This window comes from Mobula hypostoma, chromosome 25 (genome assembly GCF_963921235.1).
Source record: "Mobula hypostoma chromosome 25, sMobHyp1.1, whole genome shotgun sequence".
In the NCBI taxonomy this organism is placed as follows: Eukaryota; Metazoa; Chordata; class Chondrichthyes; order Myliobatiformes; family Myliobatidae; genus Mobula; species Mobula hypostoma.
Window position 1 is genome coordinate 8,740,137 of NC_086121.1, and position 116,683 is coordinate 8,856,819.

The following is a 116,683-nucleotide window of genomic DNA, read 5'->3' on the forward strand; positions in this document are numbered from 1 at the left end:
AGATGTGGCATCCTAGCTCTCTGGGTGATATGTAAGCCAGGACAGTACCATATGGAGAGCGAGCTGTTGCCCAGGCAGCAGGCTCCCCGTCTCCATGCAGCTGATGAATCCAAAGGAACGGCAGAGATCGATACAGTTTGGCACCAGCGGCATTGCTGGAGTTGCCAGTCAATGTTGAGCTCAACTCCAACTCTGGATCTTTCCTCGACATTTACTCCCGAAGCCTTCCCCATGAGTGGGTATAGCCACGAGGCAGCGGAGCTTTGAGATCAGAGTTCTCCTTCTCCTAGATGACCTGTCAACTACGGCTAACAGCCCCATCTGCCCAAAGCAACTGGTTTTAAGACACCAGTAGCCCACCTTTGTCACCTTGTCCTGTCAGTAGAAACAGTTCTGCCGGGTTTAGTAGCTAAGCCACATGTGAAGGCCAGGAGCTGGACTTGGTTGTCAATTTGAAATGCACACCATAAGACCATAAGACATTAGAGCAGAATTAGGCCATTGAGTCTGCTCCACTATTCAATCATGGCTGATCCTTTTATTTTTCTCCTCCTCAACCCCAGTTCCCAGTCTTCTCCCCGTAACCTTTGATGCCATTTCCAATCAAGAGCTTATCAATCTCTGCCTTAAATACACCCAAAGACCTGGCCTCCACAGCTGCTTGTGGCAACAAATTCCACAAATTTATCACCCCATTGGGAGCATTTAATAGTGAGTAGGAACTTACCTACCTCCCTCGACTATGACAACCTTGAGAAACCTCGTGCCCTCTAAGATCCCAAATATAAGATTTAGATTCAACTTCATTGTCATTGTGCCGAGTACGGATACAAAGCCAATGAAATACATTTAGTATCTGACCAGAAATGCAAAGAATAGTGTTATTTACAAAATAACTGTGAATAAAAAAAGTGCTACAGCACACAAATATAAAAGTACTGAGACAGTACAATATGGGTGCAATACTGCTTAGCGCTGTGATGTGAGGTTCAGCAGGGTCACAGCCTCAGGGAAGAAGCTCTTCCTGTGCCTGCTGGTGCGGGAGCGGAGGCTCCTGTAGCACCTACCGGATGGGAGGAGAGTAAAAAGTCCATGGTTAGGGTGAGATGCATCCTTGATAATGCTTTTCACCCTGCCCAGGCAGCGTTTATGGTAGATGTTCTCAATGGTGGGCAATAGTGTGCCGATAATCTGCTGGGCAGTTTTCACCAGATGCTGGTGAAAAATAAAAGAGATTCTAAATAAAAGAGATTCAAGATTCAAATTTATTTATAATTTGTACATCAAAACATACAGTGAGATGTATCATTTGCGTTAACAACCAACACACCCAAGAAGGTGTACTGGGGCAGCCTGCAAGTGTCACACACATTCCAGCACCAAGATGGCCTGTCCATAATGCTCAGCAGAACAACACAGACACAACAAAACAAGCAACGAAACAACAACAGCACAACAAGCACCATTCCACCCTCCCATCCATGCACATACACTGCCCTCCAAGTCCAGGAAAGTCCACCTTCGGTCTCCAACCTCCAGCAGACTTGGGCTTGGACTCACAGATATTGGGTTTTTGTCTTTCTCCGCGGACTCACAGAGATTTGAAGACTCGGGGTCTAGCCACCAGGCCTTGACTTCTGAACTTCTAATTGGATCCTCGGGCCTCCTTCCATGGCTTCGACCCTGGGAGCCACCAATCACCAAACACTAGGCCTGAACAGATTAGATATGGCAAAGTTATTTCCCATGGTAGGGGAGTCTAGGACAAGGGGGCATGACTTCAGGATTGAAGGATGGCCATTTAGAACAGAAATGCGGAGAAATTACTTTAGTCAGGGGGTGGTAAATCTGTGGATTTTGTTGCCGCGAGTGGCTGTGGAGGCCAAGTCATTGGGTGCATTTAATGCAGAGATCGATAGGTTCTTGATTAGCCAGGGCATCAAGGGGTATGGGGAGAAGACAGGGGAGTTGGGATGACTGGAAGAATTGAATCAGCCATGATTGAATGGTGAAGCAGACTCGATGGGCCAAATGGCCTACTTCTTCTCCTGTATCCTATGGTCTTATGGAGCTCTGGACTCACTGAATACAGGACTCATGACTATTCCGGCCAACTGGCCTCGTCTTCCAGATTTTAGAGCAATTGATTTATTGGAACTTGCAGACAACTTAATCATAAAGCACCAGAATTTACTGAAAAGTTAAATTGTTAAGAAAAATTCATGTGGCAGTTATTTAAATGTTGAAATGAAGAAAAAGAATTTCTGGATGTATATTGTATACATTTCTCTCACATTAAATGTACCTATTGAAACCTACAGTATTGATTTACTGAAAAAAGAAGTTAAATAGTTCGATTAACTCACTGACTACCTTTGATGCCGTGATATTGAGTTAAGCTGTGCTGTGGTCAAATGACTTAAAACAAAATTGATATGGCCGTTAGTTTACTCATTAAGCCGCTGAGAGAGGTAAGGGGGGAAGTTGCAGAGGCCTACCATAATCAACGATGTATTCAGAGAAGATTCTTAGGAACTGGAAAATTACAAATGTTACACCCTATGTGTAGGCATAATTTAGTTAAGTACAGTTGGATCGGGTGATTCTTATGGAAGTCAAGAACGACGCATAAAACTTGTTGCTTACAGCCATTTATTGAGTGTTATAAGATCAAAGAATGAACAGAGGGAAAAAATAGAAAAACCAGTCTTATACAAAAACCAGTTCAGTCTAGAAAAATAACAAGACATTCCAGTGATAACCAGTAACCTATGAAAAAGCCAGATTCAAGTGGCGTGATACCTGCTGCAGAAAAACTGAGAAGCTTCTAGAAAAATTCAATGAACAATTACAATTACTGGAAAACTCACTGAACAATTACACAATGGTGATTATATAAAAGTACAAGCAAGCAGAGAAAAGATTAAACTGCAGAAAAATAACAATTTGACACTCTAATCCAACAGTACTGACTGATCAGTTTAAATATAGTGGTGGGAAAAGTTGAACAAAATAGCAATCTCTTCGACAAGTATGGTTTGATTGCTTGTAATTGTAACCGATAGATTGTATCTAACAGTCTTGATCAGGTTTTCCATGAATTAACAGAGAGTTAACAAACAGGATACATACTTTCAATAGGTTTCAATAGGTACAATTAATGTCAGAGAAATGTATACAACATACATCATGAAATTCTTTTTCTTCGCAAATATCCATGAAAACAGAGGAGTGCCCCAAAGAATGACTGACAGTTAAATGTTAGAAACCCAAAACCCCCCAGCTCCCCCTCCCATAAGCAGCAGCAAGACAACGCCCCCCTCCCCCAGCAAAAAACATCGGCACCCCGCCCCCCCCCCCACCGAGCACTCAAGCATGCAGTAAAGCATCAATAAAGCTACAGGCTTGCAGTACCCCAAAAACTACTTGTTCACCCAGTAATTTAACATACCACTCTCTCCCTAATAAGGGAAAAAGAGGTGTTCCCATTTCACAGCAAGAGGGGAGACATAAAACAACTCGCTGATTTATGGTGTTAAAAGTCTGTTGTGTCGCTTTTTCTGAGCTCTGTGCCCAAAGAACTCGGGTCTCTGGGCACACAGCCAGTGCACTGCTTTCGATCTTCCGTCTCCCACGATGCATCAGGCGGCGGCACCAGCCTCAAATCAGCCCGTCTCCAGAGCCACGAAAATCCGGCACCCTGAAGGCGCACTAGTCTTCCAGGCCGCGTCCTTGGCATTTCGAAAAGTGGCCAGTTGTGAGACCCTTTTCCACAAAGAACCGAAGTCAGCATGTAACTCCTGGTCAGGGTCTTCAAAAAAAACCTTGAAGGGGGAGAAAACAGAGATTTCAAAGATAGAAATAGAGCTGTTTCCGAAGATGCAGGCAAAGGAATCGCCGTTAAGCACCATTATCCTAAGCTCCACCACTTCAGGATGTTATCTAAACCCGTCGAAGGGCTTTAGATAAGGCTATAACATACAGGAGCAGAATTGGGTCATTTGGCCCATCGAGTCTGTTCTGACATTCTACCATGGTTATTTATTATCCTTCTCAACCCCATTCTCCTGCCTTCCCCCCATAACAATTCACGCCCTGATTGATCAAGAACCTATCAACTTCTGCTTTAACTATACCCAATGACTTGGCCTCCACAACTGCCTGTGGCAACAAATTCCACAGATTCACCGTAAGGTGCCACACACCAGGGGCAACATAGTAGCATGGGAATTGATGTAACACTATTACAGCACCAGGGACTTGGGTTCAATTCCACTGCTGTCTGTAAGGAGTTTACACGTCTTCCCGGTGAGAGCAAGGGTTTCCTCCACATGCTCTGGTTTCCCCCCACATTCCAGAGATGTATTGGTTAGTAGGTTAATTGGTCACACGGGTGTAAACGGGCAATGGGGGCTCATTGTTCCAGAAGGGCCTGTCATCGTGCTGTACCTCTAAATAAGTAGACTTGTGATTAAGCCTACCACCACCATCTAGGCCATGCTTCCTGCTACCACCATTGGGAAGGAGGTACAGAAGGTTTAGGCCCCACACCACCAGGTTCAGGAATAGTTATTACCCTACAACCAGCAGGCCCCTGAACCAGCACAGATAACATCACTCACTTCAACTCTACTGCCTCCACAGCCTATGGACTCACCTTCAATGACATATGTTCTCCGTATTATTTATTTATTTACTTGCACAATTTGTCTTAACAGCAGATTGATTGTTTCCCGGTCTTTACGTCGAGTTTTTCATATATTCTATTGTATTTCTTTTTTCCCTGTGAATGCCTGCAAGAAATTGAATCTCGAGGTAGTATATGGTGCCCAATATGTACTTTGATAATAAAGAATGTTTATATCACTGTTCTCTATCTGCATTGAATTCTGTGTTGCGTGTTTATTAAGGTAGTTAGTCACATGGGCGGGGGCGTGGTAAAAGTGAAGGGAATAAACTACATATTCGTGCTTTGCTCTTTGCAGTTTAGTTGAGTACAGTTTGGTTCTGGGGACTGCCGGCTGTCGTATCTTTTGTTGACCGCTTAATTTTTTTGCTTAATTGCATCGCTTCAAGATATTTGTTTTTGTTAATAAAGGTTCGAATACATTTCTTCGACTTTTGGAACATCATTACTGGAGTGATTGGAGGGCACGTCGTACAAGGATAACAACCCACGCTAGGTTACCAGCAGCAGCAATTGGTTTTGTTAGAACAGTCACTTTGAGACTAGTGATGGCGTCTGTCTGTCTCGAAGGACAATGTTCTTTTTTTGGCACTGGTGCAACCTCTCCAGGACACAAGCTTCGGCGGAAGGTATGGAGATCCTGAGATGCCCAGTCGACAAGGTCCCCCTCTCGGCCTCACCAGTGTAGTCCAAAGGAAAGCTTACGGGGCAATACGTTTGGCACCAGCTTGGCTGCAGGAGCTGCCGGAAGAATGTTCAATGATGTCCAGCTGCCTAGGGGGCTCCACTCCAGATTTTCTGTCTGAGTTTGCTCCCGTTGCCTTTGTCTGCCCTGAGGCTGCCTACAATGCAGTGGGGCTATTTACCCGTAGCTGGGGATCTGGTTCATGAGCACCAGGGTTGGTGGGCCTGCGTGCTACGTTCAGGGGCCAGACTGCCTCCCCATCATCTGTAGTTCAGCCTGAGTCCAAAGGGAGCTCAGTTTAACATCTTTTAACATCCTTTAATATCTGCCAGACGATGCTGAAGATGTTCTACGAGTCTGTGGTAGCCAGTGCTATCATGTTTGCTGTTGTGTGCTGGGGCAGCAGGCTGAGGGTAGCAGACACCAACAGAATCAACAAACTCATTCATAAGGCCAGTGATGTTGTGGGGATGGAACTGGACTCTCTGACGGTGGTGTCTGAAAAGAGGATGCTGTCTAAGTTGCATGCCATCTTGGACAATGTTTCCCATCCACTACATAATGTACTGGGTGGGCACAGGAGTACATTCAGCCAGAGACTCATTCCACCGAGATGCAACACAGAGCGTCATAGGAAGTCATTCCTGCCTGTGGCCATCAAACTTTACAACTCCTGCCTTGGAGGATCAGACATCCTGAGCCAATAGGCTGGTCCTGGACTTATTTCATAATTTACTGGCATAATTTACATATTACTATTTAACTATTTATGGTTCTATTAGTATTTATTATTTATGGTGCAACTGTAACGAAAACCAATCTCCCCCAGGATCAATAAAGTATGACTATGACTATGTTTCTGTGTGTCGCCAGTGAGGAGGCACTACATGAGGCTTGCTGTAGGAGAGGCTGTGTACCAGCAGGGAGAGACTCACACATTCAGCTCTCCTGTTTGCGAGACTGCTAGCCAGCGGTGGAAGCTGAAAGCGAGAGTGACAAGCACTACCCACTACACTACCACACTAGACGTGTCACAACAACCATTTGACACCTTGACATTAAAGCTGAATAAATGTAGTCCGGTAGAATGGTTACTTGGACCACTGGCTTTCTAGAATATGTATCAATGATGCAGACTTGCACATATAATTGCCACATTTGCAGAAGACACAAAACTTGGGGTGGGGGAAGCAGTGAGAAGGAAGCGGAAAGATGCCGGAATGAATAGGTGGGGGGAGGGGAAGCAGGATAGCTAGCAGGTGATAGGTGAAGCCAGGAAGGTAGGAATGATAAAGGGCTGGAGAGGAAGGAATCAAATAGGAAAGGAGAGTGGACCATAGGAGAAAGCGAAGGAGGAGGGGACCCAGCTGGGAGGAGGGGTGGGGGGGGGGCTGAGGGGAAATTTGTTTTCACTTTGACATGAAAGAGTCTTTTTCTATTAATCAGTGTAAAACAAAGCCAAATTAAGTCCGCTGTGATTCAATGTTGTAAAACAATAAAACATGTAAACTTCCAGGGGGGTGGGGAGAGGGTGGATTTTTTTTATAGGCACTGTATACTTAGTTTGATAATAAATTTACTTTGAACTTTGAACAATGGAAATCATGTACCTTTATACATTGTTCTCCAGCCCATCCTAACTGGCTACAGACCTATCAATCGATTGCATACCTACCCAACCAAGTTGGTTCCTTAAGGTTGTCGTAGCCAGATTAGTGGGGCGGGGGGAGGGGGTAGTATGGATAAGCTTCATCTAAGTATTACCTGCTCCCAATGTCATGCATCTCAAATAGCCTCCACAGTCAAGTACAGCTCCAGTCCTTCACATGTGGCTTAGTTTCTACTGACGGGAGAAGGGGCAAAGAAGGGTTATTGGTGCCTTAAAACTATTTGTTTTGGGCAAATACGGCTTGTTAGCCGTGAGTCCTATGTTGAGTTCAACATTGATTGGCTACTCCTGCGACGCTGGTGCTTCCAAACTGTATCGGTCTCTGCCGTTCCTTTGGATTCATCACATAGAGAGCAATGTTGCCCTGGCTTGCGTATTGACTGAATGTAGACAGCTAGAACACAACATCCATGGTCGATCCTGACCAACAGGAGGCCTCTTGCCAACCAAGTTAACAATGAGGCTTCATGGGCTCTTTGTCAATTAATAGACAGCTCTGAGGCACCCCATGATGGTTAGCAGATCCCTGTACCAGCTCTCCCTTCGCCTGTAGTGCTCAGGGTTTCTTTCTCCTTATCTAGCATCCCATCTGGGGGGGGAGGAGAAGATGGCAGTGTGACGCAGTGCGCGCGGCCTCTCTGGTGAATGATATCTGTATTTGTTAAGTAGGGTACCGTGCACAATTCTGATTTGATGGAGACAGACGTGAGAAGCTCAGAGAAACATCTGGAGAAACTTCTGAAATGCCCACTTCGCTGCCGCTGCTACTGTGCGATCGAGAATCTCTGGAGGGGAAGGCCCCAAATCCTCGGCTTTGCCTATTGCCTGTGGCCGGGGCCGGGGTCGAAGTGCTCGGCAGAGATGGTGCTCGGTGCTCGGTGTTGGAGGGCTGGTTGGAGGCTCAAAGTTTTTGGATGGACTCAAGAGTCGGCTGTGGTCGGGTGCTTCCAGGGTGCTGCATCGGCAAGTTTCAGGGAGGTTCATGGCAGGGAGAGTTTTTCTTCCTTCTACCGTCTGCGTGAGATGATGGGACTTTCGAGAGACTTTGAGACTTTTTTTTACTGTGCCCATGGTCTGTTCTTTATCAAATTACAGTATTGCTTTGCACTGTTGTAACTGTATGTTATAATTATGTGGTTTTTGTCAGTTTTTCAGTATTGGACTGTCTTGTGTTTCTGTGATATCATTCTGGAGGAACATTGTATCATTTCTTAATGCATGCATTATTAAATGACAATAAAAGAGGACTGCGTGTCCTCATAATCTAATCTAATCTAACGTCAGTAGCACTATAGGTGTGTGGTCAAATCCCATAATGCCTTACATTTTGTCCACAGTTCAATTAAATCATAATATACTGTTCAGTTTGGTTCAGATCCCGGAACCCTTTTTATGGATCGTAGGGCTGCTTTTCCGTGTCTTGGGCCTCTGAGGCCTGGCGGAGCCCATCCCTCTCCAGGCCAGACCTCAGCTGATGTCCTCCAACTCGGTGGCTCACTCTGGTCTCGAATACATGGCCGATGTAGTTCTTCGGGGAACTCATCCGCCCTGACAAGTAACTTCGCCGACGAGGTCCTTCACCCTGTGGTGCCGTGTTAACACCACCCCGTCACGTCATTCAGCCACCAGCTGAAGCCGTGTACCAGGGTGTGCCACTCGGAGGCAGACGTGAGAGATTTAGGAGATGGGTGAGGACCAGGGATACCCATCCACCCTACAAGGTAGAGTGCAGCAGCCAGATGTGTCAAAGGTACGACCTCTATCAGGAGCCCTCTACATCCCAATATGCTCTACCTATGGTTATCATAATATCTGGCTAATGATTAAAGGCTAGCTTTATTTGTTCCATCTAGATCGAAACATACAGTGCAATATGTCGTTCTGTGACAATGACTGACGCAGACCTGTGCTGGGGGCAGTCTGCAAGTGTCACCACACGTCCCACACCAACATAGCATGGCCACAACTTATTAACCCTAACACGTACATCTTTGGAATGTGGGAGGAAGCCAGAGAATTCGGAGGAAGCCCACGTCATGACAGGGAGAACGTGCAAACGCCTCACAGACAGCGGTGGGAAGTGCAGCCCAAACTCCTAATCGCAGGTGCTGTAAAGCGATTGCACTAACTGCTGCTCGACTGTGCCGTCCGACGTATGTAGCTGCCCGTCCTAATGGCCAACCCTAACAACAAAGGGACTGATCAGGAACACAGGAGATTCTGCAGATGCTGGAAATACAGATCAACGCACACAACATGCCAGATGAACTCAGCAGGTCAGGCTGGAAGGGAATGAACAGTCAATGTTTCAGACTGGACCCTTTCCTCAGGGCGGGAAAGGAAGTGGGAAGAAGCCAGGATAAGGAGTTGGGGGGAAGCTATACAAGCTGGTAGGGTATGTATGAAACCAGGTGAGGGGAAGGTGGGTGGGTGGGTGGGAGAGGGCTGGTGAAGTGAGAAACTGGGAGGCTACAGATAAGGATTAGGATCAGCGAGTTGTGAACAGGGTACCTTGGCACCAGAAGCCGATGACACTTGCCCCAGCACAATCCTCAGACTGTGCTGGTCGTTGACACAAAATGACATATCCTACTGAACATTTCAATATATGTGTGAGAAATGAAGCTAATCTTTAAACTTTAAAGATTAATCTTTAATCTTTCATCACACAGTATGGATACAGGCCATTTTAGCCCATTGAATCCACAGTTCCTATCACTTACATTCAACCATTATTCTCCTACAGTCCTTTCAAATCCCCCCAAGTTCTGCCTGCACACTAGGGGCAATTCACAGTGGCCAGTTAATCCACACCCTCAACAGGCCTTTAAGATGTGGAAGGAAACTGGAGCATACAGAAGTGTGATATATATTCATTCTCTTTTTTGGCTCATTGGGTGTTTGATGATCATTTTTAATAGGGTCCATTGGGTTTCTTTGTTCTTGTGGCTGCCAGTAAGACAAATCTCAAGGTTGTATACTGTATACATACTTCAATAATAAATGAGGTCTGAACTTTGAAGATGGCCGTGTGTTCGGATACAGCGGCCCTTCGGAGTCCAAACAAGGATGCAATTGTTCATTCTTTACATCTGCTTTGTGATCGTAAGACACTGCTGGACATTGCAAGTACTGCAGAACTACCCCAGAAGAGAGTTGCTCTATAGCAGCAGAGCTGGACTCGTTGTGCACTACATTGCAACCTGCTTCAGCCTCCCAGGGCAGAAGACGCAGAGGCGATACGTGGAGCACGGTCCACCACATTGTCTTGAATGTTTTTATTATGATCACAAGACCCTGTTGGTAACGTAGAATACTGCGAGCCCACTTCACCGGCTCATTGGCCAGACTGATGGCGGGGGAGCTGCACGTTCTTGATTGTGGAACGGACCGGGCCCTTATGCTTTGGGCTCGCCTGTTGCGGAGCTGGGGAAGGAGACGCCAGAGTTGGCTGTGTGCTGCTAGATTCCGCAGTGGATTAGGGGCTGGCCCCTCCCATCAGTGCTGCCCTCTAGTGTTCGCCTCCGGGAAGACAAGCTGGTTTGTGTTCGTCTTGCGTGTGATGAGGACACCGTGCCCCAGTAATCTGCAGACCATGACACTCAGGGACTTGGGCTATAATTCTTTTTTTTTGCGACTGTATGTTTTTCTGCTAACATAATTACGTGCTGTGTGCTGTGTGTGACTGCTAGTACTATGTTTTGTATCTTGGCCCCACAGGAATGCTGTTTCATTTGACTGTATTCACGAGTATAGTGGAATGACAATTAAACTTGAAATGGATTTGAACTTGATGAGACTGCTCAAGTCAAATTTATTAAATTCCCCTTTGTAACCAGTGAAGTTTGCTATGGGATAAAATTCCACATGAATGGCCATCACAGATGAGGAAAATGATTTTTCAAGTGAATGCAGAAAATACAAAATTCCATTGTGAAAATCTGTTGAATTTAATTAAGCTTCTGCCAATATTTTCTTTAACTGGATTTTACTTCGATCTGAATTTCAGATGGCTGTGAGTTTCATCTTCAATTTGTCAAAAGAGGTATTTCTTATAGTTATGTGGATGAATCCTTCATTAAGTATTCAGGAATCTTGCATTAATTGAACATAAATGTTTATATCACCCATCCTAGCAAGGCTTAAGTAGAAATTATTTTAATCTTCTCATAAATTGTACTATTGTCCTCTCTTGCATTTGAGAGGACCAGAATATAAAAGCAAGGATGAAATGCTGAGGCTTTGTCAGACTGCACTTTAGAAACATTAGAAACCCTTTTTTGATAAGAACAGGCCATTCAGCCCAACAAAGCTTACCAAATTCCTACTCACATAGTCCATTGAAATAAACATTGAGCTTAGAGTTGAAAGTCTCTAAGGTAATACTCTCAACCACACAACGAGGTAGTTTGTTCCATGTGTCCACAATTCACTGTGTGAAGAAATGTCCCTGATGTTAGTCTGAAATCTCCCCTAAACCAGTCTCCACCTATGGCCCCGTGTCCTTAATGATGGATTAATTTTGAAGAAGCAGCTGGCATCCATCTTACTTATACCCTTAATGATTTTAAACACTTCTATCATGTCTCTTCTCATTCTACGTCTACTTAGGCTAAAAAGATTTAATTATTTCAATTTTTCTTCCTGCAGCCCTGGAATGAGACTAGTTACCCTTCTCTGAATTCTCTCCAGTGCCTTCACGTACCTCACACAGTATGGAGACCAAAACTGTACTCAGTATTCAAGGTGTGGCCTCACAAGTGCATTATACAGCTTAAAGAGAATGTCTAGACTTGAACTTTACTGAGCGCATTATATAGCCCAACATTCTATTAGCCTTCATGATTGCTTCTGTGCGTTGCCTAGATGTTGATAGTGATGATTCTACCAGGACTCCCAAATCGTTCTCATACAGTACACTTTTTAAATTGACACCCCATTGTATTTTCATATCTAATATTTCTACTTCGTACATGTAATACTTTATATTTACTTACATTAAATTTCATCTGCCATTTATTTGCCCACGTCTGGATTTTGTTCAGATCTAACTATATTGATTCTGCTGGCTGAATGTTATCAGCCCATCTCCCTAATTCTGTGTCATCGGCAAACTTTGTTATCTGCCTATCCAGATCATTAATGTAAATTAAAAACAGCAGCAGCCCCAAAACCGATCCATGTGGAACCCCACTTTTAACATCTAGGTGTGAAAATGATCCTCTCACCATAACTCGTTTTCTGTTTTTGAGCCAATCGTGCAACCATTCGCACAACTTACCCTGAGTCCTTACCTCCTGTAATTTGATTATTAACCTCTTATGGGGTACCTTGTCAAAAGCTTCTGAAAATGCAAGTAAATGATATCAACTGCTCCATTGTTATCATAATTTCAGTTGACTCTTCATAGAACTCTAGCATAATAGCAAAACCTGATTTCCCTTTTCTGAGCCCATGCTGGCTTTCTGCTAACATGTCTGTTCTGAAATTCAATTTAGTGGCTTTGGTTTTTACTGATATACTCTCCCAAAAAACTTGGAGACTAATAACACTATTGTTCCTAAAAGCTCCGGACTCAAAATTCTATCCTGATTGTTACAGAATATCAAAGCTAGACAGGCCTCCCTTCTTGTTGGTGCATTAACATACTGGGTCAAAAAACAATAATTCAATCACTTAATGAATTCACTTTCCTGTAATCCATTAGTCACTGGGTTCTCCCACTCAATATTTGGGAAATTAAAGTCACCCGTAACTGTAACATCACCCTCAGAACGTGCTTTTTTAATATTCTAATAGAGTTGTTTATTAAAATCATTATCAGCATTAAGAGGTCGATGTTATTCCTTTATCCGTATAGCTTTCAATTCTCACCCAGACATCTTCACTAAGTCTTTATTCTTCTCCTATTTAAAAGCCTCACATTTAAATTCTCTCTTAAGTACATGGTTATTCTTCCACCCTTACGATCTTGCCTATCTTTCCTAGGTATATCATTCAATATATATATGTATAATATATTCAATGTATATCATTCATCGCCAATCTTTGAGGTCAGCCAGGAGTATTGTGAGCAGTTTTGGGCCCCTTATCTATCTGCTGTCATTGGAGAGGGTGCCGAGGAGGTTCATGACAATACTTCTGGGAATTAAGGGGCTAACGTATGAGGGCTATCTCTGGGCCTGTACTTGCTGGAGTTTAGAAGAATGAGGGGAGATCTCATTGAAAGCCATTGAATATTGAAAGGCCTAGAAAGTGTGGATCTGGAGAGGATGTCTCATATTGTGGGGGCATTGAAGACCAGAGGGTACAGTCTCAGAATAGAATGAAGTCCCTTTAGAACAGAGATGAGGAGGAATTTCTTTAGCCAGATGGCGGTGAACCTGTGGAATTCTTTGCCACAGATGGCTGTGGAGGCCGAGTCACTGAGTACATTTAAAGCTGAGGTTAATAGGTTCTTGAGGGGGATCAAAGGTTATGGGGAGAAGACAGGAAAATGGGGTTGAGAGGGATAATAAATCAACCATAATGGAATGGGGAGCAGACTCAATGAACTGAATAGCCTAATTCTGCTCCTATGTCTACGGTCTAAATCAAAAATCTAGTAGGGTGCCATGCACAATCCTGATTTGATGGAGACGGACGAGAGAGCACAGAGGAACATCTGGTGAAACTTCTGAAATGCCTGCTTGGCTGCTGCCGCTACTGTGTGGTCCAGAATCTCCGGAGGAGAAGGCCTCGAGTCCTCAGCTTTGCTTGTTGCTTGGCGGCCGGGGTGGGGTCGAAGCGCTCGGCAGAGGATGGTGCTCTGAGAGGCTGTGTTGGAGGGGCTGGTCGGAGGCTTGAAGTTTTCGGACGGACTCAGAGTCCACTGCGGTCGGGTGCTTCCAATGGTGCTGCATCGGCAAGTTTGCGGCTCTTGGAGGTTCATGGCAGGGAGAGTTTCTCCCTTCTGCCGTCTGCGTGAGATGATGAGTCTATCGGGACTTTGAGACTTTTTTTTACCGTGCCCATGGTCTGCTCTTTATCAAATGATGGTATTGTTTTGCACTGTTGTAACTATATGTTATAATTACATGGTTTTGTCAGTTTTAATCTTGGTTTGTCCTGTGTTTTCTTGTGATATCATTAACATTGTATCATTTTTTAATGCATGCATTTCTAAATGACAATAAACCAGGACTGAGTGTCCTCATAATCTAAATATTTTTTTAAGCCATTCCCTTGACTAGTGATTGTGTGTGTGTAAGTTTTCAGTATGACAATTTTATATAATGACTATTAACACTCTACAGTAAAACTCTGATAATGCGGCTTGCCTACATTTTGCTGTCGTCAGACTTGTAAATTTTCCAGATTATTGGATGTTAATTCATTTCTTCAATATTATGCAATATTGTAAAACAAATTCTAGAGAACCCTGTAAGTTAAAGGGGAGACATTGCCTAGGTCATTTTGAAGAGAGCACAGGAACTAATTAAGAACCCAACAGCCTCCATTTCAAACATACCCAAGTACTTGGCCTAACTCTGCCATGGACCACTGTTAAAGAAGAGTGTTTGACATAGCAACCCAGACCCGTAAAAACCCAGAGATACACAAGTGGCACAGAAGCTCCAAAGATCTCACCCCTGAGGGAGGCAGGATCTTCGCCTAGAAGACGTATGAAGTCGCGCAGCGAAAGCAGCAGCCACAGGGCCGATCAGCCTTCGGCCCAGGACAGAGGACTCTGACGAGCTGCCTCAACCTGGGCCCCAGTGGGGGTGATGGGCTTTAGAAGAAGAAGAAGAAGAACGTTGGCTTGGCCTCCACAGCTGTCTGTGGCAATGAATTCCACAGATTCACCACACTTCCTACGCAAGGTTCAAAGGGTCATTTTATTATCAAAATATGTATGCAAAATACAACTCTGAGATTTGTCTTCTCCAGATAACCACAGAGTACAGAAAAACCATAGAAGTAGTTGAAAGAAAAGACATCAACTCCCCCCCGCAGAAAAGAAAAAGAAACAAAAACTCACAAACCCTAACCCCCTCCCTCACACAAAAAGTAACAAATCTCTCAAATAGAGAAACAGCAAAAGGAATGTCAAACCCCAAATTCCCAGCCCACCAATCAGCAAAAAGAAAGAATGGGTGAGAACACAAAAAAAGACATAGAACAAGAGGCCAATATGAACTACATTAGTTTGAACTACAGGCCAATCCATAAACCTCAGCTTCGGGGAGAGCAACCATTCGAATCCAGTGGTCTTTCCAAGAAGATCGACTTGAGCCCAGTGGCTCCTCTGAAGGAAGCAACTCGAGCCCTGCGGCCCCTCCGAGGGAATCGACTCAAATGCAGTGGCCCCTCCGAGGGGAGTGACTCAAACCCACGGCCTCTCCGAGGGGAGTGACTCAAACCCACGGCCCCTCCGAGGGAATGACTCAAATCTGCAGCCCCTCCGAGGGGAGTGACTCAAACCCACGGCCCCTCCGAGGGGAGTGACTCAAATCTGCAGCCCCTCCAATGGGAGTGACTCGAACCCAGCTGGCCCTCCAAGGGGAGTGACTCAAACCCACGGCCCCTCTGAGGGGAGTGACTCAAACACAGCGGCCCCTCCGAGGGGAATGACTCAAACCCGCGGCCCCTCCAAGGGGAGTGACTCAAATCCAGCAGCCCTTCCAAGGGGAGTGACTCGAACCCATGGCCCCTCCGAGGGGAGTGACTCAAACCCAGCGGCCCCTCCAAGGGGAGTGACTCGAACCCAGCGGTCCCTCCGAGGGGAATTACTCGACCTGCGGCCCCTCCGAGGGGAGTGACTCGAACCCGCAGCCCCCCCAACAAAGTGTGTATCTGTTTGGAGAACATGCAAATTAAAGTTGAACGACGGAGGGAGAAGTAAATGGATACAAAGCAAAGCCTTTGATGGAAATCTGAAATAAAGGTTCAAGTTCGAAGTTATCGTCCTTCATCTATATACATGTATGCAGCCAAACGAAACAACATTCCTCCCCATCAAGGTACACAGCACGGTACATATAACTCACACAAAACACATAAAGTAATAGTACCACAAATAAATAACAAACAATAAAGTATATTCCTGGAGATTGACATTTAGCATAAATTGTGTTGACAACACAAATTAAAAAGTAAACTTCAGGTATAATGCTATTGGTGCTTCATTCGTGATGATACCTGGCTGGTGGTAGGGAGTTCAGTAGTCTCACGGCCTGGGGAAGTTGTTTCCCATCTTAAGTGTCCCTGTCCTAATGCTGTAGTACCTCCTGCCTGATGGTTGGGGGGGGGGGGTGGTCAAAGAGACAGTGGAACAGATAGGAGGGATCTTTGACAACGCTGGAATGAGAGTGTCAGAAGTACTCAGCAGGTCAGACAGCAGCTGTAGAGAATGAAAAACAGAATTAATACCGCATGTCAATGTGCTTCAGCTTTAACGTAACAGCAAAAGGGAAGGATCAGAGTGGGACTGAGAATTACTCACTTTCCAGAGCATTGGGAATTAGACAACATCCATCGCCTTTCCTTCATTAACTTTCCTGATAATCTCCTCGAAAAGCTCTGTAGGATTGGCTAGACATGACCTACTGTGGGATTGGGAATTAACCAGTTTGCAGGGCATTGGGAATGAGTAGGTAATAGTTAATTTGGCCCTTTAAGCCTGTTCCACCATTCATGAAGGTAATGGTTTATTTCCTGTTGCAGCAACATTTTCCAAACCATCCCCACAGCCCTGATTTCCTTAATATCCAGATAGCTATTCTATCTAAAGGGTTCGTCTTTGTGCTTTTTGAATGTCTCACCACCACTGTGGCCTTGAATGTAATAGAACTGGCTGCAGGAGCTTTGATTTCAACTGTGGGAGTACACCATTGAAATGCAATACTGTGGGAACATGAAAGTTAGCTGAACACAGGGGTGGGACTCGTGAAGAATGGTGACAAATGATGAGTGGTTCTGATACGGTGGTTTGAGATGGTGCTACCTACTGCAACATTTTATAAGGGTTTAAAAGTAGAGCAGTTGGGGGGCTTGGGGGTAGATTTTCAAGGCCTCACTGATGAGCTGGTCATGAACCGTGGATCCAGAGGGAGGTCGCTGCAGTGAGAGGGATCCATGCACACCTAGATAAGTATTTATTTTATGGGGTGTATGGGGTGTTAGGGAGGGGTAGCTCCTCTGGTGGGAGAACATGTCGCGTCCTTTTCAGGGCGGTTAGTCCACCTTTGGTCCCCACCTGGCACTCAGCTCTCACCTGTGGTTCCCTGTAGCTGTTTGCATGCGACAGCGGCCACACCCCGGGCAACGGCTTTGACAAGCCAGCTAAACCAGGTGAGGGTAGCCGACGGGTCTCAAACCCTCGGTGAGATAGGGAGTTGTCTATCCCAGCATGTGAAGACAGACTCCGGCGGATTGAGCGGACGAGACCAATGGAAGGTCCAATGGTCAAGAAGGTGGTCTCTGCAAGCGTCGTGGAACGTGTAGAGCACGACTAGACACAGAAGATGTCCTGGTCATCCACTGCGCCTAGACCCATCTCCAGCCGTCTCGACTCTGTCTTGCCACTGGATCCAGAGGGGAATTGGGAAGAGAGAGTGAGGCTGACGCTGCGCAACTCTCCCTCACTTAAATCCAAATCACGCGCTAGTCTCCACACCATCATAATGATGTCGAGGTCCTCATCGACGTTGACGATGGACGAAGACTGAGATAAGTATTTTAAAACTTGCTCTGTTTTGTCCTAGTAAACACAGTCTTGTAGTTCTAAGATAATTGGAGTTTGTGTCTTTCTGTCTCACTGAGTCCAATCCAAGAACCTATTGTTTTATCAAAACGTCTTCCAATATCCACTTCTGAATGAACTCGATGAGTAAAACCTCACAGCCCTCCCGGGCAGAGATTCCCGAAGGTTCACCACCTTCCACGTGAAGACAGTTCTCACCTCAGTCCACATAGCCTACCCCTACAAAATGTACCTTAACTACACTTAGTAGACTCTTGGACAGCTATGTGAATTGGAAGGGTCTAGACTTTCCAATCCACATTTGGCCCAATCCCTCTAAACCTTTAGAGCAGGGTTTCCCAACCTGGAGTCCATGGACCCCTTGGTTCATGGTAAGGGTCCATGGTATAACGAAGGTTGGGAACTCCTGTTCTAGAGGGATATGGGACAAATATGGGCAATTGGGAGTAGCATCTTGGCCAACCAGGACCAGTTGAGTCAAAGGGACTATTTCCGTGCCTGACGAATCTACCCAATACATCAAATGGAGGAGAAGATGGCGGCGTGATGCAGCGCGCAGTGGCCTCTCCGGTGGTGATGTCTGTTATCTGTCACGGGTGCCGTGCACAATCGTGATTTGATGGAGACAGATGTGAGAGCACGGAGGAACATCTGGTGAAACTTCTGAAATGCCTGTTTCGCCGCCGCTGCTACGGTGTGATCCAGAATCTCCAGAGGGGAAGGCCCCGAGTCCTCGGCTTTGCTTGTTGCTCGGAGGCCGGGGTGGGGTCGAAGCGCTCGGCAGAGATGGCGCTCGGTGCTCGGTGTCGGAGGCTCAAAGTTTTTGGACAGACTCAGAGTCGGCTGCGGTCGTGCTCCAATACACTGGCAAGTTTGCGGCGCTTCTGTCTGTGTGAGATGATGGGGCTATCGGGACTTGAGACTTTTTTTTACCGTGCCCGTGGTCTGCTCCTTATCAAATTTCGGAATTGCTTTGCGCTGTTGTAACTATGTGTTATAATTATGTGGTTTTGTCAGTTAGTCTTTGTTTGTCCTGTGTTTCTGTGATATCTTTCTGGAGGAACATTGTATCATTTTTTAATGCATGCATTTCTGAATGACAATTAATGAGGACTGAGTGTCCTCCTAATCTAAAAAAAAAATGGTGATCCTTCACTCTGGGCTTCTTAGCCAGAGGAATCCCCTGCCTAGTAAGATTTTTAGAATTTAGTAAGTGTCTAGACTCTAGAGAATACAGACTCAGGCCATTAATTTCCTCCTCATATTGCAAATTCCTGCCACTCCTAGAATTCATCGAAGCAACACACACAGGAATTCATCCAGCTAGCATCCCCTTTACGGAGACTATTTCATACTATATCTGGACTGAAAGAGAGTAGACAAGGCCCTCCCAAGTCAGCAAATCGCTGGTAGCTCCAGAGTCAGGAGTTGCACGTGGGAAGGAGCAGCAAGATCCCTCTGGTTCATGAATCAGTGAGACCGGTGTTTGAGGCCTAGTTTTTGGGGTCTCATTGGTGGCGAGTCTAGAGTTTGAGGCCTAGTTTTTTGGTGATTGGTGTGCTCTGGGATAGATCGAATTGGAGGTCCAGAAATCGAGTCCTGAGTCTGTGTCCGCTGGAGTCTAGAGGCCTGACCTGGGGTTAAAGGTCTGTGTCTGTGCGTGGGTGTTATGGAGGAATGGGGCTTGTGTTTGCTGTTGTTCTCTGTTGCTTGTTGGCATGCTATGTTGGTGCCAGAATGTGTGGCAACACGAGCAAGCTGCTCACAGCGCACCCTCGGGTGTGTTGATTGTTAACGCAAACAATGCATTCCACTGTATGTTTTGATGTAGATGTGACAAATTATCTTGAATCTTTTTGAAAGTTAAGAGAAAATGAACTATGTACAATACTCCAGATGCAGGGAGCTCCAATATAATTAGAGCGGGGCATCTTTTGTTCTGCACTCAGATCCTCTTGTGATGAATACTAACATACCATTTATCAGCCTGCATGCTTACATACCCAGGAGCTTCAACTGTTTATTCCCCTCCATAGATGCTGCCTGACCTGCTGAGTTCCTCCAGCACCTTTCAGAATTTCTTGAGTTTACTATTAAAAATACTCTGCTTTTCTGCAACTGGCCCTCACGTTTCAATATAGTTACAATGCATGAGGCCATTCCGTCCATCAGGCTCACACCAGCTCACTACAATTGTCATAATTATCACAGTCTCACTCAGGTGCTTTGTCTTCCACCCTTTCAAAACATCTTATAGGCGGAATTTTCATCAAGCTTTTTTGTCATGAGCTACATTTCCTTATATGGTTCAGCGAGACTAATTTTTCTCCCCGACCACCACTCAACACACCCGGAACTCGGATAACCACGTTCTAGCGCACTTCCCAGCCAATCGGAGAGCAGCCTTTCTTCGTCGCCGCGGCCTGTCATTGGTGAGCGCGCCGGCTCCGTTGATTGGGTGGTGAGCGGAGCGAGGGTGGCCGCCGATTGGCTGTCGCCACCGAGCATGCGCCGTGTCACCTGATGGAATCAAAATGGCGAGGGTGTTGTTTTGATGAATAAGAGACTTTGTGTCAGGGGCAGGCCTCTCTTCACAGGCTGAAGGGACGAGAGTTGTCCTCTACCCCGCCCTCACACATCCTCCTCCGTCTTCACTCAAAGAGTCTGTGACAAACTATGCATCTTTGCTGAAAAGAATCGTGTTTTTCTTTTAACAAAAACGTGAAAAATATACTTAAAGAATGGAAGAACTTAGTGCTGATGAGGTGAGGAGAGCCCTCGTTGATTCATTCTTGTTTCTCATTTATTTAGAAAGCTGGTTCTTTTCGTGTGCAAACATAAATCCGAGTTAAGTGTCCAGATAAGAAGCTCATTGCATGTCCTTTTGTTGTTGAAATTTTTGAAGTCGACATTTGTAGGCCATTCTTCGGCAATTTCATCGTTTAAAAGGTTTTTTAAAAAAATAACTTTCAGTTTTGTTGTGCAACTCTCCTTTTAAAAAGTAATTCGTATGCAGCCTTATTTATAAGTGTAGGAACTTCAAACATACGTGCTGATGCGAAAGTGGGCAAAAACCTTTTCATAGTAAAGAAGTGATTATATATCTTCCGATTTTTGTGCGGGTTTGGGGAAAAATATACCGCTTGAAGAATTCATTCTGTGCATTGTCCAAACTAAATTCATTAGTTTCTTGTAGTTTTTAAAAAGCTGATTATACTTCTGACTTTTAGTCTACTGTTGTAGGCCCTTTAGTGTTTTTTTTGGGGGGAGGGTGAGTCAAGGAGAAGACCAAGAGATTTTCATCAATTAGTACTGAGTTCTGTGAAAATATGATTCCTTTAATATGTGAGAAGCTTAGCCTTCTACATGACTATATAAAGAGGGCACATTTTAGTTAAATTTATTCTCAATAACATCTTAATCATTAAATTTTGATTTAAATTTATTTTGCACATGTTATGTGGCTGAATGACTTAAACACTGAGGATAGTGGAAACATTAATTTGTGATTTTTCACTGACATTTGATCAAGGATGAAGGGATCAACTTTATTCACCATATACATTTAGGAGTTTGTGTTGGTGCACATGCAACAACAAATTTAGCATTTATAAAGAATTATATAAAATAAAGTTAGACGTGTGGATATGGAATAAAATGCCCAAGTACTAACATGTATTTACAATGTAAACAGCATTATAAAATGTGGTTTACAGTACAGTGACTGAGGGCGTAAATAGAGGGAAGTTTATCAGTTGGTGGGAAGAAAGGCAACTTATACCTATCATTAAGTTTCAAATTCTAGAAATCAAATTTGCTTTCTAAGCTGGTTGGCCTTTCTGGTTGGTTATACGGATATGGTGATATCACTAAGGAATATTAAATTAAGCTTTAGTTTCATATATTATTTACCAGCAATTATTTGTCCCAGTCCTCCATATCCAAATGTCACTCCTGAAGCTTTCTATTGATTGCATCTGACCTGTATCTGGAGGCCATTTTGCTGACCTGCTTCGACCTTAAGATTTATCACAACTCTGTTCAGTTGTGCTTTGATACATCTGATTTACTTGGGCTGCGGAGGTTGAAATCATAACCCTGATGGAATTGTCTACGGTAGTTGATCAAAGATTAGAGTCGCATAATGACAAGACTATTTACTTAAGGTAAATACCATGTCTTTATAGTCATTATAGGACCATAAGATACTGGAACAGAATTAATCAATTTGGCCCATCGCATCTGCTCTGTCATTTCATCATGGGTGATCCAATTTGCCTCTCAGCCCTAATCTCCTGCCTTCTCCCTATATCCCTTCGTGCCCTGATCCATCAAGAGTCTTATCAACATCTGCCTTAATTATACATAAAGACTTTGCCTCCACAGCTGTGAAGAATTTCACAGATTCACCACTCTCTGGCTAAAGAAATTCCTCCTCATCTCTGTTCTAAAAAGGATGCCCCTCTATTCTGAGGCTGTGTCCTCTGGTCTTAGACTCTCCCACCATAGGAAACATCCTCTCTATCAAGGCTTTTCAATATTCGATAGGTTTCAAAGAAGTCCCCCCTGATTCGTCTGAATCCTAGCGAATAAAGGGCCAGAGTCTTCAAACATTCTTCATATAACAAGCAATTCAATTCTGGAATCATTTTCATGAACCTCCTTTGAATCCTCTCTAGTTTCAGCACATCCTTTCTAAGATAAGGGGCCCAAAACTGCTCCTGGCTCTCCAAGTGAGGTGCTGCATGTGTTCTGTCGTATGACGTGGATGATCATGGCGTCATGACCATGATTGTTCCTGGTAGATTTTTCTACAGAAGTGGTTTGCCATTGCCTCCTTCTGGGGAGTGTCTTTACAAAAACGGTGACCCCAGCTGTCATCAATACCCTTCAGAGATCATCTGCCTGGCATCAGTGATCACATAACCAGGACTTGTGATATGCACCAGCTACTCAGGTGACCATCCACCACCTGCTCCCAGGGCTTCAAGTGTTCCTGATCATCAGGGGCTAAGCAGGTGCTACACCTTGCCCAATGGTGACGTGCAGGATGACGGCAGGAAGGAGCATCGTACTACTCCTCTGGTAGAGATGCATCTCCACCCTGCCGCTCATGTCTTTATAATACTTGTTTAATTTTGAGTGTTTAATTTTGAGTATTTTAATTTTTCAAAACTTCTGTTAAATATGAATGAATCTTTGTTATACTTCTCCTCCTCCTGCGAATTGTTTTCTATCTACCCTTGTTTTACTCCTGCAATGGATTAATGGTTTTTGCTGCAGCTGCTGTTGGGGCAGCATTACTTGGGAAATATTTGTCTACTACTCCTCTACGATTGAGAAACAAATGTCCCTTCTCCTACTCGTGGAACTGTTTCCATCTGCTAGTTATCATTTCAAGCAGCAGCTTAATGGCTTAAAATACCAAAATTCCTAATGTAATCTCCAGCTATTTGTAGTTTTTCTTATGTGAGTTTGTCAAATACAACTTGTGAACAGGTTATCAAATACAGAATCTCTCTCTCACTTTGCTCAAGTCATCTTGGACTAGCTCATGTTCTGGGCTTTTCTGTAGTTATCATTTGATTGGTGTATAATGGACAGGATCTTCCACAGATGGAAGTGAAAGCAATTGTACATAAACCATTTCCCCGTCCCTTCACCACCACTGCCGCCTGAACACACACTCCTTTGAAATTTGTTCACATTAACTTTTATAATGTTTTTAACTAATTTGGAAGTGTATTTAGATCCAGTGAAATGTTCAGTTTAAAGTTGCAAATTCCAGCTGGACTTGTTTGAGGATAACTGCATGCTTCTGTCAACTTGACCTATTGTAGCTGGAAGCTTTCATAACTGTTCTCATTAGTTGCTGCAGTATAGAGAAATAATAGCAATTTTATCTTTGAACAGCCTGCCTTGTTTTTTGAAGATAAGGTATTATGTGATCGGTAATTTTGAAAGGGCTCTGAAGTGCAGAGAAGGGGGCAACGAATAACTTGCTTGGATTTCCTCTATATTTGAAGGCCATTGACCTGAGATCATTGTTTTTCTCTTCAGAGATGCTTGTCTTATTTGCAGCGCTTTCAGTTTAAATTTCAATTATCGAAGAAGGAAGAGCTGCAAAGGTCTAATTACAATTTTTAAATTTTTTCTCATGACAGCAGTTGAGCCAGAACACGCTAGTGGTGTGTGTTTAAAAAGAGAGTAGTGATTAAAGCCAGTACTCAGAGGCCTGTTAATTTAAATCTTGTGGTGGGCAAGTTACTGGGATCCAGTCTATAAGATCTTCATTTAGATTACTACAGATTACTCGGGGGTTTTCAGTGGGAATTTGTGGGAAAGTCACGTTTGACTACATGGTTGATTCTCATCAGCCCATCACCTCCCTCTGGTGCCTCTTCCCCAACTCTCCCTTCTCCTATGGTCCAATCTCCTATCAGTTTCTTTCTCCTTCAGCTCTTTACCTCTTCCACCTATTATCTCCTAGCTGCTCACTTTATCCCACCTTCCCGCTCTCCTGGTTTCACCTATTACCTGCCAGCATTTACTACTTCCCTTCCCCATTCCTCCTTATTTTAACTTCTTCCCCAGTTCTGATGAAGGGTCACTGCTCGAAATCGTGACTGTTTATTCCTCCCTATAGATGCTGCTTGACCTGCTGAGTTCCTCCAGCATGTGTGTGTATTGCAATGATTATTGAGTGTTTTGTGTGCTGTGTGACTGGAAAGCTGTTATTGCCATTCCACCGTAATTTCTGCTTTGATATATATGGTTCTGTAGATAGTTAAATTGATTTTATAGATGTGATGAAATGTTTGAAGAATATACAAAAATAGATTGCAGGAAGATGAGCAACACACACAAAATGCTGGAGGAATTCAGCAGGCCAGGCAGCACCTATGGAAAGTACAGTCGACATTTTGTGTCAAAACCCTTCGGCAGGACTGGAGAAAAGGAGCTGAGGAGTAGATTTGAAAGGTGGGGGGAGGGGAGGGAGAAACGCCAGGCGATAGATGAAACTTGGAGGGGAGGGATGAAGCAAAGGTCTGGAAAGTTGGTGAAAGAGACAAAAGGCCATGGAAGAAGGGGGGGGGGCAGCTTTTCTCTTGTTTGCAGGAAGATGAACTTGGACTGATTATTTGGGCGGAAGAGTGACAAATGCGCTCAACACAGTGAAAAGTGAGGTCCAATCACAGACAAGAGAAAATGTGCGGGTGCTGGATATCCGAGCAACACATACGAAATGCTGGAGGAACTCAGCAGGCCAGGCAGCATCTATGGAAAAAGGTACAGTCCTGCCGAAGGTTTTCGGCCCAAAACGTTGACTGTACCCTTTTCCGTAGATGCTCCTGGCCTGCTGAGTTCCTCCAGCATTTTTGCACCATGCATTTATAGAGCCTTAAGAAGGCAAGGGAATGTACAATATTTGGGAGGATGTTGAATGATCTGGCAGAACCAGGAGAGTACTTGTGTACGTGTGTATATTGGGCAATAAATGCTGGCTGAGCTGGCAACGCCCACTTCCTGTAAATGGATAAATTTTAAGGAAAGTAAATGTTGCAAGACCTTTAGGTTAATATAATGGTTAAAAGAGCATTGGCTGAAGCAGAGTCAAATTTATTATTGCTGTCTTTTGGGAAAATTATTTTGCAGACAGTACAAATGCAAAATCATTATTTAAGAGATAGAGGTTAAAAAAGGAATAATAAGGTAGTAAGCACACAAAATGCTGGAGGAACTCGGGTCAGGCAGCATCCATGGAGAGGAATAAACAGTCAACGTCTTGGATCAAGAATTTTCAGCAGGATGAAGGGTCTTATTTGGGTTTTGGCCCGAAATGTTGACCATTTACTCTTTTCCACTGATGCTGCCTGGCCTGCTGAGTTCCCCTCATTTTCTGTGTGTTATAAGTAAATAAATAGTATTGAGAACATGAGTTGGTGGGGATCCTTGATGGATATTGCATTCTTGTGGCAATGTTCCTTGTTTCAGTAACTCAGAAGTATGTCTAGTAGTTTTGTGAACTGGCTGCAAAACATTGCTGTGTATTGCCAGTGCCATCATTGGAACTTATCAAATGTTGAAAGGCCCAGACAGAGTGGGTGTGGAGAGGATATCTCATACAGTGGGGTTTCTGGGACCAGGAGGCATAGCCCTCAGAATATAAGGACATCCCTTTAGAGTGATGAAGAATCTCTTTAGCCAGATGGATGGTGAACCTGTAGAATTCATTGCCATTGAAGGCCATGTAGTAAAGCAGAGGTTGATAAGTCCTTAATTAGTAAAAACATCAAAGGTTATGGGGAGAAAGCAGGAGAATGACGTTGAGATGGAAAATAAATAGGCTGTGATCGAATGTATGTTGCGGACTCTATGGATCAAATTACCTAATCTGGTCCTTTATCGTTATAGTCTTATGGCCTTGTGATCTTTTGGATGCAGTTATTGTTTGTTTTGTGTAATATCAGTTTTCCCCAAACTACAATATGTGCCTTTCTGACCAGGATATTCTGCAGAGGCATGTACACAGGAAGAGAAATGAGCAAAAGATGATCATGAAGTAATTGGATAAATATAACATTTCCATTTACTTGGAATAACCGATTGCTCCACTTAATACAGGGAAATCTATGCAGGAGAAACGCATGGCTATTGAATTTAAAAATTGATTTTGGGTGATACCTGCTGAGTTCCCTCAGCACCTTGTGTGTTGCTCTGGGGTTCTAGCACCTGCACAATCTCTTATGTTTATTGGGTGATGTGAAGTTTTAGTGGAACAAATCGAAGTGGAAAAGTTGAGGAGTTCGGGGAAGAAATTTTTGACTGCAAACTTGCTGCTGAAGGTACATTTGCTAGTTTTCAGTTAAAGCAAGTGAAGGAAGGTGGGATTTTTGAGAACACTTCTAAAAGCCATCCTATTAGACTGCTTTTCTGGTAGACCTGTATTTTTTTTTCCTTGTGTACATGTATATTAAGCTCAATATCCAGTTTCTTCCAGCAGATTGTAAGGTAATGCATTCCAGATAATTTACTGTCTTTTATTTAAAATGAGTTAATATTATCCTCAGCGCAGGAGGTTCTGTGGATGCTGGGAATCCAGAGTAACACACAATATGCTGGAGCATCTCAGCAGGTCAGGCAGCATCTATTGAGTGGAATAAAAAGTCAATGTTTCCTTTTCAGCCCTGATGAAGGGTCTTGTCCCGAAATGTTGGCTGTTTATTCCTTTCCATAGAAGCTGCTGAGTTCCATCAGTGTTTTGTGTCTGTTACTCATTGTGTCCTCTTTCTTTTCGCCAGTTTTCTAAATCTATATTCTGTGATCACAAACTGCCTTAATTCTGAAATCATTCTCCTGGTGTAGTGCATCAAAACCACACTTAATTTGAACATGTCTATTCACTCTCATCTTCAGCTGATTTGCTGAGAACAGAATTCTCATATCCACAATGCCACACTGGGAAATCTCATCACCCTGGCCAAAATCCACAACCTCTTTCTGAAATGCACTTACAAGAACTTGACTTTATATTTGATTACTATTGCTTCCTTGCTTTGCTAAGTTTAACATCCTTATTTATAAAATCGGGGCTTTCGCTCTCAGTGGCCACTTTATTAGGTACACCTGTACACCTTGTTAATGCAAATATTTAATCAGCCAATCATGTGGCAGCATCTCAATGCATAAAAGCATGCAGATATGGTCAAGATGTTCATTTGTTGTTTAGACCAAACGTCAGAATGGGGAAGAAATGTGACCTAAGTGACTTTGTCTGTGGAATGTTTGTTGATGCCAAAGGTGGTGGTTTGAGTATCTTAGAAGCTGCTGATCTGTGGTTTTCATGTACAACAGTCTCTTAGAGCAAGGTTTTTCAACTGAGGTTCTGCGAGAGGTTACTGGAAGTTCTGTGAGAGATCGTGATTTAAAAAAAAGCATTTCTTTGAACTTGGCGTGATGCTCGGGCTTGGAGTGGTGGACAGTGACTGAGCAGCCCTGTTAGCAATCTCGTTAGAGCTCTCCCAGCCCAGTAGGGTGGTGCATAGTACGGCCGTGTGTATTTGGTTGAGTCCATTCTCAGTTTTTGATGTGAAATAGAGGAGGCCGTTGATAATTGACTGCTGTATTGCACTGAGGGGAGGGTGGTAGGCAGATGGGGAGTGTGAAGTGCGTTTTTTGAGCATTAAATAGACTCTCCCAACTTGGGCTGTGATGTCAGACTCTCCCTCCCAAATTACCTCCCTCAACTTCCCCTTGTGCTCCGTCATCTGATTTATGGGAGTGAACAAACTCAACTGGTAGTGTCGAGAATTGGAGGGAAATTTTCACCCTAACGTATCACGAGCTGTTGACATAATAATTTTAGACCTTAAAATTATTTCAAGAGTTCCTCCAGGGCAAACAGCTTGAGGAAAAGCTGCTCTAGAATTTACAGAGCATGGTGCAAAAAACAAAACAGCATCCAGTGAGGGGCAGCTGTGTGGGTGAAAATGCCTTGTGAATGAGAGAGCTCGGAGAAGGATGGCCAGACTGGTTCAAGCTTACAGGAAGGCAACAGTGACTCAGATAACCATGTTACAACAGTGGTGTGCAGAAGAGCATTTCTGAATGTACAACACGTCGAGCCTTGAAGTGGACGGGCTACAGCAGCACAAGACCACACTGGGTTCCACTCCTGTACCTAATAAGGTACCACAGAGCTTTTGAAACTGTATTTCTTAACTTCCCATCTGAGATTTGTGTGAGTCCTCTCCTTTTGTTTCAACGCCATTTTAAAATAAAATTATATACCATTTTGTGCTTTATTTTCCTTTCTAGATGCTTTGTTTCTCACATCACTGGATTAAATTTCATGAACCATGAGTTTGCATAATTTACTCTGAAGGTGACTGTTAATCTTCTTGCTGTTTACTCTCTTCTTGGCACTTCAAGGTGTACTCCTGGGAATGAGGGTGCTAATGGAATTGGTTCTAAAAGAGGTCAGGATGGCATTTCTTGTACAGAGGTACGTTACGAAAGGCCTAAAGCAATGCTGAGGATCCCTACCAATCATCGCACAATCTCTTTGAGCTGCTACTGTCAGGAAGGAGATACAGGACTATCAGGACCAGGACTGCCAGTCTTGGGAACAGCCTCTTCCCTCATGTTAGACTAATGAATGCCCTCCCTCCACTGAGCTCTCAGTCCTATGACAGCAAGCTGTTTATTAGTTTGCTGTTTACTTGTGCTGTGCACTACATGCACTCTGAATTATACTTATTCTTGGTAATGTTTTATCACCTGTGTGTGATGTCTTGTGGGTGCACCGTGATCCGGAGGAATGTTGTTTGCCTTATATATACAATAGTCAGGTGACAGTAAACTTGACAGCACTGCAGTGCAGTGCACCTGATTTGAATTCTTTTTACTGCTACCTTATTGGAATCCTGGAGACCCCTTCTCCCATCCCCGCAGAGCATTATGTTACCCATAACTCAATGGATAGGCTTCTCTTGAGGGCCGAGGTGAGTATTGTCATTTAGCATTGAGTATTCATATTCCAGGACAAAGGAAACCTAACATCAGATCTCTGCAGAAAAGTGCTTGCATGAACATGAAATTCAGGAATGTGCTCCTCAAACCTTTGAGCCCCATCTGTCATTCAATAAAATCATGACCTGGTTGTAAATAAAACTCTACATTTTGCCTTGTCCTGATATCTTTTACATCCTTATCACGAGTTTTCTCTAACGCTGCCCCAAGCATTCTACTTGCACCATTTTTTCAGGATGAGACTTCCAAGGACGTGCCACCTTCTGGGATAAAGCAAAATTTTGTTTGTCTTAAGTGAGAAATCTGTTAGTCTTACAAAGCTTGAGTAAACATCTTGTCCATAATTTAAAAAAAAACCCTGCAGGTGCTGGAGCCGTGCATAAATGCTGGAGGAACTGGAGTTCATGCAACATCTATGAAGAGAAATGAACAGTTGACATTTTGGGCTGAGATCCTTCATCAGGGCTGCCCCACCCTCCTACCTTCCTGCTCACCTGGACTGCTAGTGTGTGCTCCTACCCTCACCTCCCACACACGCGTAAGCACACACACACTTCATTCTAGTCTTTACCCCCTTCCCAGTTCGGATGAAGTATCTTGTCCTGTAACACATCGACTTTTGATCCCCTTCATAGAATCTCTTGTGTCTGCAGAAGCTAGAAGTTTGAAATAAAAACAGAAAATGGTGTCAACAGCACCTGTAGAAAGAGTCAATGATTTTGGATCTAAGAAACCTGAACTATTTCCAATACATTCACCAAGATGTCTCACCAATGCCCTTTATATATAAAGTGAAAATCTGCCTACTTTTTTATTCAGTGCCTCTAGCTTTTCTAATTGGATACATGCAGTACAAAGAAATATTAAACCTCTTCAACCTGGAAGCTCCAAGTTGAATCTCTGGACTATGTGAAATAGGATGAACTTCTATAGATTATCATTGAGTTAATATATTAATGTATGTAGGAATGATTGTCCAAGATCCCATTTTTTCATTGAGTGCCATTAATTGTGAAGTGCCTAAGTGAAGGTATTGGGGCCAGGATTGGATAAGTTGAGGTACTGTTTGCTTTAAACATGGTCTGCAGGGTCTTTTTTCAGTTTTGCATCCTTTTTCAAAACAACACACAGAAAATGCTGGAGGAACTCAGCAGCCTAGTTAGCATCAATGGAAAAGACTAAACAGTCGCTGTTTCAGGCATTCATCAGCACTGGAAAGAAAGAAGTCAGAGTAAGAAGGTGGGGGAGGGAGGAGAGGAAGAAGTACAAAGTGGTAGGTGACAGGTGAGATCAGGAGAGGGGAAGGGGTGTTGCTTTGGACTTTCAGCATCTGCAGATTTTCTTGTGTTTGTGATGCTACTATTACTATTGCAAAGTCTCTTTGAGGATACCCTGAAGAAGTTTAAATCTTCCCTTCAGGAGTTCAGTGATGCCCTCTCTCACTGCTCCCCTTCTGTGATCTCTGCCGCCCTTGATTCTTTAACCATTAGCTCACCCAGTCCTGCTCCCACAGCCTTGTATCCTTTCTGGGAACTTGTCACCTATCTCCCACCAGCTTGTACTACTTCCCCTCCTCCCTGCCTCCTTACTCTGACTTTTTTTCCAGTCCTGAAGAAGGGTCTCTGCCCAAAATGTTGACTGTTTATTCATTTCCTTAGATTTTGCTGACCTCCAGCATTTTGTGTATGGTCTAACATATCCACTTGTATCTCTGGCTAAGTGATATTAATTCTGTCTGCAAAAGTTATAAGGTAGTTGGCTTTTCTTAAAGGTTTAGAATTCATCCATACAGTAGAGAGATTAAAGATAGTTTATCTTGATTTGTCACATGTACAGTGAAACATGCAGTGAAATTCATTGCTTGTGTCAAATCAGGGTTAACCTTAAATATAGTGGATTCCTGATAATTCTGGCAGCCACTTATTTGGGACAATTCTTAATTAAAAATCAAAATTCAGAAAATAGCTGGGATTCCCTTCATTTATGCTGCTTAATTGGGACAGAAGTTTGTGCCAAACAGTTTCCAACCAACATCAGTTGCATGCACTTGTGTTGCCGTTAGACACTGCACCGTGTTTAGAGCAATCAGTTTTTAAATAGTTCCGTGTTTGTGTTCAAAAAGTAATTTTTTTGTCTGAGAGTTGTCGAGAAGTGAGCACTAAGACAATTCAGAACTGTTTTGCTTACTGCGGTTTCAAGCATTCATGTTGGAAATGCCAGAACCAGCCGTGAGTGAAAATGAAACTATTTCATACTTAAGTTAGGAGCTCTCAAGAATATGACGGCATCGACAATCATCTAGTTACAATGAAAATGAAAATTTGGAAGATACATTCGTTGATAGCGTTGTATAAAGGCAGTCTATTATCTGCACTAGGTGTCTGCAGTGACTTTGTTCATTTACAGTCAATCAAAAGAACATGGCAGCATATAACTGGATGAATTCCTCCGATTACTATTTAGGAACTAATACAGTTTTATAGTACTATAGTAGTATTGGTAGTTTTCTAATTCAGTATCAGGTTTAACATCACTGGCATGTATCATGAAATTTGTTGTTTTGCAATACATAATAAAAACTAAATTACAATAAAACATATATACAAAAAAATTAAACTTAGTAGTGCAAAAAAAGGAAAAAATAGTGAGGTAGTATTCATGGGTTCATTGTCCATTCAGAAATAAGATGGCAGAGGGGAAGAAGCTTTCCTGAAACATTGAGTGTGTGTTCTCAGGCTCCTGTACCTCCTCACAGATGATAGCAATGAGAAGAAGGCAAATCCTGGGTGATGGGGGTCCTTACTGGTGGATGCCACCTTTTTGAGGCATCCCGTTTTGAAGTATGCCCTGGATGGTGGGAGGCTAGTGACCATAATGGAGTTGACTGAGTTTCCCACCCTCTGCAGCTTTTTTTGATCCTGTGCAGTGGCCCCTCCATTCCAGATGGTGATGCAAATAGCTACAATGTTCTCCACAGTTAATCTAGAAATTTGTGAGACTCTTGTATTTGTATTGGAAGGCTTTAATCAGCTCGTTTTTGACCTCCTGTTAAAGTATTGAAAATGTTTTAATCCTTTCTTTGCTCCAAAAATGTGGACAGCAGTCATAAATCCAGTGGCAGGAATGAAATAAAATCTATCAAATGTTTCAAAGTTCTTTATGGGAGTGTTTGTTCAAAGGTATAGGTTTTAAACAAGGTAATGGTACATAAGATGGAGAGAGGTTTACTGAGGAATTAGAGGTTGGGAGATTGAAAGTTGATAGCATAGCTGTTAGTGTGAAATACTTCAACTTGGAGGGGATGAGAAATCTGAATGATGAGTGCAGATTTCTTTGGGGGCGGGGAGGTTAGGCTGGAGGAGGTTAACGTGGAGAACTAGATCCAGGGCACATTTGATAACCAGGATGATATTTAAAATTTGAGGTATTGCTTAATCAGGAGACATTTTGGATCAGTATGCACAATTGACTCAGTAAGTTTAGAGAATAAGTGAAGCTTTAGAAGCCCCGTGCGTTGATGGATTGTAGAGTGAAGGCAATTAAGCAGGGATGTCTTTTTAATCGTGAAGTAACAAGGCCTGGATGTTTTCAGCAGCGGGTGAGGCTTGGCAGCTGTAGTTGCCGTTCACGTCCTCTGAAACAACTTCAGACTAATGAAGCTCGCGCAAACCGGCTTCTGTTGGCTGTTGTGGAAAATGAATTTGAGTTAAATTGATGTTGAACATTCCATGATTTGTGGAATGTGTGGGTTTTCCTCAGGTGCTCTGGTTTCCTCCCACAGTCCAAAGATGTACCAGGTGGGCTAATTGGTCATTGTAAATTGTCCTGTGATTAGGCTGAGGTCAGTGGTTGCTGGGGTGGCGTGGCTCGAAGGGCCTACTCCACGCTGTATCTCAACAAGTAAATAGAACATAGAATACTGTAGCACAGTGCAGATCTTTTGGCCCACCATGTTGTGCTGACTGATTAACCTACTCTATGCTCAGTCTAACCCTTGCCTCCCATTTTTCTATCATCCATGTGCCTGTCTAAGAGGCTCTTAATGTCCCTAACTTATCTGCCACTTCTTCTGGTAGGATGTTCCACATATCACTCTTTGTTTTTTAAAAAAAACTCACCTCTTGACATTTACCCATATACTTTCCTCCAGCCACCTTAAAATTATGTCCTCTTGTACTAGCTATTTCTGCCCTTGGGAAAGAAAAATTACTCAGAAAAATTTCAAGAATGTTGCTGGGACTTGACCTGAGTTATAGTGAAAGGTCGAATAGATTAGGTTCCCTGGAGCATAGGAGAATGAGGGGTGATTTGATAGTGGTATACAAAATGAAGGGGTATAGATAGGGTAAATGCAAGCAGGCTTCTTTCTGCTGTTGGGTGAGTCTAGAACTAGAGGTTATGGGTTAAGGGTGAAAGGTAAAATAAGGGGAACACAAGAGGAAGCTTCATTCACAGGATGGTGCAACTATGGAATGAACAGTCAGTGGAAATGCAGGTTTGATTGCAAAATTTAAGAGAAGTTTAGATAAGTGCATGGGTGGGAGGGGTATGGAGGTCTATGGTCCAGGTGTGGCTAATGAAACTCAGCAGAATCATAGTTTGGCATGGACTAGATGGGCTGAAGGGCCTGTTTTTGTGCTGTAGTGCTCTGACTCCCAGTTATTGTCATCAGTTTTATTCTGCAATGTAATCACTCAAGGTTTAAGTGGTTCCAGCATTAGGAAGTGATTAGGGTGTGAAAGGGAAACTAAGATTGAGCTGAGGAGTTTTGGAAGTTTGCTGGACTATAAATGTTTGACTTGTTTGGAGCATTCTTCCCACAGTGTTTTTGCGAATTGCAAAAGTAATATTTGTGCAAATTTAAAAGGTATCATTGATCCTTTTATGCCTGTGCCCATTATCAAATCAAATGGAAGACAAAATAGATCTTGATATAGGATCAGAAGACATTTCCTACATCTTGGCAGCATAAATTTGAAAACTTGGCAGTTAATTTGAACAACACACACAAAATGTTGGAGGAACTCAGCAGGCCAGGCGGCATCTATGGAAATGAGTACAGTCAACGTTTTGGGCCAAGACCCTTCAGCAGAACTGGAGGAAAAAAGATGAGGGGTAGAGTTAAAAGGTGGGGGTGGGGAGAGAGAAACACAAGGTGATAGATGAAACCAGGAGGTGCGGGGGAACTAAGTAAAGAGTTGGGAAGTTCTTTGGTTAAAAGAGATGCAGGGCTGACAAAGGGGGAGTCTGATAGGGGAGGAATACCAGAGAAATGTGATGGGCAGGCAAGGAGATAAGGTGAGAGAGGGAAAAGGGGACGGGGGATGATGGTGGAGGGGCCCTCCCATTACCAGAAGTTTGAGAAATCGATGTTCATGCTATCAGGTTGGAGGCTACCCAGATGGAATATAAGGTGTTGTTCCTCCAACCTGAGTGTGGCCTCATTGCGACAGTAGAGGAGACCACGGATTGACATACTAGAATGGGAAGTGAAATGAAAATGGGTGGCCAATAATGGAGATCCCACTTTTTCTGTCAGACGGAGTGTAGGTGCTTGGTGAAGCGGTCTCCCAGAATACATCGGGTCTCACTGATGTTTTTGATCTGCTTTTTGTTTAAATCCAGAAACAATTTCATCAGTTCTTGGTCTCTTACGATTCTATCAGAATGGTTGATTTTCATTCTAGCACTAATATGGATTAAATATCAAATAATTAATTGATGTAATTTTTGATATTTTACTCATTATTCTGCCTATAAAAAGGCTCAAATGTTCTGCTGTTGAACAGAGTAGTTACTTTCAATGTTATGCTTTGGGAAACTAGTTTCAATTGTACAAAGCTTAACTCCCTCAAAAATTTCAGTCAGATTTTAAAATAAAACTAAGATGTAGGAGCAGAATTTGGCCATTTGGCCTTGTTGTGTCTGCTCTGCCATTCGATCATGGCTGATGTATTTTCCCTCTCAACCCTGTTCTCATGCCTTTTCCTCATAACCTTTGACGCCCTGACCAATCCTATCTTTGTATGTGTCCTGTACTCTGTCCATTCAGTTTTCCTTTGTGTAGTTACTGTTTTCAATAGATTTTCTAGTATCTAACTTGTGTTCCCTTCATCCGATTGCTTTTTCTCTGTGCACAGCTCCTGTTTTTGTTTTGCTTTGTCCAGCTGCTTTGCCCTCTATCCTGGTTTGGTTTTAGTTTCTTCTGCCGGTAGCTTACCCCTGTGCCCGCCTAAAGCATGTTAGTGCCCTGGGTTAGCCTATTTTGCAGGGGTATTGGAAAATTATCCTATACATTACACTACATATAGTGCAACTGCTGCTAAAGGCACAAAAATAAAGTTTCACTTGTTTGATTTTTCAGCTTTTGTTTTAATTTCATTTCTCTAAGGAAAAAATAAGTGATAATATTTCAATATTTAAAATTTTTGTTTGCTGTCTGAGTTCTGTAAGTTGGTGGGGTGATCAGCCACCTTGGATGCTATGTGCTACACATCTCATGCAGAAGGTGTCTAAATCCACCTAATACCTAGAAAGGGGAAGTCCATGTTAAAGCCCACTGAAACTTTGTGGATAGATTTCTATACTGTTTGTGGTGAGCACGGTTCTTTTGACTGAAAATTACATAGTAATTTTATTTTTGGCTTTGGTGCAGACCAAGGTGAGGTATGTACATTCTTTACATTTTTATCAGTCTTCAGATTTCTTATCTGGAGTTTGACTGACAAGAAACAAATCAGTTGTCTAATCCTTTGGTCATGCTTGCTGTGATCCTGAATGCATTTTTTGTGTCTCTTAGTTTAACCACCGCTTTTGCTTAATAGTAGTTCACTTTGTACTGTTAAGAATCGCATTGTTAGTATTCAAACATCTGTGATTTGACTCTGTATTTTGGTACCTACTATGCTGTTAGGTAGTGTAAAATGTGCTCCCTGTATTGTAAACTGTGCATAATTTTAATTGTCATCACTGAAGGATCGTAGTCTTTGTTATATTGCTTCACATTAGGCTTTCCTGTTCAAAAATGACTTGTACACTTTAAAATGTTCTGTAGTGAATAGTTTTCCCTGTTGGTCTAACAAGAAAATATTCCATTCATTCTAATTGGACACAGGAGTACCAGAACAATTTTTCTTTGTTATGTGACAAAAAGCCAAGTTATCAGAAGATTGATGCTGATGAGAGAGAGAAGAGAGACAAGGGGAGAAGCGTTCAAAATGTTAATGAGAGACGAGAGAGATTAGCGAAAAGAGACACAGTTCCGAGTATTGACAGACCGGTTGCTTTGAACCTGAACTGTTTGAAATTTGATGGACAGGCGACACCCCAGCAGGGGGATAAAAGGAACAGGTTCGCTAAGGCACGAGAGACACCAGGAGATCACGAGACCCTGGAAGTGCGGTGTGCACCCACAAGTTGGTGGCAGTTGGTCGCGGGACCGACCATAGACGCACAGGGTGAAAAGGTAGGATCGGCGGGAACCTGGTGTGTGTGTTCGCCCTTCCCTGGGTGCCGGGTTCACCGCGGAAGAACGATCGTATCTGGAACGGAGGGGTCACAGTCAGTGACCTCAGAAGACATTTAAAAGGGATCGCCCAAAGCTAACTGCGGAGAACATCAAGGTCTGTCTGAATTTGATTTGCATATCATCCTTCTCTCTCTCTCTCTCTCTCTCCAACGGCACAACAGCGATTACTGCGAACTGTACTCAGCTGAACTGAACTCTACGTCACTTGAGACTGATTATTTTACCCCTAGACTGCGATAGAGCTTGATTGATTCCTAATATCCTAGTTCTGTGTGCATGTGTGTTTTATCATTGCTAACCTGTTGCATTTATATCCTTACGATTAGAGTACTGTGTTACTTATTTCTTTAATAAAACTTTCTTAGTTCCCGTAATCCAGACTCCAACTAAGTGGTCCATTTCTGCTGGTTTGGCAACCCAGTTACGGGGTACGTAACAGTTATCACTTTATGGTTGCTACTATGACTAATCTGCATTCCCCAGGGTTTTTCTGTTTCATCATTATCCTCTCTGTAGTTTCCTTGGCTCTTCTCCTTCAGGACTTTTGTATTGATAAGGTCATAGTTTTTGTAGTGGTGTATAAACGTGATGCATCAAATGGTGTAGTATTTTGACAGTTTAAACTTGTCAAGAATATTAAACTGAGGCACCATAGTGGAACAGTTACTCATTCAGATCCTTTGTGCTGCAAGTTAACTTTTTAATTATTGATAACCAAATATTATTTTGCAGTCTTTTAATGGGAACGTAAACACAAGTGATTCTGTAGATGGTGGAAATCCAGACCAACACATACAAAATGCTGGAGGAACTCAGCAGGTCAGGCAGCATCTATATGGAGGAATAAACAGTCGACAGGTCGGGCTTAGACCCTTCAATCCTGCTTAAGGGTCTCAGCCCGAAACATCGACTGTTTATTCCTCTCCACAGATGCTGCCTGACCTGCTGAGTTCCTCCAGCATTTTTTTTGGTGTTGCTCTTTAAAGAGAATGTTGGTCACTTGGACTAGAGATTTGAATGTTACAAAACAGCTTGGGCAAGGCACTTGAGTGTTTTTTTTCCTTCTCTAATCATAGTGATGCCTAAATGATTGTATTGGTTATGTCACAAATTGAACTGATTTGGTAGATGAAAAAGGATCTAGTGCTTTCCTGGCATATGTGACGAATAAACTCGGACTTCCAGCCGGGTACAGGTATCGATTTTAACCGACATTTCAATGACAAACTTCATCTTCGTCAGGGATGATGCTTAGGCTTGTGTAGTCTGGTGATATTTATACCCCGTCATCTATCCTTCCTGCTGTCCCATCTTGTTTACAATTGAATTCTAGTTCTTAGAGTGAGACCTTTGTCTTTGTTAAAATTCTTTTCTAGTTTTATTTCAATGGCTTCCTTCACCAGGTGGTCCCAAAACCCAGTGGCACAGCACAATAGTTTTGCACTGTTGAAATCAATCCTTTGGCCATTATGAATGCAATGTTCTACTACCACTAATTTCTCTGGGTAACCCAAACGGAGACATCTCCCGTGCTCTTTGATGCAGGTTTCCACCGTGTGGTCTTGCTCTAAATAAGAAATGGAATTTGATTGTAAACGAAGTGGGACAGTGGAAGCCTGATGGATGAGGACTAACTAATCAAGAGGGTTGGACAGCGGGGTATAAACACCACTGGACTAGACATGCCCAGCATCATCCCTGATGAAGATGGCAGAGTTTGTCATCGAAATGTTAAAATTGATACTTGTACCTGGCTGGAAGCCCGAGAAAAGTTTTTGTGATTTGGTAGATTTTAAGTTATGGGGCAAACAAGTCAAGAAATAAAACACACACACAAAATGCTGGAGGAACTCAGCAGGCTAGGCAGCATCTATGGAAAAAGGTACAGTCGATGTTTTGGGCTGAAACCCTTCGGCAGGACTGGAGCAAAAAAGCTGGGGAGTAGATTTAAAGGTGGGGGGAGGGGAGAGAACCACCAGGTGATAGGTGAAACTGGAGGGGGGAGGGATGAAGTAAAGAACTGGGAGGTTAATTGCTGAGATGAGGTGTGAGAGGGAAAAGGGGATGAGAAATGGAGAAGGGGGGTGTTGGGGGGCATCACTGGAAGTTTGAGAAATTGATGTTCATGCCATCAGGTTGGAGGCTACCCAAACAGAATATAGGGTGGTGTTCCTCCAACCCAAGTGTGGCCTCATCACGACAGAGGAGGAAGCCATGGATGGACATATTGGAATGGGAAGTGAATTTAAAATGGGCGTCTGGGAGATCCTGCTTGTTTTAGCGGACGGAGCATAGAAGCTTGGCGAAGCGGTCTCCCAATCTATGTCCGGTCTCACCAATATGCAACACCAGGAGCACTGAACACAGTAAGTGACTCCAACAGACTCTCAAGTGAAGTGTCGCCTCACCTGGAAGAACTGTTTAGGGCCCTGGATGGTAGTGAGGGAGGAGGTGTAGGGGCAGGTGTAGCACTTGTTCCGCTTGCAAGGATAAGTGCCAGGAGGGAGATCAGTGGGGAGGGAAATAAAAACTCTCCTTTGAAATAAGGCACAGAGATAGTGTTAGTCAAAAATCACTGAGTAGAAGAAACCTTGAATTGCAAGATGGTTAGTTAGGTCTTAAACTTTCTCTGTGCTATATTTATGCTAGCCATGACAGCTAAATAAATATTTGGAAAACCAAAGCTAGAATTTAACTTCTAGTAACATCTTTCACATCAGTCATATCCCTCTTGATCATAAATACTCCATTACTAATACCACCCATCTATTTTCGTAATGTCACATTTCTCCACTTTGGCTTCAGCCAAATTGATGAAATCCTCATTTTTGCATTTTCTTCCTTTCACCTCAACCGCCTGGTAAGCCTAGGTTTATTAAATAATATTTTGCCGTATCCTGACCTGCACCATTCTATGCCTGCCATCTTCCCAGATGAAGTATCCTGCACGGTCTGTAAGGAGTTTGTACGTTTTTCTTGTGACCACGTGGGCTTCCATTAGGTGCTTCAGTTTCCTCCCACATTCCAAAGATGTACGGGTTAGTAGGTTGTAAATTGTCCTGTGATTAGGCTAGTGTTAAATAGGTGGTTTACTGGGGGTTGTGTCTCATTGGGCAGGAAGGGCCTGTTCTGTGCTGAATCTCTAAATAAATTAAATAGAATCCTCCAGGTTTAAACTCCTCTTAGATTTGTTTATTTATCCTTGAATTTAAATATAATAGATTTTGACAGTCTAAAATTCTCTGGCTTGTTTGCCATTCTCCCCTGGCAAGTTTCTCCTGAAAACATCTCTAACCAGTCTTAGAGTCACATGCTTAATATATTCTGTCTCAGTATCAGATTTGAGGATGCTGCCATGCACTGCTTTGGGAAATATTGTGTACTGGTTCACGGGAGGGGCCATTTCATGATTGAGATCTTGCTTACTGCAAGTTTGCCAATGTCATTTGCGGCTGATTACTGACTTTTCTTCTACAAATCTCAGGACTGAAGTCAGTGACAATAAACGTGATTCAGAGTTGGGGTCACTATCACTGGCATATGTTGTGAAATGTTGTTTTGCGGCTGCGGTATGTAATTTTTAAAAAATGAAATGTATAAGAAAATTAAATTAGTGCAAAAAGAGCAAAGAATGGAAAAATATAGGTGGTATACATCGGCTCATTGTCCATTCAGAAATCTGATGAAGGTGAGGAAGAAGTTGTTCTGAAAATGTTAAGTGTATGTCTTCAGGCTCCTGTGCCACCACCCTAATAACGAATGCTGCCTTTTTGAAACATCTTTTGAAGGTATCCTGATTCTGATGCTTGCAAACTGCAGAGCATTTAGTGAGCTGATTGCTATTTCAATGCTGTAGTGCACTTTCAACAGTAACATTTTTTCACCGACAGATTCGCAGAAGGCGTCTGGCACGGCTAGCTGGTGGGCCAACTTCACAACCCACCACCCCGCTAACATCCCCACAGCGAGAAAACCCTCCAGGGGTGTCTGCAGCCACGCCAGGGATATCTCAAAATATGGGCCTGAATGTACACAATGTGACTCCAGCAACATCACCCATTGGAGCAACAGGTAAGGGAGAATGAGATGGTTTCACCTGATGGAATTAATTTTTTAATATTATCACTGTTGCCAAGGTTTTGTCTCAGTAGTACTCAACAAAATATAGTTTCCCATAGGAGCTTTGTTTCAATTGTTTCCTTTTAGAATGAGAAACTTTGCTGGAGTTGTTGGGTATGGATTTTGTGAACAGACTAAGATTTCTTATTTTTTGATCTTAAATAAACCAGAAGGTAGTGTTTGGGCAGCATGGTAGAGTGTAATGCTTCAGTGCCAGTGAACCAGATTCAATTCTTGCCAGTGACAAAGCATTCTCCCCGTGGTCGCATGGGATTCCTCTGGGTGCTTCAGTTCCCTCCCACATTCCAAAGTCGTACGAGTTCAGTTAATTGGGCAGCATGGGCCCATTGGGCTGGAAGGGCCTGTTACCATATTGTGCCTCGGGGTTGGGGGGGGGGAAGGGGGAGAAGGAGTTTGTTTGATTTTAGTGTTGTGCAGTCCATGAACCCATTTACTGGATTACTGAACTAGATTTGACATACCCATCTTTACAGGGTGTTAGTTTGAATTTTGTACCACAAAACTAATGTTTGGTCTTGGTTTTAAAATTCCCGTGCTCCACTGTTAGCTGTCTCTATGTTGGCCTGATCAGGTAATGGAGGATGAAGGACATTTTCCCCAAAGATAGCCTGCCAAGAACTCAATTTGAATCTATGATGATCCAAATGTTTAGGGGGGGGCATGAGGAGGAGTCGACAATAGTGATTTGAGTGCTACCCAGGAAATTGGGTAAGCAGTGGAATTAATACAAGTGCCATTATTTCATGATGGTAAGCTGTGTTTTTATACCGTAGGAGTAATTTGAACCTCAATGTATATATTTATTGCTAACAACTTCTAAGGTAGTGCAGTTAACTGAGGCTAGGTTTTAGTTGTCCCACAGAAAATTGGGGGGGGGGGGGAATCAAAGTTTTTATTGTGGAAACTTGGCCATTTTTTTTCCAGCTTCTGGAATGGAGCTGGGTAATTCAGACAAGTGGATCCGTTTAATGTATTTTGTTAGCATCTGACGTGTAAATCATTCTGATAATTCAGACTGATCTAGATTTAAGCCAGGCTTGAAGTTACAAGCCCCATTTGTGGGCATGTCTTTATAAGTAAGACCTAAGTGCAGAATTAGGCCACTCAGCCCATCAAGTCTGCTCTGTCATTCCATCATGGTTGATTTTTATTATCTTTTTCAATCCCATTCTTCTGCCTTCTTGTAATCTTTGTCTTGACTAATCAAGACCCTATCAACCTCCACTGTAGATACTCTCAATAACCTGGCCGCACAGCCATCTGTGGCAGTATATTTCACGTATCACCGTCCTCTGGCTAAAGAAATTCCACCTCATCTCTGTTCCAAATGGACATCTCTCTATTCTGAAGCCATGCCCTCAGGTCCAAGATCCACCCACAATAGAAAACATCCTCTCCACATCCACTCTAGGCCTTTCAATGTTCGATATGTTTCAGTAAGATTCCCCCCTCATCCTTCTAAACTCCAGTGAGTACAGGCACAAAGCCATCAAAACCCCCCCCCCACCGTACCTTAACCCTTTCGTTCCCAGCATCATTCTCGTGAACCTGCTCTGGACCTTCTCAAATGTTTGAACATCTTTTCTTAGATTAGGAGCAATGAACCAGAATTGATTAGCGAGCTTAAGGTAAAGGAACCCTTGGAGGAAAGTGATCATAATGGGAATTCACCCTGAATTTTGAGAAGCTAAAGTCAGACATAGCAGTATTACAGTGGAGTAAAGGGAATTACGGAGGCATGAGAGTGGAGTTGGACAGAATTGATTGGAAAAGCACACTGGCAGGGATGACAGCAGAGCAGCAATGGCTGGAATTGCTGTAAGCGATATTGAAACACAGGATATATACATCCCAAAGAGGAAGAAATATCCTAAAGGCAAGATGACACAATCGTGACTAACACGAGAAGTCAAAGCCAAAGAGGCCATATAATAGAGCAAAAATTAGTGGGAAATTAGAGGATAGGAAAGCTTTCAGATGCCAATAGAAGGCAACTAAAAATGGTCATTAAGAAGGTAAAGATAGAATACGGAAGTAAGTTAGCCAATAATATTAAAGAGGGTACCAAAAGCTTCTGATAAGTGTAAAAGAGAGGAAAGAGTGGATATCAGAATACTGGAAAATGATGCTGGAGAGCTAGTAATGGAGGACAAGGAAATGGCGGATGAACTGAATAAATTGCATCAGTTTTCACTATGGAGGACACTAGCAGTATGGTAGAAGTTCCAGGTGTCAGGCAGGGGTCGTGAAGTGTGTGAAGTTACCATTACTAGTGAGAAGGTTCTTGTGGAAACTAGAAGGTCTGAAGGTAGATGAGTCACCTGGACTAGATGATGTACTCCCCAGTGTTCTGAAAGAGGTGGCTGAAGAGATTGTGGAGGCATTAGTAATGACCTTTCAAGAATCACTAGATTCAGAATGGTTCCCAAAGATTGGAAAATTACAAATGTCACTCCTCTCCAAGAAGGGAGAGAGGCAGAAGAAAGGCCAGTTAAATCAAGCCTGACATATCCGTTGGAATTCTTTGAAGAAATAACATGCAGGGTAGAGAAAGGAGAATAGGTTGAAGTTATGTATTTGGATTTTTAGAAGGCCTTTGACAAGGTGCCACACATGAGGCTGCTTAACAAGCTACGAGCCCTGGTATTACAGGAAATATTTTAGCGTGTATAAAGCAGTGGCTGACTGGTAGGAGGCAAAGTGTGGGAATAAAGGGAGCCTTTTCTGGTTGCCTACCAGTGGCTAGTGGTGTTCCACAGGGGTCTGTGTTGGGATCGATTCTTTTTGCATTACGTTATATGTTAATGATTTGGATGATGGAATTGGTGGCTTTGTTGCAAAGTTTGCAGATGATCTGAAGGTAGGTGGAATGGAGAAGCTGCAGAAGGACGAGGAGAATGGGGAAAGAAGTGGCAGATGGAATACAGTGTTGGGAAATGGTCATGCACTTTGGCAGAAGAAATAAAAGGTTAGAGTATTTTCTAAATGGAGAGAAAATTCAAATATCGGAGGTGCAAAGGGATTTGGGAGAGCTTGTGCAGGATTAAAAGTTAATTTGCAGGTTGAGTCTGTGATGAAAGCGAATGTGATAGTAGCATTCATTTCAAGAGAACTAGAGTATAAAAACAAGGATGTTTAGACTTTATAGAGCACTGGTGAGGCCTCACTTGGAGTATTGTGAGCAGTTTTGGGCCCCTTGCCTTAGAAAGGATGTGCTGAAACTGGAGAGGGTTCAAAGGAAGTTCATGAAAATGATTTTGGGTTTGAATGTCTTGTCATATGAAGAACGTTGGGTGGCTCTGTGCCTGTATTCACTAGAATTCAGAAGAATGGGGAGTGACCTTAGTGAAACCTATCAAATGGTGGAAGGCCTTGATGGAATGGATGTGGAGAGGATGGTTTCCTATGGTGGGAGAGTCTAAAACACAGCCTCAGAATAGATGGGCATCCTTTTGGAACAGTGATGAGGTGAATCTGGAACTCATTGCTACAGGCATCTATTAGAGGCCAGGACTTTATGTAAATTTAAGGCAGAGATTGATCAGGGCATGAAGGGATACGGAGAGAAGGCAGGAGATTGGGGCTGAGAGGAAAAATGGATCTGCCATGATGAAATGGCAGAGCAGACTTGATGGGCCAAATGGCTTAATTCTGCTCCTAGGTCTTACGGTTTTACATTCCAGTCCTCTTGAAATGAATGCTAATATTCTATTTGCCTTCCTTACCACTGACTCAACCTGCAAGTTAATCTTTAGGGAATCCTTCATAAAGACTCCCAAGTCCCTTCATACCTCTGATTTTTGAATTTGCTTTCCATTTAAAAAAGAATAGTGTATGTCTTTATTCCTTCTACCAAAGTACGCTTCCCTACACTATATTCCATCTGCCACTTCTTTGCCCATTCTCCCAATCTGTCTTGGTCCTTCGGCAGATTCCCTGATTTCCCAATGTTACTTGCCCCTCCACCTTCCGTCATCTCTAAATCGCTGCATACAACGTTCAAAGAAGCAGTCCCAATACTGATCCCTGCGGAACTTCACTAGTCACTAGCTGCCAACCAAAATAACTTCTCTTCATTCCCATTCTGTCTCCTACCAGGTATCTTTCCTGTAATACCATATGCTCTTACCTTGTTAAGCAGTTTCATGTGAGGCATCTTGTCAAAGGTCTTCTGAAAATCCAAGTAAACATCATCCGCTGATGATACTTTGTCGATCCTGTTTGATATTTCCTCAAAGAATTCCAACAGATTTGTCAGGCAAGGTTTCCCCTTAAGGAAATCACGCTGACTTTGGTCTACTTTATCATGTACCTCCAAGTACCCTGAAACCTCATCCTTAATAATGGACTCCCAACATCTTCCCAACCACTGAAGTCAGGTGAACTGGCTAAATTTCCTTTCTTCTGCCTCTTACCTTTCTTAGAGAGTAGACTGACATTTGCAATTTTTCAGTCTTCTGAACCATTCCAGAATCTAGTGATTCTTAAAAGATCATGACCTATGCCTCCATAATCTCTTCAGCTACCCCACTCAGAACCCTGAGGTGCAGTCCATCTGGTCCGGGTGACTTTATCTATCTTCAGACCTTTCAGCTTCCCAAGTACCTTCTCCTTGGTATTCGCAACTACTCACTTTTTCCCCCTGACACTCTTGAATTTCTGGCATACTGCTAGTCTCTTCCACAGTGAAGATCGATGCAAAATACTTAAGTCCATCTGCCATTTCTTTGTCCCCATTACTATACCTCCAGTAGTTCAATATTTACACTTGCCTCTCTTTTAATTTTTATATATCTGGAAAAAAAACTTTTAGTATTTTTAATTATTGGCTAGCTTACCATCATATTTCATCTTTTCTCTCCTTATGTTTTTTGTTGCTTTCTGTTGGTTTTTAAAAGCTTCCCAATCTTCTAACTTTCCACTAATTTTTGCTCTATTATATATGCCCTCTCTTGTGCTTTTATGCTGTCTTTGATTTCTCTTGTTAGCCATGGTTGCTGCATTCTCCCTTTATGATACTTCTTCATCTTTGGGATGTATCTATCTTGCGCCTTCCAGATTGCCTCCAGTAATTCCAACCATTGCTGTTCTGCCATCATCCTTGATAATGTCCCTTTCCAATTAACTTTGGCCAGCTCCTCTCTCATGCCTCTATAATTCCCATTCCCATTATCACTATAACACTGATAACATCTGATTTTATCTTCTCCCTCTCAAACTGAAGGGTGTATTTGATCACTGTATAACACTGAATTTGGTCAATAAAATTGTGTTTGCTAAATCAATAAACAGAGGTTCTGCAGATGCTGGAAATCCAGAGTAAAATGCACGCAAAATGCTGGAGGAGCTCAGCAGGACAGGCAGCATCTATGGAATTGAATAAACAGTCAACGTTTTAGGCCAAGGTCTGATGAAGGGTCTCAGCCTGAAACATTGACTGTTTTATTCATTTCCATAGATGCTGCTCGTCCTGCAGAGCGCCTCCAGCATTTTGTGTGTGTTTGCTGAATCAGTGCTCATCAGTAAAGTGATCCATTGATTTGAGTTTAATTTAATCGAACATTAGCTTCCTTGCAGGAAATTTTCCATATTAAAGTACGTAATATTCAAACAGTTCTTCTTCTGCATAGCTAGTTTTTCCATCCACAGTAGGGTATGCTATGTGAATCATACTTGCTTTCCCCAATAAGAGACAAAACAGTAAAGGCCTCTGAGTTCTTTCTCCATATATTCTAACTTAATTTTTATAATGGCCCAGCTTGAATTGGGATGATCTTGAGTTTTGAAATGGCCAGTATTATTGTCTTGACTAATTGCTTTGGTGCCTCTAGATGCCCTGTTTTAGAGAAATGGAGATCCTTGGCACCAGGAGAGGGGTGCTACAGAGGTTTTCTGATTGAAGTTTCTACTGTGCTCTCAATTGTGGGTAAATCTCTCCACTATATTTTGAACAATTTTAAATGGTTTGACATTGAATTACAGTAATGAATCAAGCTTTTCTGTTAAGTGTGGGACTTCTTGACGGTCTTTCTCTGATTTCAGTAATATCAAGTCCTTGACTAGTTTAAAAAAAAGTTAACTTGAGTGCCATGCTCTTTGTCCTGCACTGAAGTTTCCATGCTATGATTCTGTCTCTTGCCAAGGCTACTTATTTTATCTGAGCTGAATATTAGTAAATTTATTGTCAGTTATTATATGTCACCATATACCAGTCTGCGATTCATTTGCAGAACAAAGAAATACAGTAAAACGAATGAAAAACTAAAAAAACTGACAATCAATGACTGACAGGCAATCAACGTGCAAAAGAAGACAAATTACGCAAATACAAAAAAAAACACTAATAAATAACACTGAGAACATGAGTAGCAGAGTCCTTGAAAGTGAGTCCATAGGTTGTGGAATCAGTTCAGTGTTGAGGTGAGTGAAGATATCCCAGTTGGTTCAGGAGCCTGATGGTTGAAAGGTAGTGATGGTTGAACCTAGTGGTGTGGGACCCAAGACTCCTGTATCTCCTTCCTGATGACAGCAGTGAGAAGAGAGCATTGGCTGGATGGTAGGGGGTCCTTCATTACGGTAAATGTGTACAATGATGGGGAGGGCTTTTTCTCTGAACAGGGCTGTATCCACTATTTTTGTAAGCTTTTCCATTCTTGGGCATTGATGTCTCCATACCAGGCTGTGTCTGTCATAAATATTAGGTATATGGCGGGTTCTGTTTCTGTAATCAAACGACTTCCATGATGTCATGGCAGTTGGTGGGTTTCATATTTTGAGGTGCATTAACCATTAGTTTAAATGGAGTTGAAATTACAAAATCTGTTACAGATTGAGATGATAGGATATGCTTGAGCATTGTCTCAGCGCAACAGAAGCTGAAAGGAAACATTTTAAAAATCAGCTTGAAATCCTTTACTTCCATCTTTGACAGTTAAGCAGGTTTGTGACTGAGTGTCATCTGTTTTCCCAGGTGTTGCACATAGAAGCCAGAGCAGTGAAGGGGTGAGCTCGCTCAGCAGTTCCCCATCGAATAGCCTCGAAAACCAGTCTCAGAGTCTTTCCCGATCTCAGAGTATGGATATTGACAGTGTGTCCTGTGAGAAAAGGTACTCAATATGTGGATAACCTTTCTGTGTAGAGCTATTGTACGGGAACAATAACTGGACAGCAAAGTTTGGCAGATTGTATTAATGTGGAAACGGGCCCTTTGGTTCAACTCATCCATGGTATCATGTTTGAACCACATTCCTGAAATTCTTTCCTCTCCATATTTGTGTCCAAGTGTCTCTTAAATGTCATTATTGTCCCTGCCTCAATCACTTGCTGTAGCATCATATTCTATGTATGCACCACCCTCTGTGTGAAGGAGGTGTCCTTGTATCCCTTTAAAATTTTTCCCCACTCACAAATCTCTGCCCTCTGGGGTTTATTTCCATTTTCCTGGGAAACAGGCTACATTAAACCTTTTTATGCTCCACTTAATTCTGTACACCTCTATAAGATCATTGTAATCTCCTAAACTCCAAGGAATAAAGTGCTTGCCTATGCAAACTCTGACTATAACTTGGGCACTTAAGTCCTGGCAATATTTACATTAATATCCTTTGCACTCTTTCCAGATTAATCTTCCTATAGGGTTCGTCATTCATGATGTGGACGGTCGTGGTCTTTCCATGACCGTGATTGTTCTTAGCAAATTTTTCTACAGAAGTGGCTTGCCACTGCTGCCTTCTGGGCAGTGTCTTTACGTGATGGGTGACTCCAGCCATTATCAATACTCTTTAGAGATTGTCTGCCTGGCCTCAGTAGGTGCATAACCAGGACTTGTGATAGGCACCAGCTGCTCATACGACCATCCACCACCTGTTCACATGACCCTGATTGGGGGATTAAGCAGTCTACACCTTGCCCAATCCAGTAGGTTAGTAGAGAGAAGGAGTGCCTTGCACTTTCTTTGGTCAAGTATATCTCCACCCCACCACCCACTATAACAGGGTAACCAAAACTATACACAATACTTGAGGTGCAGAATTGTCTCATCCTGTAGAACTGCAACATAATGCTCAGTGCTTGTTCTCTTGCCCTGACTGATGAAGGTCAGCATATCAGATGCTGATCTTACCATGTCTTCCTGCAGTGCCACTTGGAATGAGTTATTGTTATACCCCCAGATCTCTCAGTTCCACAACAGTTCCCAGCATGCTACCAGTCACTGATTGTTTCCTACCCTGCTTTGACAGGACTGTGGTCTGTCATGATGGAATGGCAGAGCAGACTTGATGGCTGAATGGCCCAATTTTGTTCCTATGTCTTAAGGACTTCTCCAAAATGTAACACTTTGAACTTATCTGGATCGTAAGAGGTTTTTTTGCAGAATTGTGTTTCAAACATTCTAACTATTGTTTATTATTAAACGAGGACTTGATTAGAATAATAAAGCTTGTTGCTATGTGATAAATATAGATAGCTACATTAGTCTATGATTTGAGATCATATGGGAATTTGAATCAGTAAATGCAATGTGGGAGGAAATGGCTGTTACAGATGGCCTGGACCCTAATAGGATAACACTTGCAATTTAATCAGCTGAGTTAATTAACTGGCATGTATCAGTAAGAATCTGTGCAAAATAGGAAAATTTATAGTAACTGTAAAGTAATAAATATTTGTTCTTGGGTATTACAAACAAAATACCAAGCTTCTATTAGTGAAATGTTGCATTGTGATAACTAAATGATAATAAAGTTAATGTATGGGTCTACTTTCCATTATAAATGCATTCATTGTAGTATTAAGATACTAGCTCCAAATTACCAACTATGACTGTTTTATACAGTTGTTTCATTTTAAAGATATGCACCGATTCAAGTTTGCTTAACATAAAGATACTTTAGTTCAAGTGTCTTCCTTTTAAACAGCATGTCCCAAGTGGATGTGGACTCCGGAATTGAAAATATGGAAGTTGATGAGGGTGATCGTAGAGAAAAGAGAAGCCTGACTGATAAGGTACATTGTATTGGATTTTCCTAAGTAATTTAAAACATGATTGGTAAACCTTTGTAAACCAAAGATACCTGAAGATGATTGGTACATGAAGCTGGGACACAGATCAACTATGATCTCACCGAGTGACCGAACAAATTTGAGGGGCTGAATGACCACCTTCTGTTCCTTTAACCTTATTGTGGAGATCTGAAAGATCAGCTAATCAGTAATAACTGTTTTGCTTTTTAGGAACCGTCTTTAGCACCAGACGTATCAGAAGAGCAAGCACTTTCACTTATCTGTAAGATTTTCCGAGTCTCCTGGAAGGAACATGACAGGGATGTGATCTTCTTGCCTGGCCTGGCTGCAGAGTTTAAACAGAGTCCAAAAGAAGGTCAGAGCTAATGACAGTAATAGATGTTCTCAAAGTTGAGCCTTGTCGATCTTCAATGATTTGGAAAATTGTAAACATCCTTAATTAAAAGCTAAATAATTCCTGTTTTACTGGAACATTTACCATATCATCAACATTTCTTAGCATGTCCATAACTGGTCCCACCTCAAACGCAAGTGCTAAGTTAGAGTCCTAGTGAATGGTCTCGGCCCAAAACTGTCTACGGTTTTTCTTTTCATAGATGCTACGTGACTTGTTGAGCTCTTCCAGCATTTTGTATGTACTTAGAACCATAGAACATTACAGCACAGAAACAGGCCTTTTGGCCCTTCTTGGCTGTGCCGAGCCACTTTTCTGCCTAGTCCCACTGACCTGTACCTGGACCATATCCCTCCATACACCTCTCATCCATGTACCTGTCCAAGCTTTTCTTGCATGTTAAAAGTGAGCCCGCATTTACCACTTCATCTGGCAGCTCATTCCACACTCCCACCACTCTCTGTGTGAAGAAGCCCCTCCCTAATGTTCCCTTTAAACTTTTCCCCCTTCACCCTTAACCCATGTCCTCTGGTTTTTTTCTCCCCTAGCCTCAGTGGAAAAAACCTGCTTGCATTCACTCTATCTATACCCATCATAATTTTATATACCTCTGTCAAATCTCCCCTCATTCTTATATGCTCCAGGGAATAAAGTCCTAACCTATTCAACCTTTCTCTGTAACTCAGTTTCTCAAGTCCCGGCAACATCCTTGTAAACTTTCTCTGCACTTTTTCAACCCTATTAATATCCTTGCTGTAATTTGGTGACCAAAACTGTACACAATACTCCAAATTCGGCCTCACCAATGCCTTATACAACTTCACCATAACATTCCAACTCTTATACACAATACTTTGATTTATAAAGGCCAATGTACCAAAAGCTCTCTTTACGACCCTATCTACCTGTGATGCCACTTTTAGGGAATTTTGTATCTGTATTCCCAGATCCCTCTGTTCTACTGCACTCCTCAGTGCCCTACCATTTACCTTGTATGTTCTACCTTGGTTTGTCCTTCCAATGTGCAATACCTCACACTTGTCTGTATTAAATTCCATCTGGCATTTTTCAGCCCATTTTTCCAGCTGGTCCAAGTCCCTCTGCAAACTTTGAAAACCTTCCTCACTGTCTACTACACCTCCAATCTTTGTATCATCAGCAAATTTGCTGATCCAATTTACCACATTATCATCCAGATCATTGATATAGATGACAAATAACAATGGACCCAGCACTGATCCCTGTGGCACACCACTAGTCACAGGCCTCCACTCAGAAAAGCAATCCTCCACTACCACTCTCTGGCTTCTTCCATTGAGCCAATGTCTCATCCAATTTACTACTTCTCCATGTATACCTAGCGACTGAATCTTCCTAACTAACCTCCCATGCGGGACCTTGTCAAAGGCCTTACTGAAGTCCATGTAGACAACATCCACTGCCTTCCCTTCATCCACTTTCCTGGTAACCTCCTTGAAAAACTCTAATAGATTGGTTAAACATGACCTACCACGCACAAAGCCATGCTGACTCTCCCTAATAAGTCCCTGTCTATCCAAATACTTGTAGATACTTTCTCTCAATACTCCTTCCAATAATTTACCTACTACCGACGTCAAACTTACCGGCCTATAATTTCCTGGATTACTTTTAGAGCCTTTTTTAAATAACAGAACAACATGAGCTATCCTCCAATACTTTGGTACCTCACCCGTAGATACTGACATTTTAAATATATCTGCCAGGGCCCCTGCAATTTCAACACTAGTCTCCTTCAAGGTCCGAGGGAATACCCTGTCAGGTCCTGGGGATTTATCTACTCTGATTTGCCTCAAGATAGCAAGCACCTCCTCCTCCTCAATCTGTATAGGTTCCATGACCTCAGTACTTGTTTGTCTTATTTCCATTGACTCCATTAGTTACTAACTCTTCCTTCAGTTAGTCCTGACGAAGGGTCTCGGCCTGAAACGTCGATTGTACCTCTTCCTAGAGATGCCGCCTGGCCTGCTGCGTTCACCAGCAACTTTGATGTGTGTTGCTAAGATCTCCCCCAATTCTTTTGGTTCCATACATAGCTGACCACTCTTCAAGATCTTCAAGAGGACCAATTTTATCCCTTACTAACCTTTTGCTCTTAATATACCTGTAGAAGCTCTTTGGATTATCCTTCACCTTGACTGCCAAAGCAACCTCATGTTTTTTAGCCCCCCTGTTTTCTTTCTTAAGTACTTTTTTGCACTTTTTACACTCATTAGGCACCTTATATGCTCCCTGTTTCCTATACATGTCATACATCTCTCTCTTCTTTATCAGAGTTCCAATATCCCTTGAGAACCAAATTTCCTTATTCTTATTCACTTTGTCTTTAATCCTGACAGGAACATACAAACTCTGCACTCTCAAAATTTCTCCTTTGAAGATCTCCCACTTACCAATCACATCTTTGCCAGAGAACAACCTGTCCCAATCCACGCTTTTTAAATCCTTTCTCATTTCTTCAAATTTGGCCTTTTTCCAGTTTAGAACCTCAACCCGAGGACTAGATCTATCTTTATTCATGATCAAGTTGAAACTAATGGTGTTATGATCACTGGAACCAAAGTGTTCCCCTACACACACTTCCGTCACCTGTCCTAACTCGTTTCCTAATAGGAGATCTAATATTACATCCTCTCTAGTTTGTACCTCTATATATTGATTTAGAAAACTTTCCTGAACACATTTTACAAACTCTAACCCATCTAGACCTTTAACAGTATGGGAATCCCAATCAATAGGTGGAAAATTAAAATCCCCTACCATCACAACTTTATGTTTCCTGCAGTTGTCTGCTATCTCTCTGCAGGTTTGCGCCTCCAATTCTCGCTGACTATTGGGTGGTCTATACTACAACCCCATTAATGTGGTCATACCTTTCCTGTTTCTCAGCTCCACCCATATGGCCTCAATAGACAAGCCCTCTAATCTGTCCTGCCTGAGCACTGCTGTAACATTTTCCCTGACTAGCAATGCCACCACCCCCCCACCCTTCATTCCTCTGCCTTTATCACGTCTGAAACATCGGAACCCCAGAACATTAAGCTTGCTGCCCATTACACTGCTGGTGTTTATGGCAGCAACAAAGGTCCTTCATCTCTGTCTGTCCTTGGCCACACACACGTAGAAGGATTCTTTGCTGTTTCCGTAACAGTTTTGTTTGACCATTCAGGATTGTTGGCCCCTGAGCTGAATCCCTGAACTTGGAGGACCAGTGAACTACTTAGCCTGGCCTCTACTCTTTGAGCTGTTTGGCATGAGTGACCCTACCAAGAGTAAGAGCATTTGGCCCTGACTGCAGCCAACATAGCTCTCTTGGTCATTGAGGCACGCAAGCCTCCAAACCACGACAAGGATGTGATCTTCTTGGAGGATTTTCTATGTAATTCTCTGTCAATTTAGATAGCGATGTATGGATATTCAGAGTTCAGAATAAAAATGGACTTGCAGTCAAAAAAATTTAATGTCATCCATTTAGCATTTGCTTAGGGTTATGTTGGATAGATACCATTGAGTCAGCTAAGCTAAGCAAGTGCATTGTACAACATTTCAGAATGCTGGTGTTTTGAAATCAAGTTGAGTATTGTATGTTGGGGTAGTACAGTGGTTAGCATAACAGTAATACAGCTCCAATGACTAGAGTTCGATTCCTGCTGTTGTCTGTAATAAGTTTGTAAGTTTTCCTCATGACTGTGTTTCCTCCAAGGTGCTCCAGTTACCTCCCACATTTCAATAGTGGGAGTAAGGGTTAGAAAGCCGTGTGCATGCCATGTTGGCACCAGAAACATGGCGACATTTATAGCCTGACCCAGCACATCCTTGGACTGTGTTGGTTGTTGATGCAAGCAACGCATTTTACTATGTTTCAATGTACATCTGACAAATCAAATCATTAATCTTTATGAAGTATTTTTTGCTTCTAGTTTTTTCAGACTGGAAGGACTTAATTGGCCAGATTCTGATGGAGGTTATGATGCTGTCCACTCAGATGCCAGAAGACAACCCATTTGCCAGTTTGACTGCCACATCTCAGCCTATTGCAGCTGCTGCAAGATCACCTGACAGGAGCTTACCACTTAACCCTTTGTCAAGTCAAGGAACAAGTCCTATGTTTTGTAGTCCTGGTTCATTTGGTGCCAGTTCTTTATCAAGGTACATCTCAAAAGTCCTGAAATTTCCTTTTCTATTTATTGATTTTTACAATAAAAAAAAGTTGAAATATTTTGTAATTTAACTGGAACTATCCGCAATAGACAACACGGGGATAGACAAGATAACCATTTTCTTAATGGTATATTTAACTTTGAGGTTTCTACACTTAAGTACTTTTAATGTATTATAGTAAAACCATATATTCAAGTTGTTTGAAAAAGGCTTTTGAATTTTGATCTTTTGTTTTTCTTTTGGTTAAACTTAAAGATGATCCCTTTGACTCTTAAGACTTAGAAGCCATTTGGCTCATCTGTCTGATCAGCTATTCATTGTTGGTTTATTTTCCCTCTCAACCCCATTCTCCTGCCTTCTCCCCTTAACCTTTGATACCTTTATTAATCAAAAATCTGTCAACCTCATGCTTTATCTATTGACGTAAAGCGTGGAATAGGTCCTTACGGCCCTTCGAGCTACGCCACCCAGCAATTCCATGATTTAATCCATGGGACAATGACCAATTAACCTATCAGTTGGTATTTGGACTGTGGGAGGAAACCGGGGCATCCGGAAGGAACCCACGCGGTCACGGGGAGAATGTACAAACTCTTTGCAGGCAGCGGCCGGAAGTATACTCAGTGACTTGGCCTCCACAGCCGTCCGTGGCAAGAGATTCCTTTTCACCTCTGTTCTAAAAGGACTGGATTCTGAGGTTGTGCCCTGTGGTCCCAGACTCCCCCCTGTTGGAAGCACTTCGGCCTTTTTCATGTTTAGCATTTTGTCTTGTTTCTATAACTAACCTTTGTAATTCCAGATTTTTTTTTTAAAGTCAAGAATATGGCTGTTATGAACACTCTCCAAACTATCACTACTTTTATATTAGTGCACTCTGGTTTACTTGAAGATTTGTTTGTTTTTAGATTGTATAATGGCTAAGCATTCATGATTTGCTGTGACCATCCAGAATATTTATACCAGTTGAGTTTTAACAATTAGAATAAATTATATCCCTAGTAAATGTGTAGCGTAAATCTAAATGTCAAAGTTGCTGGTGAACACAGCAGGCCAGGCAGCATCTCTGGAAGAGGTACAGTCAACGTTTCGGGCCGAGACCCTTCGTCAGGACTAACTGAAAGAAGAGCTAGTAAGAGATTTGAAAGTGGGAGGGGGAGATCTGAAATGATAGGAGAAGACAGGAGGGGGAGGGATGGAGCCAGGAGCTGGACAGGTGATTGGTAAAAGGGATATGAGAGGATCATGGGACAGGAGGCCCAGGGAGAAGGAAAAGGGGGGGGGGACCCAGAGGATGGGCAAGGGGTATAGTCAGAGGGACAGAGGGAGAAAAAGGAGAGTGAGAGAAAGAATGTGTGTATATAAATAAATAACGGATGGGGTACGAGGGGGAGGTGGGGCATTAGCGGAAGTTTGAGAAGTCAATGTTCATGCCATCAGGTTGGAGGCTACCCAGATGGAATATAAGGTGTTGTTCCTCCAACCTGAGTGTGGCCTCATCCTTATAGTAGAGGAGGCCGTGGATAGACATGTCAGAATGGGAATGGGATGTGGAATTAAAATGTGTGGCCACTGGGAGATCCTGCTTTCTCTGGCGGACAGAGTCTAACTTCCGCTAATGCCCCACCCCCTCGTAACCCATCCGTTGCGTTCACCAGCAACTTTGATGTGTGTAGCTTGAATTTCCAGCATCTGCAGAATTCCTCATGTTTGCTTAAATCTAAATGTGTATGGTTTATCAATAGAGCTATGTAACCGAGTGAAGTTCAACTTGATTTATTTTTAGAATTAACTAAACTCTGCAACTCAGCACTCTTGCCTCCTTTATCAGATTCCTTTTTTCTCCAGTCCTTTGCCTTTTCCACCCATCACCTCCCACCTTCTTACTCTGGTGTTTTCCAGTCCTGAAGCAGGGTCTTTCTTAGAACATCGGCTGTTTGTTTATTTCCATGGATGCTGCCTGCCCTGCTGAGTTCCTCCACTAGTTTCTGTGCATTACTTTTGGGTGTCTGATTGATACTTTAGTCATGTCTTTCTTGAAATTGATTTTAAATCTAAACTATTCTCCCCAGCACAGCAGAAACAACACCAGGCGTTTGTTGAGGAAACATATTTATATGATGGATATGTATTTTGCTGTTGGTATTGGGAGGAGGAAATGTGAAAGCATCTGTGCCTTGGGTACTTTGATCATGTAAACTTTATTTTCTTAAACTTTGAAAAGCTATAATTGAAACATGGAAGAGTTTTGATGCTATGTTTTGTGAAATGCCATTTATTTGGCTAATTGTCATAAATGCTGGGGGTTGTGACTTGATGTCGTCCTGTATTATGCAACAGGTATGGTAAAAGAATCTATGACGTGGCCTGAAGTCTCAGTGATATTTTCTTGAAGGGTCTAAAGTGGATGAGAATGATCCTGGGATGTAAAGGTTAATGTACGCGGAGTTTTTGATCTCTCTGGGCCTGTACTCACTGGAGTTTAGGGGGGGGGTGGAATCTCGTTGAAAGCTATTGAATATTGAAAGGCCTAGACTGAGTGGATGTGGAAAGGATTTTCCTATAATGGAGGAGTCTAAAACCAGAGGGCACAGACTCAGAAGGATGTCCCATTAGAGCAGATGGGATGGAATTTCTTTGGCCAGAGGGTGGTAAATCTCTGGACTTCACCACAGACAGGGTGGCCACAAAAACAGTCAGCGGTGGAAGCTAATTGGGTATATTTTAAGCAGATTCTTGATTAGTAAGTGTCAAAGGTTATCGGGAGTAGACAGGAGAATGGGGTTGAGTCAGATAATAAATCAGCTGTGATGGAATGGCAGAGCAGACTCAATGGCCTAATTCTGCTCCCATGTCTTAGAGTCTATTAGGACTTTAAGGTGGAAGATGATACTTGAGTGGGGCTTGAAAGCATTCTTAAACTAAATTTGACAGCAGGCCATGCGGAAAATGGGTATGGTATGGGTAGAAGAGTAGAATTGAAGAAGTGTCTTGGGTAGAAGACACCAGAATTCCAGAACTTTGGGCTTTGGCAGCAAATGGTGGGAGAAAATGGCAGTGAAAAGGAAGAAAAGTAGTCAGGACCTAGCTTGCAAATATCTCCCACTGTGATGTTTAAAACCTGCCAGTTGGATATAAATCACATTTAAATTTGTGTGGTATATGCACAGCTTTAATTTGTTTTTTTAATAAACAATAATTGGATTTATTTTTCCATTTTGATCCAAAGATTACATGCCTGTGGCCAATTAGAGACTAATGCAATTTTTCCTGAGAATATTTTCCATTGTAATTGTAAAGTTATGTCTTTGCAATTTTAAAAAACTTTTTAAAAATCATGTTATTCAAATTTTAACCAAATTTCTGATTTTTTTTTGTCGGAAAAGATAATGTTCATTGAGGGAATGAGATGCATTTGATTCTTTGCTTATGATGTCTGCAAAATCCTTGTGTAAATTGGATCTAATTCAATTTCATTCGAAAGTTATTTTCTTTTTGTGGCTGCTGCCATCTCATATCAAGGACTGATTTGTTATTAGATGTTGATCATCTATTTTCTTCGGTATTGAGGTGCAGAGGGGTTTGCTGCAAGCAATTTGTATCAGTGACAATGATGTCCATTATTGGTGGAAGAAGCGTAAGATGTTCTATTTTGTGTGACTGCACATTTTGTGATCAGTCTTGATGAAATAGTTTTGTGACTTTTTTGATATTGTCAGAATGTTACAAAACCACTTGGAAATATAATTGAAATGATACTGTTCCTCTGTACAAATGCTGTTGGGTGTGAATTTGCAATTTTAGAATCACAGCCTTATTAATGTTTTACATGCTGTATCATTTTTTTCCATTCTTTCTAACTTCTGTCTTAATGTTCTAGTCTATATGGAACCAGCCCAAGTTTTCGATTCCTTTCAGCCAGCCAACACTCCACGACTACTGGCAGTGCCACCCAGCAGCCTAACTTTGCTAGTCATGTTTCATTGACTCCCAGTTCTCCATATCAACGCACCTTCGCTACTTGTCCATCCTCGACTCAAGCCTGCTCTTTGGGACAACCATCTTCCACAGTGAGCTGCCCTCCCCCATTCTCTACTTCTCCCAGGCTAAGAACTGTTGGTACCAATATACTGCCAGTCGCCTCTGTGTCTTCTAGCCCACAAACTGTGCCTAGTAGTCCTTCAGTCCAAATGAGTTCTCCAAGACAAAGATCTTCCATAATGGGTCCACCATTATTTCCAGTAACTTCTACAGTTTCTCGCTCCTCTCCATTGAACCAGCTACCTTCTAGGTATTGTGTTTAAAAAAAAAATTTTGGAGAAAAAAAATCTTGTGTTAAACTTTAAAATTACTTGGTAGAGGAACATTTATTCCAAAAATGCACATTCTTGCAGAAATTAAATATATTTGCTTTATTAGAATTTTAAAATTTTGATTCCTAGTAATGTTGACTTTATGGATTAAATACAAAACTTAAAATTCCAAGCAATTTGAATTTTTTTGTGTAAGATTTGCTATCTTTTGGATAAGAATAGCATTTGAAAATGCAACAAGCTCGAGAAGAAGCAGTGCAATTCTTCATTGCATTTTGTGAAAGTTAATGTTGGTATTGGATGATTTTGTACTACTTAAAATAAATTATTTTCACTGTTTGAGTACTATCAGTATGAAAGGACTAAATTAGACACAAATTTCATGACATATGCCAGTGATTTTAGACCTGCTTCTGATTCCGACAAGGTGAAAAACATATTTAAGGATTCAGAGTAACTCTGAGAAATGATTGACTGAAAGTAAGAGGCCCTATTTCAAGAAGTAATGTGGTGAGGTGTGAAGTGTGTGATGCCTGACGAAAGGATAGGATTAGTGCCAGGGAGATTTCAGTAAACATTTGCAGATTGGATGGCAAGTTTTTAAAAAAAAAAATTAAGAAACCTGTCAAGCTAAAATAGAAACCAGAAATTTTAAATTGAGGAATATAAAATGTGGAAGTATGGGGAATTTGCTTCATGCTGCATTTTATGTAAGTTGTTGCAAGCCATGGTAGAATAGATAATTGGACTGCGTGCTATTAAATACCAAAGCATTTCATCATTGTTCACTGAGGAAATTATCATCTGCCTTCCTAGTCAGCAATAGTCAAAAGCCTGGCTACTATTCTATGCTCCTGAAATAATGACTGGTGAAACTGGTGATTGCCTGCCAAGGATTCATTGGAAATCAGATTTATGTCTGGTGAAATGTACTACATGTTCTTAAAGGATTCTAAATATAAACCTAATTGATAGGGGAAACAAGCAGCTGGCTGAAGCAGAAAAATAATGAAAGCACCTGAAAAATCAACTACTAAGGAGGTTGCCATGGTTTTGAGGGTGGTGGGTCAACAAACGTTAATGTTAAACGTTAATAACATCTGCAATGTTATTTATATTCACCTGCCAAGAAAAGTTGAAGTAGTGGGTATCTAAACTGGTATTCAGGACTGGGAAGTTGATCAGAGGAGAGATTGAAGAGACTGGACAGTTTATGCAGAGAAAACAAATGAGACTGGGGTAATGTTTTCAATTTTTAAGAGGAGCTGTGAGGGTACACAAACAAAGGTATTTGCTGTGGATGTAAGTTTAGTGGAATGGATAAGATATAATCAGGTTTAACTTAAAATGGTTCTGAATGTGTAGGGAACATCCTCCTGAAGAGACAGTTGAGGGCAATTTATATTTATATTCGAAGTATTGGAAGAGAGTAAAACAAATAATGTACTCAGGTTGAAACAGTGATCAAAAGGGAACAGTATAGCTGGACAACAAGATTGGAGTGGATGGAGTGGGCTGAAAGACCTGTTTCTGTGCTGTATGATTCTGAGTAAATCAGCAGGAGAAAGGGAATGATTAGATGGTCATAATAAATATTAAGATGAGAGACTTAAATAATGGATTTTATTGGCAGAATTGATTCAAAAATTTATCTTTGAGTTTTCACTGTTCATACAGTTAAACTTAGAACTTGCACCTTAATTGATATATTGCTGACTGGTCATTCAAACTTGAAACAGTTACTTTAATACATTGCTGTTTTGGGTGGGATCTCTAATACTCTGAAAGGTATTTTAATTCCTTAATGGCATGTCAGCATTTGCCATGGTGCTGTCTTTGGCAAAATTCAGATTATTACTTCTTCTTCAGTTCTTGTATCCTTGTGCTTTGGCATTTACAAAAAAACAAGGACCCAATTCATCTGATTTGGTTAAGTGTGGTGACAATTTTGTAATGTCATCTAGGATGAAAGCTGATAGTTTACCTCACATCAGCATTCTATAGTACCTAAAAGGAACCTGAAATATGATTTCGAGTTGTTTGCATGTAACTTGGAATCTTTGTCACTCAGCTGCATTATAGTTGATATCAGCGAAAAGTTTAAAGGGGAATTTAAAATTGCTGAATATTAGTGTAAATGTGCTGGTCTTTAGTGTCGCAGGTGGGGAAAATGCAGTTATTTCCTATTGGGCAGCCGAAACCAGAATTTACTAAAACCTGGTTTCACTTTAAAATGGCCTACCTAGTTCCAAGACCTGACATGTAAAATTATTTTTAACACCTACTAGAATGTATTGAGCATTATATGGAAAAGCAGCATTTAAACTTTTGCATTTAATATTGATACTGAGCTCTATTTGAACTTCAGTGTGAACAGTTGAAGGGCTGAGCTCCATTTATAATACCCCAACCATTTATCTTGTGCATTGTGATTTATTTTGACATTTTAACAGTGGCTGTTGTAGGTTTCCTGAATGAACTTAACACTCATCTCTCTCAATCTTTGCTCTGGTAGTATATACACCAATCCCTTTTCTCTCCTCCTCTACGCCCTTTCTGATTTACCGGAGGACAGCAGTGATGATGATGCTGATGATGAGGAAGACGATGTTGATTTATCTAGTGTGCAGTTTGGTTCCAGGTATCCAATTTTCTGGGGCTGGCAATGTTTATTATAACAGCATGGGTTTATGCATTTGGAAGTGTAACTAACAATGTGATTTTCTTTTTGTACTGCAGTAGCTTTTAACTTGCTAGTCCTCTTCATATTCCTTCATTCACTTTATTCCATTTCCTGCTGTAGCAGCTCAACACTGTAGACCAGGAAATAAGTGAAGTTTAGAATGGCATAACCAAGTAACAGTAAAACTCTTTTAGCATGTTCATAACCTGCAAGCGACATGAAAGGAATTATTTATTGTAAGTTCCTAATGACTCATCTGTTGTCTTTTCTGAAGAAGTTAATTGCATGTTATCATATTGCAAGCTAAGGTACGCAATGTATTGCAAACTAATGATCTATCACTTTCAGTGCTCTACATTGGTTCTGTAATTTGTGTACTTCAAAAATAAAATGATGTTTCTCCCAGAGGGGAGTGTTACAGTACTGGTGACTCGGTTCTGCAAGCACAGATTTTCAGATTTATTTCTTGTCATTGGTTGATTTATTTGTAACAGGCTTAAGAAAGCTACTATTTTCTAAATTGAACACAAATAATTTTATAGGACAAATTAATTATAAGTATCATAATTTTCCAGAAGCCTAAAATCTAGGTGGTCTCAAGTTGAACTGAGGTGAGAAGGAATTTCTTCTTAAAACCATGGAATTTGTTCCTGTTGTAATTAAGGCAGAGATTGATAGGTTCTTGATTGGTAAGGAGCTAACGGCTACAGAGAGAAAGTGGAAGAATGCGGTGGAGAAAAGGGAGAAAAATGAACCTGATCGAATAGTAGAGCAAATTCATTGGGCTGAATGGCCCAATTCTACTCCTTAATGTCTTGCGAATCTTAGTTCGCATCCCTACATTGAGATATTTATAAAATTGGTAATTCAATATGCTGATGAGGCTTAGTTTAGTTGTTGTTTGGTTTAATATAAATTATTTTATTTTCTTGGTTGTAAATTAAGATTTCCCAATTTCAGTTGGGTACAATTTTTCCTATTAAGATGAGAAAACCCAATTTTGAGTTTTGAAGGTTAGCTGGTAACTTTTGGTGTGTGCTTGCAATGCAACTTAAATAGATCTTGTAGATGAATACATTTCCTGTTTCTTAGGTAGAAGGCAAAGTGGAGCTGGAACTTGGATTAATACAGGTGACAAGTGTTTCAATCAAGATGCCATCTAGTCTCATTCAGTATTTCTGGAAAAATGAGAGGATTGGTGGATGCAGTCTTTTTAATGCTGTCTCAATTTCCAAAATTTTGCGAACTTTAAACCAGATCTATTTCTCTCTAAGAACCTTGCATGTAACATGTTTGAGCCATTACTATATGTGAACGTGTAGTGCAAAATTCAGAGTAGATTTGTTATAGTTGATAACTTTGGACAATTCATTGTAGGTAGTGGTACTTTTGAGGATGGGTTACATTTTCTGCTAAACCTGAAGTACGTAGGATTTGTCCTTTCGGCTTTGTAACCAGAATTTGATTTAACACTCCAAACTTCTTCTGAGTATGTGTTCCATGTTGTTCTAAGCTGATAATTTGAATACATTTTGCAAAATAGTAATGCAAAAGCCAGTATTTGTGTTTCTGTTGCTCAAACAGTTGTTCCACTTGAGTTTACCAAACCCTTGTGCGATTGCTGTGTGCGCACAGATAGCATGCATTTAAAAAGTTGAGTCTTCATGATAATTGTGTGTTATCTATCTTGATTTCTGTAAGACTGCTGTCAAAATAACAGTTTGGATTGCCTGACTGTCACTGTACAATTGCATTTCTTTCAAACAGCAATTTGACTGGTTATGCAGTAGTTTTTAATGTGATCTAGAGTGTTCAATGTATCTTTTTTTCAAAAAAAAAGGTTTTCTTCTGTTTTTTTTTCCTACTCCCCTCTTCTCAACATGACAACAGCTTTTGTATGTGTTCTCCTATATAGGGTTGTTGGAAACCTGGCCAAGGGTGGTTGTTGCTGTCTTCAAAGGACCTCTATGAGAAAATATACCTTTTTGCTAGCAGGCTTCAGTCTGTTCAACTTTAGTTACCGTTTTTTTGGAAAGGGAGCATCTGATTAGCATCTCATTAGATTTTTTTCTCTCTCCTCTCTCTGTTCAGAACTGGGTTCTGGGCTATAATGCTAGGTGTTTTGGTAATGGTGTACATGTTGCTTTTAATTTGGATTTCTTCATGAGTCCCGTATTCAAATGCTATGGATAATTCTAGATTGAATATAATTGCTTCAGTGTATCTGCACTGTTTGCAAAGCATGGAGTGCTCTCACTGGCCAATACCATTGAGCAAACTACTTAGAGATATAAATTTTCACTTATTCCTTTTCAGTGTGGGTACAGCTGGAACTTGTTCAGAGTCTGGCAGTGACCGTTTCACAATTGAAGCGTGTAAGGAGACGGAAATGTTGAACTACCTCATCGAGTGCTTTGACAGAGTTGGAATAGAAGAACGGAAAGCTCCAAAGGTATATTACTAAATAAAACGTTTCCTTAAATCACTCTTGGTAAAAATCACCCATCAATCTCTCTGCGAACTCGGCATTTGAGCCATAAAACAAGTTGACACCATTTGCTTTTCATTGCTGGTCATATTTAGAGGTGCCATTATATGAGGCTTCAGGTTAATTTAATCAGAATTTCTTTCAGTTGTCCTCTAATGCTGGCAGAGGAAAGAATTTGGATCAAGTGAAATCAATAAAGCTGCAACATCCATAGTGATCTGATTCTTTTGACATGCTAATGTGATTGCTGGAAACCTCTAAATATATTTGGTTGGGAGGGAAGAGAGAAAGTGAACACGTGGACTATCTGATGGCAGAAATTTTAAGAGGACTTGAAGCCTTTTAAATTCACTCTTAAAATAAAAACATGCCATTTAGATCAGAAGTAGATTCATTATCACTGAGATGAGAAAATCTGAAGATGCTGTAAATCCAAGCAACATACACAAAATGCTGGAGGACCTCAGCAGGCCAGGCAGCACCTATGGCAAAGATTAGTTGATGTTTCTGGCCGAGACCCTTCGTGCCCTGATGAAGGGTCTTGTCCCAAAACATCGACTGTTTACTCTTTTCCATAGATGCTGCCTAGCCTGCTGAGTTCCTCCAGCATTTTACGTGTTACTTTCATTATCACTAATATATGTCATGAAATTTGTTTTGTGGCAGCGGTACAGTGCAATACATAATGTACCATAAATCGTAGATTTTAAAAAATTAAATAATAAGTGCAAAAAAAGAGCCAAAATAGTGGTGTTCATGGGATCACTGTCCATTAAGAAATGTGATGGCAGAGGGTAAGGAGCTGTTCCTAAAGTGTGTGTGTGTGTGTGTTCAGGCTCTTGTACCACCTCTCTTTTAAAAGTATTTTTTACAATCTGCAACTTTAAATAACAAAGCATGGTCTCCCAAGTGGCTGCTGTGCTGATGATTAATTGACATTTAAAAGCTCTTCAAATCACTTGTGGCTGTCTTTTAGTTGCCTCTTTATCAGCTACCTTCAAAGGAGGTAGTTGATTGTTAGGCTTATTTAAATACATTGTGGGATAAAAGCCAGAATGTAGATCCAGCCACATTTAGGAATTGGAATGCAGGTACTTGCAGATAGTTGAGAATGGCCAAGAGCAATATTGCATGTCATTAATTGTAAGTATTTGTATGACCTGTGCCAAATTCATTGCAGGTTTTCACATGTGGCAAATAATTTCTAAAGAGTAGTTTAAGTTATATTTGTCTGCCCAGATTAATTATACTTAAACATGACAGTGATACTTGAAAAGTAACACGTACAAAATTGCTGGAGGAACTCAGTAGGTCAGGCCGCCTCTATGGAAAGGAATAAACAGCCAGTGTTTCAGGCTGAGACCCATATTTGCAAGGCTTTTCAATGAACCCCTGATGGCAGCTGATATTTGAAGCATGGAACACGAAGTGACTTCAAAGAGTAACGGCTAACTAAAAATACATTTCACTTCAGTAAACATGTTGACTGCATCCAGTTTAATGTCACTTGATTTTGGTTAATTGCACAACCTAAAGTGTAGTAGGTAGCATACTCGCTAATTTTTATCCAGTATTCAAAAATAAACTACCAGTCCTGCCACAGCACTGACACACTGCTGAGAATTAGTTACCATGTATATGCTCTTGTGGAATAAATGAATTAAACAGCAAAATATGAATTAACAAATTGTTTTTCAGTGATTTTCTGTAAGAAGGGGTATTTAACATTTGAAAGTGGAATCTTCTTATCTATAGTGCACTACCTTTTGAAATTGTTGCACTTGAATGAGTGATTGCAGAATGTTTAGATGTAACCAGACATTTCTAAAATGTTTTCAGATGTGCAATCAACCATCTGTGAGTCAGCTGCTCAGCAATATCCGATCCCAGTGTATTTCCCATACTGCTCTTGTGCTGCAGGGAGCCCTCACACAGCCAAGGTTCGTTTCTTGATCAATTTATAAAAGCACCTTCTGTTTTATTTCATCGTCGTCAGGTGCCGTGTCGTATGATGTGAGTGATAATGGTCTTTATGACCATGATTGTTCTTGGCAAACTTTTCTACAGAAGTGGTTTGCCATTGCCTTCTGGGCAGTGTCTTTACAACATGGGGTGACCCCAGTCATTATCAATATTCTTCAGAGGTTGTCTGCCTGGACGTCAGTGTTTGCATAACCAGGAGATGTGATATGCACTAGCTGCTCATACGACCATCACCACCTGCTCCCATGGCCTCATGTGACCCTGATCTGGGGTGGGGATGCTAAGCAGGTGCTACACCTTGCCCATAGGTGACCTGAAGGCTAGTGGGGGGAAGGAGCACCTTACAGTTCCTTTAGTAGAGACATATCACCACTCCACCACCGTGGTTTTTTATTTGCCTTGGTGAATTAAACCAAGTGACTGTGTGTGTGTGTGGAATTCTTGGCAATCTGAGAAACACAATTCACAGGATTGTATAATTATGTATTTGGACAAGTAACTTGAATTGGTAACACAAGTTCAAATCCTATTGTGACTGGAATTTAAATTAATGGAGGTGAGTAGGAACACAATCTCGTACTGGCCATGATATTACTGAATTACGTAAAGGCAGGTTAGTGAGTTACACACACAAATTGCTGGAGGAACTCAGCAGGTCGAAGTAGAGTTTATCATATACACAAGTAAATGGATGCACAGGTGCAATGAAACACAACTGCAGCAGCATTACAGACCCACTGCATTAGAGGTACAACATTCACAAGAAAAACATAAATGTATATAAAATTATGCAAAATTAAATCACAATTGGGACACGAAGTTGTAATGCAAAGTGGTCTTAGTGTTGTTATACTGAGGTAATAATTAGATGGTGTTGATTGGCTCAAGAAATGAGTGGACGATGGGAGGTAGCAGTTGTTTCACCTGGTGGTTTGGAACTTCAGGCTTCTGTACCTTCTGTATGAAGGTGACATTGCCCAGATAGTTGGGATCTGTGATTGATGTTGCCTTGAGGTAGTGCCTCATAGATACTTTTGATGGTGGGGAGGAATGTGCTGGACTGATCCACAGCTTTACTTCAGCTTGCCTTCCTTTGTACTCAAGTTGCTGTAACAAGCCACAATGCAACCAACCAAGTTCGAGTTTAATTGTCATTCAACTGTACATGAATACTCATGAATACAGCCAAATAAAACAGTGTTACTTTGGGGCTAAGGTGCAAAGCACAGTACCAACAGTCACACACAGCACAAGACACATATAAGATGTAAGTAAAGTACAGTCACACAAAAAAAAGTCCAAGACCTTGAGTCCATGAATGTTGGAGAAATCTGCAGTCAGGCTACTTTCAACATTATGCCTGTAGAAATTTGTTAGTGTTTGGTGTGCAAGACCACCTTAACCTTCTAAAAGATGCTGTTGTGGCTTTCTTGTGATTGCATCTATGTGCTGGGCCCACGGTGGGTCATCTAGTATGTGAACATCAAGAACCTTAAAGCTGCTGGTGCACCAATACACACTGATGTGTGTTTGACCTCTGCCCTACTAAAGTTAAGGATTAGTTTCTTAGTTTTACTGATGAGTGATAGGTTGATGGTGTGGCATCACTCAGGCAAGTGCACTATCTATACAACGCCAGTGGTGGTGTTGGTGAATTTGTATATGGCATTAGAGCTATGCTTAGCCACACTGTCATGTATAGAGAATTGAGTAGGCACTAAGTACACTCTTGAGGTGCAACTGTGTTGAACAAGGAGATGTTACCAGTAAAACCCAGGAGTAGTTTGAGGCAGATGTTAAATGCTGGCCTTTAGCAAATTTTCAGGAAGAAACTTTTAAAATCATCCCAGTATATCTATTAACTTAATTCTTACTTTGAGCCTTGGCTGGATTTGTTTTTCTCATAGCGGGGGGGGGGGGGTGTTCAAATTCCATTCTCATATCTAGTGGATAATACTAATCTGAGATTTGGAAATGTCATGTAGATTCAGTGGCCACTTTATTAGGTACACCTGTCCACCTCATTAATGCAAATATCTGATCAGCCAATCATGTGGCAGCAACTCCATGTATAAACACATGCAAAGATGGTCAAGAGATTCAATTGTTGTTCAGACCAAACATCAGAATGGGAAAGGAATATGATCTAAGTGACTTTGACCGTGGAAGGATTGTTGCTGCTTGACAGGGTGGTTTGCGTATCTCAGAAACTGCTGATCTCCTGGGATTTTCACACACAACAGTCTCTATTGTTTTCAGAGAATGTTTAAAAAAAACAAAAAAAAAAATCTCCAATGAACAGCGGTTCTGTGGGCAAAAATGCCTTGTTAATGAGAGAGGTCAGAGGAGAATGGCCAGACTGGTTCAATGTGACAGGAAAGACATGAAAGACATTTCCTCAAATGACCATGTGTTACAACAATGATGTGCTGAAAAGCATCTCTGAACACACAACAGGCTGCCTGGTTCTTGAGACTGCTTTGCCCTTCAGTAATATGGCAGAGGTTCATGTCTTCTGTGCCAGTTCCACATAGCCCTCAATTCCTTGAGCTTAAAAGAAAATTATCAATGTCTCCTTCAAATGCCTCCTGTGATCTAGTCTCTATCACCCTCTCAGAGCATCAAGCTAGCAATTTGGCCTTGTAAAAAAAAACAGACAAAAATGCTAAAGAAACTGCAAGGTTGTCTCTTGATGTGCAACGAGGCATGGAAAGGAACAACAACTAGTCATTCATAGTAGGGCAACTTTTGCATCCCATAATTCAATTCTGGACTGCACTGAATGTTAGCATATCCTTAAATAATGATTTCCAAATAATTCACTGTATTCCAGCTGCTTCACTAATTTCCAATACAAATGTAACCATACTTTTCCCGTTTTAAACTCCAACCCCGAAGCAATAGAAGTTACTAAGGCCACGATCAGCTGTGAGGCCAAGTCACTGAGTATGTTAAAAGTGGAGGTTGACAAGTCCCTGATTAGTCAGGGCATCAAAGATTAGTGGGAGAAGGGAGAATGTGGTTGAGAGTGTTAATAAATCATCCGTGATTGAATGACAGTAGACTCATTGGGGAAAAATGGCCTAATTCTGCTCCTATGTTTTATGGTATTAAGGTCTCTCAGAGCAATTTACCTTTGAAGGGTAGGATTGGTGATTAGTAGATAGGAAATGATATATAAATGTAACACAGAATAGCAAATAATTGAGTTTCTTTTATTTACAATTGAGGTTATAAAATAGTTTTTATGCTAATGGAATAATAACATTTTCTTGCATCTTACTATCATTAGTGTTTTAATAGTGCTGGTAGTCTGGAACAAAGCCAGTGACTAATTCTTGATGTAAGTAAACCTTAATGGCTCTCTAAACATTGCTATGTAACTACCTCGCATTTTAGTAAAGCAGGTCTTACTCATGGAGTTATTACAAAAGTTAATGAGGGGAAACATGGATATTATCGGAGAGCACTTGGTAGGCACACCCCTTACCGAGCATTCACTCATACAAAGACATTGCCTTGTCATTCTGCTGTCATTGCAGTGAGTGTGCGCACTTCATTGTCTTCCCGCTGTAATCACATAATTAACCCAGTTTTCCCTCCGCATTGCTACATACATTCTGAATCACACACCAAAATTTCGATTCGTTCTAAACTGAGCTGATGGGCTCAGGTTGGCTTCATGGTGTCTTTCCCATCATACACAGCAGAATATTCTATTTCTTTAGTAATAGAAATGTGTATGTAGTGTTTGGATACTGTATTTAAGGTAGATACTTCTAATTATTTTGTAATATTGTAATTACGTTGTGGGGTGCATCATATTCTAATTCATGTGTAGTCTTGTGTTAGCTTTGTTGGTAATTAAAGATGACATGTCCTACTGCCTAAAAAAGAGCTCTTCTCCCTCAGTAAGGGAGAGCGATAGGAGCTGTGAAGAGTTCACACTGGACAAGAATTAAGTATGGAGCTATTATGTTTACTTGTAGATATCATTTTGTAAATATTGATATTTCTCTTTTCACTATTTTCACCAATTTTTGTAAGTTTTGATTTTTGATACACTTAATAAACACCCTTGCACTAAAGTGCTAAGTGACTTCAGCCACTTTTTCTTTGGTCATAGCCCATGTATCTAACACATGGATATTTTTTTCCCCACAGATCCTTGTTACAGCAGTCATTGCTAGTGCCCTATATGTTGTGCCGGAATCTTCCTTATGGATTCATTCAAGAGCTGGTTAGAATGACTCATCAGGACCAAGAGGTCTTCAAACAGGTGAGCTGAAGTTATGCTTGGGTTCATAGATTCCTACCTTCCTTCATTTTTGTCTCTTGATCAGAATGCTGAGGTTCAACTTTGTTCAGTGACTGATACAAGCCTTGTCCACATCCTTTCCTGGGCAGTACTGACCGCATGCTTTTAAGTGAGGCCTTAAACTAAGGCTTATTCTTGGATGAATGCAATAGATGCTGTGATATTATGTAAGAAGAGCATCGAGGAGACAAGTCACAAGATAACAGTCATATGTGTAGTGGTTAGTGTGACATTGTTACAGCTCAGAGCATCGGAGTTCAGAGTTCAATTCCGGTGCCATCTCTAAATTCTCTGTAACCGTGTGGGTTGCTTCCCACAATCCAATGATGTAAGAGTTAGTAGGTTAATTGATCATTGTAAATTGACCTGTGATTGGATAGGTTGCTGGGCAGGCCACGCAGCTCGTTGGATCAGAAGGGCCAGTTCCACGCTGTATCACTATGTAAATAATAAATAGAAACTACAGCTCAGGATCAGGCCCTTTGGCCCACGATGTCTGAGCCAACCTCGATGTCCATGCAAACTAATCCCATCGCTTAAACATAATCCATATCTCTCCATTCCCTTCATATTAATGTTGCAGTTAAAACTAGATACACCGTGACATATGGGTATCTATATTTAAAAATGCTTTGCATAATTAATGCATTTTTGTGGTTTCTGGTGTACTCTTAAAAACTTTCCTTCCTTTGACTTATTTGTTTCCTCTGAGAATGTTGATGCTAGAATGCCAACTACTCTTGATAAACCTGTTTATACCAACAAATTAAATTATCCAGCAGTTTCAATTAAGCAACCCAAGCATAACAAATGGAGATTGTGGAGCATCTCATCCACAGTTGATTTCATTTAAATAATTGAATTGACAAGATTTAAGTTCCACTTTCCACCCTAACAATTTAAATTGCAGGATTATTGCAGTCCTCTTTGTGTTTGTTCTGAATTTTAATTTGCCTTTTTACAGTGCTTTACATCAGAACTTTTGGTGCAAATTTTTTAATTTCTAAATTTGATTTTTAAAAAACCTTGCCCTTTAGAGGTTAACAGCTAATTCACCTAGACTGGAAAGTGAAGGAGATTCTTTTATGACATTGGGAGGTAATGGGAGCAGTGGTGAGAAGGGGAAATAATGGATTGATAGTGTGTTGGTTTATACAAAGATATATTCTTGAATGCTTATAATTTTGGATTGCTTATGGAAATGCCCTTTGGGATATTGGGAAAAGTTGGGAATGGCACACAAATTTCATGGAACATTGAACAGTACAGCACTGGAGAGGCACTTTGCCCGCAATGTATATTATGGGCATGGTGTCAAATTAAACGAATCCCTTCTGCCTACATGTGGTCCATATCTCTTCATTCCCTGCATATTTAAAGGCTGCTTCAATGCCAGTATCATATTTGCTACTGTCACCTCTGGCAGTATGTTGGAGGTGCCTACCATACTATGTATTTTTAAAAAAAACCTTGCCCTGAACATCTCATTTAAACTTCCCCCTCTTCCCTTTAAAGATGTACTCTCTAGTATGTGACATTTTTACTCTGGGAGCAGGATTCTGGATGTCCACCCTATCTGTGCCTCCAATAACGTTATAGCCTTCGATCATACTTCGCCTCAGCCTCTACTTCAGAGAAAGCAACCCAAGTTTATCTAAAGCATACCAATACCTTCTAATCCAGGCAGCATCCTGGTAAACCTCTTTTACACCCCCTCTAAAGCCTTTATGCCCTTGTATTGAGGCGGCCAGAGCTGCACACAGGCACTCTGAGTACTCTCTAACCAGAGATTTATACACCTATGACATGACTTCCTGACTCTTGTACTCTGCACCTACTGAAGAAGGCAACCACGTTCTTTACCACTTTTTATCTACTTGTGTTGGCACTTTCCGGACAAATAGATAGCAGAAGTAGCAAGACAAATACTTCAGATATTATCAGGACAATAAAAATCTATTTTGTGCAACCACATCCTCACTGCATTATCAAGTTTTCATCTGTATTTTTCATTGTTATTGGATGATCTTCTGCCATGAAATTTGACATGGTGAATTTGGGTAATAGAGTAGTGATTTACTGTTGAGCTTGATATTTTCACCTTCTATTCAACAGATCTTTATTCCAATTATACAAGGGCTGGCATCAGCAGTGAAAGAATGCTCTTTGGATGGTGATAACTTCAAGTACCCACTTGCGGTGAGATGGGTTGGTGGGTTGGGTAGACTAAAATTTAGTGCCACTTTGAGTCCATATAATTCACATGAATTAAGACGTTGCTGATCGTGACTCGCAGCAGATTAGAACATGCATCACTTACAAATGCCGTCGTTCTGCTTGATCTGTTTTGACTTCTGTTATCCTGGGATACAAACAATCCAGATTCAACAGAACTCAGAATTCTTGTGCAGATGTTCTTATTCTTGTGTGCATTTATTTAGCATCTTTGCAAAACTAAGTAAAAATGTGCACATTCAAATCTCATCTGTAAAGTCTTGTAAACAAAGCTTTTTTTTTGTTGGTGCTTTAGTTTCTATTGTCTAAAGAAATTTCTGAGATCTGATTGTGTAAATGCAAGTTATCATAGTTTCTTGTCAAGAGGCATTTGTTTTTACTATTGATCTTGTTCCAGTGTCATCATCTGCTTTAACTTTCTTCTTTGTTCTGAGATCATGATAGCCTTCAGTTAACTGTGATCTCTTGGGCAGAAACATTTAAATTTAAGAGTTTTATCCCTGAGTTGTCGGCTTCTCATGCTGCAGGGGTGTGGTGCAGATGGCTGGTTTATTGATAAAGAGTTCAAGATTGGAAAAGGTTTCAAAATTTAAGATAGTTTTATGTCCTTTGGGAAAGAAATTCGTGATATGTTGAACTTTCTGGCTGAAAGGAGGACTTGGATGCCGTAAATTTATTGTTTAAGCTATGTTGTAGGTATATTCAGTAATTTTTTTTTTAAAAACAAAACTAGCCCAAAATTGGAAATTTGAATTAAAATAAATTTGATTATTTTAATTAATTAAATCAGTCTTTCAAAGCTTGTTTCTGTCAGTTCTGTTCTTAATAATCACCTAAGACTCCTTTTCTTTTAGGCACTGCAAGAATTGTGTGAAATTAAATTTGGGAAAACTCATCCTGTGTGTACTTTGGTAAGTTTTTACTGAATCTGAATTGTAGCTTATTCCACCAAATGTTTCGAAGATGGTGGTTAATTTAAGAGAAATTTAATTAAATTGCAATCCAATAAAGAACATGATGGAGTTGGGGGGTGGGGGGGGGAATAGTGTAGTTCATATTATGAAATGAACACAATTTCTAAGCATTGAACTTAAATCTTACTTTACTAATCACACTGAATAGTTTGGTTAGAGTATCACATGTATAGCTGATCCTTGTGACCAGAAATCCATAGGTTTGATCTGTGATCAGTACTGAATTAGTTGGTCAGTTTTAGGATTCTATTGTTGGTCTTGGTAACTTTAAACTGGAACAGGAAGATCTAAACAGTTGATAATTTAATAACTGCTTGAAGCAGCGAAGATTTACATTTTGATTTTTATTTAGTGAGACTTGCGAGAATGTGCCACAGTCAGATTCTGCCAGGACCTGCATGGTAAATGATTATTTGAAGATATTATTTGTGGTTAGTGTCAGTGAGTCCCATGTCAAAGAATTAATACTCTGGAAAAAGATCCAAGGTGCAATATTGAGAGAGGGAAAGACCTCATTTGCCAAGAGAAAATACTCGGTGGTAAATTCTGCAACCTGGGTTCAATTCTGCTGCTGTCTGTAAGGAGTTTAGATTTTCCCCCATGGCCACGTGGCCTTCCTCCAGGTTCTCCGGTTTCCTCCCACATTCCAAAGACATGAGGGTTAGTAGGTTAATTGGTGACATGGTGTAAGTGGGCAGTGTGGGCTAAAAGGGCCTGTTACTGTGTTGTATCCTTGAGTAAAAATAAACTAAATCCATTGTTAACTGGGCCATTCTTTTGCTTTCACAGGTGATATCATTGCCATTGTTTTTGCCTGATCCTCTGAGTCAAGGCTCAGGCAGAGAGTTGCAAAGGCTTTCATTCCTTGGGGCTTGCTTCAGCCTATCTGTATTTGCAGAGGATGATGTAAGTACAATGGTATATTCAATTTCCAGTTTCTCACTTCAGTTCAGGGTAGACCATTGTGACTACCCTGTAATAAAGGTATTGGAGAGGAACCGATCTTTGGAATTGCAGATAGCTTTTTACATCTGCATGTAAAACTGCACAGTGGCATTAGATCAGGGGTTCATAGTCATACTTTATTGATCCCGGAGGAAATTGGTTTTTGTTACAGTTGCATCATAAATAATTAAATAGTAATATGTAAATTATGCCAGGAAATAAGTCCAGGACCAGCCTATTGGCTCAGGGTGTCTGACCCTCCAACCTGGAGCCTACGGACCCCTCAGTTAATGGTAACAGTCCGTGAGATAAAGGTTGAAAACCCCTGCATTAGAGCATAGAACATTGTAGCACAGTACATGCCCTTTGTTCCATGAGTTCTGCTGACCTTTTAACCCACTCCAAGATCAATCTAACCCTTCCCTCCCACATAGCCCTCCATTTTTCTGTTGTCCATGTGCCTACCTAAGAGTCTCTTCAATGTCCCTGATATTTCTACCTCTGCCACCATCCTTGGCAGGGCATTCCATTCTTCCACCACTGTGTCTGTCTGTGTGTGTGTGTGTTTGTTTAAAAACTATCTCTGACACTCCCCTCTATACATTCTTACAATCACCTTAAAGTTATGCCTCCTTATATTAGCCATTTCAACCCTGGGGAAAAGTCTCTGGCTATCCAATTGACCTTTACCTCTTGTTACCTTGCACACCTTCCAATTCACCTCTCATCCTCAGCTCTAAAGAGAAAACCCTTAGCTTGTTCAACCTACCCTCCTTAGAGGTGCTCTCCAATCCAGGCAACGTCCTGCTGAATCTCCTCTGCCCCCTCTCAAGTGTCTACATTCTTCCTGTAATGTGACCAGAACGGAACACAATATTCCAAGTCTGGTCTAACCAGGGTTTTGTAGAGCTGCAGCATTGCCTTGCAGCTCTTGAACTCAAATATAGTTTATGCAATTTAAGTTCCAAGAGATATTCGTAGCAATATTCCTGCCAGTTAATTTTTCCATTGAATAATCAAAAAGTTGCAAATCATGAGAATACCATAGCACCCTCCAAATTATGATAAGACCAGACCAAGTGTTTGTTGTAGCTATCTCAAACCAGTAGAGGAATTGGTCTTTATGGTTACCAAGACTGAATCATAGGTATTTACGAGGGGTGATTGATAAGTTTGTGGCCTAAGGTAGAAGGAGTCAATTTTAGAAAATCTAGCACATTTATTTTTCAACATACTCCCCTCCTACATTTACACACTTAGTCCAGTGGTCGTGGAGCATATGGATCTTGGACCTCCAGAAAGTGTCCACAGTAGGGGTGATTGATAAGTTTGTGGCCTAAGGTAGAAGGAGATGAGTTAACGCAAACAACAGGAATTCAGCAGATGCTGGAAATTCAAGCAACACACATCCAAGTTGCTGGTGAACGCAGCAGGCCGGGCAGCAGCTATCTCTAGGAAGAGGTACAGTGGACGTTTCAGGCCGAGACCCTTCGTCAGGACTAACTGAAGGAAGAGTTGGTAAGAGATTTGAAAGTGGGAGGGGGAGGGGGAGATGTGTGTTGCAGGAGATGAGTTATCTCGTTACATGCACATGCAATTTGACTCTTTGATTATGCAGAAAGTTTGAAGTTAATAACTCATCAGGGGTGATTGATAAGTTCGTGGCCCAGGGTAGAAGGAGATGAGTTAACAACTTCAAACTTTCTGTGTAATCACTCAAAGAACATATCAATCACTCCTCGTATACAGCACAAGAAGTGGGCATGTAATTCGAGTTTGAGTATTTTGTTATTTTGGGCTATGAATGTCAGACTCCACCTTGTGAGTAAACAAACGTTTGTTTCTTCTGTCTAACCTTTTTCAAATTGCTTTAAATCTGTGGCTTCTGTACCATTGAGGTAACCGACATACCAGGTCTGCATACTGAAGAAAATTAAAATGTTGGTCGCCGTTTTGCTGACAAATTGGCTGACCTCTTAACTCATTGTAATGCAGTTTGTGTACAGGAAGTGTGATGGGAGGTTGCATTAGTGTGATTTGTGGCCTAAAATTGAAACCGAACTTAAAATCGAAGCTGTTATTAAAGATGAAGGAAGTTGGCTATGTTTAATGATTATAGATTTTGTCTTTACTCACTTTCTCAAAATGAGCTTTATTTTTGTGTAGTATATTGTGAAATGTAACGAGATTCTGCAGATGCTGGAACTCCAGAGCAATACACACACAAAATGCTGGAGGAACTCGGGTCAGGCAGCATCTATAGAGGGGAATAAACAGTCTGTGTTTTGGGCCGAGACACTTCATGAAGGAGTCTGATGAAGGGTCTTGGCCTTTAAACGTTAACAGTTTATGACTCTCCATAGATGCTGCCTGACCTGAGTTCCTTCAGCATTTTGTGTGTGTTAACTCTAACTTTAAAAAAAACTTTTCTCCTTCTGAGATTTGATAAAATGTTCCCTATCTTTCACATGCAACTGAATAATGGAGCTACATTATATAGATCAATATCTTGCCAAATAATTGCTTATTTATAGAATTCATTGATGTTCCTCATTTCTGACCCACAGAGAAGCTGCTAACTCAAGTGTACTTTTAAGTGATCAGTAGCTCAATGCAAATGTCAGCACTTTGCCATCTGTGTTTTTTAGACAAGAGTTGTGGAGAAATATTTTTCTGGACCTACACTTACGCTTGAAAATACCAGAGTTGTCAGTCAGTCCTTGCAACACCATTTAGAATCGGCCAGAGTAAGTATTTTAAGCTGAAATTGTAATGTCTGAAGAAAACAATACTTTTTTAAAACTCTTTTTGCAAGTGTATTTTTCCCTATTTATGTTACCACACAATATCACTGTTGCAAAAGCTTGCAATGGCAAGACGTATCATGGTATACATCTTGCCAGAGGTTGCCAAAGTGAAATTATAAACAACATCAAACTGCCTTAGGGACATCGGCTCCGGATTTCTTCCTTGGGGTTTACTCCATGGATGGGTGTAGCTGCAAGGCAGCAGAGGTTTAAAATCAGAGTTTTCCTTCTCCTACACGGGCTACCGTCCAATGCTGATGAGCCCCGCTTGTCGAAGCAACTGGATTTGAGGTGCCAGTGGTCCGTGTTTGCCCCTTCTCTTGTCAGTAGATACAGTTCCGCTGGGCCTAGTAGCTAAGCCACACGTGAAGGCCAAGAGTTGGATTTGGTTGTCAGAGGCTGTTAGAGTCACATGCCATTTTAGAGTACTTTATAGGTAGTGGGAGCTTATCCCCACTACCACCTCCGGCTATGACAACTTTGGGAACCTCAGCAGAGCAACACAGCAACATCAACACAAAATAGCAGGAGATCATAAACACAAGACTCTGCAGATGCTGGAAATCCAGATCAACACACAAAATTACTCAGCAGTTCAGGCAGCATCTATGGAAAAGAGTAACCAGTCGACATTTTGGGCCAGGTCCTGAAGAAGTCCTTTTCCATTGATGCTGCCTATAATATAAGTATTGAAAATGCCATTTAAAGTTCCATCGTTCTTCTCACTGATGTAGAATAACTCCTCTCCTTTGCTCGGTGACGTATACAATGGAATTGTTATAGACTTGAGCAGGTCTGAAACGTGCTGAGACATTTCCAAAGTTGGGCCTCTGTATTGGTATCATTTTAACCGCAGGTCAGTAGTGAGTGGAACGGTAATCTTGCGGATTTTAAAGCCAAGACTTTTGTTTTGCAGACTGACCTTTTCAAAATTCTGCACAACATATTACTCAATGGTGAGACCAGAGAGAGTGCATTGAATTACATGGCAGCAGTGGTAAATCGCAATATGAAGAAAGCGCAGATGCAAGTAAGTGCAGGATTAGTTTCATGGTGGATATCTGCAACACATGTCAGGTTATCTCAGTGGTGCTGCTTTGAAATGGAACTGAAATGAAAACTTTTTGTGATGCGCATTATTAATATGATCCCCTCCATCTCCAGGTTTTGAACTTTGACTGTCGTTGTTATTTCCTGAAATTTTCCAGCTGTCAAATATTGTAGGACATGAGCTCCAGTAGAAATTTTTGCACTTTATTTTGTGTTTTACAGAATTGGCTTTCAATCATTTGGGCACTGTCACATTTAAGACAATAAGAGATAGGCAGAGAATTAGGCCATTTGGCCCATCAAGTCTGCTCTGCCAATCCATCATAGCTGATTTGTCCCCCTGAATCCCATTCTCCTGCCTTCTCACTGTGTCATTTGACAGCCTTACTAATCAAGAACCTATCAACCTCCACTTTAAATATATCCAATGACTTGGTCTTCTCAGCCATCTGTGGTAATGAATTCTATATTCGCCACCCTCTGGCTAAAGAAATTCCTCCTCATCTCTGTTCTAAAGGGACGTCCTTCTATTCTAAAAATTCTATTAATAAAAATCTATTTTTATTTTATGGATTTCACCTTGTGTTGGTTGTGGTAGGCATTCATATTCATGAATAGATAGAAATGGAAGTACAAAATTTAATCTGTAATAAATGGAGGATGTTAAAGAAACTGCTACCTTTGCAGCTGCCACAGAATAATTTTATTGTTTTGTAGAACATTTATGGGTCAAAATGTTAATAAATTAAAATCTATTTCTTGCAGACAGATGACCGAATGGTATCGACGGATGGATTCATGCTGAATTTTCTGTGGGTGCTCCAGCAACTGAGCACAAAGATAAAATTAGAGACTGTAGATCCAATGTATATTTTCCACCCAAAGTGTCGCATCAATATTCTTGCAGATGAGACTCGCGTGAAAGCGTCCATGGAAGACATTAAAAGCTGGCTTGCAGAGCTTTGTAAGTAAATATGAAATGTTAAAGATGTATCAAAACTGCTTGAAAATAATCTTTATACAAAAATTGTGTATTCATTACACTAGAAGTATGTACCTTTTCTACAATGTTTTCTATAGAGTGAGTTTAAAGTGGGGCATGGTGTATGTCTGGGCTTACAGTAGTTAATGGTGGGGCGTGATAGGGGAGGAGGCATGGTGGCAAAGCAGTTAGCACAATGCTGTACAGCACTGATTAGGGTTCAATTACAGCCACTGTTTCTAAGGCCTTTGTACATTTTCCCCATGATCACGTGGATTTCCTCTGGGTGCTCCAGTTTCCTCCCACATTCCAAAGTCCTGTGTGCTAGGGTTAGTAATTTGTGGGCATGCTATGTTGCTGCAGGAAGCAAGGTAATACTTGTGGCCTGTCCCCTGCATATGCTCAGACTGTGATGCAAACAACGCATTTCACTATGTTTTGATGTACATGTGACAAATAAAGCTAATCTTTAATTGTACATCAAACAACAGTAAATTTGCTCAGTACCAAGTACCACCTTCCTTCCTGACCCCAGGACAGTTCTCCAGACTTCACCTATCAGACAGAAGGTGCAGCAACCTCTCTCAATAAAACTGAATAATTTCAAAAGAAAATAACAGTGACTGAAGGCTGCTTTAAATGATATAAGATGAATCTGTCACTTGATTTATCTGTATTGACAATTCCAATAGCATGGTTACGTGTAGTATTCCTTTAATATTTACAAGGTTTCTGCTGACTTTTAGAAAACTTCTTTTCATCTGACAGATGATCAGTCTAAGTTTGCTGAGCCGAAGTTCCCAACAGAATGCTTTTTCCTGACGCTACATGCACATCATCTTGCTATCCTGCCGAGCTGCCGACGTTACATACGAAGACTACGAGCTATTCGAGATCTCAACAGGTAGGAATAAACATCAAGAGGCAATTTGCAATCTTTGCTTTTTGCTTGGCATCCAACTAAGTGACTTGAAACTGTAGGCATGTTGTAATGGAGAAGCATTTGTCATGCAACTTCACTAACAGCTATCTGACAATGGCTAGCTATTCTATTTACACATTGTTGATTGCAGAAGAAACGTTCCCAGAAAGTGAGCAAGCCCTCCTCTATTAAGCCAAAATGTCTTGTACAATATATGAGGGAATTTCATTTATCGTCTTGTTTGTGTGATACTGTTAGCAATATTGCAGCGTTGTCGTTACTTTATAGGAGAATCGACCTAGGCTTTTCTGCATGAGTCTCTGTAATAGGTTATACTACAGATACCCTGACTGTAAAGACAAGGTTGCTACTGAAGCCGTTGCTGCCAGTTTTCAGTGGTACAATATCTTGTTTTCAAATTGTCTACCTTGAAATTTCAACATGACAAGTCTTTATCTAGAAAGGTACAGTGGGGTGAGTTTGCACTGTGAGGACGATGCAACAAACATGTGCAGCTTATCTGAATTTATTTTCATGCCTATTTATTGATTTGTTATGTGCATGATTTTGGAACCAACAAGGGCACAGAATTTGGGTAAATTTCATATAAAATTCATGATCTTCTTGGTTCTGTGATGACCAGTTTCTTAGCTAGAGTCTGAATGACAAAAATGGATCTTTAAAATATTGACCAAAAAGCTTTGCCATTCCCCAGGACCCTCAACCTCCTCAGATAAAATAAGAGCCAGGTGTGCATATTTCAATCAAATGTTAATGGTTCAGTTTCTAAACTATTTCCCATTTAACCACTCTCCGGATTGCTCTGGGTCAACTCCCTTTGGCCTTGCACTGTAACTTTCAGTGTTGCCGGTATAATTGATGCAACATTTTCCTTGACTACCTTTCATGCAGAATAACATGAAAGGAGTTACTCAAAGGCTGCTTGCTGGTGAATTCAAATTCTACTCCAGACATCTGAGCGCAAAAGTTAGCATGACATCCTGTGCCAGATTGAGTGAGCATTGTGATATGCTACTAAGTGAATGAGCTCTGGATACCCAAAGGCCTTGTAATTCCATTGCTATTTACTTTAAAGAGCAAAGCAGTTACATTAGTTGCTTTGCCAATATTTATTTTTCAATTGACACCACTAAAATGGATATGGTTGTCGTCACACTACACTCTGTGGTAGATGGCTTTGTGCAAATTGGCTGCCATTTCCTAAGAATGAAATATTGCATTTGCTGTAAAGTGGGCTTGGGTCTCCAGAGGTAATGAAAGACATAATTCTAAATTTTTCATTTAGAGCATAGACAATAGAACAGTACAGGCCATTCACCTCACAATGATCTACTCCAAGATCAGTCTAACCCCCCATAGCCCTCCATTTTTCTTTCATCCACGTGCCTAAGTAAGAGCTTCTTAAATATTCCTAATGTATCTGCTGCCACCACCATTCTGACAGCAGGCTTCACCTCATCTATTACTGTGGTTAAAGAAAAACACCTATCTCTGACAATTACGTGGTGGAGTGCAGATATGTTTTGACCAAAGGAGGTATAAGATGCTCCTTGCCTCTGCTAGCCTTGGGCAATGTGTAGCACCTTAGCCCCTCCCCCCACCCCCGATCAGGGTCACATGAAGCCACGGGAGCAGGTGGTGGGTGGTCATATGAGCAGCTGGTACATATCAAGTCCTGTGTGACCACTGACGCCAGGCAGACAATCTGAAGAGTATTGATAATGACTGGGGTCACCATTCTTGTAAAGACACTTGATAAGATTTCTTCCTCTGTATAAAATTAATCTTAACTTCTCCTGCAGGACTGTTGAAGAACTAAAAAACAGTGAGAGCCAGTGGAAAGACTCTCCATTGGCAAACAGACATAGGGAGATGTTGAAACGATGTAAAACTCAATTAAAGGTATGTAAGATACTGGTGCAAAATTATCACCAAAGGTGCTCTTATAGTTAGATTCTTGAGATTCTAAGCAAGAGTTGTTTCCTCCGGATGCTCTAGTTTCCTCCCACATTCCAAAGACATACTGGTTAGTAGGTTACTAGGTCATCGTAAATTATCCGGTGATTAGGCTAGGATTAAATATGTGGGTAGCTGGCCAGTGCAGCTCAGTGGGCCAGAAGAACCTGTTCTGCAAGGTATCTACAAACAAATAAATGAAATTTGAATCTACCTTGCCAACCAGGAAACCTAAAGTGATTATATCTGATTATTAAGACAAGTTAAATCAGTAATGGTGATAGCAAATCTATAAAAATGTTCACCTATCCAGTTCACTCCCTCCTTTTGGGGATTAAATTTCCCATTTTAGCCTTAGTGACTCTAAAACCACCAACCAGAATCAGTTTTAATATCACGGCATATATTGTGAAATTTGTTGTTACGCGACAGCAGTACATTGCAATACATAGTAATAAAAGCTGAATTACAATAAGTATATCTATATTGTCCGTTCAGAAATCTGATGACAGGGGAAGAAGCTATTCCTTAATCGTTGAGTGTGTTACTTCAGGCTTCTGTACCTCCTCCCTGATGCTAGCAGTGAAAAGAGGGCATATCCTGGGTGATAGGGGTCCTTAACGATGGATACTGCCTTTTTGAAGCATGGCATGGTTGTCTTAACTGCACTTTGAAATGGCCTAACAAATCGTTCTTTGTTCAGGACCACTTGGTGATAATACCCATTCCTATACAATGAACATATTTAATATTATAAATGATTTCTAAAGGGAAGGAATGACACCTTTAGCCCTCTGTGGGTGGTGAAAGCTGTATTCGCCCGCAGCACCCACATCCTTTGAATGAATACGTTTTTACAACCCGCATCATATTTGGAATTAAAAGAAAATTTGCTTACTGATTTCAACTGATGGATTCCTGGACTTTGTGGGGAAATCGGTAAAAATGGCATCTTTTGATAAACTTCAGACAGAGGTTCCCTTCCTGAAATCAGTTACTAATATGTAAGTGCAGAGTAAGAGGTGTTATGAAGAGTCTTGAAAGTCATTGCAACAGCACTGTGAATAAGGTGGATAGAGTATACCATTCATGTTCTGTTAAAGTTCACCAGCTATCTGATCCGAATTTAAAACATGCCATTGTAGTCACAAGCTGAAATGCTTCATGTTAATTCAAGATCCGATTGTTTATTGTCATTTTTCAGTGCACAAGTGTAAAGGAGAGCGAAATAACTGTTACTCCAGATCCAATGCAGCATAAAAAAACACTAAGCATCAAAAGCCCTATAAATAATCATATAAAACACTGTGCAAGCAACTGAGTGTGGCTATATTTGCATAAGACAATGTATACAAAGACATAATGTACATAAGGTGACACTAGGTTCAGAGGTATTTGAACATAAGGTGACTCTGACAGAAATTGATGAAGTGATTAAGTGACTTGGCAAGAGGAGCTCTTCTAGGTAGCAGCAGGGCTTGTGAAAACCCTGTAGGACAAGTGTTGGTGTAGATATGAGGTGTGGATCAGTGTCGGTATGAGTTGTGGTGTGTAAGCATAAAGTGGCAGTGCATGGGTAGGCAGTATCTGAAATGTGGTATTTGGTTTGTTCATTCAATCTGCTCATGTTACTCAACATACTGATGTCAAAATCAACATTACTGTTCCTATACGATTTGCTGAAAATGCTGCTACTCTTGATCTTGTATAATTGAGTACCTTTGCCAGACTGATTGCAGCAACTTCATGAGAGTGAACAGGAATTGACATTAACTTCTATCCTTTGACACCCACATCCCCTGAATAAAAAGTAAAGAATTTTAGACTATAAAATATCTAGACAGTGTTGCGTGACCTTACAGAATGTCTTGAAACCATAGGTGGTGCATAAATGCTTGTCAGTTTGTGCGTTGGTACCTTTATGATGCCTATGCCATTCTGTGCATTAAATCACAATATCTGATTTCATAGATCCTAGCTTTTCTTTTTGATCTTTGTAGGAAATGAGGATACGAAAAAATCATATTAATTGCCAGTGAAATTATGGTTTGAAAGCAACTTAATGCCTACATCCCTAGTGTGTGCATAGTTATGTAAAAGTCTGCTTTGTATAAGTGCTGCATTATTAAATTGTATGCGAACTCTAAGTTTTTGGGTTGTTTTCTTTTATTGATTTATCCAGATTGTCTGGCTGAACTCCCTCGCGAGATGTATATATTTTTAAAGTATTTTGCTATATGTTCAACATAAATAGGTTGATGATAGGTTAGGTCATAAAAGTAAAAGAACATTGTGTGTAATATAAAGACAGCCCTAACCTAGCAAGTTGGAATATTTTCCTTTTTGAACAAGATTTTGTCTTTTGTCTATAGAAACTGGTGCGGAGTAAGGCTTGTGCTGACGCAGGTTTGTTAGATGAGAATCTGTTGAGGAGATGCCTCCAGTTTTACGGCACATTAATTCAACTGATCTTTCGCCTGATTGATTCACGCTACCCAGAGTAAGTATTCCACAGAAGGAAATGTCAACTCTTCATTCCTCTCCATACATCCGGTCTGACTGCTGAGTTCTTCCAGCATTTGTGTTGTTCGGCAGTGTTAAGGTCCTTCTAATAGGTGGGATGTGGTTAAATTCATAAAGTTGTACTCAACTTGTTCAACCTTGAGCTGTTGCCAGGAAACATGTGAAATTGAGATTGAAGTTGTATAGATTTTGTACTAGCAAACATCAAAAGAGCATAATGTTTGTTCTTCTCTCCTTGCAGCATGACACTGCCCCTTAATCCAGAGATCCCCAAGGTGTTTGCAGCATTGCCGGAATTCTATTTGGAAGATATTGCTGAATTTTTGCTGTTTATTGTACAGTAAGTAAATGTAACTTCAACAGGATTGACGATGTGTGGATAGTTTGAAGGATATAAGGTTGCAAGCTGTTTGTTAAAGCAGATTACCTTGAATAAATCTAAAAGCAAAAAACTGTAGGTGGTGGACCTCTGAAATGAAAGTAATTCTGGAAATAATCACTAGGTAAGGCAGCAACAATCGTGATGTGAACAATTCTAATGACGGGTCAGTGACGTGGAGCATTAACTCTTTCTCTCGCTCTAAATGTTGCTGACCACTTCAGTATTTCCAGCATTTTGTTTTCTCTTGGTTTAACTGGTTGCTCACGTCCCTGCTTTTGTAGAAATAGCATCTGAATCTGCTTATCTAAATCAAGAATCATGTTTCCTTGTAAACGTTTACATTTTTCCATCTAACTTGTTACCTTAAAGTATTTTCTTAAAAGGGTTTTTAATTTTTTTTTCTAGAATTTGGTAGCTTTAACCTCCAGTTTTGCCTATTAATGTATAAACAGGTCATAGAAGGGTGGTGATCTCTCCCTCATCTTCATTCAGCTTTGAAAGACTTAGTCATACTCAGCGCAGAATGGGCCCTTCTGGCCCTTTGAGCCAAGCCGCCCCAGCAATCCCTGACAAACCCAATTAACCCTAACCTAATTATGGGACAATTTACAATGACCAGTTAACCTACCCGGCACATCTTTGGACTGTGGGAGGAGACCAGAGGGCCCAGAGAAAACCCATATATTCCACGGGAAGGAGATACGGAGACTCCTTACAGAGTCCCACTAGAACTGAACTCCAAACTCCAGATCTCCTCGAGCTGTAATAGTGTTGCAATAACTGCTACCTACTGTGGGGGGGGGGGGGCGCGGTGTGTGTGTATGTATATATGTGTGTATATGTCTGTGTGTGTGTGTACACACACACACACACACACTGAAAAATGGCCGGTAACATCATGGAAGATCCCACCCACCCTGCTCATGGACTGTTTGTCCCACTGCCATCAGGGAGGAGACTATGTAACACCAATGCCAGGACCACCAAATTCAAAAACTGTTACTTTCCCAAGCAGTAAAGCTGATCAACACCTCCACCCAGTAACCCATCCCTCCACACCCCCAACCACCACTACTTTATCATGTTCTGTCAGTCACCTAATGTACAGACACTGCTATGCTTAGTGTCACTTTATGGACGTACAATCAAACTATGTATATAAGCTATCTTATGTTTCTATTTATTGTTTTTAATATTGTGTTCTATATCATGTTTTTTGTGTTCTACATCACATCTGGAGTAACATTTGTATTTTTCTCCTTTACACTTGTGTACTGGAAAAGACATTAAACAATCTTGAATCTAACAGAGCACAAAGACAGACCCTTTGGCCTATCTAAACCTCCTAACCTGGGCATCTGCATAGTCTCATCTACTTGTACCCAGACTGCAGCCTTCCATATCCCTTGCACACATGTACCTATCAAAACTTCTCTTAAATGTTGCAGTTGAATCTATATCTATCACTTCCCTTGCCAACTCATGTGAAGAAGTTCCCCTTAAATATTTTGTGTATCGCCCTAAACCTATGACCTGTAGTTCTGGTCTCGCCCAACCACAGGGGAAAAAGTCTGTATTTATCCTATCAGTATCCCTCATTTTGTATAACTGAAATTTCCCCTCATAACGCTCCAGGGAATAAAGTCCGAACTTATTCAACCTTTCCCTATAATTCAGGTCCTCAAGTCCTATCCTGGTCTTGTCTTGGCTCTTCCTCCTGAACAAATGGGCAGTGGTGCAGCGGGTCAATTCCATTATAATTGCTTTTGAAAGTTAATGCAAGTGATATGCAATAGAAGAATAATCAGTGTTGAGGAACCATCTCATTCCCTTCATGTTGCCTCAATAAGTTGCTGGGCTTTAGGGTAACAATGAAGTTGTTTCATCTGGATCTGCCATTGGCCACTCGTATGTAGATTCTTCATTGCTGTTTCCGTAACAGCTTTGTTTTACCACACAGGGTTGTTAGCCCTGAACTGAACCCCAGTACCTGGACGATTGGTGGACATCATGAGATTATCTCAAGTGCACATTTGTGGAGTTACCTGAAAAGTTCAATATTCTTTTGTATCAATTCATTGTAAACCCTTGGGTTGGCATCCCCAACCTTTTTTATACCATGGACCCAGTACCATAAAGCAAAGGATCTGTGGACCCACATCAGCAACCCCTTCCTTAAGGTGTCCTTTATATTACTTATACCTGATACTTGAATAATACTAATACTTGAAACAACCATAACCAAAATGCTTTTGTTCTATATACTTCAGTGACAATGTTCTGTTTTTAGTGGCCTCTCACTTTAGCAGAGCAGCTGGATTTCTAACTTGTGCTGAATTTCTTTTTGGGTTGGCTCAGACTGTATGTCCGATGAGTTTAGAGCACAAATAGCCATCACATTAATTGTATTCAAGTAATCAGTAATTGGCTATGAACAAAAATGTAAACCTTGTTCATTTGATAAGTGGTTCAAGTTTATTCATTATGTGTACATTGAAACATAGTGAAGTATGTGAGCTCGCTGACTTCATTAACTTTGCCTCCAACTTTCACCCTGCCCTCAAGTTTACCTGGTCTGACACCTCCCTCCCCTTTCTTGATCTTTCTGTCTCTGTCTCTGGAGACAGCTTATCTACTGATGTTTACTATAAGCCTACCGACTCTCACAGCTACCTGGACTATTCCTCTTCCCACCCTGTCTCTTGCAAAAATGCCATCCCCTTCTCGCAATTTCTCCATCTCTGCCACATCTACTCTCAGGATGAGGCTTTTCATTCCAGGACAAAGGAGATGTCTTCCTTTTTTTTAAAGAAAGAGGCTTCCCATCCTCCACCATCAACTCTGCTCTCAAACACATCTCTCCCATTTCACACACATCTGCTCTCACCCCATCCTCCTGCCACCCAACTAGGAATAGGTTTCCCCTTGTCCTCACCTACCACTCCACCAGCTTCCGGATCCAACATATAATTCTCTGTAACTTCCGCCACCTCCAGTGGGATCCCACCACCAAGCACATCTTTCCCTCCCCTGCCCCACCTTTCCGCTCTCCGCAGGGTTCGCTCCCTATGCGACTTCCTTCTCCATTCATCCCCCCCATCCCTCCCACCAATCTCCCTCCCAGCACTTATCCTTGTAAGTGGAACAAGTGCTACACATGCCCTTACACTTCCTCCCTCACCACCATTCAGGGCCCCAGACAGTCCTTCCAGGTAGGCGACATTTCACCTGTGAGTCGGCTGGGGTGATATACTGCATCCGGCGCTTCCGGTGCGGCCTTCTATATATTAGCGAGACCCGACGCAGACTGGGAGACCGTTTCGCTGAACACCTATGCTCTGTCTGCCAGAGAAAGCAAGATCTCCCAGTGGCCACACATTTTAATTCCACGTCCCATTCCCATTCTGATATGTCTATCCATGGCCTCCTCTACTGTCAAGATGAAGCCACACTCAGGTTGGAGGAACAACACCTTATATTCCATCTGGGTAGCCTCCAACCTGATGGCATGAATATTAACTTCTCTAACTTCTGTTAATGCCCCTCCTCCCCTTCACACCCCATCCCTTATTTATTTATTTAATCTATTTTTTAAATATATTTTTTATTTTCCCCCTTTTTTTCCTCTTTTTTTCTCTCCCTCTGTCCCTCTCACTATAATTCCTTGCCTGCTCTCCACCCTCCGGGCTCCCCTCCCCCCCTTCTCTTTCTTCCTAGGCCTCCCGTCCCATGATCCTCTCCCTTCTCCAGCCTTGTATCCCTTTTGCCAATCAACTTTTCAGCTCTTAGATCCACCCCTCTCCTCCTGTTTTCTTCTAACATTTCATATCTCCCCCTCCCCCTCCCACTTTCAAATCTCTTACTATCTCTTCTTTCAGTTAGTCCTGACGAAGGGTCTCGGCCCGAAACGTCAACTGTCCCTCTTCCTATAGATGCTGCCTGACCTGCTGAGTTCACCAGCATTTTTTGTGTGTGTGTTGCTTGAATTTCCAGCATCTGCAGATTTCCTCATGTTTGCAAGTAAAATATGTTTGTTAACAACCAGTACACCGGAGGGTATGCTGGGGTCAGCCCACAAATATCATCACACATTCCTGCACATAGTATGCCCACAACACAGAACATAACAGGTACCAAAATGAGCAAAACAAGTCCTGTTCCTGCTTCCCACCCACGTGCATATAACCCTCTAACCCCAAGACAGGCTGTCATCTTTGGCTTCCAGCGATCTCTAATTTGAACTCGGTTGTGCAGATTTTGGGCCTTCAGTTACCCCAGCAGAGTCGCAGAGACTCACAGTCCCAATCTGCTTAATTGCTGCTTAGTTTTAAATTTAATCTGGCAAGAACCAGAAGAATTAATCTTTTAGTAGTCTACAAAATTCCGGTATCTTTGGTTTGTCACAATATATGTGTAAGTTTTTCCATTTATTTTCCCACATAATTTGTTCTTTCGTCTACAGATATTCCCCTCAGGTTTTATATGAACCATGTACTCAGGACGTCGTGACTTTCCTTGTCGTGTTTATCTGTAGTCAAAACTATATCCGAAATCCTTACCTAATTGCCAAGCTCGTTGAAGTCATGTTTGTGACCAACCCAGCAGTTCAGCCTCGAACACAGAAATTCTATGAAATGATGGAGAATCACCCACTGGCCACAAAACAGCTTGTGCCTGCATTGATGAAATTTTACACAGGTATGCGGTTTCTCAATTTGCTTTTTCCAGTGTAGAATTACAGTACAGTGACTGGCCCTTCCAGCCCAACAAGCCCACTGTGCTCAATGTCACCCATGTGACCAACTAATCTACTGACCCGTATGTTGGAATGTAGGCAGAGACCGGAGCGCCCGGAGGAAACCCATGTGGTCACGAGGAGAATGTACCATCTCCTTACGGATGGTAGTGGAGTTGAACCTGAGTCACTGGTGGTGTCATAGCGTTATGCTAACCACTACAGTACTGTCCCTTTCAGTAAAGCGATTCACACTCTATTTAGTTGGTGCAAGAGGAAAACTCAAAGTGTATCTGGACAAGTATGCTCAGTGTGGAGCTCAGTTTACATAAGAGATGTCTCAACTGTTTTCGTTGAACTTTAAGTGCTAAAATGTTCAAGTTTTACTGATAAGCAATCAGTAACTAGCATCAGATATTTGTATTTATTTTTTGAGCAGATTGAATTTCAATTTATTGAGAAAGATCCCACAGGACCCAAGGCTGCTTGAAGTGCCCTTCCAGAGATCCAGGGTGTTTTATCTAGGTGGATCAAGAAAGGATTTTTCATCTAGTGGGAGAATCTAAAAATGAGGTTGTTGTGCTTAACATAAGTAGCTGTATATCTTAAAAGATCTAGAGATCACAACTCAAAAATGATTTGACCTTTTCACCTCATTTCTAAGTGTTTTAAGGCAGGATTAGATCTCTAAGGGTGGTTAGGAATGTTCAGCTGAAGTGGCAGTTTGGTCAGTGATGTTACTAAATGTTGCAAGTTTGAGGGGCTGAGCGGTCTAGTCCATTTTCCAGTCCCGATGAAGGGTCTCATCCTGAAATGTGGACTGTTAATTCTCCTCCAGAGATGCTGAACTCAAGCATTTTGTTTGTTGCTCTGTGTTCCCTTTTATTAAGGAGAAGCTCAAGAGCCAAACATGAGTAAGTGCAAGAAAAGGTGTGTATTTAAAAAAGGTAAATTATCCCTTTGAGTTAAAGTGCTGATCCATTGAACAATTTTTTTTTTTAGTTTTTAATTTTCGATGCTTGGTTTTTTTATCATCTCGTTTCTCACTTGGGAAATTGGACCTAAACTATCGTGTTTCCTCAGCTTTTGACCATCCTCCAGTACGTGTCCTAGCTGTGAATCTAGTTGATCATTATCTGTCATTCAACACTTGATATTCTTGGCAAGAGGTGGATTGGAACCAGTTATCAAAATGATCCTCAGGCTCAAGTTGACTGCTTTGATTTAGACCAGAAATATCCTCAAACCTAAAAGAGTGAACAGCACTGGAATAGGCCCAACTATGATGCTAACCCAAACTAATCCCATCTACCTGGACCAAGTCTATGTCCCACCACTTCCTATTTGTTCACGTCTTTGTCTAAATACCTTTTAAATGTTTCTATATGTCTCCCTTTAACCTTAAAGTGATGCCCTCTACTGTTTGACATTTCCATCCTGGCGAAAAGGACTAATTTGTCTTGTAATTTTATTTACTGCTATCAGCTCATCCCTCAATCTCCAGCACTTCAGAGAAACTAATCCCAAGTTTGTCCATCCTCTCTTTGTACCTGATACTTTAATGGATCTTTAATCGATTTCATAAGACAGAAGATAGAGGAGCAGGATTAGGCTATTTGGCCCATTGCAACTGCTCTAGCATTAATCATGGCTGATCCATTTCTCCCTCTCAGCTTCAGTCTCTGGTTTTCTCCCCATATTCCTTCATGCCCTGACTAATGACAAACCTCTCTACCTCTGCCTTAAATATACCCGATGATTTGGTCTCCTGCCTATGGCAGTGAATTCCACAGCTTCACCACTCTATCTAAAAAAAAGTTATTCCTCACCTCCATTCTAAAAAGACACCCCTCTGTTCTGAGGCTGTGTCCTCTGGTCCTAGACTACTCCACCATAGAGACATCCTTTCCATATCCACTGTATCGAGGCCTTTCCAACATTTGATAGGTTTCAGTGAAGTCACTCCTCATTCTTCCAAATTCCACTGTACAGGTCCAGAGCCACCAAATGCGGCAATGACAAGCCTTTTGATCCCAATCATTTTCATGAGTCTCCTTTGAACCCTCTCCAGTAGTAGCACATCCTTCCTTAGATCAGAGGCCTAGAATTGCTCACAATACTCCAAGTGAGGCCTCACATTGTTTTTTTTTAAAGCCTCAACATCAGATCCTTGCTTTTATATTCTAGTCCTCTTGAAATGAATGCTAACATCACATTTGTCTTCCTCACCAACAACTCAACCTGCAAATGAACCTTCAGGGAATTCTACACAAGGACTCCCAAGTCCCTTTGCACCTCAGAGTTTTGAATTTTTTTCTCTCCATTTAGAAAAGTCTACTCTTATTTTTTCTACCAACGTGCATGACTATACAATTCCTGACACTGTATTCCATATGCCACCTCTTTGTCCATTCTAATCAGTCCAAGTCCTTCTGTATCTCCTCAAATCTACATGCAAACTTTGCCACAAAGCCGTCAATTCTATCATCCAAGTCATTGATATACTGTATAATGTAAAAAGAAATGTGGAACACCACTAGTCATTGGCAGCTGGTCTGAAAAGGCTTCCTTTATTCCCACTCTTTGCTTGCTGCCAGTCAGCCACTGCTTGATTCATGCTATGTAATACCGTGGGCTCTTAACTTGTTAAGCACCCTCATGTGTGGCACCTTCTCAGGCCTTCTGAAAATCCAAGTACACAACATCCACTGAATCTCCTTTGTCTATTCTGTTTGTTATTTCTTCAAAGAATTTCATGGAATTTGATTTCAGTGTGAGACACTACTATTAAATAAAAAACAGAAGTTTACCTTGTTTATATTGTGGTGTAGCTATTGGCATTTAGAAGGCAGCATGGCATTTTAGTCATTGCATTCTTGGATGAAGATGCCTTTTTGCATTCTGTGGTCAGGATTGCAGTTTTGCATTCATATTATGATTTTAAAAAACAGATCAAGAAATTTGTCTTGGCATTTTGGCTGCAGGAGTATTAATTGACCAGCCTGTTGTCTAAAGAGGGAAAAAATAGCTTTATTTGTCACCTATATCGAAACATGTAGTGAAATGTGTTGGTTTACCATGGCCACAGTGAAATTTGTTGTCTGTATTAATGACCAACACAATCTGGGGCTGTGCTGGGGCAGACTGCTGGTGTCACTGTGCGTCTGGTGCCAATGTAGCATGTCCTCTACTTACTGACACTCGCCTATACATCTTTTGGACTGTGGGAGGAAACAAAAACCCATGAGGTCATAGGGAGTGTGTACAAACTCTTTACAGACAGAGGCAGGGATTAAACCCTATTATACCAGCCATTGTGCTATTCATACTGCTTTGCACTCAGTAGTGAGCACAATGTAATTAGTTCTGTTGATTTCATTCTGTGGAGGGTAATGCACTGATAGTGTAAGCATTTCCTCCCCATGGATTTAAGACTGTGCCTCCTGCGTTATACTGAGTTTCAGTGATGAATTTGGAAGCATTGTTAAAATGCTATTTGATTTGCCTTTTAGATGTTGAACATACTGGAGCAACAAGTGAATTCTATGACAAATTCACTATCCGCTACCACATAAGTACAATCTTTAAGAGCCTTTGGCAGAACGTAGCACATCAAGGCACCTTTATGGAAGAGTTTAAGTAAGTTGATCCATCTTTGTTTTTCTTGTGATGGATAATTATGCAAGAGTTAAGAAATTGGCAATTGAACTCATAGGCAGTTAGAGTCAGCTAAAGCAGTTATAGAGCATGGATACACACTCAGTCCCGATAAAGGGTCTTGGTCTGAAATGTCGACTGTTTATTCATTTCCATAGATGCTACCTGTCCTGCTGAGTTCCTCCAGCATTTTGTGTGTGTTGATGTGGATACAGACCTTACAGCCCATCAAGTCCTTGATGCGTAACTGGTCCCAACTTCCTGAGTTCAATCCATATTTGTCCATGCCTAGACAATCCATGTATTTATCAAGGTGCTGCTTGAATGATAATATTGTACTTACCTCACCACCTCCCTTATTCCGTATATTCAGTATCTTCTGCATGGAAAAAATTGTCCCTTTTATCTCTTTTAAAGTGTTACCCTCTCGCCCTAAACCAAGGTTCCTGACCTTTTTTTTAAGCCATGGACCCGTGCCATTAACCAAGGGGGCAGATTGGGAGCCCCTATCTATGCCCCCTAGTTTCAGACTCCCCTACCCTTGTGTCTGCTATTAGATTTGATTTATTTGTCAGCTTCAGCTATTTTTTATGGAACTCTACATTTACACATTTGTTTTATGATCATAGTTCTGGAAAGCAGTTTGTCCGTTACATCAATATGTTAATAAATGATACCACATACCTGCTGGATGAGAGCCTGGATTCTCTGAAACGTATCCATGAGGTACAGGAAGAAATGAAGAACAAAGAACGATGGGACTCGTTACCTAGGGTAAATTCAGTAGTTTGCTTAATGTCTGCAAACTTGATTTTATTTTGGAATTTTTGTGTATGACTGACCAGGGGAAGATGAAACTAATTCTGGAATGCACATCTGAAAGTTAGGAATAAGGGTGTATAGTTTTTCATTTGCACGATCAGTTGTTATTTGTGTAGCAATGTCTACAAGAATTTGACATTTCCATGATTGTAGCCTGAGGAAATGTGTCCCGGTTGCTAAGCCATATTCTTTTTGGTTATCCCTTGGGATTACTTCCTCACTAAGTAAACCATCCATGCAGTTATGCCAGGATTCTGTAGCACAGGGCTTGCAATCCAGAATCCTGTCAAGGTGAATCTGTTAGTAGAAGTACAGCTGGTTCTCCGAAATCCCTTGCTTCATTGATTTGGTTTATGTGATTTCAGATGCACACTTGACTGTCCTTTGAAATGGACCAACAGACCATTTGGTTCCAGTGGTATTGGAAATGGGTGATAATGCAAATGAATGTATGGAAATAAAACACAACTTTTTTTTGCTATAATGTTCAATTCTCTCCATCCTTTTGTTCGAGCGCTGTTAAGGGTGTCATTTAGTATCCTTGTGGAGATTCTGTAATAGTGTCCCTTCATGAGCTGTTAAATCTTGAAAGCTCGTTCTGCAAAGAATTATGTGGCCATATTGTGGTTGGTTTAATTCTAAGTCGTGAGAAATACAAAATGACAAGTCCTTAATTGTCATTAGAGGAGACTTAATTGAGGTGTACAAGGTGAGAAGAGGAGACTTGATAGAGGTGTACAAGAAGATAGAGGCATTGATTGAGTGGATAGCCAGAGACCTTTTCCCAGGGGGCATAATTTTACGGTGATTTGGGGAAAGTATAGACTGTATACATAGAGGGGTGTCAGAGGTAGTTTTTTTTTGATGGGTGTATGGAATGCCCTGCCAAAGGTGGTGATCAAGGCAGATACATTAGGGCCATTTAAGAAACGCCTAGACACATGGATGATAACTAAAGTGGAGGGCTGTGTAGAAGGGAAGAACTAGATTGATCTTGGAGTAGGTTTAAAGGTCGGCATAACATCATGGACTGAAAAACTAGTACTGTGCTGAGGTGTTCTGTGTTGTTAATTGAAGTCCCCTCAGTAGTTTGTCTTGTTTTGAAAGGATCAGCAGCAGAGTCGACAATCTCAGCTGACCCAGGATGAGCGCGTCTCCCGTTCATACCTTGCTCTTGGTGCCGAAACCGTGGATATGTTCCATTACCTCACAAAGCAAGTGCAAAAACCTTTCCTTCGACCTGTGAGTAATTGCTCTTTCCTCCTTGTTACTTGCCTAATCAACATGGAGGTTTTATATATTTACAAGTGACTCCCTACATTGAATTCCTAGAAAATGGTTGGTACCATGATTTTTCATAATGTGAAGCCACAAGTGTCAATAAATTAGAATTGGGAGAGAAATTGATTCAGATTCATTAGTTTATCATGTACATTGAAACATACAGTGAAATGTGATGTTTGCGTCAACAAATAACAACCTAGGAGTGTGTTGTGGGCAGCTCCAAGTAATACCACATGTTCTGGTGCCAACATAGCATGCCCACAATGCTTGGCAGAATAAACACAGAACACAACAGAACAGAACGTACCAAGCAACAAAACAACAACAGCAAAACAAGCCCGGATCCTCCCTCCCACCTACACAGACAGTCCTCTAACTCCAGGACAGGCTGTCTTCAGACTTGCAGACATTGGGCCTTCAACTTCCCCAGTGGACTTACAGGCTCGGAGCTTCAGCTATTAGGGTGCAGCTAATTGACTCTGGGGCCTCGATCTTCAGTATCAACCCGAGGACTTGCCCACGACAAAGAAAGAGGATAGTTCTCTCTCTCTCTTCCCCCCCCCCCCCACCACGAGCTTCATAAGAGCATATTTTCTTTCTGTATCCTCGTACTTTTGTTATTGTTGTGACTTCCATAAAGACTGATGTTCATTACCCAAATTGCTATAATGTTCCGGTTGTGTAGATTGTAGCTTTAGTTTCCAGCTTACTGTTGATCGATATGTTTACTTGGTTCTGGGAGACATGCGCATGTATGTTCAGAGCTCATTGTTTCTATTGGGTAATTGGAAAGCCTTGCGAGGAGTGGCTGGTGGCTGTGGGAGCCGCCATGCTTCTGTTTGCCCTCATGTTGCACAAAGCCCTGTCAACCCAAAACTCCAGCCATTTATGTGTTCAATTCTCACTTTCAACAACTGCACAAAAGTCAGCAGCAGGAGGAAGAAAGATTCTGAACCAGTGCATCACAGGTGCTCCCCTTAGTGGCGTAGTAGATTAAAATGCTTCAGGTTGTATAGAAAATCAAACCTTCAAGCTGAGATACATTTAAGTGATAACTGAAAAAGGAGAGAATTTTAAGCAACACTTTTGTAACGTGCCGTTCTAAAATTTTGCTAACGTTCATTGCAGGAGCTTGGCCCACGCTTAGCTGCAATGTTGAACTTCAACCTGCAACAGCTGTGTGGCCCAAAGTGTCGTGACCTGAAAGTAGAAAACCCAGAAAAATATGGTTTTGAACCGAAGAAGCTTTTGGATCAGTTGACTGACATTTATCTGCATTTAGACTGTCCCAGATTCGCAAAAGCTATTGCGGATGATCAGGTAAGTACCTGTTACTTTTTAAACAAAAAAAGTATTTATTTAGAGATACAGCACAGTAACAGGTCCTTCTGGCCCAGCGAGCCTGTGCCTCCCTATTACACCTATGTGACCAATTAACCCACTAACACATACATCCGATTTGCACTGCTCACTAATTTTCTGCATCAGTGCTGCCTGGTATACTGAGGTATTATGACCAGTTTTTATTTTATTTTAGATTTCTTTTATTTTGCAATATGTGCTGTTTTAATTAAAGAAAAAAAGCTGTGTTTGCTCCAGGCAACCACTGTGTAGGGGGAAAACTCAGATCTCCTTTAAATATCTCCTGTCTCCTTTTAATCTGTTTCCTCTAGGTGGCTGCACTGGGGTAATGACCATGTGCCCCCTCAGTTTATAACTTGCTGCCTGTTATGCTTGCAGGTGTTTAGGTCAGCAGTCAAGGCCCTCCATCTCTGGTGTTCAGGACTTCCTTCATTGTGCTGGTAGCTTCCTATCAGTTTTCACTACTGTCAGCCATGCAAGTCCCTGGTGGAGACTCAGGAATACCGTCACACACAGATGTAGAAGAAATCTACAGTGCTGTTTCCATAACAGTTTTGTTTGACCAGTCAGTATTGTTAGCCTGAGCTGAACCCCCTAACCTGGAGGACCGGGTTGCCACTCTTAGTTTGGCTTCTTACCCTTTGACCTGTTTGGCATGGGTGACCTTACCAAGAGGCAATGCATAAAGCCTGACTCCAGCCACATAGCTCTCCGGGTCATTGAGGCACACAAGCCTCCAAACCATGACAAGGATGTGGTCCTCTTGCAGAACAGCTTTATAAACCTCTATAATATCACTCAGCCTTGTGTTCCAGTGAGAATAAGCCCAGCTTATTCAATCTCCCAGCCCTTCATAGGTAGTAAGTAACCCAGTGGCATGAATATTGATTTCTCCAATTTCAGGTAACCTCCTTTCCTCCGTCCATTTTCTCTTTTTGAATCTATCCAGTTCCTCTTGCATCTAACTCTCTTGGGGGCCCCCCCCCCCCCAAACTTCTTTCAGTCCAGGTCAGGAATCCGAACCTTTTTGTGCCACAGACCAATACCATTAAGCAAGTGGGTCTGTGGACCCCAGGTTGAAGGGACTTGACCCTTAAAATCGATTGTCTGTTCGCCTCCACGGGTGCTGCTTGACCCCCTAAACTCCATCGGAATGTTTTTGTTGCTTCGTATTTCGGCATCTGCAGTGTCTTGTCCCGATGAAGGATCTTGGCCTGAAATGTCAACTCTTTATTCCTTTCCATAGATGCTGCCTGACCTGCTGAGTTCCTCCAGCATTTTGTGTGTTACTGTGCATTTCCAGCAACTTGCAGAATCTCTTGTATTTATTCTTGTGTCTTCAACATCCTGGCAAATCTCTTCTACTCTCCTTCACTACATTTGCTACTGAGCGACCAGAACTCCACACATTCTCAGTGATTTGTTAGTGATTTCACTGCACCATATGATGCACAAGCTTCTGAGAGGTTTTACTGGGTGGATCTGGAGAGGCTGTTTCCTCTTGTGGGAACGTCTAGAATAGCAGGTTTTGGATCAGGAAACATTGAATAATTTTAAGTCAGGGATGGATTCTTACTAAGCAAGGGTGTAAATGAAAGGCTACAGGAGGTGAATGGGAATGTGGCTACAGTCAGATTATTCATGACTTGAAATGGTGGATAAGGCTAGAGGGGGCCGAAGACTTTTGCACTGTATTTGTCACCGGCAAGTGAGTTTGTAAATCTGGCAGAGCAAAGGATGTTGGGAATGGTGAGGGTGGGGTGTGGGACTGGTGGCAGAGGAGTGCCAGGGTGACATGGGTGCTAACACATGGGTGGCAGAGGAGTGCCAGGGTGACATGGGTGCCAACACATCCAAATCTTGAGAAACCGGGCAAGGTAATTTAATTCTAAACAATTAGTTTATTGGTCATTACAGACTGTCCCTCTGTTGCTTCCCACTCCCTCCCCACTCTCAGTCCACAATAGAGACCCATATCAGAATCAGGTTTATCATCACTCATGTATGTCGTGAAACTTTTTTTATGGCAGCAGTACCTAAAGTTTAGACAGTACTGTGCAATACTCTTGGACAGTCTAGCTCTATATATGTGGCTGAAATTTCTTGCACAGTAAGGTACAATTTCATTTGATGTGATTATTTTGCTGTCTCTCACTATGTCAGAGTTAGGTGCGTTTAAGAACAAACAAATGTTCGTGAAAAAGCATCTCGGTTGCAGATTTGTCAGTTTTGCAGCTATTTCACAAATATTTGAAGCAGCTTCCTGTCCATTGTGGGCTACCACCTATTTTGCTGCTTTTTGGGTAAATCTTTAAAAGTGATACCTTTGTTTAAAAAAAAGTGTTTACAAACAGACTGAGTAAAATTGCAGCCCAGCACAAAGACGTACCTGAGGGAGCAAAATGTTTTAAACCCCCCTATTGAAAGATGAGGTGTATCTGGAGCATAGAATACAGAAGGTGAGAAGTTCCGCTGAACTACTAGAGCTGAATTTGGCATTCAGGGTACAGAGGGAATGCAGTATATAAACCACCTACCCACCTCCTCTTCCCTGTCCTGAACTTGCACCTACTTTCTTTTCCCCTCTTACACTTGGAACCAAGATGTCATGTCTAATATCAACACGAGGGATGTACTGTTAACCACCCTGGTTAAATTGTCCTCTGCAAGTTGTTGAGGAGCACACATATTACCTAGCTCTTATAAATTATGATATTTCTGCTTAGAATTAATGAAGATCTAAACTGGGGTTGTTGCCCTGTGTCACCAAGTACTCCATTGCCTCATCCTTAACAATTGACTCTCACATCTTCCCAACCACAGAAGTCAGGCTATCGGGTCTATAACACACACAAAAAATGCTGGTGGAATGCAGCAGGCCAGGCCACATCTATAGCAAGAGGTACAGTCGACGTTTCGGTCTGGGATCTTTCAGTCCTGACGAAGGGTCCCAGCCCGAAACGTCGACTGTACCTCTTCCTATAGATGCTGCCTGGTCTGCTGTGTTCCACCAGCATTTTTTGTGTGTTTCTTGAATTTCTAGCATCTGCAGATTTCCTCGTATCTGGTCTATAATTTCCTTTCTGCTACCTTCCTTCTTTCTTAAAGAGTGGAGTGATATTTGCAATTTTCCAGTCCTCTGGCACCATGCCAGAGTCCAAAGATTTTTGAAAGATCATTTCTCATGCCTCCACAATCTCTACTGCTACCTCTTTCAGAACTCTAGGGTGCAGTTTATCTGGTCCGGGTGACTTATGACCCTGTTTAGAATTGGATGTTTGAATGTGTTTTGTAATGCTGTAATGTGCAAAATACTTTGTGTAATGGATTGGCTGATAATTTTAATTGTGTTCTAGTTCAAGTTTATTGAAATAACATTCCTTTGTACGATGGTACACCCACAAAACGTATATCTCACACAAAAGAAAATATTCCCACAAATAAATTGCTTATGTCTGCTATCTTGTACTTTTGGGAACAGCGATCGTACAGTAAAGAACTCTTCGATGAAGTCATTTCAAAAATGAGGAAAGCGGGAATTAAATCAACGATAGCAATAGAAAAATTTAGACTACTGGCAGAAAAGGTAGAAGAAATTGTGACAAAGAATGCCCGTGCCGAAATTGACTATGGGGATGCACCAGATGAGTTCAGAGGTGAGTTCTGAATCCGAATAGTTATTCCAAAAACCTCCTCATTAGTGAATTTAATAGTATTTGTGCCATATTGAAGTTTTTAAATTCAATCTGAATTTGTTTGTTTAAAATGTCTTTCAGTTACGGAGCTAGCTAATATATGCAGAATCTATTTCAAAACCAGAACAGTTTTTCCAAATGCATCTCAGTATTTTAAAGTGATGCCGCATGATTCCCTTCTCACCTGGAACCACCTATCATTTGCCAGCTGCTGCCTCAACCCCCTCCCCTCGCCTTGTTATAGTGGCTATATCTCCCTCAGCTTTTTATGCTGACTATATCTCCCCTTCATGTACCCCCTTGCCTTTTTATGCTGGCTATATCTTCCTTTTATACCTCCCCCACGTTTTTATACTGGCTATATTTCCCCCTTACGCCTCCCTTGCCTTTTTTTAAGCTGGCTATATCTCCCTTTTATACCTCCCTCACCTTTTTGTACTGGCTATATCTCCCCTTTAAATACCGCCTTCCCTTTTTATACCGGCTATCTCTCCTTTATACTCTGTCTGATGCAGAGTCTCAATCCATCCCTCTGATGTTGCTTCACTTGCTGAGTTTCTTTCCAGCATACGTTAATAGGGTGGTTAAGAAAGTGTATGGTGTGTTGGCTTTCATTAGTCAGGGGATTGAATTCAAGAGCCGCAGGAAATATTGCAACTCTATAAAGCTCTGGATATAGCACTTGGAGTGTTATGTTCATTTCAGGTTGCCTTGTAGGAAGGATGTAAAGGCTTTAGAGAGGGTGTAGAAGAGATTTACCAGGATGCTGGCTTGATTAGAGAGCAGGGCTTATGAGGAACGGTTGAGTGAACTAGGGATTTTCTCTTTAGAGAAAAGGAGGATGAGAGGCGAATTGATTGAGGCGTAGAAAAGAGGCTTAGATAGTGGATAGCCAGCACCTCTTTCCCAGGGTGGAAATGACTAATATAAGGAAGCGTAGTTTTAAGATGATCGGAAGAAAGAATAACTGGCATTTCAGGGGTAGGTGAAACGTGCTGCCAGGATTGATGGTAGAAGCAGAACCATTAGGGACATTTAAGAGAGTCTTAGGCAAATGGATAGAAGTAAAATGAAGGGCTGTGCGGGAAGGAAGTGTTAGATTGATCTTGGAGCAGGTTAAAGAACAGCACAACATTGTGGGCCGAAGGGTCTGTAGAGAGCTGTTCTGTGTTTCCTGCTGCTTCGGACACATTTACTATACTCAGTGCTGGGAAACCAAACAAGTTGCTAATATCAAATAGAACTGGAGCCCGTAGGGTAATTTTTGTTTCTGATGGCAAAAGGTTTTAGTTGACTGCTGACTTTAATGGCTTTGTTGTTGCAGATCCACTGATGGACACCCTGATGAATGATCCAGTGAAGCTACCTTCAGGGACTATAATGGACCGCTCCATTATTTTAAGACATTTACTGAATTCTCCAACAGACCCGTTTAACCGCCAACATCTGACAGAGAATATGCTGGAACCAGGTAAAATATCATTTTAAACTTAGACGAGTTTTTATCTTGTAGCTCAGAATGAGAGTTTTCTCCAGTAAGGTGAATATTCTGAACGCTGGGGAGGTGAAGAGTTGTAGATCCAAAGAGGGGGCATGGAAATGGACCTTTGGCCAGGAAGTGGGAAGTGAAGTTTTGTCGACTCGGAGAGATACATGGAAATAGGCCTTTGGGTGAAGCTGGGGTCGGCTACAGGGAGAATCTGCACACAGGCAGCGTCAGAGGTCAGAATTGAACTGGGGAAGCTGGAACCACGAGGCAGAGGCTGTCCTAGCAGCAGCCTGTGCCGCCATCATGGTTTGCTCGAGGTTGTGTTCGGTTGTCACTAGGACATGTGTAATTAGTTATATGTGAAATAGAGCTGGAGTTCCTTGTGTGAAGACCAACCAGTAATCTTTTATAGAAAGTGAGTATAGGCATCAGCAGGGTTCAGGAACCATTATGTTTCGTATGGTTGAACATTCAAAGGAAGGACTATAGGACTGCCGGCATCAGTGGTATCGTATCCTAGGGGTGATAGGGCTGGGTTAAAAATAAAGTGAACAAAAGCATTGGCAAGTATGATTTTATCCTCTCAGATTCTGCAACCCAGTTGCAAATCGGGGTCAATCACCTGATCTTCATCTTTGGTTAGGTGGGACTATTTATAGAGCCGTAGAGTACTACAGCCCATTTGGCTCATTTAGTCCATGCCAAACTATTATCCTGCATCTGGACCAAGGTCCTTTGTAGCCCTCCCATTAATGTAGCTGTCCAAACATCTCTTAAATGTTGAAGTCGAACCTGGCAGCCTGTTCTACCCTCTGAGTAAAGAAGTTCTCCCTCATGTTCCCCTTAGATATTTCACCTTTCACCCTTAATCTATGATCTCTAGTTGTAGTCTCAGCCAACCTCGGTGGAAAAAGCCTGCTTGCATTTACCCTGTCTTTACCCCTCATAATTTTGTGTACCTTTATCAAATCTCTCCTCGTACTCCTACGCTCCAGGGAATAAAGTCCGAATCTGTTCAGCCTTTCCCTATAACTCAGGTCCTCGAGTCCCAGCAACATCCTTGTCAATTTTCTGTCGTTTTCAAGTCTTATTGATACCTTTCTGTGGATAGGTGACCACGGTGCCTGAGATCACAGAAACCAGGGATGAAAGGAGCAATGGGAGTTACTGATCTGTAGTTAATTGCAATTTTCAATTCCGGACACTAATTCCACAAACACAAAACCACACAGGGTAACAGGAAGCAAGAAGGAAGCCCTCTGTTGGTCATGATGGGGAAAGAAGGGATCTACTGTGGATATTGTGCCCTAGCTGTTTAATGTAAGCCAGGTCAATACGATATGCAGAGGAACCCTGTTGCCCGTGCAGCAGGCTCCCCCTCTCCACGCAGCTGATGAATCCCAAGGACCAGCAGAGACTGGTACAGTTTGCCAGTCAGTGTCGAACTCGATGTAGGACTGCCTTAGGGACTCTGACTCCAGATTCTTCCTCTGGGTTTACTCCCGAAGCCCTCCCCATGAATGAGTATCGCAGCAAGACAGAGAAAGTTTGAGACCAGAGTTTGTAGAATATCTTGATGTTTGCATGCGTAATCAGTCAGGTTTGCTATCACTGGCATATCCTGTGAAATTTGTTGACTTTGCAGCAGCGGTACAATACACAATAAGAGAGAAAAAGAATTACAGTAAATATATATTAAATAGTTAAATAAGTGGTTCAAAAATACAAATAGTCGCGAGGAAGTGTTCATCAGTTCAATGTCTATTCAGAAATCTGCTGGCAGAGGGGAGGAAGCTATTCCTGAATTGTTGAGTGTGTCTTCTGGTTTCTGATGATAGCAATGAGAACAAGGCGTATGACCTGGGTGATGGGGAAGGAGGGGGGAGGGTCTATAATAATGGATGCTTTTTGTTTTGAGGCATCACTCTTGATGTCCTGGATACTCCAGAGGCTAGTGCCCATGATGGGGCTGTGAGTTTACAACTCTCTGCAGCTTGCTTTGATCGTGTGTTTTCCCACCCCCACCCACACCCCATACCAGATGGTGATGCATCTTTTTTTGCTTAACTGTGTCATTGAAAAGAGGCTGCTTAACTAATTCCACATTGCTCTCTAGTGCCTGAACTGAAGGAAAGAATCCATGCCTGGATGAAAGAGAAGCAACATGCAAATCGCTCTTCGCAGTGAAGTGTTATTGAAGATGGATCGAATGTGAAACGTTTGTAGTTCTGAGTGTAGACCACCAGTATATTGAGACCCAAGAGAAAATCTGCTCCGCATTCAGTCGAGACTGCTGCACTGATATTACAAAGGGTGAACTGATCACATTAGGAAAATGTATTGTCTCTGTAAATAAATTTAATTTAAAGAACAAACAGTTTAAAGGAGAAAAACGTTCTAAGGTGTTGGGTACAAGTTGAAATCTTTTCAGTACAGCAACGTGACCAGTCGAAGTGTAACAGTGGTGTACTTGGATCTTGCAGTTATTTGGAAGCTAGAAGGGTCTGAGCAACAATGTTTTTTTAAACAACTGCATTAACAGAAGATGGTCTGTATTTTAGGTTGAAATTATTACTGTATCTTGTGCCCAGTCGCTGCTGAAGGGACTGTTCTGTTTGCTGCACTAAATGTTCTTCAAAACCAAAGTGATGCACAGGCCCCTTCCCTGAGAAAAAAAAACTGATGTTTTAATTATGAGGCATAATCTGTTGGCTCACAGGACTAAAGGTGAGACTATTGAATTCTATTTGTTTATCATTAATTTATATTTTTTCTAGCCTACTCTTTCCCTCCTATTCCACTTAAGCATAGACTTGCAAACACTGTAGCTGAGAAACGGTATATCCTCCATTTCTGCCAGCCATGTTTTACGGCCGTTGCTTTGTCCACCGTGTGAGCTGCAGTATTGGGATATTTTGTTGGCAATAAGGTTTCCTCAAGATACAACCTGAGAAGCAACCTCTGTACAGAGCCACTAGATTTTTCTTCCTCTCCCCGGAGGATTTTTATTCTTGCAGCTCGCTAGAGGGTGCTCTTGTATTCCAAGAGCTCTCCTGCCTTACACTGAAATGTTCCAAATCATATAGTTCATGCCAAAAAAAATCAAATTACCATAGATGCTGGCAATCGGGAATAAAAGCAGAAACTGCTGCACGTCCTCATCTGGTCAGGCAGTATCTGTTTGTTAACGTGGATGCTCTTGAGCATCTGACACGTGAATCACAACTAAATCAAGTTTTCCTTTTGTGTCTACCCTATTGTATGTTAATTTGAGCTTTTACTTCATGTCGGTTGTCTACGTTTTCTGGATTTTTTTAAAATCTCTTTTGGATTTTGTATAATTTGCTGCAGAGAGCTGGTTTATTTCAACTGTCCTGGATTGTAGCAAACTGAAGTAATGTGAAATTACTTTGCATTTTGGAATTCTTATTTGCAAGTTAAATAAAGTATGGAAGAAAAAAAAATCCTAAATTTCAGTGATTACCTGATAAATGAGTCTGTCCCATTTTCACAGAAATGCAATGACTTCAGAAATATTGTCTCTGCTGTCTTTGTGCTTGTATTTAAGAATTGTTCTGTATCAGTAAAATGTTTTTTTTATATTTCAAACTGCTTTACTGTGAAATATTAATACTACTGCATGAATCCAGTTGTTATAGCAAAGCGGGATTAGACTCCCTTTCCCTTCAGTATGGCAATAGCTGTGTAATAGGAAAAGGGAATCCTTTTGTTGCCATCTTGCATATACTGGATTTTGAATTCAGTCCAATACTAAAGCTGAACATCTTTAGGTTGCTAGTTTTATATTGTGACTAGTGTTCAGCTGGAATTTCAATTGCAAACTGTTGTAACTACTGGGATTACGAGCATGATCTCTGCTGATTTTGAAATTGTCTGGTTTAATTTTTAATCACAAGTGAAAAATCATTGCGAAATTAAATGTAAAATTTGCAGTAAATAAGTGTTAAAATTGAAGTTTTCTAGCTGTATGTAGATTATAAATGCCTAATTTTAGTAATGATCTCTAAACCCACACAGATTTGAGAACTAATGCATTGTGCCCAGATTAATTATCTAGGACAATATATAATTTAATGATCTGTACTAAACCTACATTTTCCCAAATATTTCCTTTAGCTGGTCCCATTATGACCACGATTTGTTTCAAAGTTAAATTACTTTGTGCTACAAAGTACTTGACTAACATGCTTGAAAATGCACTTAAAGATAAGTATTTTAGTCACAAAAAGGATCATTAATGACCTATTCAAAGGATCCGTAGGTCACTTTCATTGCAAGTCTGGAAAACAATTTCCTAATATTAGTTAATGAATAACGTTAATACTCACCAAGTCCTGTGCAAGCTTTTTTTGGGACTCTGAGTACATTAGTGCATATCACATGGTTTGTCTCAAACACACGAATACATAACTATATTGTATTGAATGCTGGACATTGACAGCTTACCAGTGTACAATTAATTAGGATTTACAGATTTTGCTGTTACTTTAAAAAAATTATACTGAATCGTATGTATGTTCACCAAATACTTGCAATTCATTGTAATGGGAAAAAAAGCAGTAAACATTTGAAATGGAGGCCAGAATATCTGTAAAGGGGAGGAAAAAAAATCAGGTTGGCATTTGAAGTGTACATCCAAATTCGGTGCCCTAAAACTTGGAGCTGCCTTTTCTCTTATTTGATACTTTCCAGATGTTTTCCTGGTTGTTTTTTATTATTTCAGATACCTATGTTCAACTTGTACTCCTGCAATATACTGAGCTATTAAAACATGCAATTTTTTTTTAAAAAAAAGAGTAGCACTTGAACTCCCACTGCTTCAAAAATTAGAAAACTTGTTTTGGCCAGGTGTGTAAATTTGATTTAACATTTAAAATAGGGAGCTATTGTCAAATACACAGTAGGTTATTATATATAGGTATTCAGCTTGTATTCATGTGCATCTCATCCATATTTTAACACTTTTCATTTCTTTCTTTTTGAATTTAATCTTTAGAGCCAACGTTCATTGCCATGGTCAGTTGTGTTGATTTTATTTATGAAAACTTGATCCTACAGATCATTTTAAGGCACCTCTAGAGTTATATGCATTATCCACTGGTATTTGACAGAGTGCTGAGCACATCAGTAATGCGTGAGAGAATGCCCAACGTAATCCAATTTAAACATGTACATCAATCTCTCAATTTGACCTGAACTTTAAAAAACATTCTTGTTCCTTTTTAAATATATACATAAATGTGACCTCTTCAGAACCTGAATGGTAGATGACCCTTTCTAACCCAGCATCTATCCTAAAGATGATATTACAGCAGTTTCCAGTAGAATTCACATTTGACTCTTTCGTTCTTTCACTAAGTAACCTGACCATTTGCTCCGTAACTCGGTTTTAGATCCTTAATTACTTTAACCACATTGTGCTTTTTCTTGCATCACATAGATCATTCTGGGCTAGAAAGGGTTACAATATGATACTGTCAAATCTGCAGCATAGGCCTATTTGACGCTAATGATACTGTGATGGTGTGATAGTACTGATATATTTTACCTCAGTATTGTTGAAATGGAAATTCCAGCACTGTAGCAGGAAAAGGAGGAAATTAAAATGTACATTCTTTAACTACAGCTTACTGCCATTGTTCCAAGTACTTGAATTTCTGATTTTTATTTGGAAAAGCTGGACATTTTTGTTTTTTTTTTGGTTTTTCTATGAATACTGTTATAATAATCAGGAGTGTTTTTAATGATAAGGAAGCACAGAATGGTAATTCTACAGACTGTTCTGATTGCTCCCAACCTTTGAATTCCAATAAATGGTGGTAAACATCCTAATACAAAATGGTATCCATTGTCTTCTACTGTAAGGTGGGTTAAGTTTCTCCATTTTACATCAAACTAAACACATACGCATTCTGAACAGAGTTCCAAATGGTCTGCTGGCTTTGCTCAGCTGACGAGCACCGTTTGCACGTGCTGCTATTTTCACTTGAGGGGCACCAGTAGACGTCTCACGCAAGTCGTCAGTTTAATCTAGGTTATGTTTTAATCTTGCTCACCTGCCTCCATATTTGCAGACTTAATCAGAGTCCCAGCTACCAAAGGTACAGTATGTACTAGAGTTCCTTGCAAACAATTTATTCTGCCATTTGTTGTATTTCACATTGATTTGTTCTGTGTACTTGTCAGAGCAAATGGCAGAAAATGAATTTGTTTCTAGCATTCTGAAGTTATCCTGCAATGCCACCTCCTTAAGTAATAAAGTGATAACCATTAATTGAAATTATATTCAGTATTAGTATGATGAATAAGGTTTGATCAAATGCACACAGAAGTGTCTAGTGCCCATTGGATTTTGACTTACTCTGCTTCAAGGGAAAAATCAAATTGCTGGTTAGGTTAACATTGGGCTCAAGATTACAGGTGCCAACTCAAACCAGTTTGAACTAGGTTCCTGGAAGCTACTTAAATGCAAGATGATTGCAGTAAATATTCCTCAATTTATTGCATAAATTATCACAATTCCAACAATCTCCAAAGAGCAAAGTAGAAGTTGTTACCATTAATTGTCTTTCTACAACCAACTTGACCTCTTAAAAACATTCATTTTATCAATGGATGCTTCAAGAATCTTTATAGAATGCTCCTGCTAACACTCATTACAGACATTTACTTGGCATTCACTTGATTGTGTAATGAATGCCTTATACTAGACATCTGCAAAGAATTGATTTGGGCATAACATTGGGGTAATCACACACCACAGATAACACTCTTGTCCCCTGTGTTAGTAAGTTCCAAGGTGAAATCCTGTTATCAAAAATGAGTGTGGAGATTTTAGGCTGCTAAATAAAGTGCCATTTATTCCCAAGTCCTGCCTACCCTCTGGATAATGCAAATGATCCCATGGAAAAATGGTATCTAAGCTGATACTTATTCAAAGCACATGTCACCATCTACAACCCTAAGATTCATTTTCTTGAGGTGATCTCAGTACCGTGGTTAACGTCATTACAGATAATCTAATCATGATCATGTCGCTGATTATGTTAATTATTTCGGGAGCACTTATGACATTTTAAAGCAGATTATCTTTAAAGAAGTAGAAACACAAAATGGTATTGCATTTAAGGAAAAAATACAAGATCAAGATGTGAATCTCAGTGCCACAAAGGTTCTATCATCTTGAGCATGAGATATTAAATAAGATCTATAAGTCACATTTGAAGGCTCTTAATAGTCAAAGATAATCACAATCTTCACAATGGTGAGGAAGCTATTAATGTTCACTAACTTAACCCTTTGAAATTGACAGCAACTTTGGAATTTCAATGCAAGTGAACACTACTGCATGAGCCTCGGGTGTATCAGTGATACATCCACGGCACAGATTCACTGTTTATGCCCTTCAATGATATCATGGGAAATTGGTTAAGTTTACATGAATTTAAGTTGTTTCTGAAGTAGCACAATTGGAAAAAGTGTTTGAAAATCTTGTTTATTGCATGAGATCTATGTGAGTTTTCAGTGGGGTTCTAAGCCATGATTCCTGGTTTGGAAACATTCCAAAATGAAATATTTTATTGTATATTGATTGTATTTCCTGCAAAAACTCCAATAACATGGATTTTAAAATAAATATTTTATATTTAAAACCTATTTCAGATTCTATCTTGATCATATGTACATTTCAATCTTTATTTAGTTTCTATATATTTTTTTTTTAAATGTGCTTTTTCCTTCCTGGGCTGAACTATGATTGGCGGACTCACCAAGCGTGATGGGGTTGCAGCACCAGGGATTCTTTTTACTGACATCTGACATCAGAACAAGGGAGACTTTCACAATAACAAGCACGAAACCATTACAGAAACTTTCCAAAAAGTTATCAGTGATTACCTTTGTATCATCACTGAATGGAAATTGTGAAGCTCGTAACAAAAATAAACTTGACTACTGAGACAAGATTCTGCAGATGCTGGAAATCTTGAGCAACTCACAAGATGCAGTTGGAACTTTGCAAGTCAGGCAGTGTCCTTGGCTGGGAATAACAAGATGTTCTGGCTGGAGACCCTTCATCCAGAACTGGGAAGGAAGGAGCCAGAAGCCAGAATATGAAACTGGGCCGAGGGGAAGAAGTACAAGATAGCGGGTCTTATTGTGGCTTCTACCTTTCCCTCCAGTCATGTTGAAGGGTCTCGGCCTGAAATTTAGACCGTTTACTCCCCTCTATAGATGCTGCCTGACTTGTTGAGTTCCTCCAGTATTTTGTGTGTGCTATTTACTCAATATATTTATAATTAGCATTTTAGTGAAAAAAAGCCAGATGATTGATTAGATTCAAGTTTAAGGCAAAATCGGATAACTGAACCTCCCATGTTGTGGGTTAGGAAAAACACATCCAATACTCTGAACACTACTTATGTTTTTCCTATTTGTGTACTTTATACACAAATATCTATATACATTCACACACACACACACACACACACACACACACATATATATATATATATATATATATATATGTTTAGTATATACATTCTGCAATTATCTTGCACGGCTCTGTGCATTTAACCACGAGTTACATTCAAGCTTCACTCAGGTGTTTAAAACACATTTGGCCAACACCAGTAGGAAGAGGTACAGTCGGTGTTTCAGGATCTCGGCCTGAAACGTCGACTGTACCTCTTCCTAGAGATGCTGCCTGGCCTGCTGCGTTCACCAGCAACTTTGATGTGTGTTGCTTGAATTTCCAGCATCTGCAGATTTCCTCTTGTTTGGCCAACACCAGTTCAGTACAGAATGCTGCACTGTTGAGTATGCGGAGCAGACTCAATGGGCCAAATGGCCTAATTCTCCTATAATTTTATGGTTTAATTTTTTTTTTGAAAATATTTGAAACTCTTTAAATGGAAGCCCCTTTCACCACTCTTAAGTGGAAGAAAAGGTTTCCTTGGTGTAATATCTGAAGGGTATGAGAATGGTCAATACCTTTTCCTCAACCGATCCTTTGACTGCAGATTGTGGAGTCTGGCTGCGTTCAGGTTGCTTGCTGTAATTCTTCATGTTACTAAATTAACTGCTCTCTAAAATATCTTGATGTCCAACATTTGTGGATTAGGATTATTAAAATTACTGTAACAATAAAGTTCCCTTCCTGTATTGACCAAGACATCGTCCTCCATTCTTGTCACAGGTTCGAGAGACGACAATGAGCTTTAGGTAACTACATTGTGCAATTTCAAATAGCAGAATAAAGTCATTGACAGAGTTAACAAATTAATTTACTGGTAAGATTTCGGGCAAAAGCAATTTCAAGGAAGACTATTCGAACGAGGTAGCCATTTCAAATTCCATAAGGAATCTCAATGCTTCAGCAGGCGGTGAAAAAGGCGAATGGTATGCTGGCATTTATAGCGAAAGGATTCAAGTACAGGAGCAGGGAGGTACTACTGCAGTTGTACAAGGCCTTGGTGAGACCACACCTGGAGTATTGTGTGCAGTTTTGGTCCCTTAATCTGAGGAAAGACATCCTTGCCATAGAGGGAGTACGAAGAAGGTTCACCAGATTGATTCCTGGGATGGCAGGACTTTCATATGATGAAAGACTGGATTGGCTAAGCTTATACTCACTGGAATTTAGAAGATTGAGGGGGGATCTTATTGAAACACACAAAATTCTAAAGGGATTGGACAGGCTAGTTGCAGGAAGATTGTTCCTGATGTTGGGGAAGTCCAGAACAAGGGGTCACAGTTCGAGGATAAAGGGGAAGCCTTTTAGGACCGAGATGAGGAAAAACTTCTTCACACAGAGAGTGGTGAATCTGTGGAATTCTCTGCCACAGGAAACAGTTGAGGCCAGTTCATTGGTTACATTTAAGAGGGAGTTAGATATGGTCCTTGTGGCTAAAGGGATCGGGGGTATGGAGAGAAAGCAGGTACAGGGTTCTGAGTTGGATGATCAGCCATGATCATACTGAATGGTGGTGCAGGCTCGAAGGGCCGAATGGCCTACTCCTGCACCTATTTTCTATGTTCCTGTAAACCTGGTCATTAAACCCAGCTCCAGTAAGACTGGTCATGTTGTATCTGATTGCTGGTTACTTGTTTACCAATGCCATTGATGAAATGTTTGTTTGAGTGTTCCATCTATTCCTTGCTCATGAGCTGCAGAGAAAATACTTTTCTCTGGCAAGAGTTACTTTCTTCGGATTTTACATACTGTAGTATGAAAGCACACTGCACAGAATTCATCTGAAGTGAATTGAAACTGTGCCCTTGAAGCCAAGCATGGATTAGGCCATATAGGAGCAGGATCAGGCCATTTGGCCCATTGTGTTTGCTCCACATTCCAGCATGGTTGATTTATTATCCCCCATTCTCCTGCCTTCTCCCTGTAACCTTTGACGCCTTTACTAATCAAGAACCTATCAACCTCTGCTTAAAATATACCAATAACTTGGCCTCCGCAGTTTTCTGTGGCAATGAATTCCACAGATTCAACACCCTTTGGCTAAACAAACTCTTCCTCATCTCTGTTCTAAAGGGGCGTCCCTCTATTCCGAAGCAGTGCGCTCTGGTCCTAGACTCCCCTGCTATAGGAAACATGCTCTCCACATCTATTCTAACTGAGTCTTTCAACAGTTGGTAGGTTTCCATGAGATTCTCTACATTCTTCTTAACTCCAGGCCCAGAGCCATCAAACATTCTTCCTATGTTAACTAATATTTGTATTTTTGTCCAGAAATAGATCAATTTAAACTGATGTAAAAGGAGGAAAAAGATTGATTGCAGCTTAAAGTCCATTTCTCTCCCCAAACTAAACTAGATCGACAATTTGCTGATGGATGGTGATTTTCCCTGTAACTTCACTTTGATTTGAAGGTAGAATAATTTTTTCTGTCATCTTGCTGTGACAACAACTCAGACAATCTTGCTCATTACTCTGTTAATATAGTCTTCTCATCGGAAATAGCTAGTATGCTTGGTAGCCAGTTTATTAGATGCCTCCTGTGCGTAATGAAGTGGTCTCTGAGTGTATGTTCGTGGTCTTCTGCTGCTGTAGCCCGTCCACTTCAAGGTTCAACGTGTTGTGTGTTTAGAGATGCTCTTCTGCACACCACTGTTGTAACGCGTGGTTATTTGAGTTACTGTCACCTTCCTCTCAGCTTGAACCAGTCTGGCCATTCTTCTTTAACCTCCCTCATTAACAAGGTGTTTTTGCCCACAGAACTGCCACTCACTTTTTTTTTGCTTTACTTACCATCCTCTGTAAACTCGAGGGGCTTTCTTGCGTGAAAATCTCAGGGGATCGGCAGTTTCTGAGATACTCAAACCACCCCATCTGGCACCAACAATCAAAGTCACTTTGATCACATTTCTTCCCCATTCTGATGTTCGGTTTGAACAACATGCGAACCTCTTGACCGTGTCTGCATGCTTTTATGCATTGAGTTGCTGCCACATGATTGGCTGATTAGATACTTGCATTAACGAGCAGGTGTACCTAACAAAGTGGCCACTGAGTGAATAGCAGTCCTCTGGGGAAAATACTTTGGCACGCGGCAACACAAACAGTGGTGTGACCTTATACAGGTTCAGCTCTCTATTTACTTGTCGAGAGACTCGTAAAAAGTAAAGCTGACTATAGGTAATTGCTTCTTTTCATTTGTGAAAGATCGGAATGTCTGAAGACTAACACAAAATAGGATGTGGATCTCCCGCCCACCGTCATCAGTGTGTGATAGTCCTGAATACAAAGGACCATTGGGTGTTCTGTGTAATCGATAGGTGTACTTGTACCCTCCATCTTTTACAGCCCCCATGTGTCCTCGTCTCTGGTGCTGTACACTCAGCGTACTACCTCCACATTGAGCACCACGAAGAGGATCTGATGATGCAGCTCTTTGGCTCAAATTAACCTAACAGGTACAAACATCAACGAGCAGATCACCAGGGGAACCATCAAATTGGATTAGATTTTGAACAGAGATGCACCGGTTTCCTCCCGCATTCAAAATTCAAAGTACATTTATTATCAGAGTATGTATCATCATCATCATCATCATCATCAGGTGCCATGCCCAGTTTGAGCTTTGACTGCCATGGCCCACACACTCCTGTTTTGGGTCAAGTGGATCAATTCATTGGTATTCATTTCCAGTTCTCTGGTTGCTGTCTCCATCATCATTTGTCTTTGTCTTCCTCTTGCTTTCTTCCCTTCAATCTTTCCCATAATTACCGTGCATTCTAAATCCTCTTTCCTAATCACATGTCCAATGAAGTTACGTTGCCCTTTCATGATCTCATACATTATTTCTTTTTTTGTGTTTGCTCTGTTCATGACATGCTCGTTAGATATTCATTTCGTCCATGATATCCTTTGTATCCTCCTCAAAAACCACATCTCTGCTGCTTCAATTTGTGTCCTCATGTTATGAGATATCGTCCAACATTCTGAGCCATATAACATAACTGGATAAACGTAACATTTCAGTACTGTGAGGCGGGTTGTCATGCTTAGTTTAGTGTTGGTCAGTATACTCTTCATTCTCGTAAAGGTGTCTTTTGCCATCCCTATTCTTCTTTTGATGTCCATGTCGCACCTGCCATCTGATGTCACCCAGCTTCCTAAGTAGCAAAAGTTCTGTACTTGTTTTATGTCTTACCCATTTATTCTCAGCCTGCAGATAGGATTCTCCTTTTTTGATATCACCATACATTCTGTCTTTTTACAATTGATAGATAGACCCATTTTTGCACTTTCTTCAACAACTATATCAAGTTTTGTAGTTCTTCCTCCGTACTTGCAATTAACACAGTGTCATCTGCATATCTGAAATTATTGATGTTTTCACTGCCAACTTTGATTCCCAAGACGTCTCTTATTTTTTTGTAATATTGTTTCACTGTACACATTAAATAAATCAGGGGAGAAAACACACCCTTGTCTAACACCTCTCCTGATTTTCGTAAACTGACTCACTTCTCCATCTATTCTTACAGCGGCAGTTTGTTCCCAGTACAGATTTCTGATTAGGCGGAGGCCTTTCGAATCTAGATCTAGAGTTTCCTGTAATATTTCAAATAACTTATTGTGCTTCACTTTTGTGCTTTTGTCTAGTCGATAAAACAAGCAAACAAATCTTTTTGCACTTGAATAGCTTGTTCTGATAGTATCCTTAACATGTATACTGTACTTTACACAACCTTGAGATTCGTCTCCTTACAGGCAGCCACAAAGGAAAGAAGCCCACACAAAATAAGGAGACAGAGAAACACCCAATTTGCAGAGAGAGAGAGAAAACAAAATCTGCAAACAATAGAAGTAAGCAAACAGAATTTAGAATGAAATTGAGCCCGCAGACACAAATCCTGGAGCAGGGCTCAGTTCAGCACAGAGCAGAATAAATGTCGCAGAGACGGAGTGGCTAGTAGGTCAATTGGTCACGCGTGTAATTGGGTGACATGGGGTCATAGAACACTACAACACAGAAGCAGGCCTTTCAGCCCATCTACTCTGTGCCAAATTATTAACCTGCCCAGTCCCATCAACCTGCACCCAGACCATAGCCCTCTGTAGCCTTTTCGTCCATGTACTTATTCAAACTTCTCTTAAATGTTGAAATCAAATCCACGTCCATTACTTGCACCGGCAGCTTATTCCCACCCTCTGAGTGAAGAGGTTCTCCCTCATATTCCCCTTAAAGACTTTACCAACGTTTAACCTTAACCAACGTTAGTTCTAGCCTCACCCAACCTCAGTGCAGGGCGAGAAGAGCTTGTTACCATGCATGTTGTAAATAAAATTAGAGGGGGGACGATGTTATTAATTCTAAAGGAAGGTTAATTTCAGAAAATAACCATGCCTGTCCATCGATCAGCTAAAAATGAGGTGAGGTTTACAGCATAAATGGAAATTGTATAATACAGAGTGAAATAATTAAACCTGTCTGTACATAACAGTTTGGAGGTCATGTCTAACTAAGCATTTTCATTGTAATCTGCTCTGAAAACTCTAGTTTTTGAGTTGTTACTAACTATCATCAAAAATAATTGAATCAAACACTTTTCTGTAACTTGCAACATGGGGATAACTCCCAAATATTTTATGCATATGTCGTCTTTTTTATTATAGCTAGAAAAGGCAGATGATACAGCATGTTTTCTTTTATATATGTAATTAGTTGCGAGCCAGCTAGTTTGTCGCGTAACAGCAGAAAGCTTCTGGCTTATTTTAAAGAGAATCAATAAATCTGTACATTCAATAGAAAAGAGAGTTTGAATCTCATTTGAGAATGATGTTTTGGAAGGATTGAGGTAAACAATGTTCAGAAAGATTTATTTACAGTACTGTGCAAAAAGCCTTAGGCGCATACAGTATATATATGTATCTAGGATGCCTAAGACTTGCACAGTACTGTAGTAATTTTAATG

The 116,683-nt window shown here is 41.2% G+C and overlaps 1 protein-coding gene across 2 annotated transcripts; it reads left to right on the forward strand.

Moving 5' to 3' along the window:
- Positions 1-20,321: 20,321 nt before the first annotated feature.
- Positions 20,322-109,880, forward strand: ube4b (ubiquitination factor E4B, UFD2 homolog (S. cerevisiae)). 2 transcript variants are annotated; one of them, XM_063033317.1, is made up of 29 exons: positions 20,322-20,550; positions 40,736-40,916; positions 47,956-48,091; positions 49,904-49,991; positions 50,220-50,364; positions 54,363-54,591; positions 58,481-58,891; positions 61,429-61,554; positions 63,913-64,048; positions 65,924-66,024; positions 70,232-70,346; positions 72,501-72,584; positions 73,475-73,531; positions 74,384-74,500; positions 77,188-77,286; positions 78,263-78,376; positions 79,162-79,360; positions 80,147-80,282; positions 82,124-82,223; positions 84,650-84,777; positions 85,042-85,140; positions 89,645-89,880; positions 93,430-93,556; positions 94,204-94,348; positions 95,504-95,638; positions 96,809-97,000; positions 100,524-100,698; positions 102,062-102,208; positions 104,343-109,880. In XM_063033317.1, exons 1-29 carry the CDS (start codon positions 20,527-20,529, stop codon positions 104,411-104,413), a joined length of 4,053 nt encoding a protein of 1,350 aa, XP_062889387.1. In that variant the 5' UTR covers positions 20,322-20,526; the 3' UTR covers positions 104,414-109,880. The 2 variants fall into 2 exon arrangements, with proteins under 2 accessions (XP_062889387.1, XP_062889388.1); XM_063033318.1 differs by lacking the exons at positions 58,481-58,891; positions 61,429-61,554.
- Positions 109,881-116,683: the final 6,803 nt, after the last annotated feature.

Coding starts and splice junctions, on each gene's coding strand:
- ube4b (XM_063033317.1), top strand. CDS start 20,527: ATGGAAGAACTTAGTGCTGATGAG. Junction 84,778..85,041: donor ATTGATTCACGCTACCCAGA/GTAAGTATTCCA, acceptor CTCTCCTTGCAG/CATGACACTGCCCCTTAATC. Junction 93,557..94,203: donor ACCTTTATGGAAGAGTTTAA/GTAAGTTGATCC, acceptor TTATGATCATAG/TTCTGGAAAGCAGTTTGTCC.